The sequence below is a fragment of the Gobius niger genome (assembly GCF_951799975.1).
Source record: "Gobius niger genome assembly, chromosome: 5".
NCBI lineage: Eukaryota > Metazoa > Chordata > Actinopteri > Gobiiformes > Gobiidae > Gobius > Gobius niger.
This window is the reverse complement of record NC_136856.1, coordinates 6,054,974-6,198,080: the sequence shown is the minus strand read 5'-3', so window position 1 is coordinate 6,198,080 and position 143,107 is coordinate 6,054,974. Positions and strand designations below refer to the sequence as shown.

The 143,107-nt window shown below is 42.6% G+C and overlaps 8 protein-coding genes across 9 annotated transcripts in view; 4 read left to right on the top strand and 4 right to left on the bottom strand.

Annotated features, from left to right (window-relative positions):
- Positions 1–17,708, top strand: part of pld7 (phospholipase D family, member 7) — a gene marked incomplete at its 5' end in the record, with an annotated part of 26,256 nt that extends 8,548 nt beyond the window's left edge. Inside the window, 10 exons of the mRNA XM_079557095.1 lie at positions 459–722; positions 5,940–6,127; positions 10,942–11,113; positions 11,168–11,282; positions 11,372–11,499; positions 13,174–13,374; positions 13,445–13,584; positions 13,664–13,829; positions 15,712–15,811; positions 16,679–17,708. Of these exons, the coding sequence (XP_079413221.1) occupies positions 459–722; positions 5,940–6,127; positions 10,942–11,113; positions 11,168–11,282; positions 11,372–11,499; positions 13,174–13,374; positions 13,445–13,584; positions 13,664–13,829; positions 15,712–15,811; positions 16,679–16,881 (1,677 nt within the window). The 3' untranslated portion in view covers positions 16,882–17,708. The remainder of the gene's footprint in view (positions 1–458; positions 723–5,939; positions 6,128–10,941; positions 11,114–11,167; positions 11,283–11,371; positions 11,500–13,173; positions 13,375–13,444; positions 13,585–13,663; positions 13,830–15,711; positions 15,812–16,678) is intronic.
- A 5,343-nt stretch (positions 17,709–23,051) lies between these two features.
- On the bottom strand, positions 23,052–26,383 carry smim19 (small integral membrane protein 19). The gene is made up of 3 exons (XM_079557503.1): positions 26,140–26,383; positions 24,485–24,609; positions 23,052–23,149 (listed from the first exon to the last, which is right to left on the bottom strand). Exons 1-3 carry the CDS (start codon positions 26,280–26,282, stop codon positions 23,088–23,090), a joined length of 330 nt encoding a protein of 109 aa, XP_079413629.1. The 5' UTR covers positions 26,283–26,383; the 3' UTR covers positions 23,052–23,087.
- Positions 26,384–29,510: 3,127 nt separating this feature from the next.
- Positions 29,511–33,093, bottom strand: LOC306963406 (E3 ubiquitin-protein ligase TRIM35-like). Its single transcript, XM_079556970.1, has 3 exons — positions 32,815–33,093; positions 32,101–32,475; positions 29,511–30,282 (listed from the first exon to the last, which is right to left on the bottom strand). The coding sequence occupies exons 1-3, from the start codon at positions 33,079–33,081 to the stop codon at positions 29,572–29,574; spliced, it is 1,353 nt and encodes a 450-aa protein (XP_079413096.1). The 5' UTR covers positions 33,082–33,093; the 3' UTR covers positions 29,511–29,571.
- Positions 33,094–48,814: 15,721 nt separating this feature from the next.
- On the bottom strand, positions 48,815–58,733 carry fam199x (family with sequence similarity 199, X-linked). Its single transcript, XM_079556666.1, has 8 exons — positions 58,615–58,733; positions 53,608–53,784; positions 53,314–53,533; positions 52,579–52,737; positions 52,226–52,387; positions 51,913–52,141; positions 50,403–50,503; positions 48,815–49,397 (listed from the first exon to the last, which is right to left on the bottom strand). The coding sequence occupies exons 2-8, from the start codon at positions 53,772–53,774 to the stop codon at positions 49,227–49,229; spliced, it is 1,209 nt and encodes a 402-aa protein (XP_079412792.1). The 5' UTR covers positions 53,775–53,784; positions 58,615–58,733; the 3' UTR covers positions 48,815–49,226.
- A 455-nt stretch (positions 58,734–59,188) lies between these two features.
- On the top strand, positions 59,189–67,987 carry commd5 (COMM domain containing 5). The gene is made up of 7 exons (XM_079556294.1): positions 59,189–59,430; positions 61,602–61,762; positions 64,032–64,060; positions 64,138–64,188; positions 64,274–64,369; positions 65,550–65,625; positions 67,781–67,987. The coding sequence occupies exons 1-7, from the start codon at positions 59,310–59,312 to the stop codon at positions 67,880–67,882; spliced, it is 636 nt and encodes a 211-aa protein (XP_079412420.1). The 5' UTR covers positions 59,189–59,309; the 3' UTR covers positions 67,883–67,987.
- Positions 67,988–73,418: 5,431 nt separating this feature from the next.
- Positions 73,419–80,357, bottom strand: LOC306963169 (myelin-associated glycoprotein-like). 2 transcript variants are annotated; one of them, XM_079556653.1, is made up of 4 exons: positions 80,238–80,283; positions 76,121–76,311; positions 74,873–75,235; positions 73,419–73,769 (listed from the first exon to the last, which is right to left on the bottom strand). In XM_079556653.1, exons 2-4 carry the CDS (start codon positions 76,149–76,151, stop codon positions 73,489–73,491), a joined length of 675 nt encoding a protein of 224 aa, XP_079412779.1. In that variant the 5' UTR covers positions 76,152–76,311; positions 80,238–80,283; the 3' UTR covers positions 73,419–73,488. The 2 variants fall into 2 exon arrangements, with proteins under 2 accessions (XP_079412779.1, XP_079412778.1); XM_079556652.1 differs by lacking the exon at positions 76,121–76,311 and having other exon boundaries at positions 80,238–80,357.
- A 2,925-nt stretch (positions 80,358–83,282) lies between these two features.
- Positions 83,283–92,673, top strand: LOC306963521 (LON peptidase N-terminal domain and RING finger protein 3-like). Its single transcript, XM_079557094.1, has 13 exons — positions 83,283–83,577; positions 83,898–84,234; positions 87,135–87,253; positions 87,908–88,030; positions 88,153–88,275; positions 88,382–88,577; positions 88,653–88,719; positions 89,630–89,744; positions 89,886–90,007; positions 90,426–90,584; positions 91,271–91,433; positions 91,926–92,075; positions 92,510–92,673. The coding sequence occupies exons 1-13, from the start codon at positions 83,296–83,298 to the stop codon at positions 92,666–92,668; spliced, it is 2,115 nt and encodes a 704-aa protein (XP_079413220.1). The 5' UTR covers positions 83,283–83,295; the 3' UTR covers positions 92,669–92,673.
- Positions 92,674–97,787: 5,114 nt separating this feature from the next.
- On the top strand, positions 97,788–104,023 carry LOC306963800 (uncharacterized protein). The gene is made up of 2 exons (XM_079557497.1): positions 97,788–98,060; positions 103,123–104,023. Exons 1-2 carry the CDS (start codon positions 98,010–98,012, stop codon positions 103,993–103,995), a joined length of 924 nt encoding a protein of 307 aa, XP_079413623.1. The 5' UTR covers positions 97,788–98,009; the 3' UTR covers positions 103,996–104,023.
- The last annotated feature ends 39,084 nt before the right edge of the window (positions 104,024–143,107 follow it).

Genomic DNA, 143,107 nt, shown 5'->3' with positions numbered 1-143,107 from the left:
ACAATTATATGTTATACATGTTATCACTTAGAGATAGATTATTCCAAAATCAAAAAGATAAAAAAAAATCCTTAAAGCAAATCTTTGTCTCTGTAGCATATCAACAAAATAAATGCGTCTACCCATTATTTAGATCAGTAAAATTTAGATTGCTGTTTTATCATAGTATTAAACAGCAAAATGGTCAAAGTGATATCTGAATGAAAGATTCCCTGTTCACCTGCAGGGCCTCGCATTACATGTCTTTCAAAAGCATTAAATTGGTTTCTAACACAAATTAAATGTACATTTTCTTGGAGAATATGACTATTTTTGCTGCATAATTGTGGCAAAATGAGCTAAAGCTGCGATAAAAGTGGGCCGGTCTCAATTTGAAAACTCCTCTGCTTGGCTTTGAACTCCCAGTGTAAGGAGAGCATCATGTAATGAAGATCTGCCCGTATTGTATCTGCCTCCAGGACGTTGGGTCTTGGACAGAGCTGGACTCAGAGGAGGAGCCTCCAGCTCTTCAGCCCGAGGCCGACGACATCGAGAACATCGAAGCACAGCAACAGCCGCCTGACGCTGACCAGGCTGAAGCTGAGGCTGAGGCTGAGGCTGAGGCTGAGGCTGAGGCTGAGGCTGAGGCTGAGGCTGAGGCTGAGGCTGAGGCTGAGGCTGAAACTGCGCCGTGTGAGGCTGAAGCGATGCCTGTTCGATCTACAGACACTCAGGCAAAGAAGGTAGGAGTACTCTCAAAGTGTTCTTCTAGATCGAGCGTAGGCAAGTTTGCATGGTGGAGGACCGATTTTCTTCATCAGCTAAAGACTAAGGGCCACACCCTCCAATTGTAGGTAGTAAAAGTAAATCAGCGCTTTCTACAAATGCCGGTTGCATCATATATGGCCTAAATGGCTGTTCTGCGACTGCTAACAAATATTAAAGGAATTTACAGCATTTGCACATTTCTAAAGTACATCTAAAGTTCAAAATCATCTTGAGGGCCAGAGCTTCTATGATGGAGGGCCTGTTTTAGATCAAAGTGAACGTTACATATTTCAACTGAGCAGCCCACTTCCTCCTTCGTCAGTTTTGTCTTCCGACGTGCCTGATGTGTCTCTGCTGTTCCCAGGCGGGGCCATACCAACAGCTTTAATGCTTCTGTCATGGTGGTCACACCTGCTGCCGTGTGGTCAATCCCATGTGTGGCGTTCTCTGCCAAATGTCTTGGTCATTTCCCTCGTGGAAGACACTAGCCATGGGGATATACACACACGTGCAGATGTTAGGAGCGATTTCTCCAAATGAAATTTTCATTCCACTCTTGCAACAAAATCTCCACTGTAGTCGCTCTTACAGACTCCGAACTTTCCAATTGATCTTGTTTTTTTCACGGGGAATTTTCAATATCTAATTCATGCCTGCCTGATTTATTGAGCTTTGAATCCAAAATAACATTTTTTATTTTTATTTTTGTAATTATAATAGATTTTCTTCCACAAACTAAACAAGATTCAAAACCCCTCTGAACAAAACAAAAATTACAGAAAACATTTTCCGCTTATTTATGTCTGTAATCTGCAGCAAAAGTTTCACTCTGATATCTCAAAATGTAATATTCATATTGACTCTGAACTTGACTAAATAAAGCCAGGTCTTAACATTGAACAGGCTGAAAAGTAAACCGAGGTCAGACATTTCACATGAGTGTCATGATGAGACGTTCTGCATGTGTCTGACCACGCCTCACAGGAGAATGCTCTGCTCAAACACTGTGGCTCATGCTTCACCCCCGACAGAGACATTTGGAATTTGAATAATTTAAGATAACCGCACAAAAAGTGGCTTTAGAAAAAATACTACATTCAGTTCCTTTGTCAGTAGACCTTATTCTGTGCAATTATTCTTGAAAAAAACTCTATTCTCTTAAATTGAACTTGGTTATAATTAAGTATAATGACAAAGATAATACAAGTGTGGAAGATTGCAAAACAAGAAGAGAGAAAGATATTTCAAAAGTGAATGATTGGACCTGACAGGCCCGGTTCACAGGAAAGCATGTCCCATTGGCCACAGTAATGGCACCATGGATTCTGATTTATAATTATGCAAACTATCATGAAAAGGAATTTATTTGGTCTAAGTGCTGCCCTCTATTGTCCTGACTGTATTCTGCAGGGTGATTGGCCTCTATTGACTGTGAAAGCCTCATAAACAGTGTTCGGGATGGAATGTTGTAGATTCATTGTTACCATGGCCCTTTGGGGCCAGGACTCCCCTGATAAAGAGATTCTTTATCTCAGTGGGACTATCCTGGTTAAATTAAGGTCAATAAATAACTATAAATAAATAATACACAAAACAGATAATACAATCATAGATAATGTAAACAGTATATTTTATTGACCATGTGGAAATAGATGAAATAAGAAAAGGTTTAGACATGATGATCATAAAAAACATAATTGAATCTATTATTGAGCCATTCACTTATATCTGTAATCTGTCTTTAACGACAGGAACTTTTCCTGAGAAAATGAAAAAAGCGAAAATTGTACCTAACCCTTGTACCAGACCTAACTTGTCAACGGAAAATTGTACCGTTGACAAGAGTGATTTTTCAAACAACAGACGAGTGTCTTTTTCAATTTTCAAAAAATTTAGAAAAAGTGTTTGCAGCAAGAATGCACAATTCATAAAAACAGAGAATATTCTAATCAATGGTCATTATGGATTCAGGAAAAATCACTCCACAGCAACGGCTATAATGGAATTAACTGAAAAAATAGCAAGAGAAATAAACAGTAAAAACTATTGTGTAGGTATTTTCATTGACTTACAAAAGGCATTTGATGTAATTAATCATTCAAGACTACTTTGGAAACTAGAGAAATATGGAATTAAAGGTATCGCTCATAAATGGATCACAAGTTACAAAGAAAATAGAAAGCAATATGTACAGATAAATGATACAGCATCAGACCTGCGTGACATCAACTGCGGGGTTCCCCAAGGCTCGATACTAGGGCTATTACTGTTCATATTATACATGAATGACTTTGTAAAAGCATCAGACAAACTGCAGAGTATTTTATTTGCCGATGATACAACATTATTTTACTCAGGGAAAGATATACAGGAGATAGCAGAAGTAGCAAATGAAGAACTCAAAAAAATTAAATATTGGTTTGATCTAAATAAAGTGTCTCTCAATGTTAAAAAAACAAACTTTATAATATTCAATGACAAAAGAAAGACGGTTGATGTATCAATAGAAATTGAAGGTATGGAAATTCAAAGGGTTCAAGAAACTACATTTTTAGGAGTCATCATTGATGAAGACCTCAAGTGGAAGTCACATATAAACTACACAAGAGGAAAAATAGCAAAATCCATCGCGGTGTTACATAAAGTCAAATACTCTCTAAATCAATCCGCTTTACTCACTTTATACAACACAATGATTATACCATATTTAACTTACTGTGTGGGGCTCAACCTGTAAAACTTATATACAGCCGTTGTTCATTCTACAAAAATGGGTTCTGAAAACAATACATAATGTTAGATATAGAGATCCATCGAATCCACTCTTTATTAAATGTAATTTACTAAAATTTGAGGATATAGTAGACTATAATATCCTCCAGGTTTTGTATAAGCAAATAGAAAAATATTGCCAGTGAACATCCAAGAAATGTTTGAGAAAAGAGAAAGTCACTATAATCTGAAAGGAACAGACATCTTTAACAAACCCAGGTTCAATTCTAAAGCAATGGAACGAACTGTTACAGTGACAGTTTATGGAATAAACTCCAGAAAGAAGTGAAAAAGTCCGAAACTCTCCTGGAGTTTAAAATACACGTAAACGTTACAATGTTAAAAAAGTATGAAGTACTTGGACATGAATAATGTGGGATATTTGATTTGAACATTCAAGAATACGAAGGTTCTGTATTTTATATATTGAAAAACTGAATATAGAATACAAAAACATCTGTTAATACTGTAAATATATATATATATATATATATATATATATATATATATATATATATATATATATATATATATATATATATATATATATATAAGACTGTAAATATATGTATGTAGACATAAATGCATACCATTTTCCAAAGGACAACAGTGTAAAGTGTGAAGTAACAAAAGGGGCAGATATTATAAGACTTGTTCTTCTCCTCTGCTCCGTTTCATTCATACTGTGTTGGCTTGGCGGTTTTATTGTGATTGCATAACATCACTTTTGAATGAAATAAATAAATAAATAAAATGAAAATGAAAAATATATATATAATGGAAATCCACCATGTTTGTGGTCACTAGCAAACGTTATTCATCAACTAATGCTGCTTGCTATCTTGTTTTTTGTCATGGGTTGTCCGTTCTCTGCCAGGGACTGCAGATGTAAATTAGCTTCAGGCTAACACTATGCCTCAAATGGAAACATTTATGTACATGGTCCATTTTAAATAAATAAAGTAAACTAAAATTAGAAGAGTCACAAGATTGGGTTCACAAAAACGATTCTGAAACGTTCGACAAAATTACAAGAGATAATTATTTTAGATATATTGTAAATAACAATATATCTTTAGTGAGCATTTTGGATTCCACCCAATGGCTGCTGGTTGCACTGCTTTATGACCACGACGCAAGGGGCCGCCATTGCTGCAGTACCTCCATATATGAGCGCCAAAACAAGCTAGTTTTCCATTGGTTAGCATGGCACTTTCCACACGTTTTAAGCAACTGTAAGGTCTGGTTTCTAATTTTTTGGAACTTTCTAAGGCGTGGCTACGACCGAATTTCGCGCCCTGCGAGGGCCGAGTCTACAGTGAAGATCCCGCCCTTATGCTCTTTTTAGTCACAGCAGGGTAGGAGGAGTCTGTAAATCCACCATGATTTCCCCCTCGAGTTATTATGGCAAACAGGGAGGAGTGAGGAGACGGAGTCTATTATTATTATTATGTCTATGATTCCACCCAGTAAACTAAAATTAAAAACACGGGATCTTGGCCTATCCACATAAATAACTTTATATTGAAGACTGTGACCAAAAGGAAAGGTTAACATCACTGATGCAGTGGTTTTGTTCAACCTTTATCATTAGCTGCACTTCACTACAGGGTGCGACATTACTGTCTTCATCTGTACCAGAACTCGGACCACTCTGATCATCTCCAAGTTTACATGTTGAAATTACACGTTTCGAGCAGCGCTCCAAGACATTTTCCCAGTCGGAGGTCAGAAATTTACCACTAACTAAAAACAATATAAAAACTGTAACAAAGTTTTCAGTTGCAGTACACACTGTAGTGTCCAAATATTTTAATGCCAACAATACAGTAACTCCGTAATTTTACCTTTTAATAATATAATAATAATAATGCATTGGTTTTATATAGCGCTTTTCTGGCCACTCAAAGACGCACTTGCACAATTCGTTCACTCCATACTCGGTGGTGGTAAGGTACTATTGTAGCCACAGCTGCCCTGGGGTAGACTGACGGAAGTGAGGCAACCAGTCTGCGCCATCGGCCCCTCCGACCACCACCAACCACTCACTCACTCACTCACTCCATTCGCTAGGCTTCCTGGTGTTACCAAACGGTCTCCCATCCAAGTACCGACCAGGCCCTTCCCTGCTTAGCTTCCAAGATCTGACGGGATTGGGCATCGCAAAGGCGGTATGACCACTTTTAAATCTCCATTAGGCAGAATTTGCTTCAAATCCCATAAAGCTTTAAGATATGACATCACAATCCCAAACTCTATATTTGTGACTTTATGTACAGTATTAATAATGGCTCAAAAGTATTGTGTCTTGCTGTAAAATATATCCGACATTCTCTCCATACTGGATTTCAACACAGTCACCTGAAAACTCTTTAAAGGAGGATGTTGTGGCGTCTGACAGTTGCGCCTCTGTCCTCCAGGGGACGCCATGCTGCAGCCTGCTCTTCCGCGGCCTGCTGCCCCTGCTCCTGCTCCTCTTCGGGGGCCTCTCTCAGCACCTGTGGCACTATGGCTTGCCTCGCTCCGTGCAGCAGCTCGGGGCCCAGCTGGAGCTGCACTGGCTGGAGGGAGTCATACCCCAAACTGCGCCCTGCTCCAGCGACTGTCGGTGAGTTCAAACTCTTTCTGGATCACGCTCTGAACCGACTGAGCTGGTTCAGTTGGATGCTTTTATCTCCCACGTTAAAATTGTTTGGAGTTTTGTTTTAAAATGCTTTCTGTGATGGCTTTTGGCTGATCATTCAGTGAGAGATTGGACTTCATCATAGGGCTGCTCGATTATTGATAAAATAATTTTCACGATTATTTTAGGCATAATTAAAATCAATGATTATTTGTTGCCTTTTAAAAAAAGTCTATCTCTATTTTATTCATTTATTAATCAAAAACGTACAAATGATTTCAGGGATGCCTCGATTGATGTGTCTGTTTCATACCTGCCCCGTGCCCCCGCTGGCCAACCCTCACACCTGTGCAAGTAAACTGAGAGCCGCGGCCTGATGACATCATCACTCAGTGCTGTTTATTTTTATGTCACGCAAAAGCATGACATAAAATTCCCTCAGCAAGGGAATATAATCCCAGCGGCATGAACTACACCGCGTTCCAAATTATTATGCAAATGACATTTTACTCGTAACTACGCATAATTTTCAAGTCTTTAACTGGTAGAGGATCATTTCAATGTGCTCATATTTACTGAAATCAAAAGCAATTTCAATCAAAAACAATTTAACAGGTCAAGTTATATTTTAACATAGGAGCCCTTCTTTCAGCAGCTTCAAAATTCTTAAATCCATTAAATTTGTGAGTTTTTGGAGAGTTTGTGCTTGGATTTATTTGCAGGATGTTAGAATAGGATTTGGATGAAAACTGCCTCCTGCTCTCCGATGTTTTGCTTGTTGATGCTCCAAAGGTTCTCAATAGGGTTGAGGTCAGGGGAGGAGGGGGTCCACATCATGAGTTTCTCTCCTTTTATGCCCATAGCAGCCAATGATGCAGAGGTATTCTAGGGTTGTGCCGATGGACGATATCATCGTCCATTGCCAATGGATGAGCAACATCACGATGGAGAGCCACCATCGTGATGCCACGCCCCCTCCCGTCAAAAACACGCACTGGTCTTCTGTAGGCCTTGTAAACCTACAAACTGTGCAGGGATTGCACTGTAAATTAATTCACGGATGTAACTAATATGCACGCTAGTGTCAGTAGCCTGCCAGAAGCTATGATGTGTTGGCCGTAATTATTAACGTAAAGACGCAGCGCTGCTGTTTCTGACGCGCGGAGCTCTCTCTCTCTCTCTCTCTCTCTGCAGCTCAGAGTTTAACACCGTGTGGTTTTGCTTTGCTTTGCTGCGTATTGAAACTAAACCTTTCTAAAATAACGAGAATAGCTCTCACATCGGAGCTAGCTGAGCGCGCAGACTATTCTCACGAAGGACCGAGAGAGGAGAGAGAAAGGCGCGGTGCAGGAGTTAAGAGGTTACGAGCTCACGGACCGGGCGGCGCGTGGAGCGGCTTCAAAAACGTAGGCTACGACGCAAACTTCTAAATATTGTCCCGTTCACCCACTGTTTCTTAAACATTGCGTTAAAAGTGAGCAAATGCAAGTAATAAGCTCCAATTTACATTTGTATTAGTGGAGAAGAGCCTTGGAGTTCACGCTCTGAATACGTCGTTCTCCTCTCAGACTTTACGCACGAGTTTTAGCACATTTCTTTTGCAAAACTCGTGTTTCGTGACTCTGTTCAAATCATGTTTAGTTTAGATCCATTTATCCTGCAATCTCACATTTTCCTAGCATACATAGTAATATGCAGCATATATATAGGCTATGTAAATGTCTTTAAAAAAATGCTTATAATGAAAAATGGACGATATCATCGTCCATCACGATGGTTCACTGTAAACATCGTCAACGGCCAATTAAGGGGACATCGCCCAACCCTAAGGTATTCTTTACAGCAGGACATTGTGCGTTGTCATGCATGAAGATGATTTTGTTTGAAAACACGGCTCTTCTTTTTGTAGAAGAAAGTGGTCTGTCAGAAATTTTCACACCTTCAGGGATACTAAAGGGCGACAGTGGCGCAGATGGTAGAGTGGGTCGTCTCGTGATCGGAAGGTCGGGGGTTCGAATCCCACCCCCTGGAAGTGCACACTGTCGTTGTGTCCTTGGGCAAGACACTTCACCCACATTGCCCCCAGTGTCTGCGTACATTGGTGTATGAATGGGGGCATGAATGGGTGAGTGGATCCTTGCTGTAAAGCGCTTTGAGTGCCTAATGTAGGTGGAAAAGCGCTATATAAGTTGAGACCATTTACCATTTACCATTTAAAGGGGCCGACCAGCTCTCCCCCCATGATTCTGGCCCAAAACATGACTCCGCCCCCTCCTTACTGACGTCACAGCCTTGTCACGTCAGTGAACAAGACTGTTTGAAAATGAGTCTTCATGTATTTCTGAGCCACTGCAGCCGTTTCTGTTCATGAGCTTCAATGAACAGTTTAGGGGAGGCCGGATAGAAGGTTTATGCACAACTGCAGCCTCTGGAGGGTCCTACACCTTGATGTTCGGGAGACTCCAGAGGCACCAGCAGCTTCAAATACCTGTTTGCTGCTTTGTAGCAGCTGTTCTTTTAATCTGATGTATTTGTCTGGCAGAAACCGTCCATATTGTGCCTTTATCTGCACAAACCCGTGTGTGTCTGAATCAGCCACAAATTTTTTATCAGTACGATGTTTACGCTTAATCTTTCATGAAATATCGAAGGTTTTCATACCTAGACCAAGGCATTCAACTATTTCACGCTTTTCATAAGCAGAGAGACCCTTTTTCTTTCCCATATTGCTTGAAAATGATGATCTGCTTAATGACGCGGAAAGTCCTTTTTCAGCAGTCTTTCCCTTAACTGGGCTTAACCTGACAACTATCCATCCCAGGTCTCTGAGATTAATGTCAGTGATTCAAAGAGCCCCGAGACACAATACCATCCATGAGTTTCATTGAAAAACTTTTTTTTTGTACCTGAACGCGGTGTAACGCAAGTTTGCTTTGCTTGGTGAGATCTTCTGCAGACAGCCAGCACTTGGGCTTAAAAGTTATGTTGCTCTTGTTGAGCTTGATGATGATTGACTGATGATTGATTTTTTTTTACTACTAAAATAAAAGTTCGCACAGTGCAGGTAGTTCAGTGGATCAGACTCGCTCACACAAACAAACCGCATAGTAGGGCAGGCTTCCCAAGCGTCCTTGAAAATCTGGAAAACCTGAAAAATAACATGCCTCTTTGTAAGTCGTGGAAAATGAGAAAAAACATCAAATGTTCAAGGTTATCCTTGAAAGTATTTCTGCTTAATTTAGTTTTTGCTGTTATAGATAAATATATGCAATTATTTTAAATAATTACACTGTTATATATTTGTCCCTATTTACTGTGCGTTTGTGGGGGGGGGAACTTGCCTTTCCCGCACTTCTTGCGGTCTCTGAATGCATCTCTCAAGCAGCCTAGCTAGTGCTTCTCTCGTTTTGAGGTCAGTGACCTCGCAGGGTCATCAGAGGTCAAATACAGCTTAGCTCCACATCTAAAAATAAACCTTATGGTATGGGCTAACTGTGATAAAACTTTCATGCTTTCTTCATAAAAATGCACAATTGCATTGTTATGTGTTTAGGGAACAGAAACACTGATGTGTGTCTTTGTAAAAGTCTCAGAGCTGCTGTAGCTCCGGTTCACAACACATGAAGCTAATCCTCCATGATGACTCTGACTGTTTACATCTTCGGGCTGGACACTGTGGGGAGGGGGTTCTGCTGAGGAGCAGTGGTTTGTTACTCGGCTGGTGACGAAAGGTCGGAGGCGTCTCCAGGGGGTGGGGGGCGTTCCTAGGAGGACTCAGGCAAACCTATCCCTAAAATGGCTGCGTTGGCTGAGTTTTTACAGATTACTCAAAGATACATGAATGAGCCAATGAGGGGAATGAGAGAAGAGGAGTAACATACACCGAAAGTGGTAAAAGAGGTGCTGATGTTGAGGAAAATCATCAAAAATTTAAAAAGAAAACAGCATCGCACATTCATAACCGATGTCCAGAAAGTGCATTTATTCAAGATTACTTTTCGGCATAGCCTTCTTCAGATCATTTCTTTATTTCTTTTTAGAACCACAGTGCGTGTTTTAATGAGGGAATGACATAATAACATGATATAAAGATTTTACACAATACCCTCACTTTATCCAGCTCTAGTGAGGAAGGTGAAAAAGCTGAAGTTGCATGGTGACCTAGAGCAGTGGTTCCCAAAGTGGGGCTCGGGGCATCCTGGGGGGTCGCAGAAAACTCAAAATGATTTTGGGACAATATTATGACATTTCTGACATTGAATTTGATTGTATTGTATTTGTATTTTTAAATGAAAACATCATATTTTAGTGAAATTAAGCAAACGATCAAAATACAGTATCCAAACTAACATCATTTAATGTGTTGCACCTTAAATGATTATAAATGCTAATTGCATTTTACAGAAGGGGGTCCTGAGTTGTTGGTTTAAGTGATTTTCAGGGGTCGCAGCCTGAGAGGTTTCGAAAGACCTGGCCTAGAGGTTTAGGCTGCACAGAGCCACTGCCATTATTCAAAATTCTTGGAATGTCATGACATTGCGCAACTATGTTTACTGCACAAGTTTTCTTAAAAATGCGAAAATGTCAAACGTTTGAATATCTTAAAAATCTAAATATGCAGAGAGAAGTTTTCTCTCCATTTGTGGCATTAAAAGTGTAGTATTCAGGCCTTAAAATGGCATTAAAAAGTATTAAAAATACAGAACCTACTGTTAACTTCATCACTGAAGGGAAACTGGAACTGGCCCAAAGGTGAAAAGTCGTTCAAACTCCGACCGCGGTTCCTTCTCTGTCCTCAGGGTGTCTCTGGTGGAGAGCATCCCGGTTGGGCTTTACCCATCAGCCCCTGCTCCTCGAGAGTCCATCGCTCAGAGCTGGCTGCGTCTGCTGGACAGGGCTAACCACTCTGCCGACGTCGCCGCCTTCTACGTGACGCTGCGGAGCTCGGGCAGCGAGCCCACGGACGCTCAGGTGAGGAGACGCTAAATGTTTGTGGGGGACGTGGTTTGAACTGTGCTCTTTCAGGGGCGGCTGGTGTTCGAGAAGCTGAAGAGCCTTAAATCTAAAGGGGTGAATCTCAGAGTGGCAGTGAACGCACCACAGAGCTCTACACAGGACACAGGGGAGCTGGCAGCGGCAGGTACGGACTCGAAACAGAGCCGAGCCAGGAGCGATCGAGCCAGCAGGAAGTGACCGTGTGTGTGTGCATGTGTGTGTGTGTGTGCACAGGGGCCGAGGTGCGGGAGATCGACCTCACGGCTCTGACCGGAGGAATCATCCACACCAAGCTCTGGGCGCTGGATCAGACGCACCTGTATTTGGGCAGCGCCAACATGGACTGGAGGTCTCTGTCTCAGGTAAACACCACTGTGTCCTGATCAGATATTCGGTTTCAGTGACCGGTCCACTTAAAGACAGCTCTGGATCAAACAGCAGCAGCCTGATAACCCACTGAGAACGCTCTGCAGCCATTAAAGCATAATAATGGCAAAGAAGAGATCTTTCTTTTTGCCTTTAGAGTGGAGGTACAAACTCTGGCAGAATCCAATCCAACAGCGGAGTTGAGTGCAGTCACTGTGTTTATGCAGAATAATTAGCCATGTGCTCCCAGTGCTTAGGACTTTTACAGGCTTAAGACATTTGGTTAAACAGCTTTCGCTGAAACTATAATATCTGCGGCTTTCGTTTTGTGAAGGGGCTTGAAATGCTGCAATTTTCTTTTTTGTTTCAATGTAAAGTGGCTGATTTAGCCTTAGTACTACCCATCATTACCTTTTAAATTAAATTCAAAAGTAAGTTCTCACATGTTTATAGAAAGGCAGAGACTGATGCAATAGACTGATGCAATAGACAATTTAGCATAATTATAATGAAAGAAATTATAGAAATCCCTAATACATGCACGAGACAAACCATCAAACACACGCCTCGGGCAGTGCCAACATGGACTAGAGATGGAAGGAACAAGTCACATCTGTCCAGGACGTGAACAACCCCATCGGTTTGGCAGATGAATAATAATAATAAAAGTCTGGCTGACGTGTCTAGGGATTGGTACAGAAATCCCGGTATCATTACGGCCCTGGGGCCACAATAAGCTCCAGCCTTAACGGTCTTCTTCACAGGGTCACTGCATTGCCGCACTTATCGCCTGCACTCAAATAATCACACTTAAAAGGCTCTTTTCACTCTCACTGATGCACTCCCTGCACCGGATCTGTTCATCCCCGCGACCCTGCTGAGTAGGGATGGGTACTGTTCGTTTTTTTCCCATACCATTTAATGATACCTGCTTTTCGGTACCAGTGCCTTAACGGTACTTTTTTAAAAATATACCTATGTTAATTTAATTCAATTAAAATATTTTAATTCAATTAAATTATGTATATGTCAATGTATAAAAAAGCATTGTTCAGTAAAGTCCTAAAACAGCACAGCAGAAGCTACACAGGCCGCGGCAGCGTCGCCTGTAACCTCCTGAGCTGCAGAGACAGATCCACAGCAGCACTTCGCACATCAAAGATCTTTACATGGTGTGAGCGCTCACTCTGCCACTAATAATTTACCAAAACTGTACCAAAAATGTCTAATACAGAGTGTGTGCTCGCTGTTCCACAAACAATCTTTGATATTCCCGTCCCTGCAGCTGTAAGCTCAGCCTCTGGGTCTGGGTAAAGACGTGCTTCTTGTTGTCACTGCTCTGTTTTGCTTTTCAATTTGCTTAAAAACTCAAGTTTCTTATTTAGTCCTGGTTTATAACTAGTTAAGTTTGGCTCTCGGGTTCACAACCGGTGTATGTCCTGGTTTAGTCTTGGCTCAGTCCTGCCACAGGCTTAGTAAGCTTAGTAAGCTATAACCGGTGTCGACTCACTGATCACAAGCGGAAAGTGGCAACGAAAAAAGAAAAAAGAGGCTGTGGCTCCAGTTCATTATTTTGAGAGTAACGTTAAAGTACAGGATTGATAAGAAGTATTGATAAGAGGAGTAGTATCGATAAATCCTTAATGATCCCCACCCCTATATGTGTCCAGGTGAAAGAGGTGGGCGTGGCCGTGGAGGACTGCAGCTGTCTCTCTCAGGATGTGTCCCGCGTCTTCGAGGTTTACTGGGCAGTGGGGGGCGTAAACGGCTCACTGCCTCCCTATTGGCCAGCGCGTCTCTCCGCCCTCTCCAGCTCCCAGAATCCCTTGCACCTCAAGCTCAATGGAGTTCCGGCGCGAGTCTACCTCTCTGTGAGTCCCGGCAGTTCTACACTGGAATCAAACCAAGGATTGGTCTGAACTCTAAATGTTGTCTCTACAGAGCGCTCCTCCTCACCTCTCCACCAGGGGGCGCACTGATGACTTGACGGCCATTTTGTCTGTGATCGAAGACGCTGAGCAGTTCGTCCACGTCTCTGTCATGGACTACCTCCCGCAGTCTGTGTTCTCCAAACCCACCAGGTTCATTATCCTCCTTATTTATTTAATTATATATTTCATCTGATTGAATTACCCTCTTCTGCCTCCTTCTTCCCTGTAGGTTCTGGCCCCCGTTAGACTCCGCCCTCCGCGCCGCCGCCTGCTCCAGGAGGTTGCAGGTTCGACTCCTCATCAGCTGTTGGCCTCACTCCAAGTCAGCGATGTTTGTTTACCTCCAGTCGCTGCTGGTGCTGAACCGCGCTCCACTCAACTGTGACATCCAAGTGGTACGAGTGACGGTGCAAGTTTTAGTCTATATTTCTTAATATTTAAGCTAGGTGGTGCTATTCATGTGTGTATGCGCTCACCTAAACGCAGAGTGCATGTGTGTCATCATCTCTTACCACTAAACTGAAGGCTGTAGACTCTCCACACCTGTATTGTTACATCCTCCAAAAACACATGAAATCTGCGTGGCTTTGTAAAGGCTGCAGACGACCAGGCTGCGCTGAGTGAAGCTCCAGTGCATCAGACAAATGCGTAAGATCCAATCTTGGACTTTTTTGGGAACAAAGCTTTTGAGGCGGATTATGACCAAGTGTAATGTTGTCCAGGAACAGTCCAAACATGAGCCTCACATCATCACATCACATGCGCTGCTGTGAGTGTTTTAGCTGCCGTGTATGGGAAGCGAAATTGAAACTCATCATTTAACACATCGAGTGCCAAAAACGAAAACTTTTTTGTGTTTTTTTTTTTTTTATTACGATCAACAACTTGTGAAAAGTCACAATCTGGACATTTCATCTGGGCATTTAAAGGATTTGTATCATGTTATTTTAGACATTCCAAAGTGAAGTATAGGCAATTACTTACAGACAGTCGACAAGTACAGTAAGGAAAAGTTGAAAAGGACTTTGAATGCAATATAAAAATGAGTACTATGGAGTACTCATTTTGTGATAAATATAAGTATTTTCTGAAGCTATTTTTCCAACCCAGATGACAAGATGCTTGGATTCAGTTAACTCCACCCCCTCTCTCCGAGTTGATCCTGCATGCAACATTAGCAGTAGAAGAAATATCGCAGCAATAAGTGAAGTTACTTCACAGTGCAGTTATAAGGAGTTGACATCTTCATAAATGGCTAACACACACGCTAACACACAAGCTAACACATGTTTGGATTACTCACTGCCCTGGTCCATCAGTGTTATAAAAGTTAATCCACTTTGGTTCTGGCCAAGGTTCGCCAAGCATCCATCAGAGACAGTCACAGAAAAACACTATTTTGGCTGATAGTCGCTGAATCCCGGAAAGAAATTCCAACTTCGGGCGAGTGGCCTCTTCTTTAGAAGGTTGAATAAAGTTCTGTATCGCTTTTCTCCGTGACATTATCGTTAGGTAAGAAAAAAGAACAGGCGTGTCCAGAGTAGGTTAGAAAGAGCTCCTTCTTCACAGTTTTCAGTGTAAACATGACATCTGTTCAGACGCTCAGAGGGTGTGTTTGTTTACTCCGCAGGGGCAGCGCTGCACGGACACCTTTTTTTCTTTTCTTTTATCCTTTATTTATTTCTTAAGTCTTTCTTTCTTAAATAATGAAAAAGCTGTTATACAAATTAAAATCAGGCTGTAAGACATTACATTACAGATGTCGAGCACTTCCGTTCCTCTCTGACATCACAGTGGAACAAGCCAATCGTTTACCTGGAGAGGGCGGAGCAGCTGCTCAGAGAGCAGGATTCAGGATTGCTGAGAACTGTGTGAATCAAGTCAAAAACCACTCTGGGTGTTTTTGATAAGGAAATAGCTTAACAACATGGCATAAAGTGCAAAAAAGTCGATTTCACATGATATAGGACCTTTAAATACATCTTGCTGATTCATAAAATTAGATACATCTTTTATTCAAACCTCAGCTCAAACAAAAACAAAGGCTTTCCTCCAGTTTCATTTAAAACACAAAAGTCTTCCATTGTCTCGTCCAAACTCACAAACTAGGTACTGTTTGTGCCAAAGAAAGGGCTGTAAACCTGTCAGTTATAAAGTCTCAGTAAGACGATTACTGAGATTGACCAAAGTAGAGATTGCGATTTGGATTAATTGCACAGTCCTAATTGCAAGTGTCTGTAGAGTAACCTTCGTCCTTTTTCCTCTGTGTTTTTACAGAAAGTGTTCACAGTCCCATCGACGCCGCAGCAGATGGAGATCCCGTACGCTCGGGTCAACCACGCCAAGTTCATGGTCACGGACCGAGTCGTCTACATCGGTAACTAACGCCTCACACACCACCAAGAAAAATATACAGACAGTAACTTTATTTAGGGAACACGTTTATGGCTCTAAATACTGAAATGTATCAATTTATGCTGCGTTAGAAGTCATTTATTTATCAAATTCTTCTCAATGATGTTTTCTGCTCTAAATGAATTGCCCCATGTGGGATAAATAAAGTTGACTGAACTGAACTGAGTTCAATATAGATCCAAATAGGTATCAAATATTCAGGGATAAAATGCATAATCTTTTGCAACTTGGAATTAATGTTAGTAATGCTGTACCTCCATAAACAGACACAGTGAAGTGGGTTCACATCTTACAAAAAAAGCAAAAAGACAGCATAAAAAAGTGGCAAAGTAGCACAACTTAAGAGTGATGAAAAAACAACAAAGGTGACGAACATGTGATGAGAAAGTGATGAAAACACAACAAAAAAGCGTTAAAAAAGGGGCTGATAATGCAACAAAACAACAAAAATAGGACAAAAAAGTTGCGGTCAGTTTTGTAGGTCTTGGCGTTACACTGGCCTATCGGCTTTAAGCTCAAGTCGGGTAAAATCGAACTTGAGAAAATGCACTCAGTTAAAGCAGAGGGTAAGAGGTTAAATTAACAATTAACATCAATTATTTTATTCATTTGTATCAAAACAAGTCTCAAAATCAGGACCAATCAGCATCAAAAGTTTTTTTTTTAAACAAATTTGAGTCTCACTGGCATTATATCTACATTTCTTGGAGCGTAATGTCACTGCTGAACTTTACTTACTGCATCAAACATACAAAAATATGATCTAAAACACATTGAGCTGCAGTTTTGCTGAAAGGTTTCCTGTATGTTCTGATGTCTCTTCTCTCAGGGACGTCGAACTGGTCGGAGGATTACTTCACGCAGACGGCCGGAGTGGGTTTAGTGGTGAACCAGACGGGCTCGGAGCCGGGACCGGGACTGGAGACTTTGAGAAGCCAAGCAGACCAGCTGTTCCTCCGAGACTGGACCTCGCAGTACGCCACCGAGCTGAGCGTGGACCAGACGGACGCCTGCCCCATGGCAAGGACTTAACCGGGACTTAAAAAGGGCTTAACCAAGACTTAACCGGGACTTAACCAAAACTAGGGATTAAAACAATGAGAATAACAGTGGAGTTTACTGGAAAGACTAATCCTGGACCTAAACTTGCACTCAACACTCAGCCTGGACGACACAAATCCTACTCCTGGACCTGAACTTTCCTCTTTTAAAGCCACACTGCGGAGCTTTCCAAGTTGCATGTCGTTTAGTCACAAGCGGAACAAGAAAAAGTATCTAAAAGAGGTCAATTGTTACCAAATTGAGGCTCAGACGCAATAAAAAGATGTTTCATTTAGCTGTTTTTTCTTCTACAGTGTCAGCGCTTCTTTCACTTGGAACGGATATCAATCTAAAGAAATAATAAATGCTTATTTGTTGCATATGTGGCAGCAAAATAATCATTTCAGGGTATTAGGTTAGACTTGTTGCCCTCTGCATGCCCGTGTAAAGTTATCCTCATATTTTATTGTATTTAATGGATGAGATGTTCCGCAGTGTGGATTTAAACAAAGTTTTAAATGTTGTTTTTGTGTCATAATTATAGTTTTAAATCATCGATGCTGGAGCAGAGAGCTCACTTCGTGCCTGGAGCCGTTTGTATATAGAGTTGTGACGGTTAAAGCTGACTTTCAAAGGGAAACTATGCAACTTTGAGGTTAATTCTGGGACAGCGGGTTGGCAACACTCATACCGGCAAGTGGGGGTTTGTGTCCCGGAGACAACGGCCACTGGGGGAGATGCAGCGCGCTTTATTCACCAAAACCACTGAATTGGGAGAGAAATGTGTTACCAAAGAACAACAAGCAAGTCTGGAGTTGAACTGAAAACCCCCGGCTAACCTCTCTGCCACTGCGACAGAAGGCTAACCTCTCTGCCACTGCGACAGAAGGCTAACCGCTCTGCCACTGCGACAGAAGGCTAACCGCTTTGCCACCGCGACAGAAGGCTAACCGCTCTGCCACCACGACAGAAGGCTAACCGCTCTGCCACCGCGACAGAAGGCTAACCGCTCTGCCACCGCGACAGAAGGCTAACCGCTCTGCCACCGCGACAGAAGGCTAACCGCTCTGCCACCGCGACAGAAGGCTAACCTCTCTGCCACTGCGACAGAAGGCTAACCGCTCTGCCACTGCGACAGAAGGCTAACCGCTTTGCCACCGCGACAGAAGGCTAACCGCTCTGCCACCGCGACAGAAGGCTAACCGCTCTGCCACCGCGACAGAAGGCTAACCGCTCTGCCACCGCGACAGAAGGCTAACCGCTCTGCCACCGCGACAGAAGGCTAACCGCTCTGCCACCGCGACAGAAGGCTAACCGCTCTGCCACCGCGACAGAAGGCTAGCCGCTCTGCCACCGCGACAGAAGGCTAACCGCTCTGCCACCGCGACAGAAGGCTAGCCGCTCTGCCACCGCGACAGAAGGCTAGCCGCTCTGCCACCGCGACAGAAGGCTAGCCGCTCTGCCACCGCGACAGAAGGCTAACCGCTCTGCCACAGTGGTTTGTAAATAGTCTGAAGTGTTTACATTGTTCTAAATGCTGGCTTTATTTCCTTGCACTATAATTGTATAATCGCAGCTGAACGGGTCGTGAAGAATCTTCCTCTCTTTGTTAAAAATAAATGGATTGCAAACTGTTTTGATGTTCATTGTTTTTTTAATTAATCTTATTATAACTTGGGCATAACAAATATGTTAGAGCAGTTATTCTTAAACAGCATTTCATAAACTAATAATTAGGGCTGTCAACATTAATCAAATTAATCGCAAAAATACTTAATTAAATTAATCGCGATTAATTTAATCAACCTATTTCAACAAAAAATATATATATTTTAAAAGAAAATGTCTCTAAAAAGTGAGTTATCAATCCCGGGATCTTCAGAAATGGCTGAAGATCCCGGTTCTCAGCTGTTGGGCTTCTAACATAAATATGAAACTGGATTTGGTCAATGAAATGTGCAATCAGTAATCACATGCTTTAAATGTAAGTGTTTTATGTTGGATAAAACATAAAAAATGAATATAATTATTAGAAAAAATTTCTAATAATTCACAAGTGCGATTAATCGCGATTAAAAAAAAGAATCTATTGACAGCCTTACTGATAATACAAACAAACACTCATTGTTTCTGTCAAAAATGTTAAGACTAGACTAAACTAACTCAGTGATTAGATTAAAGAGTAGGTGCAGCCTAAACATTTATATGTTCAGTATCACATATTTGGAATTGATGCCCAATATCGTATTTTTCCAGAATCGGCCACGATATCTGATACAATTATTGGATCGGTGCATCCCTACAGTTTGAGAAGCACAGTTTCAAATAATGTACTTCCAAAACTGCAAGAGGAAAGAGCTGCTCTTCAGTCACATTTATCAACCACACTTTTAATGATTATTTTGACCATAAATGCAGATTAGTTTTTACGATTAATAGGTTAATTGCTAGGTTGTAAAAGATGATGCATTGGAATTTTATTTTTTTAACTTTTTCCCCACAAAAACCTAAAGGGGAGCCGCTTGAGGACATGTCGATGGAATAAACTTAAAGCTGCACATGAGCACAAGTTTGTGTGAAGTTTGAAAGCTAAGAATCAGTTCAGCCCCTGAGCCATAATGACCGGAGGCTGCACTGGCGCTGGAGGGCGTCCTGTTTGGGAACCTCAGGATCTCATCTCTGCTGTTTGCGGACGATGTTGTTCAGGACCTTCAGCTCCTCTGGGGCGGTTTGCAGCCGAGTGTGTAGTGGCCGGGATGAGGATCAGCACCTCCAAATCTGAGGCCATGGTTCTCCAGCGGAAAAAGGTGCTTCCCTCCACAGGTCGTTGGGGAGTCCTTGCCTCAAGTGGAGGAGTTCAAGTATCTCGGGGTCTTGTTCACGAGTGAGGGACGGATGGAGCGTGAGATCGACAGACGGATCGGTGCGGCGTCAGCAGTGATGCGGTCGCTGTATCGGTCTGTCGTGGTGAAGAGGGAGCTGCCTGTTTCAGGCATGTCCTAGTGGGAAGAGGCCTCGTGGAAGGCCCAGGACACGCTGGTGAGACTATGTCTCCGAGCTGGCCTGGTGTCGCCTTGGGGTCCCCCCAGAACAGCTGGAGGAGGTCGGGGTCCCCCCAGAACAGCTGGAGGAGGTCGGGGTCCCCCCAGAACAGCTGGAGGAGGTGTGCGTGGATCGGAAAGTCTGGGCATCTCTGCTGAGACTGCTGCCCCCCGACCCAGGACATTCATCATCCAGTCAGAGACGTATTAAGATTAGGCACCAGCTCACTATCCTTAGGGTTAGTGGCTCGGGCAGGGTCAGGGTGAAGCTGATTGGTTGATTTATGTGTGACGTTTCACTCTCATAACTTATGACTGGTTGATCTACCAACTATCCAAGGAAAAATATACTCGCAGTTTCAAATAATGGCCCGAGGCCCATAGGTGTGCTTCTAATCGCGGTTTACTTTCAAGTTATGGTTACATGGTTATATACTTAATGTTCCCCCACTTAATCCCTGTATCATGTGCGTGTGGATTCAAGGGTCGGTATCCATATGCACATGTGAAGGAAAAAAAAAAAATCTCTTTGTGTTACCACTTGTAGCTCCCTATGCCTCAGTATACATTCACCGACTACATAGAATGTATAATGAACCTGTGAAGAACTGATTGTGTTGTGCATGTACGCCTCAAGGTTGTTTTTATTTTTGTTTCATTTGTGTTTCAGAATGTCTGTTAACAATGTTTGGTTATATTCTAAACAAAATTTAAAAAATAATAATAATTAAAAATCACAAATCAGTGACTATAAATCTGAAAAATGAGAGTGGGGTAAGTTAAACTACCCGTTATAATTTGAAAATATATATTTTTTAATGAAATGTGATGATTTGATCCAGGAGTCTGGATAATGAAACATGAACGACAATTCAATTTTACATAATTGTTTAGTATAAAACTGATCATGGGAAACATTAACCTCTGTGGCGCAGATGGTAGTGAGGGTCGTCTCATGATCGGAAGGTCGGGGGTTCGAATCCCGGCTCCAGCAGGTGCAGACACTTCACCCAATGCCAATGTGAGATCCCTGAAGTTCTCTCCAAATCTCCGCTTCATCTTGGGCTGCGTGGAAGTCACTCTGGAGGCGGCATCATCCCCCTGAACTGGAGATGTTTAGTAAGGAAGAATGGTCCAAAATACAGACTCTAAGTGGAAGCTATAGAAAGCGTTCAGGCTGTTATTTCTGCAAAAGAAGGATGCACAAAATATTGACTTCTTCTTTTGTGGTGTATACAATATGAACATGCCTGATTTTGTCACTGAGGCATGTCTCCTATATGACATATTTTACTGAAATTTCTTTTACAGACAACCAATGATTTATAAAGGAAAATCCTGAACATTTACAGGGTGCCCAAACTTTTGCACACCACTGTAATTACATAAGGTTTAGATCAATTCAAAATATGAATCACTCTTTACTTTAGCGGCACAGACACTTTTCCTTTTCCTGCTTCGTCCTTGTGCGGGAAGTGTGTGGGAAGCTCAAACAGTCACCAAAAATATGCATTCAAGGACAATGTTTGGGCTGGGAAAAAATCAACAAACTGACTTTACACAAAAACATAAAATACGCCAAAGTCAGTCTTCCAACTTCCACACGGACAGGCCGGTCACACAGACAAAAAACACCATTTAAACAAATGTTTCTTATTTTAGACTTATTGCATGTTATGTAAAAATGTTGTTTGTTGATTATAAATATTGGCATCTAAAGGTTTATGTTAATATATGCAAGCTCCATGTCATTATCAAGGGAACCCTTTCATGAAAAAAGGGTTTTCAAATCCATCAATATTTAAGGATTTTGCGGCGGTGTAAATACACTCCCAGAGGGTAAAGAAGGCACAAGAAACAATCATCCTGCAAACCTTTTTATTCACACAGAAGCTGACATGAACTGTCATTCTCCAAAATAAATCAAACTGCTATTGTGTTTGAAATGATCACACATCTCCAGGAAAACAAGTTCAAAAGGAGGAAAATACAAACAAGCATAAAAAAAACAAACGTCTAAAAATACATAGAACCCCGCAGTAAAGGATTCTTCAATCTTATTCATTGCGATTAAGTAATTAGGCCATAATTAACTCGATTATTATTATTATATATATATTTTTGAGATCCCTAATCTCAGAGGGACTTTCTTGGTTGAAGTGCACGACACATTAGACACATTTTTTCCAAAAACATAGTTCACATAACTATAGTGAAGATTTTGCTAATAATGATTTGACACTGACAGGAAGTGACATAGACAGAGGCCATGTTAAACTGTCAATGGGAAATGAGTCAAACTGCTGTGGAACTTTACCTTTATCTATGTCACTTCCTGTCCGTAGCTTAAAAACTGAACTTTTCTGCCCAACATTTCTTCATTAACATTGCTCCTTCACGTTAAAGGCGTATTATGCAACTTTTTATGTGAAACATTTAAAAAGTTGATATCAGTGACCCAGCAGCTGTATGAGTGATCAGCATACTTCCCATCATGGCGGTCTGTTAGAAGCTTTTCTCTCTCACCAGAAAACCTTCCAAATAATTGATCCTCATTACTAATCTCCATGAGGAAGGGTTTAAGTGGGGGTTTGCGATTAGAAAATGTTGATATTTTGTTGATCATTTATTGACGTTTACAGTGGTTCTGGTGCTTGTTTTTCAGGTCAGTGGAGTCCTTCCTCTGCTGGAGCCGGGGGTGACGTGGCAGATGAAAGAGTCCTCATTCAAGACCTCCTCCGTGAAGTCGGAGCCAAACTGACAGTTCCAGCGTTTAGGCGTCACCCCAGCCAGTTTAGCAGGAAAGAGACCGAGACGACCCACGCAATCGCTTGTCTGCGGGTCGGCGTGGAGCGAGCGATCGTCCGGTGCCACTCACTTTAACAGGAACTGTCAATCAGATCTGGCACAACTGTTTGTTTTGGCAAATTATCAAGGCCCATTTAGTTTTGAAGACCAAATGAATCATGTAAATAGTTGTGGTGCTATGTTATTAGTTATGTCAATGTTCAAGAGTTAACAAGTCCAGTCTGTAGATATTCATCAATGCAACTTCATTTTCACCAAAAACTACACATCATACTTTATTTTACACAAGTATCTACAGTAAAAGTCTCCCCGTGGCTCAGAGTCCTTTGGAAAATGCTGGTCTGTGATTTACTCCATGGACAGCTGGACACTGTCCGCCTGGCTCTGCTGGTGCTGGTCGTATTTCCGTGCTGAAAAAGTCAGACACAAATATAAACTATTGCATTTTCCCTCAAGTTTCTCTTCTGTCCCATTTTATTTCCCTCATTGTTTCTCTGTTTGGCTGGCATTGAGAATATTTCACTTTTTTTCCCTGTGATTCAGTCAGTTCAGTCAGCCCTGTGTGTGATATTGGGCTGTACTCAAACTGAAACTGAATTAGGGCTGAAACAACAAATCGATTGCTGAAATAGTTGACATCTATCCGTGATTAATGAATAGTTTTCTGGTTTAAACAGACTGTTGTAAGTGTCTTAAGACAATCATCCAATCAGAGCACAATGAGCTCCAGATCAGGGTTCAAACCAGTTTGGAAATAAACTTCCTCAATCCCAGCTGCTCTCGTCTCCAGTTTGTTACGGCTCAGGGGCTGAACTCAGGAGGAGGTTCTTAGCTTTCAAATATTCACCCAAACCATGTGCAGCTTTGAACAAATCAAGTTCAGCTGTAGAGACTGTTTTAAAGCACTACGTTCCTCCGACAAACATTCACTTTAAGTTTACTCCATCAACATGTCAGCTTTCTGTTTATAAAGGCTCTCATTTATCCAGGAAGTATTCTTCATAGTGAAGCTTAAATCGTCATCTGGACTGCTCTTGTGGTCATTATGCTTTTCCCAATGGGTGCCAAGTGAAAAAGTAAAGACAAGGGTCAGAATCGATATCACACACTCGTGTTTGAGTCCGAGTCTCTTTCATGGAAGTAAACGAGCGGAGCATCACTCTGCCGCCACCTTTATGAATGTAAAGACCAAACTGCGCTCGCATGTTAGGGTACATGTACAGGTTATATCTATTGAATCATTTGTAATTTGGGCGAATTGGGTCCCACAGCACCCATGGGGTCAGTGCCTATGCTTGTGGTCAGAATGTGACACTCCACCAAAGCCAGAGCGGTCTTATACAAGACTCAAGGTGCCTACACACCGAACACGGCGCACATGTGCGGGTGATGAGTGTGTGTTGTCATTAAATGCACACACATGTGCGGGTGATGAGTGTGTGTTGTCATTAAATGCACACACATGTGCGGGTGATGAGTGTCATCATAGAGACACCCTTTGGAAAGAGGGAATCTGAAGTGAACACATACGAGCGTCCAAATAGAAGCAACAGTGCGGCCCGTGTGGTCCTGTGTGGTCGCCCTCAGGCCTCTCAGGAGGAGGCCACAACACAGACAGAATTCAAGTCGTTTACAGGATCACTAAATTAGCGAGTGTTTGTTCTGCTGCTGAGCCAGAGGACCGTCCCCGGGGCACTGAGGCATGACCTGTGAGGATAATCGAAACCAGTCAACTCTAGACTCACCGAGGGAGTACATCTCCAGCTGCTGCCGGAGCCGCACCTTCTGCAGCGAGTCGTAGAAGTTTGGCTCGGTGCCGGCGCCGACGGTCGGAGGCAGCGTGAAGATCCGCATGATCTTCCTCTTGTTCCTCAAACACAGAACACGAGCAGGGTCATGACTCGCGAAAACCAGAGCAATAACAACCATCTGTTACTCAGGATCCACTTCATTTCTACAGCAACTCCCACCTGAACCAAGCACATTTACTCCTGTTCAGTTTTACCCAAATCTAAAAGCTCCTCGACTGAAGCTTACAGCCTATAGGCCAGAGTAACACCTCATTTGAAAGCTAAGGGGGAAAGAGATTAAAGAACGGATATTATACTTTTTTATGATGCTGTCAACACATTTTTATCACTGTCTTACACTTTGTCGATTAGAAATAGCAATATTGATCTAAAACAGCTGAAACTAGACATCCTGTGGTTTCACTGGATGGTGAGAGGTGAGGAGAGCTCTTCCTGGATACGTAGGTGGAACTTTCTAGAACTGCTGCTAAAAACAGCCACTGGGAAGTTTCAGCTCCAGGTCTGTTTTCCACGAGAGAACACTGTAGCACGGTCAAACGCTCAAAAACTCCATTTGCGGAATACTTCCCTGTAAATGTAATAAAGGGACACTCCAGCAGCAGTGGTTTTCAAACTGTGCTAATATTTGGACTTATAGAGATGATTTACTTTATGCTACCATTAAGTTGTGTAATTTGCTTTAGACCCATTTTAATCCTGATTTGACCTCGGTCTGGGCCTGATGGGACTTGGTGGGTCAGATATTTTATGTGGTGATACTTAAGGGTTATTTTGCCATGGGCTTGCTTGTGCGCAAAACGAGTAAGTCCAAAAGTTGATCAGCTGTGGTCACTATTAATGTCACTATTTACTAGGGCTGGGACGATCCACCTTTGTCATGATCCGATATGTATCACGACACTCAGGAGCCGATCCGATAAGTGTTGCGATACAGTAAGTATTTGGGATTTGTAATAATATTTTTACCTCACAATTAAAAAAAAAAAAAAGACAATTCTCATGTGTCCAAAGTTTATAACACAATGCCCTTGGACATTTGTTTGAAGTGTAACAAAATGTAACAAAGTGCTGTTACTGGAAAATAAAGGACTGCAGGATAAAAATTCCCCCAATCACAAGTATTATAAGTATTGCGATTCTTGAAAAAGTACTTGGTATTGCAGCACAAAGTATTGCGATCCAAATCCGATCCGATATTTTGTCCCAGCCCTAATATTTACACACATTTTGGGATGTTTTCCATTTGTTTGCACCTTCAAAAGTCTGGAAAAATATGGTTATTATTATGTAAAGATCACATCTACAAGCTTACATTAAAAAAATAAAAATTCAGTGGGCTACCCGAGTCTAAATGACCCCATGAACAAGTTTAAGAACCACATGCCTAAATATTGGTTTACGGTTTATTTTGTTAATGTGAAGTGAAATACACAAAAAAGTAGTGTGACGTAACACAGTCTGAATGCGCACTTCAAACATCGTCAACTCAAATGGACTAAAATAGAGCAAATGGTCACAGTTTTAACACCGGGGCCGGTTTGTTCTCCGTCTGATCGAGCCTGAGCCGTTTTGAGTCAGCTTGTTCTTACTTGCGGGCGTACATGAGCAGGCCGAAGCTGACCAGAATCACCAGCAGATAAACATTGGTGGCCTCGTTCCAGGCTTCGTGCACGGAGTAATCCAGAGACTCGGGCTCGTTCCCCAGCAGCCCGTGGCCCCCGTGACCCCCCATCAGTGAATCCGCTCAAATAATCCTAAACACCCCGAGGGAAACGGCTTCAGTCTGCGGAGTCTGCGGAGTCTGCGGGCTAGCTTCGTCGACTTGTAAACACAGCCACTTCCGGTCTGCTCTGCTTCGCTTTAAATGTGCGCCGTGACCTGGCGCGAGTGCTGCCCCCTGCTGACGAGATGAGAAACAGCGAACTGCTTTAGAAACACTAGCCTGATAAACCACACCCACCTTCTTTCTGCACGAAAGAAGGTGGGTCTGGCCACGCACGGTAGACAAGTTGTTATTGGCGGCTAAGGCCGAGCCGAACCAATCACGACCGTCACAGAGAAATGAGAAGGTTACGTCACTCGCTGCACCTCTATGTTTTTAGTTCAATTAACGCTAACATCAGCCACAACTAATCATTGGATGAAGTAGTCGAGGATTTTGCCTCGCGGTCTCCGCGTGAGTTAATATTCACTTCATATTTGTTTAATTGGACACAGCTGTCGTCACGTCCGCTAATCGCTAATTGGTTTATTTCACTGACAATCTGTGCGCGTTAGGCCCGCCCCTTCAAACTGCTCCAATTGCTCCGTGACCAGACTAACTCCCTGCATGGAATGGACAGGGAAGTGTATGGCAGAGCCAGGCAATAGAAACACAGAACAGAGCTGTAATACGACAGGTTCTCTTACCACAGGGGCCGCATACTGAAGCGTACACAGGGTGAAGGGCCATAGATCGGTGGTTAGTGCCGCAAAACCTTTGACTAGCAGAGGTTTAAATTGTGCCCCACACCTTTATTTCTGCTCAAAACCTTCATGCCAGCTCTGTCTCACAGTAAAAGGCTAGCTGTTAGGTTAGAATTGTGTGGAATTATTACATTTCAAATAAAAAGGACTATCTCTGATGATGTGTCCCGATTCAGCAAAAAGGCAGAGGGCCACCAAAAATTGGCATTTGGCCCCCGGGCCGCACTTTGGACACCCCTGTCTTACCATGACCCGTTCTAATATTTCTGTATTTGTGACTTATTTTGAAGGATAATATCTGTGGTAAGTCATAGTCCTAGTTTTACTACGGTGAAGTAGAAATGTAACGTAGAACACTTGGGAGGCAAAGTTATTTTTATTTACATTTGTAAATGAGTGACTTTAGAGAATCATTCATTTCTCACTGTTGTAACATGGTTAAGGTGAACTTTATTGATGTAGGGCAGGGATCTCCAACCAGGAACTCACCAGGCCTTTAGCTCGCTAAAGACTTTCTACATCTCTACACGCTTGATAACTCAAATTTTAGATGCATTTTCTGTTTGTTTACAGATTGTGTTCAGCGTGTTCAGAACAGTTAGTTCAATATTGTAAAGTATAAGGACTAAACTCTAGTCACTTTCTTTGAAATACCATCTTCTTCTGGGTGAACTCCACCTAAGTTTTACACAGGTGTTTTTGAAGCACAGGTAGCTCTCCGATGTTCATGTTGTGTAAAAGTGGCTCACCAGGTAAAAAAGGTTGGAGACCCGTGACGTTCTCTGCATTTGACCCATCCTTCGATGCCGCTGAGGCGACCACAGTGCAATGACCGGGGACTCGTCTCCAGATGTGGAGCCGGGAAAATTGGTTGCGTTTACGTTGTAAAACAGGGGTCACCGACCTTTTCAAAGCCGAGGGCGACGGCGACTTCAAGAGAATTCAATTGTTCAAAGGCTTCCAGTTAAAAATAATATCCCAAAGACTTCCAGTTAAACTGTTTAATTAAAGACTATTAAACATACTATATGACAAATAGATGCTTTTAAACAAATACTGAGTCTCAAAACACAAATATCTGTATATTTAACATTTGGTAAATGGTAAATGATTTCCACTTGTACAGCGCTTTTCTACTGTAGATGAAGCCAGCATAACTCGCTGGCCCTTAGCATGTCCAGAATGTGCAGTTAACCTCTTAACCCCTGCCTGAACTGGCATTATCTCCAGTTCAGCATTACCCAAATCTAAAAGCTTCTTTAAAAAAGCATCAAAATAGCGACAAAAACGCAATAAAAACGCAATAAAACTCAATATAAAGTGACGACAAAAGCGATAAAAGGGTGACAAAAGAGCAGCGAAAATGTGATGAAAACGCAACAAAAACAAAAGAGCGACAAAAACGTGACAAAAAGCGACTAATGTGAAGAAAACTCAACAAGAAAATGACAAATAAGTGACAATTAAAAAAACTCAAAAAATATCCGTTTAGATCAGTTTTGTAGCTTTCAATTGAGGCGTTGCGCTGGCATATATAGCTTTTATATTTGGGTAGAGCGGAACTGGAGAAAATGTGCGAATGTGTGAATTTGAGATTTAAACAGGTTAGGTTCCCATCCAAATCCATTTTTTTATTTCTCACTGCAGAAATAGCATTGTCTGTCGAGCTGGTCATTAGGAGCATGTTTTGTACTGATGGCAACAGTATAGTCCAAAATGTTACGCAGTGTCCCTTTAACCAAAACAAAAAACAAAAAACGAAATTACCAAAAAGTTACTAAACAAATTTGTGGCATAAACTAATAATCATCACCAAATATAAGAAATTATGGCCAAAAAAAATAAGCTATTGACCAAACAAAAATAGAATTTAGGCTCCTACATCTACCTTCATTAGGCCAAAAGCGCTTTACAGCAACGAACCAGTCACCCATTCACTCTCTCATTCATACAATGTGAACACTTACATTTATCCGAAAGGGGACAAAACTTATATATATACAGAGAAAAAGACCATTACTTTGTGAAAGGTTGTCTTTGCTTCCCCATATAATCATTTCTACCATTTCATCAATGAACTTTTAACTATTACGCCAGTGGCACATACGGAAACGCTGAGCTGCCAGTGTGACTGAATGAGAAAGCGCAGTCAAAAATGGTTCAAACGTAATATATTCGTTCTAACGTGTTGCCAAAGTCGTTTGAGTGTAGGCAAAATGCTAATAACATGACTTTTCCTCATAATGCCACAGGGTATGTGGGCATGCGCACCCAACAATACACGCTGCTTATGACAACATGCTAGGAAAAGGCTCACCTATGTGGAAAGTAAAGCAAGTGTAACATATTTATTAATTGATATTGTTATTTATTTACTTACAAATACTTACAATTTTTTGAACAACTTTGGCAACATGTTAAAACGACACTGGCAACCCGTTAAATAAATTCTCATCTACGTTCTAACGACTTGGTATTACGGTGTGTTTGTTTCAGTCACACTGGCAGCAGTGAGTTGCCGTAGCACAGTTGTGACGCCACATGAACATAACCTATTAAAGTGTATTAGTTCTCGCTGACACCTGCACATCCTGTGGGAGGAGCCGTAGACAGCCGTGGTCTCCAATGAAAAAGTATGGGAACAGAGCGCCCCCTGTGGGAGGCAGAGTGAAGGAGTGAAGCGGTGAGGTGGTGTCTGGAGCGAAGAAGGACAGGTCTCTGCGGTCCAAGTCTAGAACCACCCGGACCGTGTGCAGCCCCTGGGCCAGCAGCAGGACAGCGGGACGCCCGGTGAGAGTACCCGCCTCGAGGCCATCCGGGGACAAACTGACCCTCCATAGCTCGGACAGGACCCCGGGCAGGGGCTCACACCTGGAGGCCACGCCCACCGCCCAGTACCCACTCCCAGACACGTCCACGTCCCAGCTGTGGACCCCCACGCTCAGCCCCTCCGCCCCCAGCACCGCCCAGTACGAGCCGCTCAGCCTCTCAGCGTTCAGGGGCAGCCGTGGCGGACCTGGCTGACTCACGGAGCGCAGGTCCGCGGACAGGCTCAGGTCTGTGGCGACCGTGTTCGGGTCCAGCACCACGGGGCAGTAGCGCACCTCTGGCCTCAAGCTGCACCAGATGTGGAAGTCCAGGTTCCCCAGATGCTTGGCCTGGTCCAGAAGAGCCCCAAAGCCCATTTGCAGCTCCTCCTCCTCCAGGGGGCGCTGTGTGAGCTCAACCAGAGACGTGTATCTGCACAGGGTCGAGTGCTTCGGAGGCTGAGGAGAAACACAATGGCTGATTACTACAACAGAGCGGCAAGTGCAGGACAAGAGAGCGGCGAGTGTGGAGGGAGAACAGTGTTGAGGAGAGCGCTGTGAGTGTGGAGGGAGAGCAGTGTGGATGAGAGAGTGGCGAGTGTGGAGGGAGAGCAGTGTGGATATGAGAATGGGGAGTGTGGACATGATAACGGGGAGTGTGGATGGAGAGCAGTGTGGACGAGAGAGCGGCGAGTGTGGAGGGAGAGCAGTGTGGACATGAGAACGGGGAGTGTGGAGGGAGACCAGTGTGGACGAGAGAGCGCCGAGTGTGGAGGGAGAGCAGTGTGGATATGAGAACGGGGAGTGTGGAGGGAGACCAGTGTGGACGAGAGAGCACCGAGTGTGGAGGGAGAGCAGTGTGGATACGAGAACGGGGAGTGTGGACATGAGAATGGGGAGAGTGGATGGAGACCAGTGTGGACGAGAGAGCGCCGAGTGTGGAGGGAGAGCAGTGTGGACTTGAGAGCGGTGAGTGTTAAGGGAGAACAGTATGGATACGAGAACGGGGAGTGTGGACATGAGAATGGGGCGTGTGGAGGGAGAGCAGTGTGGACATGTCTCTGATGGGTTTGTTTTTGATTTTTCAGCCTAATAATGGCATGTTTCATTCATCGAGTTGATACATACTTGTCTGGTCTGTGTGCGTGCCCGTGGAAGAGCGTGGTCGCTTCTTACTTCTCCCTGTTTGGAGCTATAGGAATGTACTGGGAGAGGCCAAATGCTAAAAACATCTTTGGTCTTTGTGCGTGACTGTGGGCACGCACAAAGACCAGACAGGTATTTATTTCTTTATTTGAGCATACATTTCGCTCAAAAGGAGTGGGCCGAAGCAAGATGCTTGAGCGTCTACCCCCAGTATGTATGAACTCGTCTAAGCTCAGGTAAGAACATATCTCAGTATGTAAAAACAGTGAACTATTCCTTTAAATCTCATATTTAGAATTAACAGCAATAGTATCCAACATGCAAATATCACAATTAGAATGAATTCTGGACGTCTCATCTGTAACTTATAAATGAGACAATGAGGGAAGAGTAGACACCAGGCCATGGAACAGCTGAGCAGCAAATTGTCCCATTACTTTTGGTTCCTTAAAAGGTGGGAGGCTCACGCAAAAACGGTTGTAATTCCTACTCCGTTTATATATACAATACAATATTTATGGACCTGAGTGTGTTTACATGCTATATACACAACTTTATTCAGACAATTAAGACTGTACTCACAAATACATTTACACAACAATAATTTTGACACAGTTGCATGGCAAAGGAACCCCTCATGGTGTGCATTTATCTGTACAGTCTTAATTGTCTGAATAAAGTTGTGTATATAGCATGTAAACACAGACACAAACACAAACACAAATGATGGTCTGCTTTATAATGTGGAACGTCCTTTTTCAGTAGTTTTTCCCTTAACTGGGCTTAACCTGACAACTACTCTTCACATTTTTTTTAACCTTTATGACACTGAAATACATTGAATTGCATAATAATTTGGAGAAATAGTTTGTAGTTTGTCCTGCCAAGATCTAAGTAAGGTAAAGAAGAGGAGAAGTAAGAGGAAGCAGTTTTAGCGCACACTGTAGTTCAGGCTGTTTGCAGCACACGCCTCCACTGTCCTCGTTTTTCTCTAAGCGACGCCCCCACTAGCGCACCGAACAGAAAACAGGCTTGGTTTTCTTCGCCCCACACACAAGACCCTCTGCACTGGGCCACACAAAATGAAGTGTGGAAGCTGCCGTGAGTTTGTGGCGTTTCAAACAGCCTCACCTGGTTCTTGGGGACGTCCTGGAGTCTCTTGGTGGCGTCGCTGATGGCTTTATTTACAGCTGCTCTCTGTTCTCTCACGGCCTCCTTCGTCTCCTTCAGGCTGCTCCCCTTCTGCCGCGCCTCTTCCCTCACCGCACTGAGGCGAGTGTCCTCCTGCTGCTGAAGGAACCGCCGCAGCCGCTTGAACTCTTCCCGGATCAGTTCCTCAGTGGTGTTGACCTGTGTCGTGAGGAACCCGTCTGCGGCCTCGCACTGCGCCTCCGTCTGAGCGAGACCCTTCAGCCGGCCCTGCAGCAGGAGCAGGTTTTTGGTCACATGTTTCTTCTGCCGCTCGATGTCTTCTGCGATGGAGCAGAGGCGCTGGTCCACGTGGGACTGGGTGACAAAAAAGAATATCTCAGTATTTTAGGGGACTTTCCCAATAACAATTAAGGAGCGATATTTTTGCAAAACATCAGAAATAGATAAAGATGTGCTGTCAAACAAATAAATCCACCCAATTTTCCCCCAATTTTTTCCCCCACAAAATATTTCCCTATCTTACCCCCAATGTTATCCCTATTTCATCCCTATTTCTTCCCAGTGTCTCATTTTTTTTTTTCAAATTTTCCCCCCACCACATTTCTTGACATTGGAGAGAACCTCGATATTGTAAATTCTCATATCTTTCAAACAGCACATTTGATATGATCTTTTAGACGATATATCGGCCACCTCTGAGTCCGCACGTGCTCCGGAGTCTCCACACGCCGAAGCCTGCAGGAACGCCTCGCACACGTTCCTCAGGGCCAGGTTCGGAGGGGGATCCCTGGAGATCCTCTTCCTGCAGAGCGGACACTCCCTCCGCTCGGGCGCCTTGTCTTCCCAGCAGCTATGCAGACACGCTGCACAGAAGGAGTGCGAGCAGCCGAGCACCAGCGGGTCGATGTAGATGCTCAGGCAGATGGGGCACGTCAGGTTCTCCTCCAGCCGAGTAGCCATTTTGTGACACAGTCTCAGCAAAGGTCTGTGGAAGGCACAAGATGATGGATAGATAGAGATAGATAGTCTAAAAACAACAATATCATGGAAAAGTTTATTTATTTCCATAATTCCATTCAAAACGTTAAACTTTCATAGATTATAGATTCAGAGCCCACAACTTAAATGATTTAAAGTATTTAGTTGTGTATTTGTCCATAATTTGGGCTTCCAACTCACAAAACCCACGAAAATAGGATTTCCAAAAAATAGAAAACTGTGAAGAAATCACCATTTACCTCTCAGTTTTTGCAGGAAAAAAAAAAGAAATAAAACTTTGTAGGGAATCCCTTTGCCTTAATCACTGCCTCGATGCGCCGTGGCATTGAGGCATCAGCCTGCGGCATTGAGGCATCAGCCTTTGACATTGTCAGGGAGTTATGGAAGCCCAGATTTCCTTGATGCTTGCTGTCAGCTCTTCTTTGATATTGGGTCTGGTGTCTCTCATTTTCCTCTTGATAATACCCCATAGATTCTCAATGGGCGTTAGGTCCAGCGAGTTGGCTGGCCAATCAAGCCCTGTGATGGCATGGACATCAAACCAGGTTTTGGTGCTTCTGGCGGTATGGGCAGGGGCCAGGTCCTGCTGGAAGATGAAATCTGCATCTCCATACAGATCCTCAGCAGAAAGAATTATGAAGTCCTTTAAAACATTTTGGTAGGCTGATGCGGTGATTTACCTTACATTTAAAGAGGGGGTATTATGCTTTTTTCAGCCACATAGCACCAGTCTATAGCACACTACAATGATGACGAAACCTTCTGTTGGTCTGTCAATGCAGTAAATTAGAATAACTGCCTTGTATAAAATTGCTCTTTCAAAATGGCGGTAGCAAATGACTTGAAATAGGCCCTGTCTCTTTAAGAACCTCTGACCCTTTCCGACACGCCCCCTCCACACGCTGTCTGTGGCATCACAACAACACTGCGCTCGTTGTCTCAACAGTATTGAAACTACGATCGGTGCATTTTAATTTTTATTGTTGGAAAGGAGCTACTGTTTATCACTTTGTGAACAATGGCCAAACAGGATATTATTTGGAGACGAACCTTCCACACCGGACGCTTGGAAGGGGCTCTTGCCTGAAAAATAACTGCTGTTTGGAGGCTATCTCTTTGCATCTGCCATGCCCTATGGATCTCTAACTCTACCCCCATGGACGACACCAGGATCTGCAGGAGCCCATACGATTCAAAAGACGGACATTATCTGTGCAGGTGGACAATGGTTTTTCGAGGTTACCCCGTTAGCTTGTTATAATCGACTACAGCTCATTGTTGATGAAAAGTCTGTAATAAACCACAAATGTGTAAAGCCAGGCTCATTGTGTGATCATCGTAAAGGCTGCTTCGAGTAGTTGCCTGCTTTATTGAAGTTATTTGTGCATAATATGCTGCCTGTTTTCAATGAATGTTGTGAAGGTGAAGGTTGTTAGCTTGCCGTGGCTAATAGTGCCTTAGCTCCGGGAGAAAACCACTCGGCTACGACTCACTGTAGATGAAATGTGAGCAATAAACTACAAAATCAACAAGCCAGGCTCCGTGTGTCATCATCATAAAAGCTGCTTCAAGCAGTTGCCTGTTTAGTTACGTTTTCAATGCATAATATGCTGCTTGTATTCAGTGAATTTTCCCGTTAGCTTGTCGCGGCTAGCTTGTTAGCTCCGGGAGAAAACCACTCGGCTATGACCCATTGTAGATGAAATGTGAGCAATAAACTTCCAAATCAACAAGCCTGGCTCCGTGTGTGATCATTGTTAAACGGTTCTTTATGTGTGTGGTGGTTTTATTGACTTTATTTGTGCATATTTCTCGTTTTTACGTGATGACTCGAGGTTTAGCTTAGCATTAGCTTTCTCCGGAGGCTCTGTGCATCATCAAGGCCCAGCGCAGAACCAGACACTGAAATAAGTGTTCTTGTCACCGGTTTTAATCCTGGGTGTTTCGGTAACAGAAACACTGATGTGTGTCTTTGTAAAAGTCTGCTGTGGCTCCGGTTCACAACACATGAAGCTAATCCTCCATGATGACTCTGTTTACATCTTAGGGCTAGACACTGCGGGGAGGGGGTTCTGCTGAGGAGCAGTGGTTGGTTACTCGGCTGGTGACGAAAGGTCGGAGGCGTATCCTGGAGGTCGAGGGCGTTTCCTGAAGGAATCAGGCGTTTTATCCCTAAAATGGCTGCCATCAGAGTTTCTACAGATTACTCGAAAATACGTGAATGTGCCAAGGCAACACTTCAGGCATGGTTTTAATGAGGGAATGACTTAATAACATGATTTAAAGCTTGAAAAAGTCGATTTTGCATAATACCCCCCCTTTAAGAAAGCAGAGTTTACCACTGGACATCATGACTGACTGTGGATATTTCACACTGGACCTCAAGCAGTTTGGGTTCTGTTCCTCACCCGTCTTCCTCCAAACCCTTGGACCTTGATTCCCCAATGAAAGGCACACTTTACTTTCATGGGAAAAGAGGACCTTGGACCACTGGCCAACAGTCCAGTCCTTCTCCTTGGCCCAGTTGAGACATTTCCTACGTGGGCTCAGGCTCAGAAGTGGTTTGACCCGAGGAGCCCGACAGTTGTAGCCCATCTCCCGGATGCGGGATGATAATGATAATCCACTGAAGCCCAATTTTGAGAACAGCCAGCCTCCTTAGCTATGAACGTTTGTGGCTTACCCATCCTATGGAGGGTATCGATGATGGTCTTTTGGCCAGTTGTCAAGGCTGCAGTCTTCCCCATATTGATCCTAACTGAGACAATTGAACCAAAGTGAAGCAATTTATTAGGTGTGTTCGAGATGAGGTTGCGGCTTGCCTGGATGATCGGCGAGAGTAGCCGACGCAACTGGGGGCGGAGAAAAAAGTCTGAAGCCCATTCTACCGCTCCACATGCAGAGAACAACGAGAGTGGCCTCAGATCACGCAGCATCCCATTCAGATATCGCGTTCATTTAAAGTTTATCCTAAATAAAAGTAATTCACCTCCTGCTCTGTTTCCTAGCTCTATTTTAGGGGCGATACATAACTAATAGTTTCGTGTGTGTGTGTGTGTGTGTGTGTGCGTGCGTGCGTGCGTGTGCGTGTGTGTGTGCGCGTGCGTGTCACAGTGACTGGTGGCTCAGAGAGGACCACAGCAACCTCCCTGAACAGAATCCAGATACCATCACAGTGGCGACATCCAAGAAAGAGCCTCAGGTATGAAAAACTGGACAGCACCAGGCCCAGACTTGATACACGCCTACTGGCTTAAGAAACTAACGGCTCTCCATGAGCGCTTGGCAGCACAAATGAACCAGCTGCTGAGATATGGGAATCACCCTGAATGGTTAACCGAAGGGCGCACAATTCTGATCCTGAAGGATCCCTCAAAGGGTACAGTCCCATCCAACTACCGCCCAATAACCTGCCTATTCCCCACGTTGAAGCTCATGTCCGGCACCATAGCGGCTAAGATAAGCGGGCACATGGATTAATACATGAGCACAGCTCAGAAGGGAATTGGTAAAGATACCAGAGGTGCCAAACACCAGCTCCTGGTAGAACAGTTGCTCGAGACTGCAGAACCCGACACACTAACCTGAGCACTGCCTGGATTGATTACAAGAAGGCCTGCGACTCAATACCACATGCTTGGACCATTGAATGTCTTGAACCAATCTTGAAGCAAATGGCAAGCCACTTGCACAAGTCTCCATCAAATGTGGCATATTCCAAGGAGACGCCCTGTCACCCCAAATCCAGCACCCTGAGACTGTACGCTAGAAGTAAGGAAGGAGGCCGAGGACTAGTGAGTGTGAGAGCCACTATCCAGGATGAAACATCCAAGATCCATAAGTACATCAAGGACAAGGCTCCAACAGATGATGTGCTCAGTGAATGTCTCAGACAATGGGGAACAGAAGATGAGGTGCTGGAGGTCCCGTCATGGGAGGACAAGCCCCTACACGGCATGTACCACCGAAACATAACTGAAGTGGCGGATATACAGAAATCCTACCAATGGCTAGACAGAGCCGGACTAAAGGACAGCACAGAGGCACTCATCGTGGCTGCACAGGAGCAGGCCTTGAGCACCAGAGCAATAGAGGCCCAGATCTACCACACCAGACAAGACCCCAGGTGTAGACTGTGCAAAGAGGCCAATGAGACAATCCAGCTTTACATAACTGCAGGGTGTAAGATGCTGGCAGGGAAAGCTTACATGGAGCGCCATAACCAAGTGGCTGGTATAGTGTACAGGAACATCTGTGCAGAGTATGGGCTGGAAACCCCAAGGTCAAAGTGGGAAACACCTCCAAAGGTGGTCGAGAATGACCGAGCCAAGATCCTGTGGGACTTCCAGATACAGACGGACAAAATGGTAATGGCGAACCAACCGGACATTGTGGTGGTGGACAAAGAGCAGAGGAAAGCCACTGTGGTCGACATAGCAATACCAAGCGACTTCAACATCAGGAAAAAGGAACACGAGAAACTAGAGAAATACCAGGGGCTCAGAGAAGAGCTGGAGAAAACCTGGAGGGTGAAGGCATCAGTGGTGCCCGTGGTCGTTGGGGCACTCGGAGCAGTGACCCCCAAACTGGAGGAGTGGCTCCAGCAGATCCCAGGAAACACATCAGACATCTCGGTCCAGAAAAGTGCAGTTCTAGGAACAGCAAAGATACTGCGCAGAACCCTCAAGCTCCCAGGCCTCTGGTAGAGGACCCGAGCAGGAGGAAAAAGAGACCGCCCGCGGAGGGTGAGGAAGAGTTTTTATATATATATATATATATATATATATATATATATATATATATATATATATATATATATATGCATGCTCCAGACAGGCTCTGATCGTGAGACCCCAACGAGACCAGCCGACCGGCATCTCTAGGTGTATTCGAGATTAGAGTGAACCTGGCCCCCCATCATACTCAAATTTAAATGAAAAATGTGTCAATCGTTTGTGCTGTAAAAATCTTCATTTGTGCTGTTATCGTTTTTGAGATATTGATGATTGTTTTTTGCATGCAGTGTGTTGCCATGCACCTCTGACACGTGCGCGCGCCTCAGAGGACGAGGGTGAACGCCTTAAGGCTCTAAAGTTTGTAATAGTTTAAAAACCGAACCAGCACAAACGGAAATCTTTACAGCACAGATGTAGAGGAAGCGGTGACACCATTTTTATCCGTTTTGGTGCTTTATAACGAGCAGGGTGACCTCAGATCTGACCAATAAAACAATCATTAATATCTCAAAAACCGAAACAGCACAAACGAAGATTTTTACAGCACAAACGTTGTTCTGTTGAACCGCCCCGCGTGTTACCTCCACCTCTTAACCCCCGCGGAGGAGGGTACAAACATGTCCGTGGGCTCGCGCAACGGAAGTAGTTAATACCGTGCAGCTGACAGCACGGAGAAGCCGGGTGGGACAAGGAAAGTCGGCTCATTGGCGCAAGCTGCGCGAGCAAAAGACCGGACCAAACCCGAGCCCAAAAGCTGAGCAGGCGCTCTCTAAACAACGGAAGAACAGCCGGTAAGCGACTCACGAAACTGCTCTCGGACCCGTAGTGTGGCTGTGTGTGCGTGGCTGTGTGTGCCTGCACTCTGTTGGGCGGAGCTCCGGAAAGCAGTACTATCCACACGCGGCGTATGCCACGCCCACACTATGAATAGGCATGAGGAACGGGAAATGAGATGGACTGTGTATGGACAATGAAATTAGGTCTTTGACTATTGCCTATTGTTATTTTACAACCAGCCAGTTAAATAACTAAACAATTGTATTATATTTGTTGACAAGAGCTAAATCAAATTATAATGATTGGAAAGTAGAAAAAGAAATTGAAATAAGTTTAACCACAGATGTGCGACTTATGTTAACAAATACTGGTGGATTTACGTTGTATTTCTGTTCTTTTATTTTGAGGTTTTTCACCTGCCGCTGCTGTTGCTGAAGAGAAATAAAAGCAACAGAGAAAGGAAAGAGTGAAGTCCTGTCCTTCTTCTTTAGAGACGCACCCTTTCAAGTGGGGAATCTGCACAACCACATACAATCACTTGACAGTGAAAGACCGCTGCTGAGGACCAACCGCCAACACCACAGCAGGGAAGATCAGACTGGCGTTCTGCAAGTTCTGACATTCACCAAGCCAAGATGGTATGGCCAATGTCACTAGACCAGCTGAAAGCCAATCGGACAACAGCGAAACGCCAATTCACCCGTCTGGCAAATAATATAGGAAGGCTACACGCAGTAATGTCGGATGAGGAACTTAAAGACAATTTTAAGAACGTCACTCAGGAAGCAACTAAAGTCCTGGAAGCCAATGATGATCTCAGAGCACAGTACACCGCTGACAATGATGCAGACGGACTAACTGAACAGCAGAAGGCTGAACTGGACAAAACAGTAAGCGAATGTGAAAAAAAATTAAGTGAGATACGGGACCTAATCCGAAAGACATTGTGGAGAAACTACGGAGAGGGTGAGCTGGTACCAGCACTGCAGAACGCAGAGAGAGAGGCAAGCAGGGTGTCATCCATTGAGCCTAGCGATGATAAAGAGGCATTTGGCTTCGAGGTGGAGCACCTAGGGCTTCTGATAAAGGCAGCAAAAAAGCAGTTAACCAAATGGAAATGCTGGGCTCCGGCGGCAGATCAACAAGACTTTCAGGGTCGGATGACGGACCTTGAGGTCTTGCTTCCTAGGCTTACAGCAAGGAAGGCCGATTGTATACGGGCGAAAGTAAGAGAAGACGCCGATAAGGGAATACATGAATATGCTGCCAGCGCCCCCATATCAGCCCCTTCCATTAGGTTAAAGCCCGCAGCCCTCCCTACGTTCACCGGAATACGGCGGGAATTCCATAGGTGGAGAAGAGATTGGGAGGCCCTTCAGCTACAAGGTGAACCAACAGGCTCACAAGAGATAAAAAAGTTCCAGCTCCTGGACAGTATAGATGACAAGACCGCTAGAGATCTCCGTCTGTCGAGCCACAAAACAGCAGAGGACATTTTTAGGGTTTTGGGAAATCGCTTTGGAAACAAGACGAGCATTGCTATTGAGATAGTAGAAGACCTTCAAAGGCTCCCATCTATCACGAGCCAGCAGCCAAAGAAGATTATCGATCTCATTCAGTCAGTGGAAAAGGCTTTATCAGACTTAACTGACCTCGGCAAAACAGGGGCCATAAAAAACCCACTAGTAACCAAAGCAATAGAAAGCAAATTGCCCGATGCGCTGAAGAAGGAGTGGCTCCTCCATGCAGCACAAACAGGTGGGGACCCTGATCGGGAGGAGCGGTTTGACAACCTCCTACAGTTCCTCCAAAGCCAGGAGGCCATCTATGAAGAGTTGGATCAACTGAGTGGAGAAGCGTCTGGACACAGGCATGAGCAAAAACAGGCTCGCACCAAGACTACAAACCAAGGAACAAACCTATCGTCAGGTTGCATTGTCTGCGGAGACAGAGGACATAAAAGGAAGTTGTATTTCTGTAGAAAGTTCCGCGCACTTACCCTGGCAGAGAAGCGAGACGCTACACGGAGGTTGGGAGCCTGTAAAAGATGTCTGGAGATACATCCAGACGGGGCCTACTGCAAAAGTGAGTTTCTTTGCAAGAACCAAGGTTGCAAGGACGGCCGTGTAGCTGCCCACCACATCTACATGTGCCCAAACAGGACCAAAGCCAGTACAGTGGGAGGAGATAGCAAAGAAAGCTATACTGAAGCCCAAGAGGAATTTGTTAGGAGCCTTCCCCCTGAGCTTGCTGAACGATGCCGGAACGTGTTCTGCAACACCGTGACCAGTTCTGCCCATACCTTAGGCCAACCAAACCTACTGGCTGAATACGGACTGGAGGAGTGGCCGGTCATCATGATGCTTCTTGAGGTCACAGCGAACGCAGGTCAAAAGGTTGGCACCCTTCTTGACCTAGCATCAGATACGAATTACATAACGCACGAGGCTGCCCAACGGTTAAACCTTAGGAGCGAAACCATGAAGCTTGTGGTCCATGGTGTTGGAGGTATGGAGGTAACTGTGAATACAAAACGGTACATGCTGAAAATACGGGTCCGGACTGGAAAAGGGACATTCAAGTCTCACCAGTTGGTCTGTTACGGCCTCGAGCGGATTGCAGACGTTCACCAACCAGTCACAGCCGAACAACTCCATGATCTCTTTCCGGATGTGCCTGTCAACGAACTAAAAAGGCCAAGGGAAATACAGCTCTTAATAAGCCACAAGGAGGGCAGATTGGCTCCCCAGAAAATACGCAGCGTGGGGGACCTAGTGCTGTGGGATGGACCACTAGGAAAGACGGTGGCGGGAACACATCCAGCACTGTTCGAGAAGGCCACTGTTTCGGCCCACAATTCCCGCACACATTTTGCCAGATCCATGAGGACTGCGGCGGTGAAGTACAGCGAGGTCATCTGTGATTCACTCGCTGGTCGGGAGTCCTATACCACAACCACTACTCGTGACTTCTATCAGTGGTGGAAGTGGGAAAGCATAGGGGCCGCCTGTGACCCAAAATGTGGGGGATGTCGTTGCGGCAACTGTCAGCCCGGCGGTAAAGACATGTCCTTGGCTGAAGAGCGAGAGTTGGAGGTGGTAAAAAGCGGCTTGTCGTATACTGGTGCTGATGAACACAGCGAAAGGCCACATTGGCACGCCAGCTATCCCTGGGCCGAAGATCCATCCACCCTTCCAAATAATAGGAAAGCAGTGGAAGCGACCTTCTTGAGGACAGAGAAGCAGCTGGCGAAAGATCCCCAGTGGAAAGCCGCATACGCTGCACAGGTCCACGAAATGGTGGATCGCCGCGCTGCAAAAAGACTGTCGGATGAGAACCTCCTCAGCTGGAATGGACCGGTCTGGTACGTAAGCCACTTAATTGCTCCTAACCCACATTCAGTCACAACACCGGTAAGGCTCGTTTGGAACAGCAGTCAAAAATATAGAGGTCAGAGTCTAAATGATCTCCTGCTGAAAGGCCCTGACGTTCTGAACCCTATCCGCGGAGTCCTACTCAAGTTTCGCCAAGGTTCTTATGCTGCCCTGGGAGATATCAGAAAAATGTATAACTCTGTTTGGTTGGAAGACCGCGAGGTCCACCTGCACAGGTTCTTGTGGAGGGATTCTGAGGAGGAGGAGATGGGGGAGTATGCGATCACCAGGGTAAATATCGGTGACAAGCCGGCTGGATGTATTGCACAGCTTGCCATGAGAGAAACAGCAAACCTCCCTCAGTTTAGCCATCTAAATGAGGAACGTCAAGTGCTGCAGATGCATAGCTACGTTGATGACATCCTGACGTCCCACAACAGTCTGGACCGACTCAAAACCATAGCCAGAAATGTGGAGCTGATCCTGGAAGCTGGCGGATTCGCACTGAAACCATGGGTCTTCTCTGGACAGAGAGAGAAAGAGACAGAGGAGGTGTCGCCAAGAATTGTCATCTTGCCGAACCAAATGAAAGAAGAAGACAGTAAGGCTCTTGGGCTTGGTTACAAGGTGCAGGAGGACAAATTACATGTCATGGTGAGAATAAACTTCTCAAAACGGAAGAAGAAGATGAGACTTGGACAAGATTTGCTGCTTGAAGAGGTACGGGCTGAAACACCAGATCCATTGACAAGACGAGAACTACTAAGTCAAGTCGCTGGGCTATATGACCCAATCGGGCTAACGGCGCCTATAAAGCAAAAAGGGACAATTCTGGTGCGGAAAGCATTCCAGGAGGCGAAACCGAAAAATGCAGGTGTGAAAGACACATGGGATTTGGCCCTGTCGGACGAACTCCGGGAGAACGCTATCGATCTGTTCGAGGATTATGTGCAACTCAGCAAGATCATGTTCACCAGGGCCCTGACCCCGCTGGATGCTGTAGCAAAGCCTATTGCAGTCACCTTTTCAGACGGTAGTGAGAGCTCCTATGGGGCAGTCCTTTACCTTCGATGGACATGCAAGGCAGGTACCACCGTGAGGTTAGTCGAGGCAAAAGCCAAGTTAACTCCTTTTGATCACAAGGGGGACCCAATCAAAGCTGAGCTCTGTGGCGCTGTCTTCGCAAGCCGTCTGAAAAATATTTCGTGCAGCATTCTCAGATTGGGATAAAGCGGTGGTACCATCTCCTAGACAGTCGGACTGTACTTGGCGCTATCCATCGAGAAAGTTATGGGTTCCAAACCTTCTTTGCAAACAGGATTGGCGAGATCCAAAGTGACACCAACTTGGAGGACTGGGGGTGGATCCCTAGCTCGTACAACATTGCCGATATCGTCACTCGTGGGGCTGGACCAGGACAGGTGGATGAAGGATCCGAATGGCAAAATGGGCCACAGTTCTTGAACCTTCAGGAAGACAAGTGGCCAATTATGTCGGCAAAAGAGGTGGCTGCAGCTGCCAGAGAAAATATTTGCCAGATGCAGAAGAAGTCATTCGTATTGGTGCTAACCAGGGCCCAAACAAAGAAAAAGTTGACGACTTCGGACAGCCAAAGACCCCATAGGCCACCAGCTGGCCCAGCTGTCAAACACCTGGTTGAGGAGGGACGGTTCAGCTGTTTGACTCGTCTGGTGAAAAGTGCTGCCTCGGTGTGGAGGGCCGGAAAGAAATTTGCTGGTTCGGTGAAGAGACTGGAGTCACAAAAGTGGGAGGCAGTGCCTGACAAAGGTGTCATCACTGTCAGAGAGCGGGAAGACGCTCTGAGAGACATCTTCCTCGCAGCCCAAGAAGGGGTGACATTCCCTGCTACCACAACAGATCGCTTGGTTGTCTATAAAGACCCGGGTTCTGGGCTTCTGCTTTGTGGTGGAAGAATCCAAAGCTTCAATGACGATGCCAGGGCTGTACCCCTATTGCCACACGGTGCATGGATTTCAGTACTGCTCGCACGAGAGGCACATAGCGAAGGTCATGAAGGCGTGGCTGCGACACTGCTGAAGATGAGGAGAAAGGCCTGGGTGGTTCAGGGACAAAGAATCGCCCGAAAAGTTGTAGAGAAGTGCCTCCTCTGCAGGAAGTCCAGGGCTAAGAGATGTGAACAAATCATGGGAAGCCTACCTCAGGAGAGGTCCAACCCAGCAGCACCATTCGAGTTTGTAGCAGTCGACCTCTTTGGCCCATATCTAGTGAAGGACGAAGTGAAGAAAAGAGTAAAAATGAAGGCATGGGGGGTTGTCTTCAGTTGTATGGCCAGTAGAGCGATCCACACCGACCTCGTAAATGCAATATCAACAGAAAGCTTCCTTATGACATATCTGAGGTTTACTGCAATCAGAGGACACCCGAGAAGAATCTGGTCTGACCCCGGAACAAATTTCATTGGGGCCAAGTCCGTGCTGGGGGAACTCTACGAGTTCCTGGATAGGCAGGACAAGAGTGGGTTGGAGGAGGTCTCTGCAAAGAATGGCACTACCTGGGAGTGGACAATCCAGCCAGCAGACTCGCCTCATCGCAATGGGGCTGCAGAAGCTGCTGTTCGTATAGTCAAAAAGGCACTCCAAAGCCTGGGCAGGGAAACCAGTCTCACGTACAGCGAGTTGCAAACAGTGCTGCAACTAGCCGGGAACCTGTCCAATGAACGTCCAATAGATGCCAGAGTGCAAAGCTGTGAGGATACAATCCAATACCTTACGCCAAATTCACTTTTGCTTGGACGTACCTCTCCCAGTGGGGATACAAAGACATTCGATTTTGACACTTACCCCTACAGAAGATTGCGCGAAATGCAGAGCATGGTCAGCAAATTCTGGACATCCTGGAGCCAACTAGCGGGACCCAACCTATTCGTCAGAAACAAGTGGCACACCTCCCAAAGGAACGTGGAGGTGGGTGATATCGTTTGGCTGTGTGACCAAAACGCAATCAGAGGCCATTTTAAACTTGGACGGGTCATACAGACGAACCCTGACTCTAAAGGTGTGGTGCGGGATGTGCATGTGAGGGTTATAACCAGCTCCTGTGTTCCAGTACCGAAACCGGAGCCCAGACAGTCTCCAACCAGAGCCATAGGAGGTACCCCGTCCGCAACGCTGCACAGAGATGTAAGGCGGTTGGTTGTTCTCCTTCCAGTTGAGGAGCAACACTAACGGATGCAGTTCACAGTGGTCATGGTCCAACGACCTTCCCAACGGCTCACCGAGGTCAGCTCGAGTGGGAGGTGTTCTGTTGAACCGCCCCGCGTGTTACCTCCACCTCTTAACCCCCGCGGAGGAGGGTACAAACATGTCCGTGGGCTCGCGCAACGGAAGTAGTTAATACCGTGCAGCTGACAGCACGGAGAAGCCGGGTGGGACAAGGAAAGTCGGCTCATTGGCGCAAGCTGCGCGAGCAAAAGACCGGACCAAACCCGAGCCCAAAAGCTGAGCAGGCGCTCTCTAAACAACGGAAGAACAGCCGGTAAGCGACTCACGAAACTGCTCTCGGACCCGTAGTGTGGCTGTGTGTGCGTGGCTGTGTGTGCCTGCACTCTGTTGGGCGGAGCTCCGGAAAGCAGTACTATCCACACGCGGCGTATGCCACGCCCACACTATGAATAGGCATGAGGAACGGGAAATGAGATGGACTGTGTATGGACAATGAAATTAGGTCTTTGACTATTGCCTATTGTTATTTTACAACCAGCCAGTTAAATAACTAAACAATTGTATTATATTTGTTGACAAGAGCTAAATCAAATTATAATGATTGGAAAGTAGAAAAAGAAATTGAAATAAGTTTAACCACAGATGTGCGACTTATGTTAACAAATACTGGTGGATTTACGTTGTATTTCTGTTCTTTTATTTTGAGGTTTTTCACCTGCCGCTGCTGTTGCTGAAGAGAAATAAAAGCAACAGAGAAAGGAAAGAGTGAAGTCCTGTCCTTCTTCTTTAGAGACGCACCCTTTCAAGTGGGGAATCTGCACAACCACATACAATCACTTGACAAACGTAGCACACACGATTGGCATATTTTTCATTTAAATTTGAGTATGATGGGGGGCCAGGTTCACGCTGATAGGTGTGTTTAAGATGCCGTTGCGGCTCGCCTAGATGATCGGCGAGAGTAGCCGGCGCAACGGGGGCGGAGAAAAAAGTCTGAAGTCCATCCGACCGCTCCACATGCAGAGAACAGCAAGACTGGCCTCAGATCACGCAGTCTCGTTCAGATATCGCGTTCATTTAAAGTTTATCCTAAATAAAAGTCATTCACCTCCTGCTCTGTTTCCTTCACTCCAGAGACATCATTCTTCATCAGAGAAAACTTTCCCATTTGTTTGTTCAAGTTTGTGAGATAAAATACATCCTTTTAAATCATGAGTTTGTTCTGTAAGAGCATCAAACATGAGCTCTGTTTTAGGGGCGATGCATAACTTTAATAGTTTCAGTCATAGTTTATTTGTTCAGATCTAAAGAGGAGAGAGGAGGGGGCGAGGAGCACGTTTTTGATCACAGCAGACTCGTATCCAATCACCTGCGTGAGCCGCGGATAGGTGGGCGTTTTCCCGTCATGCACGGGGCCGTGGAGCCGCTGCAGTTGCCTCTGGAGAGATGCAGCGGCTGATCAAGTCGGCTGCTCTCGTTGGGGTCTCACGATCTTTCCGTGCCCCACGTGCCCGTGACATCAGAGTCTGTCAGGAGCAAGTCGGACAGAAATCTGACAGGCACCGAGAGTCTGCAGTCGGCTGTCAAAACTGCGTCCGTCTGGCTCATCTCGAACACACCTAGTGGCATCTCGAACGAACCTACTGACACAGCTCTGCCCTCATCCACAGAGGGAGTGACCGTGAAGAAACAGGATCTTTTTAAAGGAACACGAGTTCGGAAGAAAGCTTGATTATGCAACAGTGAATTGTCATATTAGCTAGATTATAAAACCAAAGTAACTTGTTTTACACACAAATTGACACGTTTTTGGAGAAACTGGAATCCTGCCTTCAGTCTCCTGAGATGAGCTTAGAAGTTCATTGGTTTTATTCTCTAGTGAACTCCCATTAGCCAGAATAATAGAAGGCATGTGTGGCTTAGCTGTGAGTCTTGCCCAGATACCTCCTTGCTTGTGTTTCAGAAGAAGAAATGTGTAGGTTTGAAATGTCTTTAGCTCATAAGCTAGCTTTACTTTTAAAAAGTTGCTTTCTTCAGGACCATTAAGGACTCTGCAGTAAAATAATCCACTAAACCTCACAAAAACACAGCAAAAACTTACAATAGTATCCAGTAAAACAACGTGGAGCACAAAATGCACAAATTAATGTAACAGAAAAGGGGGAAAAAAGCAAAACACTGCTGTACCAACAGAGCGAAGTTGCTGCTTGTTTAAACGTCGCCATGATGAAATAAGAATAATAAAAGAATTGGAATAACAGGAAAAATATCTTTGCAGCTTCAAAAACTCTTGGTTGTGAATCAGTAAATGGTCACATTTATATTGTGTCTTTCTACCTGCTTTAGGCCCTCAAAGTGCTTTACATCAAGGAACCAGTCACCCATGCACACTCTCATTCATACATCAGTGTGCAGACAGAGGCAAGGTGGGTGAAGTGTCTTGTAGTCGGGCCATGCCCCCCCAGTCCAAAACTGTGGCCCCCACAAATGTTTAATATGATGTAATTCATGACCTGACCCAAGATCTGGGCCCCCCCTGCATTCCCAGGCGCCCCTCAGGTTGGGAACCACAGCTGTAGTAGATTTAGCGTGTGCGCAAACACAAGCAACCGAGCCGCGCTCTGGCCCACCTCCTCTAAGCGGGCCAAAGTCCGGAACCGAGTCCGATTTGGGCATGGTTTGATTGTACTCACACTACACAAACGAACCGTGCTGAAGGGGCTTCCCAGCGCTTGGGCGCGGTTCGGATGGACAAGTGTGAGTGCGCCCTTACTCCGTCACACCCAAACTCTTCAGTAGCTGCAGCTGAAGCCACGGCTCAGACACAGAATATGGTAAAACAAACGGCACAGAACGGCTTTCCCACTTTATTCTTGTTACAATTTATTTACAAATCAATTTTAACACAAAGAAGGTTTTCTACTAATTAATTTCTGACATGAACAAAAGCCGCAGCAGACACGCAGACGGCGGCTTCAGAAAACAACAAAAATACTAGCTTTAGGAGACGAACAAAAGGGGTTTTAATGGAAACTTAAATAACGCAGGAGAATAAGACCAAAATAAGTGGCCTTTTACAGTTCACCCTCAGTTTCCAAATATTTATTTACAGCTTTAGGTGTTATTCTCATCAAAGAAAGTCCCAAAAGCTCAAAATATTGCGGTAAAAGTAACATGCAGAGATTCAGTGCTCCCTCTAAGCCGAGGTTTACAAAACACGGGCTGGAATTGTCAATCAGGTTGGACAAAAGCAGCTGGAAAATGTTTCGTCGCAAAGCTTTATTTACGTCGCACACGTTTCAAAGGATAAAACCCGTTCCTGCAGTAAACTTCAGTCATTTTACCTGTCACAGTGAAAAGTGGCTAATGTTAGCTCTGACCTTTAGCTTGAGCTATTAAATGGTGGTTAGCCCCCCTCAGGTCAAAAGCAAACTGAGTGATTTTCTTAGAAATTTCATCTTGGCGACTAATTCTCCTGGTTGAACTGCCCCAAAGTCCCATTTTACTCTTTGAAGCAGAAGTAGCCCTCTGACGTTTTTGTAGCTCGAGAGGTTGGAGACCCTTGGTGAACGGTTTGACTCGAGGTGCAAGCTTCTTCTGTTATTGTTTTTTGTTGACCACATTATTATCTCGTTGGGATAAGCTGCCGTTTTAACCTGTAATATCATAGGTACTGTTAATGCAAGAGTTAGAGCAACATGTTTTAGTGAGTAATTGGCAGCGATGTTAAAGCTGCACATCGGGATAGGTATTTTTGGACTCGAAGACGTGTGATGGATGGGATTACAGTGCATAAAGATCAAAAACCACCCAGAGCGAGCGGATAAACCGTCTATGTAACCGTCTCAGGCTTCTAATTGTGAAAAGTGGAGCCTCCGTCACTTGTTACTTTTGCCAAACTTCAAAACCAATTGATGCAAATGCAGCTGCATTTGTCAAACCGCGTAGCGAGAGTGTGAGGCGCGTATTCGGGGGCGGGGCTGGGCCTAGCGGGAGCACTGATTGGTTCACATGGGTCACATGAGTATGTCGAGGTCGTCGGCGTGGTCGTCGTCGGTGACGCGCAGCGACAGCACCTCCTCGTTCAGGAAGAGGCCGCTCAGACGCTCCTTCCGCGCCTGACGCTGCTCCTTCAGCTGCCGCTTCCGCAGCGCCTTCTGCTGCAGCTTCCTCTGCTTCGAGCGCTTCTGCAGACACAGGCGGAAGGGCATCCGGGTTAAAGAGGCTCTCGGGTCAGTCAGGGGGAGAACAGGGGGGCACAGGCAGCAGCAGATCAACTTTAAAAGGTGAGTATTATGCTCAATCGACTTTTCTCAGCTTTTTACCATGTTACAATGTTGTTCTCTCAAAACAGACCTGGAGCTGTGTTTAGAGCCAGCCACGCATCTTTGAATGATCTTTGAATCTTCTCCAGGGGCTGTTCTAATATTCATTGCAGAGTAAAAAACATTTCACTACAACCACCCAATCTACTTCATTTTTCTTTTAATTGAAACAATATTGAATTTTCTATCCAATAAAGTGTAAGATTTGTTTGAGATCAAAACCAAATATCTACAAAAAACAATTAACGTACGTTTAATTTCTTTATCCCCGGCCATAACCAAGCATTTTCTCCAGTTCAGATTTACCCAAATCTAAAAGGTTACAGCCTATAGGCCAGTGTAATGCCTCATTTGAAAGCCAAGACCTACAAAACTTATCTAAACAAATCCTTTTGCTCCCATTATGGCAGCGTTGATGTCACTTTAAGTTTTTTGTTTTTGTCCTCGTTTTTGTTTTTTCAAGAAGCTTTTAGATTTGGGTAAAGCCAAACTGGGGTTAAAAGGTTAATTAATAATAATAATAATTTAAAAAAATCTTCAGATCTGCAAACAGTCCGTGAAACGGAGGAATGACGGGAAATTTTGATTTGACTCAACGGGAAACATTTGAGCAAAAGAAGTGTGTAGAATTTCAGTCAATATAATATTAATTATGACTTTTAATGTCATACAAGTTTCCCGGTCTGGTTTTATTTTGTTTAACGGTGGAAAAGGGCTTTACACAAGACTCAAACTCCAGGTCTGTTTTAGACATCGGAACAACATTTGAAAAAAAGTTATCTACTCAAATGAAGTGGATTTGGCCCCCTTTAAAAGTGAAACAAAAGAGTGAACACACTTCTCTTCATATAAAGCTTTGAATCTGACCTTGGAGTCTCGTATGCGCTCGGCGGCACTGGACAGGTTCCCGTCGCTGTGTGCTCGGCTCAGGTTCACGCTGCTCCCACTGCAGGCCGACGCTGGGCCTCCTTAACACACAACAACATTTTAACATTGTTAAAACGGTCATTCAGCTCAGTGGGTGTCCCGCGAGGATACACTCTTGGACCTGTTCTGTTTCACTGTGGTGCTTCTGACCACCTGGTGAGGAATGTCTAGAGTTTCATTTAGGGCCGCACGATTTTGACCCAAAAAAATTTGTCCAACAAATATTGCGCCTACGATTCAATTTTTGTATTTCATGAGTGAAGGAAGACATGTGACTTTTAGAATGTCAAAGAACATAATCTTGCTCAAATTGGCTTGTTGATGTTGTTGGCATGATGTGGCTACGCTGGTTCCTGACCTGAAGCTGGGATCGCCAGTACTTCCCGTCTGTATTCATATCCTATGGAGATTCTGTGGTGTTTGTGTTCAAAACCTGATGTAGGATGAAACGAGTTCAGGAGACATCTGAAGCTAAAAGCTAACATGCTATAACATAATTGTTTGTTTTTAATGCAGATAAGTTATATAGCATATAACTATAACTAGACACTATTCCAAATTCCATAATGCATGAAATTAATGTTAGCCTTTAGCTTCAAGACAAACTCTCCGACCTTTATAAACATATTTGTATGTTTAGTAGTTTACTTGAGCAGCAAACAAGGTAAAGACAACAGATGTTTTCACGGGAAAAAAGGACAGCATTTGCGCACTCAAAAGGAGTAGGTTGAAGTCCTTTGGTTGGTTCGTAATACCACCTATTTTATCGTTTATGGTCGTTAAAATAATAAAAAAGGAAAAAAGAAAACACAAAAACATTTACCAAGCATTTTCTCAGATCTTTGGTTTGTAATACCACCTATTTTATCGTTTATGAAATTATGAATAGCTAATGAACACTGAATGGAGACAACAAGCCTTTTATTCATTTGTGATGCGAGTGCTTACTCTCAGGTGAGCTTTGCTTAAGCGAGAAAGAATATTTCTTACCACATGGCGCATCAGTGTCAGGTCTGTGGGATTTTGCTGTTTTCATAACACTGCAGTGTCCTTTCTATTTAAACAGTTCGTTCTGAAACAACCTCTTCCGGCTAAACTTTGCACAAAACTCCTGCATCCAAACGTCCCCGAGAGTCTCCATGATGATTTGTGTAAAGTTGCAGGGACAGCAGGGCTGTACTTCCAGTTCGCACAGATATGTTCAATGACAGTGTTTCGCACAGGTTATTATTTTGTGGTGCGCGCGTCCACAAAAATAATAAAAAAGGAAAAGAGAAATCGACCCCGGGCCCCCTATGCTCAAATGCGCTGGTAAGAACACTGTATCAATAAACCTTGCAGCCCTAGCTTCATTATATATAAGTTACTTTGGATTGATTGAAAAACAATAAAAAACAGTAAGGAGTAGTAGCAGTAGTAGTAGTATCAATAGCAGTAGAAGTTGTAGTACCTGCGACAGAGTTGGACGCGGTGGACCCCGTCGAGGAGCTGGCTGAGCTGATGATGCTGGCGTTGCTGCTGGGAGCCCCGGCACTGTGTAAACTGCTCGGGGCCCCGTTGCTGTGAGCGCTGTGGGCCCCCGTGCTGTGGGAGCTGTGCGAGCTCCTTTTCCAGCCGTCCCGGTCCCTCGTGCCGCTCACTCTCTGTCGGGGGCTATGCTCGCGGATGTAGCTGCGAACCTGAGGAGTGCAAAGAGCTGAATGTGAGAAAAGCTGATGAACTTAAACACGCAGGTGTGTAAGAGACGGGGGACAAACCCTCACCTGTTTGAGCTTGTCATCTGTCAAACAGTTGAGCTCGATGATGAACTCGCTGTCTGTGGGCGAGATCTGGGCGCAGGGGTCGATTATCTTGATGATGTCCAGCTGCTCCCTCAGCCCCATCTCTGTGCTCACTTTACGGCTCAGGTACTCGATGTACTCCACCTGCGAAACCACGAGAGACAACAGGTTAATGATTGTGTGGGAACATGCAACTAAATATGCTTTGGACCATATCTGTTGCATTTCTTATAAACCTCTAGTGTAAAAAAAAAGGGCGAGCAATGTCACTGTTTCCAAAGACTTCTAGATTTAAGAGAGGACCCTGCATATTTTGAGTGGTATGGAGGCGCTACCTGCTCGTCGTTGGTCATGGCGGTCCACGGCAGCTCGTCCAGGTTGCGGTGGGTCTGAGATTTGGGTTTCCTCTTGGTGAACAGACACGGGGAACTGGGCACGCTCGGGATGATGTCCGAGAGCACGTCGCTGCCACTGGCGATGTCACTTCCCGGCAGCTGCACGACAGAGTTTTAAGTCAAAAATGGATAACAGGTTTCTACCGGCACCAGCAAGGAAAATACAATGCTTTTTAATACCATTTCAATAGCCCAATACTGGACACAACACAAAAATCAGTTCTTATTAACGGAAGAGTCAACATTTTAGTCAGTTTTAGTATTTTTTGTTGATTGGTTTATTTGGTAGGGGCAATGCATATGAATTAACACACAACACAGGGTTGTAGCTAATTTTCATCTGTTGTCCCACACTCACGCACTCACACCCTCTCATTCATCACAGAAGCGCTAACCGCTGTGACCCATGGTACTTTAATTTGTTTTTAATTTGTTTGTCTTTAAATGAAAAATATGATTTAGTTTTTGTTTCAATTATAGTCGGGTTTAAGTTGACTAAAATTGCATGTAAATGTGGTCGACTAAATCTAATATTAATTTAGAATTTTAGTCTACGAAATTAACACTGGCTTTTGAAAAACAAAAGGCAGAAATGTCCTGATTGTGAACAGAGATTTTCTGCCAGGGTGAACTCAATTGAATGGTCTGTACTGACGGCTGGCTCGGATGCCCTACCTGCCACTCGAACTCGCTGTCGGACCAGTCCCAGTACGTGGAGATGGAGGAGGACACATCGCTGCAGACACTGCCCTCAGGAAACAAGTCCAGAGACGTCAACTCCTGGTCATCCAGCAGAGAGTAACAGTCATCCTGGTCCCCCACCGACACGGAGGAAAACAGCTCCTCACTGCACTCCGAGGAGGCCACCGAGGTCCCACAGGAGGTCAGGTTCCACCTGCAGCAAACACAACAGTGACTCACTTTGTTCATCACAAGTTACTGGTTCTACATAATGATGTGTAGCCTCACCTGTTGCTGTGCAGGCGGTGCAGGGGGTCCGTCCTGTGGCAGGAGGACAGCTGGCAGCCAAAGTCGCTCCCATCGAGAGTCCCCACATCGCTGAGAGCGCTCCTCTGAGACAGCAGAGGGAAAGGATCCTCTGGAGCCAGGAACTTCTCGTACAGCGAGTCCGACATTGCGTTCACTCTGAGACACAGGCAGAAGAGCAATTTTAGAAACGAGACATAAGGAGTCCAATATCGTAGACAGACCACAAACAAAAGTAATTTTCCCACCGCAGGAACCTTTAGCAGTTCTCAGTGCTCTTTAAGGGTCCTATCTGACCGGAGGAGAGTTATGGAGACTGCTGCGACTGGCAGTCTCTGCAACTTGAATTGACTGTGCGCATACAAAGAGCCATGTTTAAACGTCTCAAAAACCATGGACAAGGTTATTGAGACGCTAGACAGCGCCCTCTCTGGGCAGCAGTGTCATTCATGGCAAAATGGTTGAAGAAGTACAAATATCTTGGTTCGTGGATGAACGCTGTCAGCAGAGAATCTATGTTTTTATGTAAATAAAAGGATTCTCTGCAACTTTTACTGCCGTTTCATAGAGAGCCTCTTAACTTTTTCATTTGTTTGCTGGTTCAAGGGTTTGCTGACAAACTGCAAAACATTGAAAAGATCTGCTGCTCTAAAATCATTGGAGTTAAACAAAGACCTACAGTCTCTATGGGAGGAGCAGGCGCTAAAGAATGCTACTATTGGCCAGTGTTTGCTGCGACGTCATACGGTAGTTTCTTGCATTTCAAGATGGCAGACCCTCGATGCACGTTCGTTCGAAAATCTCAAGATTTTGGTGCAAAAAAAAAGTATGTTTCTATCATTTACTGATTAAAAATGATACACAACAATGTAAAACATTGTCTCAGATGGCACAGACGACATCATGGTGTGGTAAGGGTTAAAAAGATAGTACCGTTCATAATGAATAAAATAATCACAGACAGTAGATGGGCCATTCCGCCAAATCGGTGTCTTTTCAGCTTTAAAAATCGGCTCAAAAAAGTTGTTTAAAAAATGTTTTTTCTTAATATTTTTTTTTATTTGGATATGTTTAGGTGTACAAAAATAATGTTTCATTATAATAACAGATATATCAAAGTTTTACAGACAGAGTGACGATTGTTTGTGTAAAATGTTCCGCTTCATTCTGGCTTTTTCTGTGATAAATAATACATGGAGCTCCGTGTAACGGGAACCGATCCATCATTACACCGTGCAAAAGTGGAAGAAATGCAACAGCCTGAGAGGACGTATGACATGGAACCACGGGCGGCACATTTCACAATAAAGCACATGGCTCGTGTTTACATTACGGCGAAACAGACACAAGTGTCACACGGAGATGTTACCCGAAGGCAGGGTTGCCAGGTCTGTGCAACCAAACCCGCCCAAAAATATCTAAAAATCGTGGAAACCCCGTGGACATACGGCGCGGCTGGAATTTTCAATGTTGTTTACTAGTTAACAGAGCCCATGTGCCCCTGCGATGATGAGAAACCGCCCCTACCTCCCTTCCTTATTGAAAAAGCAGCTCACAGAGCCTTGGATTTGCCTTCGAAATAGTGATTTTGATCAAAAATAAGATAGAAATAGACAATTTGACATTGATTACAGCAAGGCAAAAAACGCGGACAGTTTTTTTTCACCCGCGGAATGGCTTTAAAAACCGCCCAAACTGGCAACCCTGCCTGGAGGACATTGGAGAACAGGGACGATGATGGATCTACCACTTTATTTGTATTATATGGATGTATGGACAGCACAGGTACAGCAGCAGTTGCAAGTGAGGCAGGGAGCTGGAGTCTGAGATTAATGTGACTTTTTACACATAAATGCACCGTTTACGCTGCTTCTATGTATAGATAGTAGTTACAGCATGAGCTCACAAAGTTTTGTGTCTTATGAGTGCAGTATGGGATATTATTCTATGAGTTTGGGTCAGAGAAGTTGTAGTTATGTCAGCGCCATGCCACACCCCCTTTTGGTTTGGCTTTTGGTAGACCAAAAAAATCTTGGCCCTAGTAGCTTCAATAATAAAAATTGTAAGGAGAAAGAATTTTCTGAATGAAATCTCTAACATAGACCAGCAATACACTGTTTCTCCCACCTCTAACCTCTATAATAAAAAGTTATCTCTTCAAGCTGAACTTCATTTGTTATACTGAGAGAACTAAATTGTTAACACAACTAAGGCATAAACAAACATGGAGGAAAGGTAGGAAGGCTTGAGGCATCTCAACTTAAGGAGCGAGACACAATAAGAACTGCAGCTGAAACTAGATATGATACTGGTCAAACAGTGGATCCAAATGAAACTTAAGACATTTTACACTAACTTGTAAAGATGGAATGAAAAATGAAAATCTGAACGCATTCTTTGCATTTTGTCAATTAACCCTAATGTTAATGAAACAGCGGGTGAACGGGACAAAATTTAGCAGCTTGCATCGCTGCACTATATGCGCCTCCCGATCCACATGCTCTCCACGCCTCCTCTCTCTCTATCCTCTCTCGGTCCTTCGTCTATAGCATTTATCCAAATCCATGCGCTCTCAGTTAGCTCTATGTAGCTCAATAGCGGCACTAAATTTGACTAAAAGCTGTTCAGTTTGCTGTGCGAAAAGCAAAGCGAAACCACTCGTTGTTAAACTGCTTTAAGAGACCCCCGTGGTCAGAAAAGAGCAGCGCTGTCATTTATTTTAATTGCGGCTTGATTTTCAATCGGCCATCAAAATTTTTCGTCAAAGCTAAAAATATTCCGTAAATGACGGAGAATTTTCGGTTAATGTAACCTCTGATTATGTGTATGCGTATTAATATAAAAGGCTGTCTTGTTCATATTCATTTCATCCGCATCCACAGGAGCCGGATCTCACAAGAAGAAAAGAGGACCACTTTTTCCACACACAGCAAGTCACTTTTAAGAAAGTCTATTGGTATCACTTAATAGGGAGGATCACTGTTGTTTATTTCCGTGATTTTCACTGGTTGTTTTGGTGACTGGTGGGCAAATAGCTGATTTTTCCGAGCTTGAAGAGCCGTTTATTTAAATCACAGATCTTTCGCAGCAATGCTCCGTTTGTGAACGATGTTTTGATCCACCATGGAACTATTATTATCTCTTTGACACATTTGCGTTGCTCACCAGTGCCTCGGACGTGACGACCCGGCGATCCCCCTAATATCGGATATCGGTAGATCAAACCCCAGTATAAGCATCAGAATGAAAAAAGCTGGATAATCTGGCATTTCGACCGAAGAATGTGTTCTCATTCAGATGGAAAACGTATTGATTAAGGATATTGTGAGGTTTTACTACGAATATTACGAGTAGGGGAAAGCTGCAGACCCGGAGCCGAGACAGAAATACCGTGAAGCGAATCCACCGTGATAGTGCGCAGAGGGCGCACTATCACGGTGGATTCGCTTCACGGTAAAGACGGATGTATGACGGTATTAGGTCTTGGGAAGATTGATTTGATCAACTCAATGAACGTGAGACTTATTTCATTTTTTGATTTCTTATGAACCAATTTTGAATTCGTATATGCTTCTGTTGTTTGATAAAGATAAGATTTACTTTCTGTGGCAAATTATTTCATATTTTAATTTTAAAGAATCTTGGCCAGGACACTCTTGAGATTTGTAATCTCAACGAGTTGTATCCTGGATAAATAAAGGACAAATAAAATGTTTTTAAAACGTTATTGCACCATTAGCTATTAATGGCACATTGTTGCATGTATATGTCATTCCAGACTAGTTTTGACCGTAGTATTATTATTATTATCATTATTAGCCCAGAATTACAACATTTGATTTTTACACATTATTGACATCAGTGTTGATCTTTTGTTTTAGTGAAGTTGACAGAAAGATGCTGCTGAATTTAGGAAACAGGGAAGACCCTGACGGTACAAATGTTATTTTTTACTGTGTTATTGCATCTGCAAGCTAACATTATTAACCCTATGATTTCTCTTTCTTTACTGATTACAGCAATGGCCTGTTACCACAATAAAAATTTGATTTTGTTCCAAAATATTGTCTCTGTCCCTTATTGAACAAATGAACAAATGAACAAATGAAGGCTCTGTCCAACAAAATACAATGAAAGGAGTAAAACATACCGTTTTAATTTCATAAAATAACCCAAATAATAGTACATGTAGCCTAAACTCAGTTACAGGTCAACACATTCTAAATTACTCAAAACAATCCCAAGTTAAATACCGTCGTATATCTGTCTTTACCAGCAGAGGGCGCACTATCACGGTGGATTCGCTTTTCACGGTAGATTTGTCTCGGCTCCGGGTCTGCAGCTTTCCATTATTGAATATTACAAGCAATAAATGTACGTCAGCGCGGTCGTCGTAAACGATTTGTTTTTTTTTTACGATTTGGATTAAGACATCTACTTTGACAGAGACATTATGAAGCAACAGTGACTTAGAGCTGGCTCCAGTTTCCACGTCTGACTGAACCGACACGAGGAGGTTACGTAACTAAACATGCAACTTCTGACGCGGGTTTTAGTCAGAATATCCGCTGACCGAGATCAACCCAATATGGATAACAGCAACAACTACAACCATCATCCACGGTAACTATTGACTAAAACAGCGAAATCAAGCTACTTGTTTTCCATGTTTACTCTGCTGACATAACTTTGCCCGCTCTGTTGTTGCTCCGTTAAAAAAAATAATCGAGCGAATATACTTCCAATGGTTTATTTCACCTACTTGCAGAAAAATATGTCAGATCTAAAGACTAAAAATCGCAACATTTCGGTCATAAAGTTAAAGCTAGTCCTGTCAATGGCGCAGATGTAGAGCAGCTAGCGCCATTAGCTCCGAGCCACGACACAAAACACGGCCACGTACCGCTTTCCCCGCGTCGACATCGGGCCAAATATCTGACCAACGAGTTCGCTCTGTCGCTCAAATGGTGCTCACACACTTCCACTAACCTTTGTGCGATTAAAATGTGATCTTCGTGGCCATTTTCACTCGTAAATCCGATGTTTTGTGACGAGGATGAATCTGCCGTGGCTCAGTGCGAAGGTGAAGCTCGTTCAGCAACAGATGACGCATGAGGGATTCTGAAATGCGATTGGTCGACTCTGACCCCATTGACCAATCACAGCAGGGCACAGGTATTAATGCGGCATTCAAGTTATCTCGGAAAACGTAAAATCCAACATCGCCATATACCATACTGTCATAAACCTGCTGCTTAGTGAATTACAAATTATATATTATAGCTTTATTTTCAAAATGAGAGACACATTTCTGTGAGAAAATGGCAAATCAAAGGATCCAAATAGGATTGGACTTCATGGTTTATTTTGTTCTTATTTTTTGTTCTTATGCCTCACTCATTTGCTTGATTACAAGGGAAAATGTTCAAAAAATGTTTTGTCTTGCTTGAGACGCTTTATCTCAATATATTCTTTATAACTTAATACATAAACAAAATGATGCAGTACTGGACCAACCACACGCACCATCTCCGGGGTACGTGAAGGCAACAACAGTCACATGACAAACACACGGAAATGACACTACCGTGATCTTTGCGTCGATTCTCACTCGACATTCAGCTGAATTTCTTATTTTCTCATGTTTTTTCGGTCATAAATCAGATTTTTATTCGTGGCTGATCATGTCGACGAGCCACGCGAAAGAGCAGAGTTTCCTGGGAGGCAGAATTCCTGCTGAAATCGAGTCGATGTCCAAAAACCTGAAGGATGTGGATCACGACACGTTTAGAAAGTTGTTGAAAGGTAGAGATTTTTGATTTATTTATTTATTTCACTGTATATTAAAAACGTATATTCTAACTCCCCAACAACATGAGTAAACTGGTGCAGAAAAGGCAATATTACGAGCAAAGAACTTCAAAAACGCCCTAATTCTTCAGTGTTGGGCCAAAACTACAAATTTCACTGTTTGAACAGGAAAAGTCAGGTACCCCAGCTTGATAAATCCCAATGCACGGCTGTAATAATTATACTTTAAAGCAGTACTAAGTAACTCTTCCCCCTAGAGGCCATAAGCGCAACTGCAGGTGTCGTAGCAAGTTACGATTTTTTAACTTATTAATTGTCTTGGAGAGTAAATGCTACGCCGACAGGAAAGGCGAAGGGAGAGAGGGTTATTGTGCATCCAATTATACAATGGAAATATTTTTTTTCACTCAAACTTTGCTGTAAATACTGTTTAAAGTGACGCTAGCCCGCAGTTAGCTTTGTCCGTTAGCATGTTAGCTTCTTCTTCGTGATTTCATTAGTGTGTATTGCTTGCTCCGGACCGGTGGCAGACAAGTTGCAAACATGGTTTTCTGGTCAGAGACACCAGGGGGAGATGAAAGACCCTCCAATCATCCCATAAACACTTGTATTACCTCCACAGGGACTACGAAAAGGATTTATTAAGGTAAACACGTTACTTAGTACTGCTTTAAAGCTGGGGTACCAGAGTTTGTGTGGTCGTAGAGTATATCTATTTTTGCCATCACAGAGTTTGTTGTAAAACACAGCAAAAAAAACAGACCTTGTTGCATTGTCTTCACCTAAACCATGTAAGCTAGAGGAAGAATCCCGCTGCTTCACTTTGCCAACGTTCAAAGCCGTACATAGAAGTGAAACATGCATATGCCTATTTTGGCTTGGACAACTGGGGTATGCTGGAGGGATTGTGAGAGCTAGAAACGAGTTTGGGCCAAAGCTAAAAATGTCACTGTTTGAACAGGAAAAATCCGGTACCTGATGGTGAAATTTAGCCCAAACTCATTTCCAGCTGTCACAATCCAACCTGCACACCCCAGTTGTTTAAGCAAACTGATTACAGTATGTGCACGTTTCATGTCCGTGTACAGTACTTTCACATTTTTAGCTGAATTAAAGAAATAAATGAACTTTTGAACGATATTCTTACTTTCCTGTACTCTGTGGTTAGGGCTGCTCGATTATAGGAAAAAACAAAGAAAAATCACGATTACCTTAGCTTAGTAATAATTGAAATAACGATTATTCAAACGATTATTTGTTGCCTTTAAAAAAAATCTTAATTTTATATATTTATCTAAATATTTTTAATGGACAATTAAAAAAAGCCCAAAGTATATAAAATATGTCTTGTTTCTAAACTAATCCTCTATGAGAGACATCCTTGTCTCACCTGCCCCCTGCTGGCCAGCCCTCACACTTGCCCATGCAAATACACAGCGCTGTTTTATTATGTAGGACCAAAGCTTTTGCCAGTAGCACGTGAAATACCAAGGGAACAAAAACAATCATCCCAGTGTCATGAAATAATGCGAATTTGCTTTGAGCTCCGTTGATCTGCTCCTGAAGAAGAGTTTTAGACTCTTCTACAAAACCAGCGCCTCGGCAAAGGATATAGAGACTTCTAAACTCCTGTTCTGCGACAATGGCGCCGGTGGTAGAGCGGGTCATCTCATGATCGAAAGGTCCCGGCTCCTGCAGTTGTGTCCTTGGGCAACACACTTTACCCAATGCCTATGTGTGAGTGGTTGTTGGTGGTCAGAGTGATTGTAAAACAGTCAGAGTGGTTGTTGGTGCAGTCTCACTTCTGTCAGTCTGCCCCAGGGGAAACTGTGGCTACAAATGTAGCATATCACCATCAGCATGGAGTGAATGAACCCCCCTCCCTTTCATGTGTGAAGCGCTTTGGGTGTGACGTATAGATGATAGATTGCATATGACACAACATAAGTAATAATCACTTTACTCTCAGACACTAATCAGAATCCAAAATTTCCCTCACTCGTCTGTTTGATGTCATGTTTGTGTATCTTAATAAATGACATACGTACATATTCTACTACATAAATCCCGGAGTAATGATGTGGATGACTTTGCCCATCTCTGTTCCATGTTAAACCTTGTTTCCCGTTTATGGCCGTTGTGACTAATGGTTTTTGTGCGGGTAGCGGTAGTTGGGGCGCTGGAGGGGAAGGACAGCAGAGACGCACTGAAGTCTGTGGCGGAAAACTGCACCATTCCTCCAGAAAAACTCAGCCACATCGTGGCCGCCATGTACCGCCTGCTGTCGGAGGCTGTCCGCGTCCCCATGGCGTCACTCAAACAGGAGGTGAGGACCAGAGCTTTCAGTAACAAAGTGCAGTCGTCCCAGAGTTTCTGAGGATCTGGACATAAGTCGTGTTTGTGTTGAGAACTTTTACTCCGCTACATTTGAAAATACTTACTGTTAATACTTTCAACACCATTATATTTCTGTAACGGCTCCAAACTAAACAGTACATTTGTCCATTGTGTTTTGTTCGGTTTAAAAGCTTAAAACTGCACATTCTGTGAACAGTGGGGGGCGCTGTGCAGATGTTCTGTCAAACAGAAATCCCAGAAATGCTGTTAGCTCTAGGGCTGGGTACCGTTAAACGAAAAATCATGTATGTTCTATTGGCATCAAAGACTTTAATAAATATAATAAAGAATCGAAAGCAGCAAACATAAAAAAAGATTTATCTTTAGACCCAAGTTTAGATGCTGTTGGTCCAGGGAGAGCACCTCAAATAAATGAAACGCATTTAAGGCAAGGCAATTTATGCTGTGTATTTCGTACACAAGGCAACTCAATTTAAAATAGATAAAATAATATTAATAACATTGTTCTTTCATTCATGTCATTTACTTTTTTCACCTTGTTTCATGAATAGCTTTACATATTTACATGAATGAAAAGTTCATGAGGAAATATATTGAGTCAATAAAGTATACCTTAACCTTAACCCATGAAAATATTAAAGTAAACAATGTTATTGAAGACCTTTTAATGCTTAAAGCTGTGTTTGAGAATTACTTAAAATATCCTATACAAACGCCGTTGTGTCATAAAAGGGGGCGTGGCCTCACAGAGGGGGAAGGAAGTATCGTTTCGGAAACACGAATAATGTGACAGGTTTGTGAATCTATAAATTAAAAAAACGGCATCGCACATTTAAGTAGCCGATGTCCAATTCTTAATCAGTATGATTACGTTTCGGCATAGCCTTCATCATATCATTCTTTTTTCATCTTAGAACCACAGTGTATGTGAGGTTTGTGAATCCAATCACTGTCAAATAATGATCAGGAAAAACATTTGGACATTTTCTTCTTGGAACGGGGAAACCAGAGTACCCGGAGGAAACCTACGCAGACACAGGGAGAACATGCAAACTCCACACAGAAAGGCCCCGTCCAGGTGGGAATCGAACCCGGGACCTGCTGCTAGCTGTGAAGCCCGAGAGCTAACCGCTGTGCCACCGTACTGTTTCTCTTCAATAGAGTTGTATCAGCACCTGCCCTCCAACTGAAATAGAATTCTAAAACATGAACACTACCTGCTAGGGTGAAGAATAAACCAGTACAGTAGAAAAATGTGATGTAAAAATGCTAATACATTTTGTTTATCTGTCATTTATTGAACGACAAGTGACAGCCCTAAGTTCAGGTATCAGCATTGTAGTGGCTATTTGTCCATAAAACTTAAACCAAACAAATAGGTCTTAGAGAAATCAAATCAAGCAATGTCCATGCTGGAAAAATGCCTTTTGAGGTGGTTTATTTTAGGTGATGCATTTTTGCAGCCTCTCTGTCGATCATAAAAACTAAAAAAATATGAGCCCTCGCAGCCTGAAGTCCCACCCACCGTGACCTACTTATGTAAATATCAATAAGGGGCAGTGACCAATAAACAATCACGTCAATAATAATCTAAACTAGCGGAAATAACAAACAAGAAAAAAATAAGCATAAATGCAAAAGCAAATTAACTTTAGCAATAAAGGAAAGAAATTAGGTTATGACTAAGCTAAGCCTAAATTAAACAAAGTATACAATAGCTCCAACAAGTGTCAAAAACCAAGTTAAAGTACTGGTATCGGAAAAAAAATGTAACGATAGTCAGCCCTAGTTAGTTCTGAGCCTGTTCCTACAAATGCCTCCTCTGCAGCCAATGTCTTCTCCCCATACAAATAAACAGCCAGTCCCTATACTAAAGTATGGCGTGGTATGTTTTGTCCTTTTCGTGGCATTTATATAATTTCTGTACTTTCCTTATCATTAACATAACATAAGATGACTTTTAGTGACCTTTAGATGTGTATATGACCCTACGTATTCAGTGAAGCAGAAACTTCTCTAAATGTGATGTAGCATTTAGCTCAGAGGACACTTACACACTAATTCTTATTGAAAGTAAAATCCTCAAATGTGGACAACAGCTGAAAACATCTGGATTAGGCTATTCATAATTTGCGATGTTTGAGGCTAAATGCTAGCGAACAGGCTAACAGTGTAATATTTGACTAGTAGAAAGTAGGGTATAAAAGTGACCTCTTACTTTGGTTTTGTTCTTGCAGGTTTTTAAAGACGACCTCAGGGATTTAAAGTAAGATCCTTGTTGTTATAATAAAACGCTGCTGTCGTTACAAACAAACCACTGATGGTCCTTTTTGCTTATGTCAGGATTCCAGAGGAGTTCATCTCGGACTTCTGCAGCGTGGTCTTCGGGAGTCGGTCAGTAAAAGTGCCGCTCTCACACAGTTGTTATTTAGTTCCTGTAATCCCTCTGGTTATTCACTGGTGAATGTTGGTGTTCCAGTCGAGTGGCGCTGGAGGCGGCAGCGGCTCAGAGCGACCCGCGTCTGCCCTCGCTGCAGGAGTTCAGGTGGAGAGTGGACGTGGCCATTTCCACCGGGTGAGTCTCACTCCATGTTCACCTCTTTCAAGGTCTTAGGTCGAGAAATGCACCAATCCAGCTTTTGAGTTTGAGCAGCTGCCAATATCCCATATTAACCGATACTAAGAGACTTTCTTAAAAGTGGCTTTCTCTACGAGAATAAGGGATTGTCAGATCAGTAAAGTCTTATCTTTTCTTGCAAATGAGATGTTAGATCAATGATTAACTATAAATATTCATAAACTAATGGGAAAACATTACACAAGGATCACTGGACTTTTCTGCTAATTATCCTTGGGGATATGACTATTTAGGTTACATTAACTCACATAAAGTGATCTGATCACTACAACTTGTGCTTTACAATTATAATATCAGTTCTATTCTTTAACTGCATTTCATGAGCTAAAATACAAACACTTGGCCACTCCATCAGTGGGTATTTTATTTTATTAGGCGATCCAATCATAATTTCTGCCCCAGCTTTGATTAGTTGACGTTTACATTAGCATGCTGCCGCTAGCATTAGCATGCTGCCGCTAGCATTAGCTTACTGTGGTCAAAAACACGTTTGCGGAGGTTAAAATGAACTCAGCGATTGAATTCCCCAAGCTTTAAAATGACATGCAGCTTGACACAGAACAACAGTGTGAATGTGTTCACAGATGTGCATGAAGTGTTAGCAGCAGATCTGAGTGTGGACAGACCACATAGTACATTAGAGTAGTGCAAATGGTTGGAACAGGTTATTATGTTCATGAGTTTGATAAAGAGTTCTTGAGTCTTGTTATCGTACTTGAGTAAATATTCTGTAACGTTAGAAACTTTTCACCGTAACCATTTATATTGAAGTGTTTATTTATAAAAAAACACACAATTAAAACAGCTATTTTCATTCATTCTATTGTGTTTAGTTCAAAGACCTGTCTCTGTTTGACTCCGCCCACTCTCCCAGTGCATTGTGGCCTTTGTCCTGTGACCACTACTTTTCAGAATACATTGTGGCATAATTTGAGGGTACAACTTTCTCTCTCGACATTCAGACACAGGACAGGCATGAGACACATGACTCAAGTCGAAAGTCTGGTCGTGTGACTTTGTTTTTTCTGGTCATGTGACTTTGTTTTTTCTGGTCATGTGACTTTGTTTATTCTGGTCATGTGACTTTGTTTTTTCTGGTCATGTGACTTGTGTTCAGGTCATTGTCCAGAGCCCTGCAGCCATCGGTGCTGATGCAGCTGAGACTTTCAGACGGATCTGTGCAGCAGCTCCAGGTATTAACCCCCATTCGCTGTAATCCATATATGGTCATTTCCTTTGTCAGCGGGGCACAGACAAATATAAACAGGATGCATGTGCAGACAAAGTTACTAAACCTTCATTCCACTCTTGCCACAGTATCTATAATAATAATAATAATAATAATAATAATAATAATGCCTTACACTATTGCTCTTTACATGCCCAGTATTACCAAGTTTCTCAAAGCGCTACACTGTCGTCATTATTTATTCACTCAATACTCAGTGGTGGTAAGCTGCTGTTGTAGCCATAGCTGCCCTGGGGTAGACTGACGGAAGTGAGGCTACTGGTGTCTGTGCCATTGGCCCTTACGACCACCACCAACCACTCACTCACACTACATTCACCCAGGCTTCCTGGTGTTTCCCAAACGGTCTCCCATCCAAGTACGGACCAGGCCCTTCCTGCTTAGCTTCGAAATCTGACGAGATCGGCCAGAGCAAAGGCACTATGGCCCTGCAGCTCTACTTCAGTAAATCCTACAGACTCCACACTTTATAGGCTCGGACGCGACTACATTTTTTTTCACAGAAAGATTTTTACATATCTAATTCCTGCCTGATTTATTGAGCTTTGAGCCTAAAAAAAACCAAAGAGAAATGTGAGTCTTTACATAATATTTCACTTATAAATAGCTTAAACAAACAAGATCCAAAGTCCCCTCTGAGATGATCTTTGCCACAAATACTATATTACAAAATAAAATCAGACATTTCAACCTGGCTCTATCCTTTATTTCGGTTTATGTCAGTAATCTACAGCAAAAGTTTTACATGTATGTCTCAACCTTGAAATTCTCCATTTTTCCGTGGGCCTGAGCAGCGCTGTGTAAAGATGTTAGGAGTTGGCCTGCACTTATGTAATTAGATCAATCCGATTATACTGAGAGCCACAGATAATTGAGGAGCTGTGCCCCCTGCTGACAGCTCCACAGCATCACATGGTCCATAATTACCCTACTAACCCCTGCCTTAAAGGAATAGGCCACAGTTTTTTTCATACTGAGATATGTTCTTACCTTAGATGAGTTGATTCATAACTGTCTGCTCTTTGTGCAAATGTTGTTAGCGTTCAGCTTCTCTAGCCTAGGTATAGCCCCAAACTGGGGGGAAGTTAGAAGCTACCTAGCAGTTCCACATTTTAAATTCAGTTACGTGAGCCTTAACACAATCCAAGTCTAGTTACACAAAATTAAACATGTGGATTTTCTAAGTGGATAAACAGAGGTACCATGTTGCAAGGCGTAAGAACATAGGAGCACTTCGACATCTGTGCAGTAATATCTGACTTTACTGCGTGGATTACTACACCTTACATTTATAGTACACTGTGGCCTATTCCTTTAGCACATTTTTTCACAAAGGTTCTTGAAAAAAAGCATCAAAATCAAGTAAAAAATTAGATGTGAGGACGAAAACGCAGCAAAAAAGCATCAAAAGAGCAACAACAATGCAACATAAAAGCGGCAAAAACGCAACAAAACAGATTTGGGTAGAAGTGTATTGTACTACTCAGTTAAGGCGAGGGTTAATGTCCATGTGAGCAGAGCAGGCGTGCACATCCAAGGAGGTCTAAAGCGAAGATGAAGATGAAAAAAGATGAAACAAGAAAACAAAAAGCACAACTGGAGTTTGCTCCCACAGTTTTATTACTTGCACCGAGACGTTTCGGACGTCAAACCAGCCCTTCCTCAGACATGGTTAATATCCAAAGTGACATATGAGAATCCCCCGCAGTTCACCAGAATCAGCAGCTTTTGTCCACACTGCCTTTGCTCTGACCAATCCCGTCAGACCTTGGAAGCTAAGCAGGGAAGGGCCTGGCAGGACTTGGATGTGAGACCGTTTGGGAACACCAGGAAGCCTAGCAAATGTAGTGAGTGAGTGAGTGGTTGGTGGTGGTCGGAGGGGCCGATGGCGCAGACTGGTTGCCTCACTTCCGTCAGTCTACCCCAGGGCAGCTGTGGCTACAATAGTAGCTTACCACCACCGAGTATGGAGTGAACGAATAGTGCAATGTAAAGCGTCTTTGAGTGTCCAGAAAAGTGCTATATAAAACCAATGCATTATTATTATTATTATTATTATTATTATTATTATTATATCACATTTATATCTCTGTTTCCAGGTGCCGGTGTCCAAGTTCCAGGAGCTGAGGTACAACGTGGCACTGATTCTGAAGGAAATGAATGACCTGGAAAAACGCAGTATTTTACAAATCCAGGACTGACTGACTTTTCACGGAGACATTCATTGACAACTGTTTTATAACTGCATTAAACTGCACATTTCAGCAGAATAGCTCCTTTTGTTTTGAAGTGAAACAACGCCGAGACATATCAGTCTAAATCCACCTTTTGATCAGCAGAGCGTTTCTGCAAAGTGCAAATGTTTTTCCCTTCACTCAGTTTGATGGTGGTGTTCATCATACTTTTACTCCAGTGGACATTTTGATGGAGAAAAATAAAGAAAACGTATTTTAGCGCATTCTGAAACTATCGCAGACTTTTCAGGCACAACCTCCGAAGTACCATGTGAGAGTCTGAGGCCTGGGCTCTATACGTCCGTTAAGTGTGATGTGACACACGATAAGAAGCTACTTCTGTGTCTAAACTGTTGAGACACACAGCAAAAAATGTATCTTTATCTCCGGCTGAAAAAACAACTGATAAAAAGGCAGAACACTTAATTAGATTAATATATCTCGCCATTTCTGCTGGCAAAATGATATGTTTGTATTTAAAATAAGCCTTCATTGTGTATGGAAAACAATATTTCATAATTAATGTCAGAAAAGACTTAGAAAATCCAGAATAAAAGTGATATTTCTTTGTGATCATGCATAAACAAATTTCACTCTGTAAACATGAATAATGTAATGATATGTACTTGGAATAGTATATGTTTTCTATAAACACCACCTTTGGTGCAAGAGGAGCGGCTTCGCAAAGTTGTACCTTTGGTCAGCCACCATACTATCCATCCATCCATCCATTTTCTTCCACTTGTCCGTTGCCGCGTCGTGGGGGCGGCTGTTGGAGCTGCCCATATCACATTTCACCGGCCCCTATGGCGCCTCCTGCAGGTGGTGGGTCCACAGGAGGACGGCCTCATGGTTCTCAGGCCTGTTGGTCTCTCATAAGGGGCTTCTGAACCTCTCTTTGTCTGACCCGTCACCTAGGACCTGTTTGCCATGGCAGACCCTACAGGGGCACGAAGCCCCGACAACAGGGCTCCAGGATCATTCAGGTGCTCAAACCCCTCCACCAAGTAAAGGTGGCGGTCCAGAAGGGGAGCCCCCATACTGTCTGATTCAAAATAGTGTAATTCATTAGTGCACATTTGTACACAAAATTAGTGTTAGCGCGCGTTCCGTTTTTGAGTTATTGATCATTGATTGGTTATTGATCAGCCCGCCATACTGTCAAATGGTGTACAGGTGAAACTCGGAAAATTTGAATATCATTCAAAAGTTCATGTATTTCTATAATTCAACGTAAACTGAAAATAATATACAATACAGACTCATTACATGCAAAGTGACATATGCCAAGCCTTTGTTTTTTTTATAATTTTGATGATTATGGCTCACAGTCCATTTTCAAAATATTATTTTTCATATTTTTTTTTACAAGCTGAGCCATAATAATTAAAAATGATAACAAACATATCTCACTTTGCATGTAATGAGTCTATATCATATATTAGTTTCACAGTTTACAGTGAATTATAGAAATAAATGAACTTTTGAACGATTTTCTAATTTTCCGAGTTTCACCTGTACTTTGTTGGTGCTTTGTTTGTGCACACAAAGTAAGTGTCCAGCGCCCAGGGGTTTGTCCAGAAGTCGAGCCAGGCTAACTGTCAGAATTACTAGGCTGGAGGATTAACCTGTTGTCCCTGTTGTCCCCTGTTGGGGAAAATACTTTGAAATTGTATTTAGTTTCTAAGTACTGAATACGTCCTTTAAAATTTGTTGTGTAACGTATTCTGTTACTTTGTCTAATCAGATAGTCAGAGTACTGAATTCTGAATACTTTGAATACTTATAGAATTCCCATTGATTGTCATTATATTGATGTATAAATATGGAGTATAATTACAAAAATGAAGACTACGATTGTTGGAACACCTGTTATAAAGTCATTCATGAGGAACTCTTTAACTCTCCTGGCAAATGGAGCAGCAGATACAGCATCATGTGACACATGTGTTTGTATGAACTGTGGCAACAGGGCGTTTCAAATCTTTATCTTATTGTAAGAGGAAACACAGGTCAATATTATAAAGTCTTTCTTAGTAACGTTATGGAGCTCAAATGTAATGATTGATACTGAGATGTAATTCCCTTGATATTTGGAAAGTAACTGTATTCTAAATACTCTCAAATGAGAGAGTAACTTTACCAGAATACAGTTACTCAAAATGAGCATTCTAAATATGTCTTCTAAATACATTAGTTACTCCCCAACACTGCCTTTTGTACATGTTTTAGTGGCAGGGGAAACTAGAGCACCCGAAGGAATCATATGTAGAACATGGAAACTCCGCTGGCCATTAAACCTGGAACCCGGGGAGTTTTGGCCTCATTTTGTTCATAGCGAGCTTTATAAAAAAGTCTCCTTATGTCCAGCACTGATGTAGATTTACTTAGTTATAAACCTCCTCTGGGCCCTGGCGCAGCGAGGTCTGTGCTCCACATTGGGAGTCTCTCTCGGCCCTGGGCGCTCCTCGCTGTAGGGGGTTATATAACCGTCTCCTGCCCTGGTCTGTGGGTCTGGACTCTGGACCAGATTGAGTTCAGTGTCAGACCCAGACCGTCCGACCTACATTAGCCTCCTCCTGAGCTAACAGCGGCTAATCTCCCGGATGCTAGTCAACACAGGGATTAAAACAGCTCCACATCGAATCCTGCAGCAGTTTAAAGTAGTTAAAGTCAGTGAATGAACTGTCAGTAAGTGTAAATCTACTAAAGTACTGCACGACTTAAAGAGGGGGTATTATGCTTTTTTCAATCACATAGCACCAGTCTATAGCACACTACAATGATGACAAAATCTTCTGTTGGTCTGTAAATGCAGTAAAGTAGAATAACTGCCTTGTATAAAATTGCTCTCTCAAAATGGCTGTAGCGAATGTCTTGAAATAGGCCTCTGTCTCTTTAAGAACCTCTGACCCTTTCCGACACGCCCTTTCCACACGCTGTCGGGGGGGTTCTGCTGAGGAGCAGTGGTTGGTTACTCGGCTGGTGACGAAAGCTCAGAGGCGTCTCCAGGAGGTGGGGGCGTTCCTAAGAGGACTCAGGCAAACCTGTCCCTAAAATGGCTGCCATCAGAGTTTTTACAGATTACTCAAAAATATGTGAATGTGCCAAGGCAACACTTCAGGCATGTTCAGACATAATAATTTGATGTGAAGCTTGAAAAAGTCGATTTTGCATAATACCCCCCCTTTAAGTCGGGCTGCTAGACTTTACTCGAGTCGTACTTGTGTTGAGAAGAATATTTGAAAGATAAAAAGCACACTGTCAATCTCCTCCTACGAAGCCTGTTCCTTAAAGGGCAAAAAGTAGGGCAGCGCTTGCGGGGTGGGCGGAGCCTCACTGAGCTCCAGAGCTTGATTGACAGGCTCTGGAGCCAGTCAATGGCCCATTGGGTGTAAGTCATTTGGAAGACTGATAAGAGCAATCGCTTGATGCTTGGTCACAAATAACTGTTGACTGTTGGTGCCTAATGGCAAGCTGCGCCTCAGCACCCACCTGCCCCTGCACACACTGGCCTTGACATACGTCTGAAGACAAAAGGGAAATAGCAACAATCCTATGTGCACACATTATAAGCAAAATATATGAGATATGTGGCGCAGTAAAAAACATTTAGACTTGTATTTATTTGCTAAACTCCAACCTTCATGTAAGTCTGTGTTTTGTTTGGCATTTAGGGCCATTTAGAACTAATTTTAGAGTGCAGAGCTTTATTTCACCCAAGCCTTGAACACCTCATACACTTCATACACTTTGCGTGCTCTATAAAAAAATAATTTTAAAAACCCAGACCTGACGGCTCCCATATTGGATAATGACATTTCATAAGGATTTCAGCTGCATCACAACAGGTCACTCAGATGTTTCTTTTGTAAGCTTCTGTCATAACGCTAAACTCTGACTGGGTTAGCGGCCTACATTTGTGTTTGTGTTGACATGATGTGTGGGCTTGTTTCCAATTCTGTGGGGAAAAGTCAGCTTGCTGTTTTGAAGGTGACACATTCCGGGCCGGCAAAATGGAGTAGTTGAGGGCAGCTTTAGCAATAATTTGAGTAACGTTTAATTTTGGAGTGACATTTAACCAGTAGTATTTGTACTTTTACGTAATGAAACCAAGTAGCTTGCTTTGAGCACTTTGTTTATTTTATTACAATTTTAAATTGTAAACAGAAACCAAATAAACAGAGCTCTGAACAACAGTAATGAACACAAATCATCATTCAATGTTCCCACATCAGTTTTACTCTTGAAGGCAACATACCCGATTTCTACTAGTGGAACTAAAGGATTTTCTCCCCCTTTAGTATAGTATAAGCTTTTGTATCAATTTCATGAAGTTTCGGGCGAGTTTTCTAGCATTTCTGTACAAGTTAAAAATGTGAAACGTGGGATGCAACAAAAATGTTGAAGTTAGAAATGAGATTGGACCACAACTAACATTTTAAGTTAGAGGATTCCTCTTTCTCTGTTTGTTATTAAAAATATAATCTGCTAATAATAATAATTTTTCGTCACATATTGACTATTTGTGTTGACCATACACAACATCAACGTATCACAATATGGCGCAAATGTCACCTATCAGGCTGATTTTTTCACAAATGACTACTTTCACAACATACTTTTATGGTTCAAAAATAATTTTACCTTCCAAAAAAAAGAAAAGAAAAAAATCAGGTATAGCTACTTTAACTATTCGCTATTTTTTAGATTTAAAATACAACAAATATAATAACTTCCCTGCAACCAGATGTTTACATACATTTTATAAAAAGACAAAAAAAAAAAGTCTTTTTTTAGGTCAGTTAGAATTAAAAAAAAAAATAAAAATATTTGCTAAATGCCAAAAGAATGAGGGATAGAAATGTTCAGAAATGTTTTTGTTTTTTTAACAAAGTCAAAAGTTGACATACACTAAACACTTACGTAGCAGCTTAAAGTGACCATACAGAGTTTAAAAATTTAAAAATTAAGTATTTTCCTCCATCTACATGTTCCAGAAATGTCTTATTGTGTAGAATGAGCCCACATAAAAAAATTTAAAAAATCATTCTGGTTTCATGTGAAGAAAAATAAATGCAAATGTGTCTTTTCATAAAGTGTATATAAACATAAGGTTCCCGTTGTAGGTAAATCTATCTCTGATTTGAGTAACGTAATTTCAAGACGTCTGTCCACGTGGCAATTTTTTTCCACTTGTATTAAAAAAAACATCAATCAATGTCATGTAAAATAAGATATATTTTTTCTTATTTGAAGTGTAGAAAATACTTCATGGTCACTTATTTCAAGCCAATTTTTTTTTATGTCTACATTACTTTTTGCAGAATAATTATATCAGCCTATATATTGGCTATCAGCCTTTCCAAATCCGTCATATCGGTATCGGACCCCAAACATCCACATCAGGTATGGAGTGAATGAATAATGCAATGTGAAGCGTCTTTGAGTGTCCAGAAAGGCTCTATTTAAAACCGAGGCATTATTATCATTACTATGTTTGATCGATTTGTCAGTGTTAGTAAGCTGTTAAAATGACGTATAACAGTGTAAGCTGGTATGTTTCTTCTTCTTTACCGGACAACTGTGGAGCTGGTAGCTTGCCCCCCTCCTCTGTAAGTGACCGTGCAGTTTAGACTCTTATTGAAGATGGCGGCAGTTAGGAGGAACTTTGCAGTGAAGACGCTCCTCCATTCCCCTGAGCTTAGTCGCTCTCGACGCTCGTTCTTGTTGAACATGTTCACTGGGTGGCTCCAGAAGATGTGTGGAGGGGCTCCCTTACAGTGGAAGGTCGCGGAGCAGGAGGCTGTCACCCACTTCCCCACGGTCACAGTCAGAGCCGGGGCGGGCGGCGCTGCAACAGCAGGAACATTACAGATGAGTTGTATAAATGATCAGATAAAGTTGTATAAATGATCAGATAAGTTATATAAATGATCAGATTAGTTGTATAAATGATCAGATAAAGCTGTATAAATGATCAGATAAAGTTGTATAAATGATCAGATTAGTTGTATAAATGATCAGATTAGTTGTATAAATGATCAGATTAGTTGTATAAATGATCAGATAAATTGTATAAATGATCAAATAAGTTGTACAAATTATCAGATAAAGTTGTATAAATTATCAGATTAGTTGTATAAATGATGAGATAAAGTAAAATGATCAGATAAAGTTGTATAAATGATCAGATAAGTTATATAGATTATCAGATAAAGTTGTATAAATTATCAGATTAGTTGTATAAATGATCAGATAAGTTGTATAAATGATGAGATAAAGTAAAATGATCAGATAAAGTTGTATAAATGATCAGATAAGTTATATAGATTATCAGATAAAGTTGTATAAATGATGAGATAAGTTGTATAAATGATGAGATAAGTTGTTTATATGATCAGACTAGTTGTATTAATGATGAGATAAGTTGTATAAATGATGAGATAAGTTATATAGATTATCAGATAAAGTTGTATAAATGATGAGATAAGTTGTATAAATGATGAGATAAGTTGTATATATGATCAGATTAGTTGTATTAATGATGAGATAAGTTGTATAAATGATCAGTTAAAGTTGTATAAATGATGAGATAAGTTATATAGATTATTAGATAAAGTTGTATAAATGATGAGATAAGTTGTATAAATTATCAGTTAAAGTTGTATAAATGATCAGATAAGTTATATAGATTATGAGATAAAGTTGTATAAATGATGAGATAAGTTGTATAAATGATGAGATAAGTTGTATATATGATCAGATTAGTTGTATTAATGATGAGATAAATTGAATAAATGATCAGATAAGTTGTATAAATGATGATTTAAGTTGTATATATGATCAGATTGGTTGTATAAATGATGAGATAAGTTGTATAAATGATCAGTTTAAGTTGTATAAATGATCAGATAAAGTATAAATGATCCATTGAAAGTAGTGTAACCGACTCACAGATGACTTCCAGAGTGACGGGGCGTGAAATGAAGTACCCCCCGTCGAACTCGTCCTTTCTGAAGTGGTACGCCCCGGCGTCCGACGCTCGCACTTCGTTGAGCAGCAGCGAGCACTGGCCATGCTCCACGTTGCCCACAAAGCGAGAGCGCCCCTTGTAGGCCGGCGCCACGGGATACGAGGCCATGCTGGACGCCACAGTGAGCCGCTGCCTCTGCCACCGCCATACAGGATGTATCCTCCAGAAGGCTGTGACCACAGGCTGGTGCACAGTGCACGGGACCAAGACGCACGAGCCCTCCACCGCACGCACTGTGGGCGGGGCAATCACCTGCATCTGGGAACCGCCCACAGCCAGGATGACTGAGACAGAGAGAAGAAACAACTGGGTCAAATCAAATATTTTAGCATCTTTTTAGTCACTCACTCACTCACTCACTCACTCACTCACTCACTCACTCACTCACTCACTCACTCACTCACTCACTCACTCACTCACTCACTCACTCACTCACTCACTCACTCACTCACTTTTATTGACTTAAACTTGACTCAAACCAAATCAAAATACGCCAAAACAACAACAGTCCTAATTAATTGACAATTCATCCGTAAAATATCATCCTATTTTGACAAAAATTGTGAAAATTGACTCTACAGCGCCCATCGTGAAGCTGCTGTTCACAAAGATAAAAAAGTCATGGTTTCAGGCGAGTCTCTAAGCAAGACTGTAAATAAATGTCTCATCTTCACAATAAGGTGTTCAATTATGGCACTGATTCAATGTTTCTCCATAGATTTATTTGGAAATTGTAAATATCTCCACTTTAGTAGCTCCTACAGACTCCTTACTTTGCAGATTATGAATTTTTTATCACAGGGATTTTTAACTACATCCTGCTTGCTTTAGTGAGGTTTTAACCCAAAAAACAAGGAGAAATATGAATTTGTACATATACTTTCACTAATAATTACCGTAAACAAGATATCTAAAATCCCTTCAAGCAAATCTTTGCAACTAATGTGTCACAAACAAAACCACACATTTAAACCTGCCTCTGTCCATTATTTAGATTATGTTTCTGAAAATATAGGTAAGTTTGGCCAATTTAATGCATAAATGGTCTGACTGTTATATGGAAAAGGCAATGAAAATGACAGAAACGTAGCAACACATTTTCCCTCATATTTCCTCAAAAGCTTCAAAATGATATCACAAAATGTCACGTTAAAAGCTTTAATACTCACAGTGAATCCAGAGAAAGAGGGAGACAAACATGTTGCTGCTGCTGTGATAGCGGTGGACAGTGATCTCACTCTAGCGCCCTCTTCCTCGCCTCTTATGTGCGGCGCCGCGGGCTCTGGGGGTACGCGCCGCGGCGTTCGCTACACGCTTTCAGGGTCAGAACAGAGTCTTCCACCAGAGCCACACTGTTGCACTCAAACAGTCACATGACGAGCCGTAATGTGGAGAATGTGCAGGAACTAAAAAAAACACATTGTCTTTGTGAGTCTGGTTTATGCAGGGGTGGATAGTACTCAGTTACATTTACTCAGGTACATGTACTTAAGTAACTTTTCTACAGTAAGTAGCTGCACTTTTGCAAGTTTGTTCATACAGTACGTTTTACTTTTACTTAATATTAAAATGTAGTTTCTGCTTCTTACTTGAATTTAAAAAAGTAACTCAGTGAGTGCCACTGTGAGTAAATCTTTCAGTAATCATTTTGATGTGTGAAATAGATGTATTTTGTGTTTCGTTGTTCTGCATAATGATTCAGATTTAGACATATTTACACCTTATATCTAAAAGTTTATAAATCCTAAACTAACAATTAATCCTGAACTATAAATTAAGAGTGACTCATGCTTAATTATTACTTTACTATAGTAATTAATGCTTAACTTCTAATGAATAAGTCTTCACATAATTTGGTTATTCATTAGTTTCTAATATGTCATTTGTTACTTCATAGCTTATCAAGTATCCGAAAACCTCTTCATTAGAGGTTAAGCATTAATTACTGTTGTAAAGTAATAATCAAGCATGAGTCACGCTTAATTCATTGGTAGTTTTACCCAAATGGTAAGAGTTCCTCATTACTCACAGTTACTCAAGTAAAATTTACTCCAAGTACATTTTTACTCTCAAGTAAATATTTGGGTCACTACTTTTTACTTCTACTTGAGTAAAATTATTTAAAAGTAACATTACTCTCACTTGAGTAATGTTTTGGCGACTCTACCCACCTCTGGGCTTATGGCGAACATCTCTGTCAATCCTGGACCTTCCACATGAAACCAAAACTTCCTCCTCTTCTCTGTCTAAGGCCCAGTTATTTGACTTATACATGTGTCCTGTAGTGGTGACGAGTCTCCAAAATATCAGCATGATGCTAAACGAGCCTCATCCCAAGAAAACTATGAAAAGCAGTTCATCTCCATCTGGTATGGAAGCCCGTTTCCACCATGTTCAAAAATAAAAGCCCAACAGGAAGTCGAAATTACAAAATTTAAAATTTAAATTACGAGTTTAAATCTCGAAATTCTGCCTTTCAAAACTCAGAATTTCAAGATTTCGATATCCGGGATCATAGACGTCGGGACGGGGGGCAGCAGAACCACCAGCGTAGATGTAAACAGTCAGAGTCATGGAGGATTAGCTTCATTGTGAACCGGAGTTACAGCAGCTCTGGGACTTTTACAAAGATAAGCAAAAGTCTTATTTTTACCTTAACACCCTAAAAACGTATCCAGTGGCTGTATCTGTGATAGGACAACAACAATAACAACAACCTGTTAAAAAAAACAGTTTTGAGGCCAAGGCTGAGCTGAAAATGAGACGTTTTTCAGATAAAAGTGTCTCTTTCACAAAGATCTTTTTCAAGGACAGATTCCAGTGGAAGAATTTAATCAGGGACGAGATTCTAAAGATTTGGTTGAGCAACATTTTGGATTTGATGAGAGAGTGGCCTGTGGAATTCCCAAAACAATTTACAAACTAAAACACAGTTGTTTCTAGACTGTAGGGCTGTGGTTCTGAAGGGTGACCCGTAACCTCCTGTCCCTCTGTTGGTCACACGGCAGTCATTTAGACCCCCCTGTCCCACCTGTTCAGATAATGTCCTACTGTCTGGGTTTTCTGCCACAGCAAAAGCTTTTTTTCCACAAGCTGTGATGATCTTTGAATGGTACACTCTGATCAGGCTTCATACTTTTTTTTTACTCTATTGTAACCTTGCTTTTAACTTCATTAATTATGTGGCTTGTTTGTTTTCAAGACTGTCTTATGTTTTATGAATGAATGTTTGACACAATGTGGTTTTATACTGCAAAAAAAATAAAAATGAATCTGAATCATTGAAGGATTTGTGCCAAAATCCAGGCCTTAAATATCGCTGAAAAGCATCACAGTTGTTTCGAGTCAGTCTTAAATCTACATTTCTTGATCTTTTTTTTACATAAATTCATAAAGACATTTTTAGTATTTACTTTCCCCATTTTTTCAAGTATTGAAATGTTACTCCATTCCTCAGCTTGATCAAATGTTTCCACATTATAGTAAGATAAATGTGCATTTGTTGCATTTGAGGCATTAAAAACAAACTTAATTTTGCATAAAATGTACAATGTTGTGTCTTCATTTTCCAGATTAGAATATTTTGTGACCTGTTTCTGTCTGTTTGTGTGTTTGTGTGATTTTGGGCTTAAACAACAAAGGAAACTAGTGATGGGATTCACGGCTCTTAACTGGGAGCCGTTCAGTTCATAAGACTGGCTCTTTTTAATATACAATTTAATTAACGGCAGCCAGATAACTCTCAATATCTAAGACGCCAGTGAAAAAAGGCACTTTTTTGATTTCCATTTCCTCTAAAATCACAATGGGTCTGATTTTTACGCTTTGAAAAATGTGTTTATGAGAAAAATCTTGCACCACAACTAATAAAAAGAGACTGTAGTTGTCTGACAAATATTTCTTAGCGCATTTAGCAAAAAGCTTTCACCTGTGTGGCCTTCTCTGTTGTGGGGCTGATTCTTGTGTTCGTTCGGGGGAGTTCTGGGTAAAATTGGCTGAAATAAAGATCTGGCTCTTTTCACAATTGGTTGTACCGCTCACGTTAAAGAGCCACCGACTTTTTTACTTTATTTCTAAGATTTAGCAGCACACTTCTAGTTACAAAAAGGAGGCTCAGATCCAAGATGGGCAAAAACGGTTTGATAAGTGTGAATCACTGACACTGTTTGCATAAGCTGTAGCTTAAATAAGATATTGGCAGAGAGCCACATACCTAAATATCGGATCAAATTGGCCCAAAACCTGAACATTTGCCTACACAGCGTCTCCCATTAGATCAGGGGTGCCCAAAGTGGGGCCCGCGGGCCAAATTTGGCCCGCCGAAACAAAAGAGAGTGACCTACTTTTGCGCTGCATGTGGTTAATACTAACTCTCTTCCATTCATTCTCAATAGTAAATATGGATGCAGTACACTTTTTGACCACCAGCGTCAAATTGGGGGCGCTGTTTCACTCCTTTCACAAAGTTAAGGAAACACTACAGAGTGTTGTAGCATCAACTTTCACAGTTTTTCAATTTTTTATTGCAAAGGTTGTTGACATCAACAACAGTATGTGTTAAAAACTGACAATTGATGCTGAACTTACACTTTCAAAATACTCTAATGTGGCATTTTCTTTGAGTTAACGAATGAGGTAAAGTCACTGTGCTGTAGATACAGGTGTTTTTTTTTTTGCACTAAATTGTTACAATGGTTGAGGCTTTTGCCATAGTTACCATTTGTTTTAATATAGCATGTCATTTGCATATATAGAATAAAATAAAATAAAGTAACTTTATAATTTGCAGTTATATGTGTTTTTTTTGTGCTTGTCATCACCGTGTTTGGCCCGCGACTCACAGGCACTTTTTCATTTTGGCCCTCGGAGACAAAAGGTTTGGGCACCCCTGCATTAGAGTGTTAAAGATTCAATAAAACATCTAAAACAATGAAATGTTTCGTTTAAGATTGTGATGTGTTTGAGATGATGATCAAATCCTGGAATAAGCAGAACAGCCGCTCTTGATTCTGCATTGAAATATTTACGGACCCTTCAAACGCAGCTGTATTGTAGAATTCCCCTGCCCAGCTCGCTCCTGTCCGAGTTTCGTAAGCGCTTATTTAACCTACAGTTTTGCAAACAGTGTCAGTGATTCACACTTATCAAACCGTTTCAGAAGACGGCCATCTTGGACCAGAACATGACCAGAACAACACCCAATCAATTCTACATCGGGTTTGTTTTAAACGTACGCACTTCCTCTTCCAATGTTTGTTAACAATAAAAAAAAAAGCTCCCTTCCACCTGATGATGTCACGAGGTGGTACAGTCCATCCGGATTCACTGCCTTGTTTGACCTTTTCAGCAGCATTAATTTCGTCGACTAAAACATTCAGTCATAATTTTAGTCAAAGTAATAATTTGGCTGACTTTATGAGACTTAAAACTGACTTTAAAGCAGTACTAAGTAATGTGTTTACCTTAATAAATCCGTTTCGTAGTCCCTGTGGGGGTAATACAAGTGTTTATGGGATGATTGGAGGATCTTTCATCTCCCCCTGGTGTCTCTGGCCAGAAAACCATGTTTGCAACTTGACTGCCACCGGTGTGGAGCAAGCAATACACACTAATGTAATCACGAAGAAGAAGCTAACTGCGGGCTAACGTCACTTTAAACAGTATTTACAGCCAAGTTTGAGTGAAAAAAAACTTTTCCATTGTATAATTGGATGCACAGTAACCCTCTCTCCCTTCGCCTTTCCTGTCTACTCTCCAAGACAATTAATAAGTTAAAAAATCGTAACTTGCTACTGCACCTGCAGTTGCGCTTATGGCCTCTAGGGGGAAGAGTTACTTAGTACTGCTTTTTCGAGACTAAAACTATGACTAAAATTGCTGTCGACAAAAGACTAAGACCAAAACTAAATTAAAACTGCCTCAACCACAAATAATTCTAGCTCATAGTCTCTTTCTGGCCAGTGGTTCAGTTCAGGCTGAAAACTGTTTTATTTGGCTGATTATGACGTTGAAGTCCTAACATATCTTCACTTTTAAACCCATTTTAGGATATTATTCAACGTTAACGTTATTATATCAACGCCGGGCCACAGTCTCCCGTTTAGCTCGGTATTTGACCTATATTCCCGTCATCTCGTGCGGCTCCTCTCTCTCTCTCTTTCTCTGGGTCAGACGCTCGTTGCCCTACTCCCAGAGCTGTTACGTGTCTCCCGTCCTCCCGTGTTTTGTAACAGCGCATACGGCGGACCAATCAAAACCCCGGCCCCATAGTCACGTGACTCAACTTTTTTACGTAACTATTTTTTTTTTTCTTCGTTTTTTTATCACTACGAAGCTACGCTCTCATTCGGAACCACTCCAGTTACGCGCGCGAGAGACGCACGCGTTCATTTTTTGGGGGGGAGATACCGAACTAAAAAAAAAAAACAACAACCCTCCAACAACCAAGTCTTAAACGTGGACTGGAAGAAGCGAGGACTGAACCGGGACCTGACGGGACTGAACCAAGCCGAAAGAAGGGAATAAAGCTGGGCGTGAACATGCTGGACGCACGTTTGACACTCAGATAAGGCGGAATTCAGGTAATTCTTTTTTTATTGGTAGTTTTAAAATTGTGGACTTGGGTCTTGTCCGGTGCGGTAAAAGTGGGGCAAGTTGCGTGACGCGGTGGGACGTGACGGACCTGGGAATTTTAAACTTCGATAATGGCACTCAAAGAACCGGACGCTTGATATTGTGACCCAGAGAACGCGCAGCAATAGGTGACTAAAACATTCCAGCACATAAAGTTACGACACGCCGCCTCCCTGTAGTTGATGTGGCCTAATGAGTGGATGTTTGGGCTGCACAGTGGAGGCAAATGCCCGATCGAGATGAAAATAGAACCTTCAGCTTTGCGAAAGGAGTGACAAACCTGTGAGTGACATTGCGCACTGGCCACTCGTCACTGATGGAATGCTCACTGCTGTTGCTGTGTTATAACGCCACTTACATGACCTCTGTGTGAGAGGAAACACGGTCATATTGGATAACTGCATTGTTTATGTTCATTGTTTGTTTATTGGTTTATTTTGGTGTTGGGACAGTGCATGTTAATGAACACGCCACGCCATTAGGCATGGGCTAATTTCCAGCCGCCATCCCCCATGCGCACTCTCTCATTCATCCTAGCCTATTGTACATGTTTTTGGTGGTAGGGGAAGCAGGAGTAACCTGGGGAAACCTACGCAGACGCTGGGAGAACATGCAAACTCTCTCAAAGGCTCTGGGGCCAGTCTATTGAGACAATTAAAGAATCAACTTCACAATGTTAAAATGATGAAATTTGTAAATGATAGATAACTAAAATATTACAATGGTGAAATCTGATTGTCCATTTATGTAAAACCTTTAGGGCACGAGAGGCTTTGCACTAGTTTAAGAGTCTATTTGTGACCAGACAGTAGCTCTGTAGGAGAGATCGGAGAGGATCATGGAATTCAAAAACATTTGCGCACGTTCAAAAGTCGGGCATTTCTTTATAATCTTAAACAGTTAATATTTGACTGAACAGTTTTACACACCCTCTAAACCTTAAAGTGCGGAGCGCAACATCACGCGGCGGTGGGTGAAGTGTTTTGGCCATGTGACCTTATGTTTGTGAAGGCTCTTATTCATCCAGGGAGTATCCATAGTAGAAAAGGTTAAATCATCAACTGGACAGTCCAGTTGATGATTTAACTTTGTCTATCATGTGACCTTAGTTCATATGTGCTGAAGGAGAAGATGCTGGTCATTTGGGACAGTTTTTGTTTCATGTGGATTTAGTTATTAGTTATTGATTTTTTTGGGTCAGGACAGTACATGCTAATGGACATACATGGGTCTCATGCATGTAAACACGCCACGCCGGATTGTAGCCAATTTCCATCCGTCGTCCCCCATGCGCACTCTCAAACACACTCTCATTCATCCTGGCCTATTGTACATGTTTTTAGTGGTATGGGAAACCGGAGTACCCGGAGGAAACCTACGCAGAGGAGAACATGCAAACTCCACACAGAAAGGCCCCGTCCAGGTGGGAATCGAACCCAAAACCTTCTAGCTTTGAAGTGCAAATGCAATAGGTCCAGTCAGAGAGTGCAGAGATATTAACCATTCAAGTCCCAGAACCATTAATTACCACAATAGGAATACCATAGTTACCACAATAGATTCTGAGCTGCACCAAACTCTGTATTAAACTATATGCTGTTTATGGTGTAGTGACGTCACCTGTAAAAGGCTATGATGATGATGATGAAGATGATCCCTAAATGACCTGAACTCCCTGTCTTCTCGTTCGTCCAGTTTTCTTTAGTTGGCAATGGGCTCGGAGGAGAGCGAGGTGATGCTGCAGCTCGCCGCAGAGGCGTTCCAGGCGGGGAACTTCGACCTGGCGTCAGAGATCTATCAGTGCCAAGCGGAGGGCGCCCGGGACCCGCGGGGCCGGCAGGAGCTGCTGACACGACGGGCTGATGCGCTGGCACACTCAGGGAAATTCACAGAGGCGTTTGCCGTTTACCGCGAGGCGGCGGACACCGAGAGGCTACAGCCGAGTCAGCTACAGCGGCTCACGGACTGTCTGCTGCAGGCGCTGCGCAAACAGGTACGATACATACAATGTCAGATTAAAACAATGTCAAATTATGGCCCTTTCGTGGAAGTTTTATCAAAAATACAGACAATACTCAGACAGACCAAAAGTGTCCTTTACCAGGCCTGGGTATTCTTAAACAGTCACAGAGAATATTGTGGAGTCAAAGCTAAACACTAAACAATCTTTTACTTTTTATTTTTCGTTTTTAGGAGTTGACCAAAATAACTGTCACAGTTTTAGACTCATTAGCGACTTTTAATTTAATTTGAGCTTAATTACAGTGAGAGAAGTGCAACTTTGACTAAAATGATGACACTGCGTCCTCTCAGGGCCCTGGAGTCAGACGGTCAGGGGCCTCTGCGGTGGAGAATGGTCTGGCCTCGTGCCTGCTCTGCCGGAGCTTCCTGTGGGAGCCTGTGACGCTGCCGTGCGGACACAGCTGCTGTAAACAGTGCCTGGAAGGAGAGCGCACCCCGGTGTGCGGGGCGTGTCAAGGCGGCAAGGCGGCGGAGGGACACCGGGTCAACGTAGTGCTTTCCGAGTTACTCTCCCGGCTGTACCCGCAGCTGGAGCTCATGGGACGGCTGCGGAGGGAGGGGAAGAGGCTGCACTCGGAGAGGAGAGAGGAGGAGGCGCTCGCCAAGTACGACCTCGCCATCACCATCGGTGAGAGACTTTAGACTTTATCTAAGTAGGACCACACCATTGTCATCAGTGAGAGACTTTAGACTTTATCTAAGTAGAACCACACCATTGTCATCGTTGAGAGATTTTAGACTTTATCTAAGTAGGACCACACCATTGTCATCAGTGAGAGACTTTAGACTGTATCTAAGTAGGACCACACCATTGTCATCGGTGAGAGACTTTAGACTTTATCTAAGTAGGAACTCGCCATCACCATCGGTGAGAGACTTTAGACTTTATCTAAGTAGAACCACACCATTGTCATCGGTGAGAGATTTTAGACTTTATCTAAGTAGGACCACACCATTGTCATCGGTGAGAGACTAGACTTTATCTAAGTAGGAACTCGCCATCACCATCGGTGAGAGACTTTAGACTTTATCTAAGTAGGACCACACCATTGTCATCAGTGAGAGATTTTAGACTTTATCTAAGTAGGACCACGCCATTGTCAGCGGTGAGAGATTTTAGACTATATCTAAGTAGGACCACACCTATTTCCTCCCTTTTCTTCCCAATTTTTTACCCATTTCATGACACTGGTTTGACATAAGCTCAATATTGTAAATTTGCATATCTTCCAAACAGCAGTTTATTTTAGTTTTCTTGTCGATGATGTATTGCCCTCTGTAGTTACATATGATTGAAACCAGGTCACAGTGTCGCTTACAGGAGCTATAGGTGCTGCCCTGCTCCATATATGAGGCCGTCGCTGCTGCAGAGTTACATGTGCCTTAATGTGAGAGCCAGATTCCTCCACAGAGCGGCTCCTGTGAACGGCGAGTTAGTGGCTGTCTGTGTGTTGGGTAACAGACTTACGTAGCTGGGCCAGTGGAGCACGCCTTTCGTAATCGCTCCCTCCCTCTCCCCCTCTCTCTCTCTGTAATGTCAGACAGTTATCCAGCCAAATGTGGGTCAAGGTCAGACGGAGGGAGGAGGGAGTAACTTCAGTGAATTAGTTAATGCAGCAGTTAAACGTCATGGAAAAAGCAATAACATGGCGAGAAATGTAAATTTACAAGAGAATAATGACATTGTTCGGCCATTTTGCTCCCTAAATTCACCGGAGTTACCAATAAAAGGCAGCCAATCTCATGTTTTGGAAATGTTTTGGTGCATTTTCTGCCAAACGTTTCCCGCTGTGCCCTTCTTTTGTTGGATAGAATTTGTTGCAATTGTGCCGTTTAAAGATATCAATATTAAAAAAGGATCTTAATGAGTTGGAATCACTCAAAGTAAGTGCATTTGACCCGAAGAGATTTCCTTTGTGCGAGACAGCAGCGGCTAAAGACGGAGAAATATACACAGGTGCATGTGCAGACAAAGTGGCTAAACTTTAGGGCCGTTTTCATTCCAGTCTTGAACAACGTCTGCACTTTAGTCGCTCCATAAGACTCCTCGCTTTACAGACTTGGGCTCAACAACATTTGAAAGTTTTTTTCTTCCACAGGGATTTTTCAATATCTAATTCCTGATATGCTAATCGTATACTATCCTAATATGTCACAAAATAAAACCATAACCAGGCTCTGTCCATTGTTGAGATTTTACAAAATTATTTTTCTACATAAAACATTATTGTCTTACATTTTCCCCCTCATATTTATATCAGTAATCTCCAGCAAAAGGTTCAACTTGATATCACTGAATTACTGGTTGTAAATGAATCGTCTCCACTTTAGCGGTCGCTGTGTGGGAGCCGCCACTGCAGCTCTGTCCAAGTATTTGCATAAGTTTGCGGTTATGAAACGCTCTCACTGCGGTTTTATAAGTAGCTGTTTGTCATAACCACTTTCATTATTCAGAGCGTGAGCCATTTTTTTTCCTTTTTACGTAAGTCACATAAAATACCACAACTGGAGCTTAACTAGAGCTTTGTGTTTTAAGACCTGGATTGAGTTGACTAGTTCAAATTGGTGGCGGCCCAGATAAGAATTTCGTATTGTTTGTGAAGAAATGGCTCTTTAACTGCGGTGACACGGTTTGAAAGAGTTATTTAAATTCACTGCCACAGGAACAGGCCTGTGTTTTGTCGGTGTTTGATCCTAAATGTACCATTGAGCAAATGTACCACTGGGTTAGTCCGACATCTCTAACCCAGTTGTGTTGTGGATTAAAGAGCCATATACAATCGCTGGCCCTAACCTTAAGGTCAGTGGACTCTTGCCGGAATCTATAATTTTATATTTCAACCCCGACTCACATTTTCAGAATAATGAGATGTTGGACTAATGGGCCGATCCCGTTGGGGAGTCTTTTCAGGTTTTTTTTAGCATTTGCTCAATGTATTTTCCCTGTAGCCATCAAATATACAATCCAGATGTTTTCAGCTGTTGTCCACATTTAGGTGAGGTCAAAGCCTAGTTAGAAATCATTAATGAATGTACAGAGCTTTTGAGATTTTACTTTAGATACAAAATAGTGTAAAAGTGTTCTCTGAGCTAATTGCTAACTCAAATTCAGTCAACCGTTTGCTTTTTATGGGTCAGATACATATCCAGTGGCCACTAAACATCTTTTCATCAAATTGTGTAAATGCCATGAAACTGCAACTGAAAACATACCTCCACCCACGTTCCCCATTCATTTCTTTGGGAATATTACGTTCAGTTTAAATCGGGCCCGGGATTTGATGGCTAACAAATGTGTGCAGGCTCAGAGGCTAAAGGCATTTCTCTGATTTCTCTGGTTTCAGCTGAACAATTTGCTTTGACAAAACATCCATATGGACCCGATTTTGCAAGTTTATAGTCCGCCAGAAAACGGCTTGAAAGTGGGGAATTTTGTGATTCCCAGAGGTTTTCGTCCCCGTTGGCGAGGCCACGCCCCCTCGTTTGACGTGTTGCCATCTGTTTAACCCTCTCCTGCCTGTGTTCCAGCGCCGGGCGACCACCTGCTGTTCAGCGAGCGCTCACAGATCCACTCGGCCCTGAATCGCTGGGAGCAGGCGCTGACCGACGCACACACGGCCTGCCGCCTGCAGCCGCTCTGGGCCCAGGTAAACTCTACCACCTACACTCACATAAGTTTTGTCCTTAGCATCTTAGTTAAAAAAAATAGTCCAAACTTTCTCTTTACTATGATTATTTAATGGCGTTTGTTGAGTTGCACTTCAGAGATTTATCCAGCAACTAACTCCAACATGGTGGCACTCCCTGGTTTTTCCCACGCTTCCTCATTCACAAATACTGAATGAAAACTTTAGGGCCGTTTTCATTCCACTCTTTAACAACATCTGCACTTTAGTCGCTCCATAAGACTTCTCACTTTACTTTACCTTACCAACAACATTTGGAAGCTTTTTTCAGAGGGATTTTTCAATATCCAATTACTATCTGATTTATTTATTTATTTTTAGGAAGCTTTGAATCCCCTAAAAATAGGCCTTATTTGAATTTTTGCTGATTTTTTCCACTAATATCTTGTTTATTTAAGAACTAAACTAGATCCAAAATCCCTCAGAGCAAATCTTTGTTACTAATATATCAACACAATAAAACCATACATTTAAAACCTGGCTGTATTTATTCTTTACATTTTGCACAATTGTGTGATTTTACAGTTTAGACAGTGCTCATGTCTTCAGCTCCAGTTCTGTTGTTTTTTGCGTCGTGATGTTGGAATATCCTGAATGTGGTCTGTGTGGTTCCAGGGCCACTCGCGGAGAGCCGAGCTGCTGGTGTCTTTGGGCCGCTCTGAGGAGGCGCTCAGGGAGTACCTCACTGCGCTGAGCCTGGACCCAGACTGTCCACACGCCCGGAACGAGGCGCAGCAGGTACTAGAAGTCTAATAAAGTAGCAATTTCTCAAGGCAAATACCACTGGAGTGAAGTGCAGATCCTTGAAAACATGGCTCTAGTGGATTTGTTTCATTACTGACCCTGTGTGTGTGTCTCAGCTCCTCAGTCAAATCCTCGCCCCGGTCTCAGAGCAGCCGCTTCAGGTCCTGGACCACAGCGGGATCTTGTCCAACCGAACGCACCTCAAAAGTGCAATCACTGCGGCAACGACGCCAGGACAGGTACAAAACCATGCCCGGATTTCATTTGACTAAACCGTTTCATCCCCGAACGTTGCATTCAATTTAAAGCGAGACGCTGAAAATATTGCAATGACGATTATGATCATTGGTCCATTTTTTAAGCCGCTCTAGATCTGATTTAGCCCTGGATGTAGCGCTTCCTGGTTTTATGTTGCTAACTTCCTGTCTCCTTCCTGGTGCGCATCAGTGTGACCTCGGCGTGGAGCAGAGTGCTCTCCTCAAACGAAAGCGCAGAAGTTCAGAGGCAGAGGAGGAAGAGGCGCTGAAGAGAGCCAGGACGGGTGAGGCTTTGTCCACACACAGATTATGGATTCACGTTTACAGCAGCGTTTAAGTGACGTCTCTGTCGCTTACAGATGCTGCGGGCTCTGAGGACGAGGCCACTGTTGACCCGGCCGACGTGGAGTGCTCTCTATGCATGAGGTGAGGAACCCGAGAGGGAGAGAAACAAGAAGGACATAGACCAATGGTTCACAACTGGTGGAAAGGGACCCAAAATGTGTCGCAAGCTTTTACCTTAGAACATTTCTTATTTAGCCTTTTCAACTTTTGTGATAGATGGGAGCAACGTCTGTGTCACTGAGGAGGTTAATGCTCCCTTTAGGTGAAACAGAAGCTCTCGTTCATTAATATGAACGGGCAGAGATCAACTGAGAACTTACAATTTACATCTGAGAAAACCTTTTTTCTGAAAAGGCAAAGCAAGTGATCTGTTTCACAGGGAGGATGTTTACACTTTTATACTGAGCTGAACTCACTGTGATCATTACATCAGTCACATTAAAGTGGAACCAAGACTTTTAATGGTTTATAATATCAGTACTGCTCCAGCTTTTATTCTGTCCCTTCTGCGATAGACGACGATGGAGTTTTGTAGATTGTGAGCAGCTAATCTACTGCTGCTGTTGGCGTGCGATTGAGACTAGCTGAATCATAAATTAATGCTGAGCACGTTTGATAAGCCTGAATATCTAGTCACAAAAAGTTAGATACACAGCCACCAGGTGGAGCTGTTTCCCCAATATTGTCCATCATGCATTGTGAGTGAGCCTGGACATTTCCGGTGAGCGGGGAATTTCCACTGACCAGGGCATGACGTTTCTGGCACTGATGTAGGTTTCCGCTTGTGAATGATACTAGACTTGATGTCTTTAATCTTAACTCATGTGTCTCACATCGGGTGCTGCCATTGCTCTGCTCCTGGCGGCGTCTGATGTTGGAGGGGGAAGGGTTAGGTTGGCCAAGCCAAGTCAGGAAATTACCAATGCATTTATCTCTTCTCACTTTCTCTCTTTTCCCTCTCCCCCTCTCTCTCCTCTCGTCCCTCCCTCAGGTTGTTTCTGGAGCCCGTTACAACTCCGTGCGGTCATACCTTCTGTCTTCAGTGTCTGGAGCGATGTTTGGACCATAATCCCAAATGTCCACTGTGTAAAGAGGAGCTGTCCGAGGTGCTGACCCCCTCTGTACTACATACTTCACATATCTGCATTTTACTGACCCCGTGTACTGCATACTTCACACATCTGTACTTTCCTGACCACATGTACTGCATACTTCATAGACTTTACCTGCCCTATGTACTTGTGCAGTACCTGGTGCGGCGGCAGTTCAGTCGGACGGTCCTCCTGGAGCAGCTGATCCACAAACACCTTCCGTCTGAGCTGACGGAGCGGCAGCAGCTCCACCAGGAGGAGATGGACGAGCTTTCAAAGTAAGAGTCGGAAGCCACCGCCGAACTGTTGATATTTTTTCTCTTTTAACATCTTAGTTTTTAATGTAATCCAAATATGGTCATTTCCTTTGTGGGAGACAGCAGCGGCTTAAGACGGGAGAAATATACACAGGGTGCACTCTTGCTCCCACATCTCCTCTGTAGCAGCTCCTACAGACTCCACACTTTACAGGCTTTTGGAATTGGATTTGGAAGTTGTTTTAATATCTGATTCCTGCCTGACTTTTATTTAGCTTTGAGCCCCAAAAATAATGAGAAATGTTTTTATTTATTTTTTTCCCCTTATAGCTAGTTTATTCAAAAACTAAAAAAAAAATCCCAAATCCCTCTGAGCAAATCGTTGTCACTTATGTGAAAATATACAAGTGTTGAAATTAACCGAGCATTCCTCCCGCAGCCTGAACAAGAACGTGCCCATCTTCGTGTGCACCATGGCCTTCCCCACCGTTCCCTGCCCGCTTCACATCTTCGAGCCGTGCTACAGACTCATGATCCGCCGCTGCCGAGAGACGGGCACCAACCGCTTCGGCATGTGCCTGGGCGACCAGCGCAAAGGGTCAGTGTCCGTACTTTCACCCACGATCAGAGACCACATCTCCTCATCTTTATGCATACGAGCAGGGTTTAAAGTGGCCCGAAACTGAGTAATGACTGACATCAACAACATCAAATAAACAGAGAAGAGGAGTGCACTGAAATCATTGTTAAATGGCTGTAGCTGCGCTGGACAGAAGTATATTTTACAGAGAGAGACTGAAGAATAGGCTTTTTGCTTTAGTTATGGCTGAATCAAGTGTCTTTTTATTGTAGCCCGTCTGTGTGAATCTACTGTACATCTCCTCAGCTTGGTGGTGGGTGCACCTGTTTGTTAGCCTTCTACAACTACAAATGTCTATTGAAAATTAAGCAATTCATTGATTGAATTACATGCAGTCTATACCCTGTGCATCTATTCACAGCCTTTCATATATCGGCCTAATGTAGTGTTCTGAGTCTTCTAGATAGAGTTCCACCACCTCCCAAAGTCCACTTTAACCACTGCATACGAGCAGACAAAGACTCGGTGTCTGCACTATGGAGCTCAACAGACCCGCCCACTAGAGGGTTCCGGAGTGTTGGGTTAAAAGATAGAAATTCTATAGGCAGATCTTTGGAAACTACCAGAAACTCATCAAACCAGAATGATGGAAGACATCTGTGGCGTGAAGCTATGTTCTTATGGTTTTTGTCACCTGTTCCCAGGTTTGCGGATTACGGGTGTCTGCTGGAGATCCGAGACGTCAAGTTCTTCTCCGACGGACGTTCGGTCGTGGACACCGTTGGCAGGAGAAGGTTCAGAGTCTTGCAGCACCAGGAGAGGGACGGCTACAACACAGGAGACATAGAGTACCTCGAGGACGTCAAGGTACACCCCCAAACCCAAACCCTGACCCAAACGCTGACCCAAACCCTAACCCAAACCCTGACACAAACCCTGACCCAAACCCAAACCCTGACCCTAACGCTGAACCCAAACCCTGAACCCAAACCCTGAACCAAACCCTGACCCAAACCCTGACCCAAACCCTGAACCCAAACCCTGACCCTAACGCTGACCCTAACGCTGACCCTAACGCTGAACCCAAACCCTGAACCCAAACCCTGAACCCAAACCCTGACACAAACCCTGACACAAATCCTGACACAAACCCTGACACAAACCCTGACACAAACCCTGACACAAACCCTGACACAAACCCTGACACAAACCCTGAACCCAAACCCTGACACAAACCCTGACCCAAACCCTAACCCAAACCCTGATCCAAACCGTGAACCCAAACCCTGACCCAAACCCTAACCCAAACCCTGACCCAAACCCTGACCTCTTGCGGTCCTAACCTCCGTGTGGTCGCAGGTGGAGGGCGTGGCAGAGCTGGAGTTGCAGAAGCTTCACGACTCGGTGTACGAGCTGGGCCTGGTCTGGGTCAACTCCCTGAGGCCGGAGCAGAAGCAGCGGATCGAGGGCCACTTCGGACCCATGCCGCCGAAGGAGACGCAGATACAGGTACACAACCCGCTCACACAACCCCCTCGGCCCCGCTCCTGTACTCCCCAGAGAAGGCTGACACACAGGTTCAAATGTCAGCTGTTGGTTAATGTTCAGTATAAATGAACGAGATGACGCTGTAATCCAAATATGGTCATTTCCTTTGTGGGAGACAGCAAAGTTACAAAACCTTTGGGCAGTTTTCTCCAAATTATTTTTTTATTCCACTCTTTCAACAACATCTCCGCCTTAGCAGCTCCTACAGACTCCACACTTAAGTCTTGGACTCAACAACATTTAGAAGGTTTTTGTCAGAGGGATTGTTTCACATCTTTCACATCCTAATAAACTAAACATAATCCCTCTGAGCAAATATTTTTAACAAATTTGTCAACAAAAAACAAACAAACATAAAACGCCATATTAACCCCTAAAATGTCTCTTGGTTCCAGTGGAGTCCGAACGGCCCGTCCTGGTGCTGGTGGCTGCTCGCCGTGCTGCCGCTGGAGGGTCGTGCTCAGCTGCCGTTCCTCGCCATGACGTTCCTGAGAGATCGACTTAGCGGGATGCGCAAAGTCCTGCTGTTCATGTCCCAGGGCCGCCATCGGTGACGACCGGCCCCTGTGGCCGCTGTCGGTGACGACCGGCCCCAGGGCTGCCATTGGTGACGACCGGCCCACTGAAACACGGCCGTCCAGCCTGGAACCTCGTCCACCGACTTCCATCAACGCACAAAACAAAAAACAAGTTCTCATCGGACTCGCGCCTTCCTGGGGTAAAGCTGAACTACTCGAGTATCTCTGGAAGGGCATCTGACGCAAAGTACTGACTGGATCAACTCTGCGGCTTTCATGCACATTTCTGTCTTTACGTAAATTCAGTGCAATGAAAACGTCCCTTTTTTATGAGACCAAATTTTCCGAACGCCTCGAAACTTTCCATGAGATTAATTTATTTATTACAAAAAGTCTTCCTTTTTTTTTTTTTTTTTTTTAAACCCAGCTTTGTTTTAAAATCTGTGTGTTCATTTGTACGTTTTTCACTTGTATTTATTTTGGATTTTATTTAATCTGCGACGATGTTGTTTACATTTCGTACTTTGAACATATGAGACGCTGCTGATTCTCCAAAGCTTCTTCTCGATCGGTGGTTCTCTCAACTGGGGGATCCCATTTTAGTGCGACACAAGTAGAGCTGGGCGATACTGACAAAAGTGAATATCTCAAATATTTTGGTGGACCTTCTCGATAACAATGAAGCAATATCAGAAACCTGCAAATCTGTGTACTGCAAACATCTAAGCCGACATCGCTTTGTCGCTCAAAGAGATTATTGTCAGACAGAAAAAACACTTTCCACATTTCCCCCCATTTTTTCACAATTCTGTCCCCACCTTTTTGCTAATTTCCCTCATTTCTTTCCAAATGTTTTACAATTTTTTCCCTATTTTTCCCAATCCCATTTCTCCCCTATTTCCCAACAAAATATCCTTAATTTTTTGCAATTTTTTCCAAAAATGTTCCTTAAAAAAAAAGCCCATTATGTCATTGGGGGGCCCCCGAAAGATTTTTGGATCGGTAAGGGGGCCATTTCTTTCAGTATTTATCTCTGAAAAAGCACAAATACACAACCCGAGACATTCAGTTTCATCAATTTGGTCAATATCGCTCACCTCTATTAAAATGACTGCTGTTACTTCAACTTTAAGGTTTATTGAATCTGGGAAAAAAAATCAACTCGATGCTCTTTGGGTCGGGGCTCATTATTCTTCGGTTAAGTTTGGTCCCGATGCTGCACCAGTTGAGTTTCACTGTTGTAGATTATTTTTTTTGCATCTTTCAAACAAGTGAACGAGTAAACTTGGCCAAACTCTCAAAAGTAAAAAACAAAAAATTATTCCATTTAAAGTGCATATGACAAATTTGACCAGTTTTTCACCAGAACAAAGCATTTTAAAGATTAAAGATATTTAGGATTTCGGCCCAAGCCTGCTTGTTCCTGTACAAGAGCAGACTGTTATCAACTCTTCCACATAAAATGGTGTAAAACTATCCATCAAACATGGCAACAAATGGGAAAAATTAGAAAACACTGTGTCTTATGCGCTTTAAATCAAGTCTCAAATTCTGGTGCCTTCTTCCACTGAGAAGTATGACATTTTGAATGGCCTCTGAAACTCTAAGTGTCTCTTTGTGTTTTGCAGCGAGTTGTGTTCATGACGTTGAATGGCAAAATAGGAGGACAAGAATCGAGATAAAACTGGGGAAAATAGGGATTCATTTGGTGAAAAAAAAAAGCAAAATAGAGGGAAAAATTGGGAAAAGCACCGTTAAGTCCTTTTCTAAATCTATTCCGGACAAGTTTCTTTTTGAGCGGCGACGTTCCACAGTACATTTGACATATTTCTGATGTCCTGACGTCACATGAACTCAACTTGCTGCAAAAGCATAATGGTAAAAGAGAGAAATAAACTTGTGAATGGTGTTAAAACGGTGTTATTGAAATAGAAGTTTAAACGGTGGCCTTCAGCAGACGGACTGTCCTCATGTTCCTTTTGGTCCATTCTTGTTTTTTTAATGAACATGTTGTGTATGTTTTGTAACGATCGTCCCTGCTCACCTATCACCGGTGTCGAAGGGAATCTCTGACTGTTCTGTGCCTTAAGTTGAGATTTTTCCGTGATTTGTTTTTAATCGACCGACGAAGCAGCTCCACTTCCTCCACGACTCACTGTCACTTTGTCGGTTCACGCCGAGTGTTTTTGCACTTTCATGAAGAGATATGAATAAAAAGTGAAAGGAAAACACAATGTGGCTTACTGTGGTTACTCATTGTCTTAAAAATGAATATATCTACAGTCCCGATCAGGAGTTTAAGAAGTAGCTGAAAAACACTGAATGAATCAATGAACAACTACAGCGCCTCTCTTGTCCGCCCGTTTAATTACTATCTTCATTTGTAGACAGCCAATTCAATGCCTCTCTTTCTTCAAAGATAGGTTGTAGGTGACGCTCTTCTTTGATGAGTTTGTGTTTATCCACTTCATAAGTCACTTTTTTTGGAAAATGTACTTAAAGTTGGATTGCCAATATTAGGCATACACTTTGATTTAGGCTGAAATACCCTTGTAGTGGTGTGTCCCAGAGCTGATTAGGATTTGTATGGTACCACAGTTTTAACTTAAGACTGCCATGGAATTTAAACAACTTCTACTTTTCTTTGAAACTCTTTGGTTTTATTTGTTAGAGCAAATCCTTTAGATAACACAGCAATGTGGCTCGGTGTCAGTTGGGTATTAGATACATTGACTTGTTCATCCTGGACTGACATCTGGTGTGTGTGTGCGGCAATTTGGTGTGTTTCTTGGACTTCCTGTGGCCTCGCCTGGTCTGAACTGAAACAATGAACTGTGCCATTTATCATCTGGTCGGGAGTGAAGTAGCCTTTTGCCTTGGCTTTTACAAAATACTTAAGTCCACATAAAGTCATAAAATACATTCTCAAATGTAGACTACTGCTTTCTAGTTTCATGAAATTTGTTGTGGATGAAACTATTGATGCACTGTATGTTACATCTTTGCCAAATTGCCCATATGAACGGGATTAAAAGAGCTCTCAAATTGTTTTATGCGTTTAAAGTACAAGTAAGGTGTACACCGTAAGGTGTAAGGTGTACTCGCAATTGCGCACAGTTGAGAGGGAACAGTCGGTCTGTCGGAGGGACAGAGAAAGACAGAGAGAGAGGGATGAGGGGAGGAAATAGTTTGTGGTGGAGTTTGTGCTGGTCTCCAAACGGACAGAAAACGCAAAAATAACACTGCGCAAATGAGTGATACATGTCTTTTCCCACTTTGTAGTGGTTATGCGGTAATTCTGCAGGCCTTCTAGTGGTTATACGGCGTATACTTGCGTATCACGTAGACTACACCACTGAGACCATTCCCTGGAAAAGTTACACCTTTTAGTTAACAGTTCAACTTCACCTTTTTGGATTTGCTTCAAACTTGGCACAGTTGATGTTGATATTCTAAATATTCTGTGAATACAATTTGAGCTGCATATCTTTTTTAATTTATGAGTTTTAGGGGATTTCAAAGGGGGTTAGGGTTAAAATCAGGCCTTCATGCAAGTAACAAGTTTCACTAACTTTGAGACTTTGGACGTTTGTGACAGACTTTTGGGAATTTTATTAGTTATTTCTACTTTTCAAAATATCTTTGACAATCAAAACCGAATATGTTGCCAGTGTCATCACTACATAAGATACACAATGGTTTAACGCAGGGGTCAACAACGTAGTGCCTACGGGCACCCAGGTGACTTTTGGGGCATGCCCAGCAGTCCTAAAATAATAATAATACAAATAAAGTTATTTCTGTTCTTGTGACGAGGTTAAAACAAAACTATTTTGATATAATATGGGGTCAAGTCTTTAGGATTCGTTTTTAACTGGTAACTCTCAACAACAATGCTCTTGAAGTTGCCCTCGGCTGGAGAAAGGTTGGTCACCCCTGGTTTAACGATGAAACAAAAATACGTGATATCATGTTTGATAATACCTCAGTAACTGTGGACTGTTTCTAAAAATTAATCCCATTTCTGTCCTTGACAGTGGCTCAGATGGTAAAGCGGGGTCGTGATTGTGATGTTGCCGGTTAAAATCCCGCAGTTGCACACTGCCATTGTGTCCTTGAACAAGAAACTTAACCCACATTGTCTATGTATGAATGTAGTCTGTAAGTGAATGGTGCTGGTCGGAGAGGTCTTAAACACATATTGGCAGCCTTGCTTCCATAGCCACAGCTCCCAGGGCACATGTGGCTACAACAGTAGCTGATCACCGTTGAGTACACGAGACCCAAGCGTTGGTAATATTTTCCTGTCATTTCAATTTGAGCTTGTCCAATCCATTTTAAATCCAATCAAAGCCCATCTACACAAAAGACAATAATGCACTCATTTGTGAAGTACTTTTCTTATCTATATGACATTTATTTAGCATTTTTGTAGATATATAGTTTAATATAGGGAAAAAGAAAGAGCTAAAGCCCAAAACTGTCATATTCCTTTGTTCCTCATCATGTCAGCTTTCTTTGTTCTAAATTTCATTAATCTGTGACTCTGTATGTGACCACAGACTACTTTGGATAGAATCACAAAGTTTCATCTAAAGCCTGTCCCGTTAAAGTGTTTTTTTGGGGTCCCGCAGCCAAACGAGGCCGAGTTGCAATGGGGGTCCCCACTGGTAATGACCCATGGTTTACTCTATTGAAATATACTAGTTTGGAAAAGGTAGCAAAAATGTGCCTGAGGAGGGGGTCTGGCTCCCGGACTAATATACTTCTTTTTGTTAAGGGCTTTCATTCCATTTAGTTTTATCAGTACACTAACATATGTTTTTGGACATAGTTTGGTTTCTTTTGTTAAACTTTCTAGCTTCTCTTAACTAACTCTTAAAGGGGCAGATATTATAAGACTTGATCTTCTCCTCGGCTCCGTTTCATTCATACTATATTGGCTTGGTGGTATTGTAGTGATTGTTGTGATGTCTAATTGTTATCACTAAAAAGTCTAATACTGCATGTATGTTTTTTTTCTTCTTTTTCGAGGGAGCGGTAATTCTACGTTTACTCCAACAGAGGGCGCCAAACGGCCCGGAAAACCTGCTCCCGGCTGGTCACAGACAGAACCAGCCTGACTGTGCTCATTTCTCTTCGACACTGGAACGGGCTAACGCTGCTAGCGGGTTAATGCTAGGCTAGCGGACTACGTGCTACACAGTTTACATTTTCTTAGAGTTTTTCTCCAAACGTTTCCTCTGCAGCAAACCTCGGGTGGACCTACATTGGTGTCAGGAAAGTCTCTGACCGGTGCCGCAGTGTGCCCCCGTGGGAGAGGCTAATTTGTCCGACCTAGCCTAGCCTAGCCTAGCCTAGCCGCTTGACGCTAACTATGGCCGAGGTGGTGGTGGAAATAGAAGACACAAGCGGGGCGTTTTATGAAGTAAGTCTAATGCCTTTATATTGAAAAGCTCACTTTAAAATGTGGTTAAATCTTGTGTATTTGTGGCCAGTATGATTAATAGTAGCAGCATTTAAAGACATAATGACGTAATGTGTGCGCAAATGGAAATGGCCCTGATAACTAGCAAAAACAAAGTGGTGTGTGTTCATTCCAACAATTCCAAATAAAAAAAAACTGTGGCCTATACATTTTGATAATATTACACTCGTCCTTTTTTTCTAGTGGAGATATGGTGATGAACTGTTCTGGACTTCGGACCAGTCTTTGTTCACTGGTACCTGCTACCTGAACAATCACAAGGGTTTCCTCCATAGGCGCTGTCCAGTACTCTGATACTAGGGCTGTGAGCATTATAACGCATTAATGCATTCTTGTGTCACCATTAGACTTCTACTCTCTCCTACAGAGTGTCCTCATGTCCTTCACCAATTTACAACAAAATATTGTTTAGCTTCAATATTTTGTGAGTGTTCCAGTGTAATAAACCCCTTATTTGTGAACACTACATTATTTTTGCTGCGGAGTCATGTTGTGGGCTAGAATCATGGTGAGAGAGCTGGTCGGCCCCATTAGGCTCCCTTAGGCTCCCTGAAGGTGTGAAAATGACCTTTGAAAAATATGTGGAGTTTCTGACTGACCACTGTCTTCTATGCTACAAAAAGAAGAGCCGTGCTTCAACAAGATCATCTTCATGCATGACAACGCACCATGTCCAGAATACCTCTGCCTTACTGGCTGCTATGGACATAAAAGGATAGTAACTCATGATGTGGACCCCCTCCTCCCCTGACCTCAGCCCTATTGAGAACATTTGGAGCCTCAACGGAAAAAAAACATCTATGAGGGTGGAAGGCAGTTTTCATCCAAACAGCAGCTCTGGGAGGCTATTCTAACATCCTGCAAAGAAATCCAGCAGAAACTGTCCAAAAATGCACAAGTTTAATGGATTTAAGAATTTTGAAGGTGCTATCACACCAGTGTTAATTTTGACAGCATATTTTATTTTTAGTCTTTTGACTAAAATGTAATTTAATTTTAGTCAAGATTTAGTTAAAAAAAAAAACTTTTAAATTTTAGTCTAGTTTTAGTCGACTAAAATTGCATGTCAATTTAGTCGACTAAAATTAAGACTAGTTTAGTCGACTTTATATTTATAATATTCATTATAATCATATTTAATTGTGGTCCTCGACTTCATGGAGCTGCTTGCACATGAATAAAGCACGGACCTGTTCATTTGGCAGTGAATTTAAATGATATGAGGCTTTTTCAGACTGTCAGTAGAAGTTTGGATGATTTTAGTCTCTCCTTTTCATTTTTATTTAGTCTTATTTTAGTCGACTAAAATATCTGGACATTTTAGTCACAGTTTTAGTCTCATGAGAAACTTTTAATTTAGTTTTAGTCCAGTTTTAGTCGGCAAAATATCACTTTGACTAAAATTAAGACTAAATATTTTAGTCGATGAAATTAACACTGTATCACACAAGGGCTCCTATGGTAAAATATAACTTGACCTGTTAAGATTTTTGTTATTGAAAAGTTTTTGATTTCAGTGAATATGACCTCCTAATGCTACAAATTCAACAAATGACCATTTTCAGTTAATTACGAGCTTTAAAATGTATTGAAACGATGAGTTGCATAATAATTTGGAACAGTAGATTTTGAGGTTTTTACTATATATATTTTTGAAAAAAATCACTGGGAGATTTTTTCAACCATATTTAAATGATCCTCTACCAGTCAAAGACTTGAAAATTATGCAGACTCTCATTTGAGTTGACAGTTTTGAAAATCTTAGAAAAATGTAATTTGCATAATAATTTGGAACGCTGTGTAGTTGTTAATGCTTTGAAAATATGACTGCTATTGCTCATAGAATTGGATCATGGAAACAACAGGTTTGGTTAAAGTCCTGGTTGAGCCACAGAATGTTCAGGTTGTGGATTTTTTTTTTTAACTTTCAGTCCAGTTCTGAAAGTTTTGAAATCTCTAAATTGTTTTTTGGCAGTCGCCTCTAGAGGAGGCCCGTGTCCTGGCACCACTGTGAGTCTTTGGTTTAAAGAAACCTTGACATGGGGCTGACTTTGTAAACAAAACAGGCATATAAGAAATGTTTACAAAATGTGGAAGAAAGACATTTACATTTTATTGTGACATTTGTTATTAGACTTTATACAACAACTGCACAGCACTTGCTCTTAAATGTAGTTTTTCAATACTTAGCTGTAAAGCACAGCTAATGGGTATCCTAATAATAAACTAAATTAAATGAATTAATGTTCTGCGGTAAATCCTAGAGGTAGATCCGCTCACAGTGCGCTCAGGGTGGGGACGGGCAGAGGTAGATCCGCTCACAGTGCGCTCAGGGCGGGGACAGGAAGAGGTAGATACGCTCACAGTGCGCTCACGGCGGGGACAGGAAGAGGTAGATCCGCTCACAGTGCGCTCAGGGCGGGGACAGGAAGAGGTAGATACGCTCACAGTGCGCTCACGGCGGGGACAGGAAGAGGTAGATCCGCTCACAGTGCGCTCAGGGCGGGGACAGACAGAGGTAGACCCTCTTACAGTGCGCTCAAGGCGGGTACAGGCAGAGGTAGACCCGCTCACAGTGAGCTCTGGGCGGTTACAGGCAGAGGTAGACCCGCTCACAGTGCGCTCTGGGCGGTTACAGGCAGAGGTAGACCCGCTCACAGTGAGCTCTGGGCGGTTACAGGCAGAGGTAGACCCGCTCACAGTGCGCTCTGGGCGGTTACAGGCAGAGGTAGACCCGCTCACAGTGCGCTCTGGGCGGTTACAGGCAGAGGTAGACCCGCTCACAGTGAGCTCTGGGCGGTTACAGGCAGAGGTAGACCCGCTCACAGTGCGCTCTGGGCGGGCACAGGCAGAGGTAGACCCGCTCACAGTGCGCTCTGGGCGGGCACAGGCAGAGGTAGACCCGCTCACAGTGCGCTCAAGGCGGGCACAGGCAGAGGTAGACCCGCTCACAGTGCGCTCTGGGCGGGGACGGGCAGAGGTAGACCCGCTCACAGTGCGCTCTGGGCGGGCACAGGCAGAGGTAGACCCGCTCACAGTGCGCTCTGGGCGGTTACAGGCAGAGGTAGACCCGCTCACAGTGCGCTCTGGGCGGGCACAGGCAGAGGTAGACCCGCTCACAGTGCGCTCTGGGCGGGCACAGGCAGAGGGCCTGAGAGGAGTCTGACGAGGTGTGGTCAGACCGGGGTGCAGCGGCACTGGGAGACACGGGCGCAGCAGCGAGGCACTGAACCTCGTGTGTACTGTCAATAGTGATGTATCGAAAGTTTGGAAAGAAACTTCCAAGTCAGCCAAGACTGCGCAAATAAAGGGAGCGTTCGAGGCAACAAAGCGAAAACGTAGAATTGACATGTTTAACGCAATGGACAGTTCTAATTGCGAATAAAGCCACGGACGAAGAGTTCTGCAACTGTACAAATGTTATAAGAGTGCTTATTAGGGATGGGACGATAACCGGTTTCAATATATACCATGGTATTAAAATGCTACGGTATCACTACTGTGAGGATTCCCTGTCTGACGGTATTAAAAATGCTTGTTTTATATGCTATTCCTGCCAGAAAAAGTTGCACTCTCTGCAAACCCCTGCTGTCCCCTTCTAACCTCACGGAGCAGTCCCTCTCTCTCTCTCGGCCATCAGCCTGTTGAACGTGGCCCGTAGCAGCAGAGTAAAAGTCACTGTCCTCCATGAACGTGATCACTGCCTCTGAGATGACGCTTTTTTTGGGGGATCTGTCGCGTTAACATCTGCGGCTGAGAAGCAGCTGTTTAGCGCTTTAGCTCGCGTTACGCTAACTTGTTAGCTTTGTGGTTTTGATTGTCCATCATCCAGACCATGGTTTATCAGACGCGCACTAGAGAACACTGTTTTACATGTTATTTTTCCGAAGATGCTCAGCCTTCCTTTGCCAAACGCTCATCAAACACAAACAGATTTTCATTTAGCTACAAACTCCACTCACTGTCACACACCGCCAGGACGAATACTACTTGCCACTGTGTGATGTAAACAAACCTACGCACTACTCCACTAAAGTCTCCCCAAACAATAATCTGATGCATGGCATAGGCAGATAGCATGACTATTCTTTACCCTCTCGGCGTCACTGCAGGATAAGAGTTAGACATAGGTGGGAACCTTTACCTGATGTTTGTTGTCGGTCAATTATTAGACAAGCACTCGAGTTGAGTGAGTGACCGCTTGATGCAACACTTTTTGTATACTAGTAAGATTCTTTTTTTCATCAAGTTGAATGCACAGACTTCAGAAATCAAGCAGCAAATTATTGTGGCAACCCTGCCTTTGGAAGTTTTTGGGCACACATCGAACAAACAGTGATTAGAGCATCAGCGAACTCCGTCTGTGACTAAAGTGAATAAGGTAAAAATATCCCTTTGTTTAAAGTATTATTTTGGATAAAAGGTTATTCATTTGTTCATAATAGTAACTTTATTTGATCCTTAGCAGCATGTAAAGACATAACCAATTACAGATGTACAATAAACAAACCCTTGTTTGTTGAATGCAAACTTTTTTTTTTTTACTTTTTAAATATAAAACACGCAACTTCACGGTATACCGTGATATCGCTGTATTGTTTGTCATGGTTATCATTCCGTGCAAATATCATACCGGCCCATCCTTTGTGCTTTTTGATGTTCATTTTATTAATTTCACAGCATATTTCCGTGTTTTGTCAAACTCCCTCACCACAAAATAGAATATGGACAGTGACACCCCTACGTTTCTTCACACGCAAAACGGACGGGAAGGGCTAAGGGGTAGAATTGAGATTGGGTCTAAAGCTTTTGTTATTTTACTTCAGGAGGAGCACATTAGGGAAACGGCTGTGCGAGAATGTATATGTGCAATGTAGTGAATATTGGCAAGATTTCAGTTGAAAAAAATGCAGTCAGATGCACATTTTCTGCTTTGACGTCCGACTTAGGCTGCTGCCGTGGATGGACCTGTCATTTACTCTCATTTTGTTTGTTTTAACAGGAAGAAGCTAAAGGAGCTAATGCAGAGAAACCCCACAGCTGTGACCAGTGTGGGAAGACATTTACTGCAAACTCACTGCTCACTCGCCACATGAGGGTTCACACAGGAGAGAGGCCGTTTTCATGCGACGTGTGTGGGAAGTCATTTACAGTAAAAGGAGCGCTGAAACAACACGCTGTCGTTCACACAGGAGAGCGAGACCACGGCTGCGACGAGTGTGGGAAAACATTTGGTCGTTTGTCACATTTACTCAGACACAAACTCATTCACACAGACGAGAAGAATCATAACTGTGACGAGTGTGGGAAGGCCTTCTTGGATCAGAGCAAACTGAATCAACACAAATACACGCACAGTAAAATAAGCTTTTCCTGTGATGAGTGTGGGAAAAGCTTCAGTCGTAAATCCAGCTTAGACCAACACAAACGTCTGCACTCGGGACACGATCTGTTCTACTGTGTGGCGTGTGGAAAGAGATGTACTTCACGACGTGATTTAGAAAGACACGAATTTACACACTCGACGGATCGGCCTCATCGCTGTGACCAGTGTGGGAAGACTTTCCGTCACAAAGAAACTCTAACGGAGCACCAGAGACTCCACACCGGGGAAAATCTCTTCTGCTGTGACCAGTGTGACAGGAAGTTCACCAAAAAATCTAATCTAACCCACCACATGAAGGTTCACTCAGGAAGGCGTTTTCATGTGATTACTGTGGATTATTTTTTAAACAAAAATAAGCGCAAAAACAACACGGTGTCAATCAAACAGGAAAAGGAGACCAAAGCTGAGACAAGTGTGGGAAAACATTCGGACGATCATTTACCAGGACAGGTGATAATTAAGGAGTTCAAGCTGGAAAATGACACATAGCTAGTTGTGGATTTGTTGCAAAAAATGAAAAACACCTGCCCCTTGTTACTCCACAATCTCTTTACATAGTTTACTTATTTTGGCTTTTTAACAATTTATACCATTTCCATCAATAGAGTTCCACACATTTTCTCATTGTGAATGTCCAACTCTATATATTTATGTTTGTAATTTATGTACACTGTTTACAATATACAAAACCATGTTTGTACAAATAAAATATCTCACATTGTTTATGTTCATGTTTAATGACTCCCTTGGATGGTAATCATAATTACAATCACAAACTAATTCACAAAGGCAAATAGAAGCATTACTGTGTGGAGTCGAGCTGCACAATAAAATGTTATTGAATAGAAATTGAGGTTTTAGCTACTGTGATTACCTAACCTTAAGGGGCTGAGTTTTTTTTCTGCCTTGTGCCTCTGCTGGTTGAGTGAAAGCCTTTCTTCCTTTGGCTTCTACCAATCTCAAAAGTCACTTCAGGAGAATCATGTTTTCTACTCTACAGTTGCAGAAAACAAACTACCTGTGTCTCACGCAGTCCAAACTGCCAACTATTAGGATGCAAACGGCGAGTGTTTCACGACCAACAGGTCGGGTTATGTCACGGAATCATTTGTTCGTGGAGTGGGTTGAGATGGTAAAAAAAAAGCTGATCATACTGTATTAAGCCGAGTTTAAGTGTGTCATCTTTACAGCAGGTTTTTGACATAAATATGAGTAAGGCTGGGTACTGTTTTTTTCCCGATACAACTACTTAAACGATACCTGCTTTTCGGTACCAGTCCTTTAACAGTTGTTTTATATACCTATGTTACTTTAATTGAATGCTAATAAAATGGGTATAAAAAAGTATAATTCAGGAAGTCCTGAAACAGCACAGAAAGCAACAACGGCCGCAGCAGCGTCACATGCAACTTCATATTTTGAGCAGAATTTCCACTTGAGCAGCGATAAAAGGAGAGAAAGGACATTATTACACCCTTATCTTTACAGAGCGAGTGCTCACTCTGTTAGTAATAATCAGTGGTGGAAGAAGTACTCAATATTCTTAAGTAAGTGCAGATACAGGACCAAAAATGTACCTAGGTAAAAGTATAAAAGTATGCATTGTCAAATGTACTTTATAATTAAAAAGTAAGAATGTTTAACGGCTTAATATGCCGGATTTTTAAAATAGATTTAAAAAAGGTCTAAAGGAGTAAACCACTAAACCAATCACTTGGAATCACTTGTGTGCTGTGGTGGGACATGGAAGAACAAGCTTTAGGGATTTAATTTAATATTACCTGCCGTTTTCCTGGTGTAAGGCAAGCACTGTCCATTAATGAAGATAAACCAGACAATATACAGTAAATCCATCTACTGCTTAACTGTTTTTATTTCAATGATTGCTCCAGGATTTTACATTTTAAATCTACTTTGGTTTATTATTATGGGATGCGTCAGGAATCCCAGAAATCATTGCGCTTCCAGTGACACAATTTTTTTATTATTCATTGTACATAAGATACCTCTCTATACTCCATTGCACGTTATCAATCAATCAATCTTTATTTATAAAGCGCTTTTCATACCGAAAGGTATCACAAAGTGCTTTACAGATTACAGCATTTAAAACAACACGCCTGGCACAACCTCCCATATATATATTTTATATATTAGGATTAAATAAATAGATCAGTCAGTTAAAGCAGCCCTGAGCTCCTCCTCAGGTGGTTCCAAAGGCGAGGGCCGTAATATTGGAAAGATGCATCACCCTGAGTCTTTTTGTTGACTTTAGGAATAACTAGGAGACCCCTGCCGGAGGAGCGAAGAGGCCGTGAAGGTTCATAAGGTAAAAGCAGTTCTGAAAGATAAGAAGGACCAAGACCATTAAGACATTTAAAAACCATTAAAAGAACTTTAAAATCGATCCTGAAACAGACGGGGAGCCAATGCAGCGATTCGAAAACTGGTGTAATGCGGTCCCGCCTCCTGGTCTTCGTCAGGACACGAGCTGCTGAATTTTGTAAAAGTTGTAGACCTGAGATGCTCTTTTTGGGAAGACCAGAAAGCAGGACATTACAGTAGTCGATATGACTGGTGATAAAAGCATGCATTAGCGTCTCCGTGTGGGCCCGAGAGAGAATGGGGCGGACTCTGGCTATGTTCTTTAGATGGTAAAAAACGATCTTTGTGATATTCTTAATGTGTGGAATAAATGCTTGCTCAGAGTCAAAGATCACACCCAGGTAATTCACCTGTGAGGAAGGATTACAGTGACTGTAGTTTGGGTAGAAGTCTCTCTCTCTGGGCCTCAGGGCCGATGATTAACATTTCAGTTTTGTCCTGGTTAAGCTGGAGAAAGTTTTCTGCCATCCAGAATTTGATATCTAAAATGCAGTTAAAAAGTGCATCTATGCCTTTTTCTTTTCTTCAGTTTGAACATGTTTCCTGAGTATTTGCACCTCTCTAAGTGTTTCTTGAGAGGTGATGTAATTTATCCATTGTGAGATCAATAAATCTTTTGTGATAAAACCTGCTCTAATTATTAATCAGGCGTTTTATAGGATAAACACGGGCAGCAATGGGCCACAGAATTCTCCAACTGAGAAAGTAATCCATCCATCCATCCATCCATCCATCCATTTTCTTCCACTTTTCCGTTGCCGGGTCGTGGGGGCAGCTGTTGGAGTTGCCCAAATCACATTGCACCAGCCCCTTATGGCTCCTCCTGCAGGTGGTGGGTCCACAGAAGGACGGCCTCATGGTTCTAACCGGGCCTGTTGGTCTCTCATAAGGGGCTTCTGAACCGCTCTTTGTCTGACCCGTCACCTAGGACCTGTTTGCCATGGGAGACCCTACCAGGGGCACGAAACCCCCGACAGCAGAGTTCCCAGGATCATTTGGGGGCTCAAACCCCTCCACCACGTTAAGGTGGCAGTTCCAGGGGGGTGAGAAAGTAATGACTATAATATTGTACATTTTTGTTATTCTTCCATGTACTACACCTCCCCAAAGAATGCATCCCCAGTGCTGCTGCCCATGGAAACATCTGTTCAGAGTCTCTGTCTTTTTCTCCCTTCACTTCAGCTGAGCTGAGCTCAAGAAACAGGCGGCTCTTTTACCGTTGGGGTTCACTCCACCTTTTAGTCTGATATAAATGATTCGAGACAATATATGTAAGTTTTCCTTTTGTTTGTTGATCAAAGATACTGTGCGACTTCACGTGAAGGATGTTGTAGCTACCAATAAAGATGTTTGGACTGGTTTATGACACTGGCACTAATTTTATCATGCATTCCGAATTGACTGTAATCATTCTGCTTGTTTTAACAGGAAGCCGCTGTCCCTAAAGCTAAACGGGCTTCTGCAGAGAAACGCCACCACTGTGACCAGTGTGGGAAGAAGTTTACTACAAAAACCCAGCTTGCTGTACACTTGAGGGTTCACACAGGAGAGAGGCCGTTTTCGTGTGACCAGTGTGGAAAGTCGTTTACACAAAAAGGACCATTAAAAAAACACGCCGTCCTTCACACAAAGGAACGAGATTTTTGCTGTGACCAGTGTGGGAAGAAGTTTATTGCAGTGTCACGGCTCACTATACACATGAGGCTTCACACAGGGGAGAGGCCGTTTTCATGTGACCAGTGTGGGAAGACATTTGGCTTCAAACATAAACTAACACAGCATCAGAATCTACGCCATGGGAAAAATATCTTCCGCTGTGACCAGTGTGACAAGACATTTAATACCATGCAAAAACTCGGAGTCCACATGAGGCTTCACACCGGAGAAAGGCCGTTTTCATGTGATCAGTGTGGGATGTCATTTACTCAAATAGGAGGATTAAATAGACACGCTGCTGTTCACAAAATAGAGCGAGACTTCAGCTGTGACCAGTGTGGGAAGAAGTTTACAAGAAAATTTGGTCTCACTAACCACATGAGGCTTCACACTGGAGAGAGGCCTTTTTCATGTGGCCAGTGTGAAAAGGCCTTTATTGATCAAGCCAGTTTAAATAAGCACAAACTCACACACAGTGAAAGGAACTTCCCCTGTGACCAGTGTTTAAAGACGTTTAGTACAAAACGCTACCTCACTAACCACATGAGAGTTCACACTGGAGAGAGTCCGTTTACATGTGACCAGTGTGAGATAAAGTTTGATACAAAGTCACTACTCACTCACCATGTGAGGGTTCACATAGGAGAGAGGCCGTGTGGCCAATGTGGGATGTCATTTAAACAAAAAGGTGCTCTGAAAAATCACACAGTTGTTCACACAGGAAAACAAGAGCACTGATAATCCTCATTTGGAGGATTATCGGGTTTACATAATCACAAACTCATTCACAAGGGCAAGAAGAACCATCGCTGTGATGAGTGTGGGAAGACATTTTTGGGTCAGTGCAGATTAAATCGACACAAACTTACGCACAGAAAAATTAGATTCTCCTGTGACACGTGTGGGAAAAGTTTCAACTGGAAATACTACTTATACCAACATAAACGTCTGCACTCAGGACATGGTCTGTTCAATTGTGAAAAATGCGGGAAAATATTTGCTTTTAGAAGTGTTTTAGAAATGCATAAAATGTCCCACTCAATGGAACGTCCGCACGTCTGTGGCCAGTGTGGGAAAACATTCAAAAGTAAAGGTGTACTCAGAAATCACATTGAAATCAGCCATGAGAATAAGAGTTATAGCTGTGAGACATGTGACAAGTCTTTTAATTCAAAGCATCAACTTAAAATCCACCAGAACCTCCACACTGGGGAAAAACAGTTCCCCTGTGACCAGTGTGGGAAGATGTTTTTTGATAAATACAGCCTGAAGAAGCATCAGAACATCCACTCTGGAGAGAGCCCTTCACCTGTGAACTCTGTGGAACATCTTTCTCTCAAGCGGGAAATTTGAAAGCCCACCAACTGGTGCACACAAGAGAGAAGAAACATCTCTGTGATGAGTGTGGAGAAGCATTTAGTTGGTTGAGAAGTTTAAAAGAACACAAACTAACTCATGTGGAGAAGCCTCATGGATGTGGTCAGTGCAGAAGAGTATTCGCTTGTCCTGAGGAACTAAAAACTCACCTTCAGACTCACTTTGAAACAGCCTCTGCTCTAGAGAACAGGGTGCCAAAGCCGACCGTGTGTGAAAAGTGTGGGAAGAGTTTCACATGTAGAAAATATTACAGAAAGCATTGTAACATTCACACCAAGGACAAGCTCTTTCCATGCTACCTGTGTGGCAAAGTCTACTTTATCAGAGCCTCCTTTAAAGCCCACTTGCTTTCCCACACTGAAGAGAAGCCATGGGAGGTGACCGGCACAAAACCCTGAAACACAGGAGGGTTTAAAAGCCTCAGATCAGATCCCACTGAAGCTACTGGAGATCCGGCTTCAGCAGATTGGTTTGTAATTAGTTAATTTACTCATTTACATTTCCTTGAGTAACGTAGACTACATTTTGAAGAGAAGTTTCATATGCCATTTTATTTTTGTAATTTTTCATTTAGTATAATTTTTTATTTTTATTGCCCTGTCCATCGTAGACAGAACAGCTCATGTCGAAAAGCTCCTCAATGCCTATGCTTTATTAATTAATACATTTTTACTTATGGTCTCTTTTTGCCTTTACTTCAGCTCCGTGTGGATTTTCTCGTATGTTTATAGCATCTTAGTGAGTAGCTACAGCCTTTTAATTGTTTTGCTGCAGCTCATTTCGCTCAATATGGCCGGAGTAATTTTTAATCAGATGAATAAGCCTCTGGGCATAAAACAGCGTAAGAATTGCCAGAATAGTTAGCTGCTTGTTAGCGGCTAGTTAGCAACATTAGCCTGTATCATGTAAACACTGCAGACTCCATGCTGCAGCACTAACAACATTTAGCTCTGGTTAAATCCAGCACGGACTCTGATTTAGGGAGTGCAGTCTGTAATGGTATGGTATGGTATGGTTTTTATTTAGACAGGGACAGTGCACAATTTAACATTGACCAAAAGAAAAGTACCAGGTTATAGCAAAAATGCTAATTTCCACCTGTGGCATATTGTATTTACACTAAAGAATTCTCCAGTTTATTGCTATTTTCTCTCCTCAGTGGGGAGCTGCGTCCTGTAGGAGTGCCGGCCACACGTCAAGTGTTATCAGTTTCTGGTATTGGGACAACATTACTGAGTATGTGATATCGGCCCGATACTGGTATTGATATAGGTGCATCCGTAATTTTGGAGTTAAAGTACTCCAAAATATGGGACAAGCACGGTCGATTCCTTTAAAATGTCTCCTTTTGTCACTGAACTGAAACAGATAAAACTTCTTTTTCAAGTTTACTTTCATCTTAAAATGATGTCTTTTACTGTGGCCCTTCTTCCTAAACAAAGGTGGTGGTGTTTACAAAATGGCAACAAGACGAAGGAAACACTGACCCTAGGGAACCAAAAACACCTATTCTGTCAGAGGCTGCAAGTACCACTATTGTCACGGCAACGGTCACGTGACCTCACTCTGCCTTGTCTGCGTGCGCGCCGCAGCAGGTGCAGTGAATGAAATGACAATCAGCTGTGCGCCCCGAGGAAACACAAAAAACTATGGTCTCTGGAGTACAGATCAAGCTGAACTGTGTGCTACCGCTACGCAGTGTTGTTACGTGTAAAGTTACCTCCGAAGAAACTGCCGGTAAGAGAAATCCCTCATTCTCTGAACTGTTGAATGGATACTGGAGTTCAAAAGCGATCGCTCACACGTAGCGCATGAGTGTTGTGTTTACGTTCGTGAGCGCCGTGGTTGCATTACGCGCATTACGCACGATGAACACTGAACTTAAAGAACACCAATCTATGTTATTATGGTTTCGACGTATTCTCCGGTGGAGATGTGTTTTGGTTGTGTTTGGTTAAAATTAAGGAAATTGTAATGACTGCACTCGTACTCAGGATGCCATTTCCAGTACAACTTTTATTCAGCACGTCAGGCAGTAACTCCCAGGCAACAGCGCCACATAGTGGATGGATGGATGTATGCATAATATCAGTACATCTCCCTTTTTTTTTTTTTTAAGTAAATGTGTCATAACAATATAGACAAATCAAATGTATATATATTTATATATATTTAAATATATATATCTGTATACAACAGTACCATAACAAACATTGGCTCACATGACTAATCAATAGCATGTCAATAAAACAGGCCCTTTTTTATTTTATTTTTTTCACATAAGGCACTTGTAAAACAAAATAAACATGTAGGTCTACCTTTGTTTTTGCTTCTTCTTTTTTTTTTACTTTTATAGCTCGCTCAATATTCTTCAATAAGTCTTTTAGGTTTCACAATGTTTCTCCGTGGTCTTTCCTGTACTGCACTTTCAGGCGTCGCATTGGTGGTGTCACTTGGAGCATGCACAATGTCACTAGTACCTTGTGTGGAAGTTGGACGCTTTGGACTGGTGTTTTTCTTTAGTCCATCTTGTCTGTTCTCGAGCTCCACGAAAGATGTTTTAGGTACTTTTAGAAGGTGACGTCGATTCCTTCTCAGTGTGCTGCCGTACTCAGTGATGACTTCATAGGACCTGGGTGCCGTCTCTCTGATAATCTTTGCAACAGGTCCCGATCTCCCATCACATCTGACACGTACCACGTCCTCTTGTGATAGTGGGCTTAGCGGTTTAGCAGTTTTATTGTAAGCCTGGTTTTGTTCGGCTTGGTTTGTACGCTGTTCTTTCTCCTTTTCCAGCAAGTGTGAAGCTGAAGGTAGACGGGTTCTCAGTTCTCTACTCATCAGAAGTTCAGCTGGAGATTTTCCACACTCCAGTGGAGAAGTCCGATAGTTGAGCAATGCTAGGTAAATGTCACTGTGTGTTTCCGCTGCTTTTTTGAACAGTCTTTTCACAATCTGCACTGCCTTTTCTGCCAAGCCATTTGACTGTGGAAACAGTGGGCTAGATGTTACGTGGTTGAACCCATAGTTGTCAGCAAAGTCCTTGAACTCTTGGCTGCTGAATTGAGGTCCGTTATCACTTACCACTGTCACCGGGATTCCGTGTCTTGCAAAAATGGCTTTGCAGTGCTTGATCACTTGTTTTGCAGTAGTATCTGTGAGAAAAGCAACTTCTGGGTAGTTTGAAAAGTAGTCCACCATAACAAGGTAATCTTTCCCTGCCAGGTGAAACAAGTCTGCACCAACCTTTCTCCAAGGCTCGTTGGGTCTGCTGTGAGTGAGAAGTGGCTCCTTTTGTTGTTGGTATCTGTGTTGTTGACACGTCTCACAGCGTTGGATGTAACTGTCAATGTCCTTGTTCATTTGTGGCCAATACAGTAAAGCTCTTGCACGTCTTTTGCACTTTTCAATGCCTAAATGTCCTTCATGTGTGAGATGCAACATTTGTGAGCGCATTGACATGGGGATGACAATCCTTTTTCCTTTCAGAAGAACTCTCTCCACTACGGACAGCTCCTCTTTGAAGTTTTGGTATGGGTGGCTCAGGTTTTGTTCTCCTGGTAAACTGATCTTGTTTATCACATCTCGCAGCGTTGTGTCATTTGATGTAGCTCCTGCGATTTGCTTCCATTTGTCTTCCGACACAGGCATGTGCTTTCTCATGGTATCCACATGCACTTGCACATCATGTTCAGTGCTGCTTGGCTCTTTACAGTCCTTTACAGCTCGGCTGAGAGCATCTGCCACAACGAGGTGTTTCCCAGGTGTAAACTCAAATGTGAGACTGTATTTTTGAAGGCGGAGCAGCAGGCGCTGAATGCGTGGTGGTGCCTCTCCCAGAGGTTTTGTGGAGATTGCGATCAGCGGTTTGTGATCCGTCTCTAGCACTACTTCTTGTCCGTAAATGTACTCATGAAACTTTTCGCATCCAAATACCGCTCCCAGAGTCTCTTTTTCTATTTGTGCGTAGTTTCTCTCTGCTGCTGTCATAGTGCGAGAGGCATACGCAATTGGAAACCATGTGTCCTCATGCTGCTGAAGCAACACCGCTCCTAACCCATCCTTAGAAGCGTCTGTGGAAACTTTGGTTGGAAGAGCAGGATCATAAAATTTCAGCACTGGCTCTCTTACAAGGCTGCTCTTTAGCATCTCCCATTCAGTGTTGTGCTCATGGCTCCACTGCCATTCTTTGCCGTTTTCCAGCAGGCTACGTAGTGCTTTTGTGTTAGCCGACAAGTTCGGAATGAAACGGCCGACGTAGTTGACTAAGCCTAAGGCTCGCTGCAAGTCTGCTTTGTTTTTGGGCATGGGCATGTGCGTGATTGCTCTCACCTTTTCGGGATCCGGCTGTATCCCTGCAGCTGACAGCTTGTCTCCCAGATAAGTTCCTCAACTTTTCGGATAATTCCTTTATCAATGAGTGTTTGTAACTCCTTCCTTAGTCTGTCTTTGAGTGCCACAGGCACTTTTCTTGCTGCATGTATCACTGGTTCTGCATTGTCCTTTAGCTGTATTTTGTATTTGTTTGGTAGACAGCCAAAACCATGAAAAATATCACTGTACTTTTTCACAGTTTCATTTGTTGTGTTTGGACTTTCTTTTGCGTTATTCTGTTGTGAATTAGCAGTATTCAGAACAGTGCCATCAATAACATTAATCCTTTTGATTAGTCCCATCTTTTTACTTGCCTTGAGTCCTAGTATCGGTTGTCTATCCTCCTCAAACAGAGCATTGCAGAAACGACCGTCTCCTTTGATAGTCGCTCGAGACACTCCTTTGTGGGGAATAGGCTGGTTGTTGTATGCTCTCAAGTTCAGTTTCTTTGGTCTCACTTGCGGTTTTGGACTCAGTTTGTTGAAATATTTGAATGGCAAAACATTAATCTCTGCACCAGTGTCAATTTTCAGTGGCACTTCAACACCGTTAACATTTAGATGCGCAATCCATTCATCCTCAGTACCGTCCAGGTCCGTTAGTGTAACTGCATCCAGATACAGAGGTTCTTCCTCGTCGCCGCTGCTCGCTGACTTGTCCTGTCTCACCATGTGGACGTTTCTCTTTGCGTAACAGCACTTTGCGAAGTGGTTTCTGCCACCACATTTCCTGCAGTCTTTTCCATATGCTGGGCATTGCTTTGGACCGTGCTTATTCTACAGCTCAAAACTCTGCCTGAAGGATTTCCAGTTTTCGTTTACATTCCCCGAGAGTTTCAACTCTTCTGGTGGTCGAATGTTGTTCATTTCGTTCATTTCCCAACAGACTCCACAGACTCCACTGACCCCACCAAATCCACAGACCCCACAGAGCTCCACAGACCCCACAGACTCCACAGACCCCACAGACCCCATAGACTCCACAGACTCCACAAACCCCAGAGAGCCCACATAGCCCACAGACTCCACAAACCCCACAGAGCTCCAGAGATCCCACAGACCCCACAGAGCTCCACAAACCCCTAAAACCCCACAGAGCTCCACAGACCCTGCAGACCCCACCGACACCACAGACCCCACAGAGCTCCACAGACCCCACAGACTCCACAGACCCTCCCATTCCACAGACCCCACAGAGCCCACAGACCCCACAGACCCCACAGAGCCCACAGACGCCACAGAGGCCACAGAGGCCACAGAGGCCACAGAGGCCACAGAGGCCCACAGAGGCCCACAGAGGCCCACAGAGGCCCACAGGGGCCCACAGGGGCCCACAGAGGCCCACAGGGGCCCACAGAGGCCCACAGAGGCCCACAGGGGCCCACAGGGGCCCACAGGGGCCCACAGGGGCCCACAGGGGCCCACAGGGGCCCCACAGAGCTCCACAGAGCTCCACATACCCAACAGACTCCACCAATTCCACAGACTCCACTGACCCCACCAATTCCACCAATTCCACAGACTCCACTGACCCCACCAATTCCACAGAGCCCACAGACCCCACCAATTCCACAGAGCCCACAGACCCCACAGACCTCCACATACCCAACAGACTCCACAGACTCCACTGACCCCACAAAATCCACAGACCCCACAGAGCTCCACAGACCCCACAGACTCCACAGACCCCACAGACCCCATAGACTCCACAGACTCCACAAACCCCAGAGAGCCCACATAGCCCACAGACTCCACAAACCCCACAGAGCTCCAGAGATCCCACAGACCCCACAGAGCTCCACAAACCCCTAAAACCCCACAGAGCTCCACAGACCCTGCAGACCCCACCGACACCACAGACTCCACAGAGCTCCACAGACCCCACAGAGCTCCAGACCTCACAGACTCCACAGACCCCACAGAGCCCCAAAGACCGCACAGAGCTCCACAGAATCCAAAGAGCCCACAAACGCGTTCTCTCGCTGAGAATTCATAAGTTAGACCTGAGAAAACTGACGGTTATTCAGAACTTTGAAACTGACTTTGTGGAAAAACTGTGTGATCAAACTTGACCAAACCTTGGTTTCTTTTACCTGGTTGGACCCTGTATAACATAATAAAGAATCAGCCATCTAGCATTCATCGTTTTGGAGAAACAGTAATCTCTGTTTTTATGGCCGCAAACGCGTTCTCTCGCTGAAAACACTCGCTTTGAGGAACTCTCAGCTTTTTGCATTGTCAGCAGCGGAAAACCACATCATCAGCAGGTTCAGTGTCAGGCATGAACATCCCAGTCGAAAGAAGGATGGTTTTGGGTTGTTTTCATAAGTGAGACCTGAGAAAACTGTTATTAAGAAATTTGAAACTGACTTTGTGGAAAGACCGTGTGATCAAACTTGATCAGACCTTGGTTTCTTGTACCTGGTGGGACCCTGTATAACATACTAAAGAATCAGCCATCTAGCATTCATGGTTTTGGAGAAACAGCAATCTCTGTTTTTATGGCCGCAAACGCGTTCTCTCGCTGAGAACACTCGCTTTGAGGAACTCTCAGCTTTTTGCATTGTCAGCAGCGGAAAACCATATCATCAGCAGATTCAGTGTCACAGATGAACATCCCAGTCAAAAGAAGTATGGTTTTGGGTTGTATTCATAAGTGAGACCTGAGAAAACTGACAGTTATTCAGAAATTTGAAACTGACTTTGTGGAAAAACCGTGTGATCAAACTTGATCAAACCTTGGTTTCTTGTACCTGGTGGGACCCTGTATAACATACTAAAGAATCAGCCATCTAGCATTCATGGTTTTGGAGAAACAGTAATCTCTGTTTTTATGGCCGCAAACGCGTTCTCTCGCTGAGAACACTCGCTTTGAGGAACTCTCAGCTTTTTGCATTGTCAGCAGCGGAAAACCATATCATCAGCAGATTCAGTGTCAGGGATGAACATCCCAGTCAAAAGAAGTATGGTTTTGGGTTGTTTTCATAAGTTAGACCTGAGAAAACTGACGGTTATTCAGAAATTTGAAACTGACTTTGTGGAAAAACTGTGTGATCAAACTTGATCAAACCTTGGTTTCATTTACCTGGTTGGACCCTGTATAACATACCATATAGCATTCATGGTTTTGGAGAAACAGTAATCTCTGTTTTTATGGCCGCAAACGCGTTCTCTCGCTGAGAACACTCGCTTTGAGGAACTCTCAGCTTTTTGCATTGTCAGCAGTGGAAAACCATATCATCAGCAGATTCAGTGTCACAGATGAACATCCCAGTCAAAAGAAGGATGGTTTTGGGTTGTTTTCATAAGTGAGACCTGAGAAAACCTGTGATCAAACTTGATCAAACTTTGGTTTCTTGTACCTGGTGGGACCCTGTATAACATACTAAAGAATCAGCCATCTAGCATTCATGGTTTTGGAGAAACAGCAATCTCTGTTTTTATGGCCGCAAACGCGTTCTCTCGCTGAGAACACTCGCTTTGAGGAACTCTCAGCTTTTTGCATTGTCACAAGCGGAAAACCCTATCATCAGCAGATTCAGTGTCACAGATGAACATCCGAGTCAAAAGAAGGATGGTTTTGGGTTGTTTTCATAAGTGAGACCTGAGAAAACTGACAGTTATTCAGAAATTTGAAACTGACTTTGTGGAAAAACTGTGTGATTAAACTTGATCAAACCTTGGTTTCTTGTACCTGGTGGGACCCTGTATAACATACTAAAGTATCAGCCATATAGTCTTCATGGTTGTGGAAAACAGTAATCTCTGTTTTTATGGCTGCAAACGCGTTCTCTCGCTGAGAACAGTCGCGTTGAGGAACTCTCAGCTTTTTGCATTGTCAGCAGCGGAAAACCATATCATCAGCAGATTCAGTGTCAGAGATGAACATACCAGTCAAAAGAAGGATGGTTTTGGGCTGTTTTCATAAGTTAGACCTGAGAAAACTGACGGTTATTCAGAAATTTGAAACTGACTTTGTGGAAAAACTGTGTGATCAAACTTGACCAAACCTTGGTTTCTTTTACCTGGTTGGACCCTGTATAACATAATAAAGAATCAGCCATCTAGCATTCATCGTTTTGGAGAAACAGTAATCTCTGTTTTTATGGCCTCAAACGCGTTCTCTCGCTGAAAACACTCGCTTTGAGGAACTCTCAGCTTTTTGCATTGTCAGCAGCGGAAAACCATATCATCAGCAGATTCAGTGTCAGGGATGAACATCCCAGTCAAAAGAAGTATGGTTTTGGGTTGTTTTCATAAGTTAGACCTGAGAAAACTGACGGTTATTCAGAAATTTGAAACTGACTTTGTGGAAAAACTGTGTGATCAAACTTGATCAAACCTTGGTTTCATTTACCTGGTTGGACCCTGTATAACATACCATATAGCATTCATGGTTTTGGAGAAACAGTAATCTCTGTTTTTATGGCCGCAAACGCGTTCTCTCGCTGAGAACACTCGCTTTGAGGAACTCTCAGCTTTTTGCATTGTCAGCAGTGGAAAACCATATCATCAGCAGATTCAGTGTCACAGATGAACATCCCAGTCAAAAGAAGGATGGTTTTGGGTTGTTTTCATAAGTGAGACCTGAGAAAACCTGTGATCAAACTTGATCAAACTTTGGTTTCTTGTACCTGGTGGGACCCTGTATAACATACTAAAGAATCAGCCATCTAGCATTCATGGTTTTGGAGAAACAGCAATCTCTGTTTTTATGGCCGCAAACGCGTTCTCTCGCTGAGAACACTCGCTTTGAGGAACTCTCAGCTTTTTGCATTGTCACAAGCGGAAAACCCTATCATCAGCAGATTCAGTGTCACAGATGAACATCCGAGTCAAAAGAAGGATGGTTTTGGGTTGTTTTCATAAGTGAGACCTGAGAAAACTGTTATTAATAAATTTGAAACTGACTTTGTGGAAAAACCGTGTGATCAAACCTGATCAGACCTTGGTTTCTTGTACCTGGTTGGACCCTGTATAACATACCATATAGCATTCATGGTTTTGGAGAAAGAGCAATCTCTGTTTTTATGGCCGCAAACGCGTTCTCTCGCTGAGAACACTCGCTTTGAGGAACTCTCAGCTTTTTGCATTGTCAGCAGCGGAAAACCATATCATCAGCAGATTCAGTGTCAGAGATGAACATCCCAGTCAAAAGAAGGATGGTTTTGGGTTGTATTCATAAGTTAGACCTGAGAAAACTGACGGTTATTCAGAAATTTGAAACTGACTTTTTGGAAAAACTGTGTGATCAAACTTGACCAAACCTTGGTTTCTTTTACCTGGTTGGACCCTGTATAACATAATAAAGAATCAGCCATCTAGCATTCATCGTTTTGGAGAAACAGTAATCTCTGTCTTTATGGCCGCAAACGCGTTCTCTCGCTGAAAACACTCGCGTTGAGGAACTCTCAGCTTCTTGCATTGTCAGCAGCGGAAAACCATATCATCAGCAGATTCAGTGTCAGGGATGAACATACCAGTCAAAAGAAGGATGGTTTTGGGCTGTTTTCATAAGTTAGACCTGAGAAAACTGACGGTTATTCAGAAATTTGAAACTGACTTTGTGGAAAAATTGTGTGATCAAACTTGATCAAACCTTGGTTTCATTTACCTGGTTGGACCCTGTATAACATACCATATAGCATTCATGGTTTTGGAAAAACAGTAATCTCTGTTTTTATGGCCGCAAACGCGTTCTCTCGCTGAGAACACTCGCTTTGAGGAACTCTCAGCTTTTTGCATTGTCAGCAGTGGAAAACCATATCATCAGCAGATTCAGTGTCACAGATGAACATCCCAGTCAAAAGAAGGATGGTTTTGGGTTGTTTTCATAAGTGAGACCTGAGAAAACCTGTGATCAAACTTGATCAAACCTTGGTTTCTTGTACCTGGTGGGACCCTGTATAACATACTAAAGAATCAGCAATCTAGCATTCATGGTTTTGGAGAAACAGCAATCTCTGTTTTTATGGCCGCAAACGCGTTGTCTCGCTGAGAACACTCGCTTTGAGGAACTCTCAGCTTTTTGCATTGTCAGCAGAGGAAAACCATATCATCAGCAGATTCAGTGTCACAGATGAACATCCCAGTCAAAAGAAGTATGGTTTTGGGTTGTTTTCATAAGTTAGACCTGAGAAAACTGACATTCAGAAATTTGAAACTGACTTTGTGGAAAAACTGTGTGATCAAACTTGATCAAACCTTGGTTTCATTTACCTGGTTGGACCCTGTATAACATACCATATAGCATTCATGGTTTTGGAGAAACAGTAATCTCTGTTTTTATGGCCGCAAACGCGTTCTCTCGCTGAGAACACTCGCTTTGAGGAACTCTCAGCTTTTTGCATTGTCAGCAGTGGAAAACCATATCATCAGCAGATTCAGTGTCACAGATGAACATCCCAGTCAAAAGAAGGATGGTTTTGGGTTGTTTTCATAAGTGAGACCTGAGAAAACCTGTGATCAAACTTGATCAAACTTTGGTTTCTTGTACCTGGTGGGACCCTGTATAACATACTAAAGAATCAGCCATCTAGCATTCATGGTTTTGGAGAAACAGCAATCTCTGTTTTTATGGCCGCAAACGCGTTCTCTCGCTGAGAACACTCGCTTTGAGGAACTCTCAGCTTTTTGCATTGTCACAAGCGGAAAACCCTATCATCAGCAGATTCAGTGTCACAGATGAACATCCGAGTCAAAAGAAGGATGGTTTTGGGTTGTTTTCATAAGTGAGACCTGAGAAAACTGTTATTAAGAAATTTGAAACTGACTTTGTGGAAAAACCGTGTGATCAAACTTGATCAGACCTTGGTTTCTTGTACCTGGTTGGACCCTGTATAACATACCATATAGCATTCATGGTTTTGGAGAAAGAGCAATCTCTGTTTTTATGGCCGCAAACGCGTTCTCTCACTGAGAACACTCGCGTTGAGGAACTCTCAGCTTTTTGCATTGTCAGCAGCGGAAAACCATATCATCAGCAGATTCAGTGTCAGAGATGAACATCCCAGTCAAAAGAAGGATGGTTTTGGGTTGTATTCATAAGTTAGACCTGAGAAAACTGACGGTTATTCAGAAATTTGAAACTGACTTTTTGGAAAAACTGTGTGATCAAACTTGACCAAACCTTGGTTTCTTTTACCTGGTTGGACCCTGTATAACATAATAAAGAATCAGCCATCTAGCATTCATCGTTTTGGAGAAACAGTAATCTCTGTCTTTATGGCCGCAAACGCGTTCTCTCGCTGAAAACACTCGCTTTGAGGAACTCTCAGCTTTTTGCATTGTCAGCAGCGGAAAACCATATCATCAGCAGATTCAGTGTCAGGGATGAACATCCCAGTCGAAAGAAGGATGGTTTTGGGTTGTATTCATAAGTGAGACCTGAGAAAACTGACAGTTATTCGGAAATTTGAAACTGACTTTGTGGAAAAACTGTGTGATTAAACTTGAACAAACCTTGGTTTCATTTACCTGGTTGGACCCTGTATAACATACCATATAGCATTCATGGTTTTGGAGAAACAGTAATCTCTGTTTTTATGGCCGCAAACGCGTTCTCTCGCTGAGAACACTCGCTTGAGGAACTCTCAGCTTTTTGCATTGTCAGCAGTGGAAAACCATATCATCAGCAGATTCAGTGTCACAGATGAACATCCCAGTCAAAAGAAGGATGGTTTTGGGTTGTTTTCATAAGTGAGACCTGAGAAAACCTGTGATCAAACTTGATCAAACTTTGGTTTCTTGTACCTGGTGGGACCCTGTATAACATACTAAAGAATCAGCCATATAGTCTTCATGGTTTTGGAAAACAGTCATCTCTGTTTTTATGGCCGCAAACGCGTTCTCTCGCTGAAAACACTCGCGTTGAGGAACTCTCAGCTTTTTGCATTGTCAGCAGCGGAAAACCATATCATTAGCAGATTCAGTGTCAGGGATGAACATCCCAGTCAAAAGAAGTATGGTTTTGGGTTGTATTCATAAGTTAGACCTGAGAAAACTGACAGTTATTCAGAAATTTGAAACTGACTTTGTGGAAAAACTGTGTGATTAAACTTGAACAAACCTTTGTTTCTTGTACCTGGTGGGACCCTGTATAACATACTAAAGTATCAGCCATATAGTCTTCATGGTTGTGGAAAACAGTAATCTCTGTTTTTATGGCCGCAAACGCGTTCTCTCACTGAGAACACTCGCGTTGAGGAACTCTCAGCTTTTTGCATTGTCAGCAGCGGAAAACCATATCATCAGCAGATTAAGTGTCAGGGATGAACATCCCAGTCAAAAGAAGTATGGTTTTGGGTTGTTTTCATAAGTTAGACCTGAGAAAACTGACGGTTATTCAGAAATTTGAAACTGACTTTGTGGAAAAACTGTGTGATCAAACTTGACCAAACCTTGGTTTCTTTTACCTGGTTGGACCCTGTATAACATAATAAAGAATCAGCCATCTAGCATTCATCGTTTTGGAGAAACAGTAATCTCTGTTTTTATGGCCTCAAACGCGTTCTCTCGCTGAAAACACTCGCTTTGAGGAACTCTCAGCTTTTTGCATTGTCAGCAGCGGAAAACCATATCATCAGCAGATTCAGTGTCAGGGATGAACATCCCAGTCAAAAGAAGTATGGTTTTGGGTTGTTTTCATAAGTTAGACCTGAGAAAACTGACGGTTATTCAGAAATTTGAAACTGACTTTGTGGAAAAACTGTGTGATCAAACTTGATCAAACCTTGGTTTCATTTACCTGGTTGGACCCTGTATAACATACCATATAGCATTCATGGTTTTGGAGAAACAGTAATCTCTGTTTTTATGGCCGCAAACGCGTTCTCTCGCTGAGAACACTCGCTTTGAGGAACTCTCAGCTTTTTGCATTGTCAGCAGTGGAAAACCATATCATCAGCAGATTCAGTGTCACAGATGAACATCCCAGTCAAAAGAAGGATGGTTTTGGGTTGTTTTCATAAGTGAGACCTGAGAAAACCTGTGATCAAACTTGATCAAACTTTGGTTTCTTGTACCTGGTGGGACCCTGTATAACATACTAAAGAATCAGCCATCTAGCATTCATGGTTTTGGAGAAACAGCAATCTCTGTTTTTATGGCCGCAAACGCGTTCTCTCGCTGAGAACACTCGCTTTGAGGAACTCTCAGCTTTTTGCATTGTCACAAGCGGAAAACCCTATCATCAGCAGATTCAGTGTCACAGATGAACATCCGAGTCAAAAGAAGGATGGTTTTGGGTTGTTTTCATAAGTGAGACCTGAGAAAACTGTTATTAATAAATTTGAAACTGACTTTGTGGAAAAACCGTGTGATCAAACCTGATCAGACCTTGGTTTCTTGTACCTGGTTGGACCCTGTATAACATACCATATAGCATTCATGGTTTTGGAGAAAGAGCAATCTCTGTTTTTATGGCCGCAAACGCGTTCTCTCGCTGAGAACACTCGCTTTGAGGAACTCTCAGCTTTTTGCATTGTCAGCAGCGGAAAACCATATCATCAGCAGATTCAGTGTCAGAGATGAACATCCCAGTCAAAAGAAGGATGGTTTTGGGTTGTATTCATAAGTTAGACCTGAGAAAACTGACGGTTATTCAGAAATTTGAAACTGACTTTTTGGAAAAACTGTGTGATCAAACTTGACCAAACCTTGGTTTCTTTTACCTGGTTGGACCCTGTATAACATAATAAAGAATCAGCCATCTAGCATTCATCGTTTTGGAGAAACAGTAATCTCTGTCTTTATGGCCGCAAACGCGTTCTCTCGCTGAAAACACTCGCGTTGAGGAACTCTCAGCTTCTTGCATTGTCAGCAGCGGAAAACCATATCATCAGCAGATTCAGTGTCAGGGATGAACATACCAGTCAAAAGAAGGATGGTTTTGGGCTGTTTTCATAAGTTAGACCTGAGAAAACTGACGGTTATTCAGAAATTTGAAACTGACTTTGTGGAAAAATTGTGTGATCAAACTTGATCAAACCTTGGTTTCATTTACCTGGTTGGACCCTGTATAACATACCATATAGCATTCATGGTTTTGGAAAAACAGTAATCTCTGTTTTTATGGCCGCAAACGCGTTCTCTCGCTGAGAACACTCGCTTTGAGGAACTCTCAGCTTTTTGCATTGTCAGCAGTGGAAAACCATATCATCAGCAGATTCAGTGTCACAGATGAACATCCCAGTCAAAAGAAGGATGGTTTTGGGTTGTTTTCATAAGTGAGACCTGAGAAAACCTGTGATCAAACTTGATCAAACCTTGGTTTCTTGTACCTGGTGGGACCCTGTATAACATACTAAAGAATCAGCAATCTAGCATTCATGGTTTTGGAGAAACAGCAATCTCTGTTTTTATGGCCGCAAACGCGTTGTCTCGCTGAGAACACTCGCTTTGAGGAACTCTCAGCTTTTTGCATTGTCAGCAGAGGAAAACCATATCATCAGCAGATTCAGTGTCACAGATGAACATCCCAGTCAAAAGAAGTATGGTTTTGGGTTGTTTTCATAAGTTAGACCTGAGAAAACTGACATTCAGAAATTTGAAACTGACTTTGTGGAAAAACTGTGTGATCAAACTTGATCAAACCTTGGTTTCATTTACCTGGTTGGACCCTGTATAACATACCATATAGCATTCATGGTTTTGGAGAAACAGTAATCTCTGTTTTTATGGCCGCAAACGCGTTCTCTCGCTGAGAACACTCGCTTTGAGGAACTCTCAGCTTTTTGCATTGTCAGCAGTGGAAAACCATATCATCAGCAGATTCAGTGTCACAGATGAACATCCCAGTCAAAAGAAGGATGGTTTTGGGTTGTTTTCATAAGTGAGACCTGAGAAAACCTGTGATCAAACTTGATCAAACTTTGGTTTCTTGTACCTGGTGGGACCCTGTATAACATACTAAAGAATCAGCCATCTAGCATTCATGGTTTTGGAGAAACAGCAATCTCTGTTTTTATGGCCGCAAACGCGTTCTCTCGCTGAGAACACTCGCTTTGAGGAACTCTCAGCTTTTTGCATTGTCACAAGCGGAAAACCCTATCATCAGCAGATTCAGTGTCACAGATGAACATCCGAGTCAAAAGAAGGATGGTTTTGGGTTGTTTTCATAAGTGAGACCTGAGAAAACTGTTATTAAGAAATTTGAAACTGATTTTGTGGAAAAACCGTGTGATCAAACTTGATCAGACCTTGGTTTCTTGTACCTGGTTGGACCCTGTATAACATACCATATAGCATTCATGGTTTTGGAGAAAGAGCAATCTCTGTTTTTATGGCCGCAAACGCGTTCTCTCACTGAGAACACTCGCGTTGAGGAACTCTCAGCTTTTTGCATTGTCAGCAGCGGAAAACCATATCATCAGCAGATTCAGTGTCAGAGATGAACATCCCAGTCAAAAGAAGGATGGTTTTGGGTTGTATTCATAAGTTAGACCTGAGAAAACTGACGGTTATTCAGAAATTTGAAACTGACTTTTTGGAAAAACTGTGTGATCAAACTTGACCAAACCTTGGTTTCTTTTACCTGGTTGGACCCTGTATAACATAATAAAGAATCAGCCATCTAGCATTCATCGTTTTGGAGAAACAGTAATCTCTGTCTTTATGGCCGCAAACGCGTTCTCTCGCTGAAAACACTCGCTTTGAGGAACTCTCAGCTTTTTGCATTGTCAGCAGCGGAAAACCATATCATCAGCAGATTCAGTGTCAGGGATGAACATCCCAGTCGAAAGAAGGATGGTTTTGGGTTGTATTCATAAGTGAGACCTGAGAAAACTGACAGTTATTCGGAAATTTGAAACTGACTTTGTGGAAAAACTGTGTGATTAAACTTGAACAAACCTTGGTTTCATTTACCTGGTTGGACCCTGTATAACATACCATATAGCATTCATGGTTTTGGAGAAACAGTAATCTCTGTTTTTATGGCCGCAAACGCGTTCTCTCGCTGAAAACACTCGCGTTGAGGAACTCTCAGCTTTTTGCATTGTCAGCAGCGGAAAACCATATCATTAGCAGATTCAGTGTCAGGGATGAACATCCCAGTCAAAAGAAGTATGGTTTTGGGTTGTATTCATAAGTTAGACCTGAGAAAACTGACAGTTATTCAGAAATTTGAAACTGACTTTGTGGAAAAACTGTGTGATTAAACTTGAACAAACCTTTGTTTCTTGTACCTGGTGGGACCCTGTATAACATACTAAAGTATCAGCCATATAGTCTTCATGGTTGTGGAAAACAGTAATCTCTGTTTTTATGGCCGCAAACGCGTTCTCTCACTGAGAACACTCGCGTTGAGGAACTCTCAGCTTTTTGCATTGTCAGCAGCGGAAAACCATATCATCAGCAGATTAAGTGTCAGGGATGAACATCCCAGTCAAAAGAAGTATGGTTTTGGGTTGTTTTCATAAGTTAGACCTGAGAAAACTGACGGTTATTCAGAAATTTGAAACTGACTTTGTGGAAAAACTGTGTGATCAAACTTGATCAAACCTTGGTTTCATTTACCTGGTTGGACCCTGTATAACATACCATATAGCATTCATGGTTTTGGAAAAACAGTAATCTCTGTTTTTATGGCCGCAAACGCGTTCTCTCGCTGAGAACACTCGCTTTGAGGAACTCTCAGCTTTTTGCATTGTCAGCAGTGGAAAACCATATCATCAGCAGATTCAGTGTCACAGATGAACATCCCAGTCAAAAGAAGGATGGTTTTGGGTTGTTTTCATAAGTGAGACCTGAGAAAACCTGTGATCAAACTTGATCAAACCTTGGTTTCTTGTACCTGGTGGGACCCTGTATAACATACTAAAGAATCAGCAATCTAGCATTCATGGTTTTGGAGAAACAGCAATCTCTGTTTTTATGGCCGCAAACGCGTTGTCTCGCTGAGAACACTCGCTTTGAGGAACTCTCAGCTTTTTGCATTGTCAGCAGAGGAAAACCATATCATCAGCAGATTCAGTGTCACAGATGAACATCCCAGTCAAAAGAAGTATGGTTTTGGGTTGTTTTCATAAGTTAGACCTGAGAAAACTGACATTCAGAAATTTGAAACTGACTTTGTGGAAAAACTGTGTGATCAAACTTGATCAAACCTTGGTTTCATTTACCTGGTTGGACCCTGTATAACATACCATATAGCATTCATGGTTTTGGAGAAACAGTAATCTCTGTTTTTATGGCCGCAAACGCGTTCTCTCGCTGAGAACACTCGCTTTGAGGAACTCTCAGCTTTTTGCATTGTCAGCAGTGGAAAACCATATCATCAGCAGATTCAGTGTCACAGATGAACATCCCAGTCAAAAGAAGGATGGTTTTGGGTTGTTTTCATAAGTGAGACCTGAGAAAACCTGTGATCAAACTTGATCAAACTTTGGTTTCTTGTACCTGGTTGGACCCTGTATAACATACTAAAGAATCAGCCATCTAGCATTCATGGTTTTGGAGAAACAGCAATCTCTGTTTTTATGGCCGCAAACGCGTTCTCTCGCTGAGAACACTCGCTTTGAGGAACTCTCAGCTTTTTGCATTGTCACAAGCGGAAAACCCTATCATCAGCAGATTCAGTGTCACAGATGAACATCCCAGTCGAAAGAAGGATGGTTTTGGGTTGTATTCATAAGTGAGACCTGAGAAAACTGACAGTCATTCAGAAATTTGAAACTGACTTTGTGGAAAAACTGTTATTAAACTTGAACAAACCTTGGTTTCTTGTACCTGGTGGGACCCTGTATAACATACTAAAGTATCAGCCATATAGTCTTCATGGTTGTGGAAAACAGTAATCTCTGTTTTTATGGCCGCAAACGCGTTCTCTCACTGAGAACACTCGCGTTGAGGAACTCTCAGCTTTTTGCATTGTCAGCAGCGGAAAACCATATCATCAGCAGATTCAGTGTCAGGGATGAACATCCCAGTCAAAAGAAGTATGGTTTTGGGTTGTTTTCATAAGTTAGACCTGAGAAAACTGACGGTTATTCAGAAATTTGAAACTGACTTTGTGGAAAAACTGTGTGATCAAACTTGACCAAACCTTGGTTTCTTTTACCTGGTTGGACCCTGTATAACATAATAAAGAATCAGCCATCTAGCATTCATCGTTTTGGAGAAACAGTAATCTCTGTTTTTATGGCCGCAAACGCGTTCTCTCGCTGAGAACACTCGCTTTGAGGAACTCTCAGCTTTTTGCATTGTCAGCAGTGGAAAACCATATCATCAGCAGATTCAGTGTCACAGATGAACATCCCAGTCAAAAGAAGGATGGTTTTGGGTTGTTTTCATAAGTGAGACCTGAGAAAACCTGTGATCAAACTTGATCAAACTTTGGTTTCTTGTACCTGGTGGGACCCTGTATAACATACTAAAGAATCAGCCATATAGTCTTCATGGTTTTGGAAAACAGTCATCTCTGTTTTTATGGCCGCAAACGCGTTCTCTCGCTGAAAACACTCGCGTTGAGGAACTCTCAGCTTTTTGCATTGTCAGCAGCGGAAAACCATATCATCAGCAGATTCAGTGTCAGGGATGAACATCCCAGTCAAAAGAAGTATGGTTTTGGGTTGTATTCATAAGTTAGACCTGAGAAAACTGACAGTTATTCAGAAATTTGAAACTGACTTTGTGGAAAAACTGTGTGATTAAACTTGAACAAACCTTTGTTTCTTGTACCTGGTGGGACCCTGTATAACATACTAAAGTATCAGCCATATAGTCTTCATGGTTGTGGAAAACAGTAATCTCTGTTTTTATGGCCGCAAACGCGTTCTCTCACTGAGAACACTCGCGTTGAGGAACTCTCAGCTTTTTGCATTGTCAGCAGCGGAAAACCATATCATCAGCAGATTTAAGTGTCAGGGATGAACATCCCAGTCAAAAGAAGTATGGTTTTGGGTTGTTTTCATAAGTTAGACCTGAGAAAACTGACGGTTATTCAGAAATTTGAAACTGACTTTGTGGAAAAATTGTGTGATCAAACTTGATCAAACCTTGGTTTCATTTACCTGGTTGGACCCTGTATAACATACCATATAGCATTCATGGTTTTGGAAAAACAGTAATCTCTGTTTTTATGGCCGCAAACGCGTTCTCTCGCTGAAAACACTCGCTTTGAGGAACTCTCAGCTTTTTGCATTGTCAGCAGCGGAAAACCATATCATCAGCAGATTCAGTGTCAGAGATGAACATCCCAGTCGAAAGAAGGATGGTTTTGGGTTGTATTCATAAGTGAGACCTGAGAAAACCTGTGATCAAACTTGATCAAACTTTGGTTTCTTGTACCTGGTGGGACCCTGTATAACATACTAAAGTATCAGCCATATAGTCTTCATGGTTGTGGAAAACAGTAATCTCTGTTTTTATGGCCGCAAACGCGTTCTCTCACTGAGAACACTCGCGTTGAGGAACTCTCAGCTTTTTGCATTGTCAGCAGCGGAAAACCATATCATCAGCAGATTTAAGTGTCAGGGATGAACATCCCAGTCAAAAGAAGTATGGTTTTGGGTTGTTTTCATAAGTTAGACCTGAGAAAACTGACGGTTATTCAGAAATTTGAAACTGACTTTGTGGAAAAATTGTGTGATCAAACTTGATCAAACCTTGGTTTCATTTACCTGGTTGGACCCTGTATAACATACCATATAGCATTCATGGTTTTGGAAAAACAGTAATCTCTGTTTTTATGGCCGCAAACGCGTTCTCTCGCTGAAAACACTCGCTTTGAGGAACTCTCAGCTTTTTGCATTGTCAGCAGCGGAAAACCATATCATCAGCAGATTCAGTGTCAGAGATGAACATCCCAGTCGAAAGAAGGATGGTTTTGGGTTGTATTCATAAGTGAGACCTGAGAAAACTGACAGTTATTCAGAAATTTGAAACTGACTTTGTGGAAAAACTGTGTGATTAAACTTGAACAAACCTTGGTTTCTTGTACCTGGTGGGACCCTGTATAACATACCATATAGCATTCATGGTTTTGGAGAAACAGTAATCTCTGTTTTTATGGCCGCAAACGCGTTCTCTCGCTGAGAACACTCGCTTTGAGGAACTCTCAGCTTTTTGCATTGTCAGCAGTGGAAAACCATATCATCAGCAGATTCAGTGTCACAGATGAACATCCCAGTCAAAAGAAAGATGGTTTTGGGTTGTTTTCATAAGTGAGACCTGAGAAAACCTGTGATCAAACTTGATCAAACTTTGGTTTCTTGTACCTGGTGGGACCCTGTATAACATACTAAAGTATCAGCCATATAGTCTTCATGGTTGTGGAAAACAGTAATCTCTGTTTTTATGGCCGCAAACGCGTTCTCTCACTGAGAACACTCGCGTTGAGGAACTCTCAGCTTTTTGCATTGTCAGCAGCGGAAAACCATATCATCAGCAGATTCAGTGTCAGGGATGAACATCCCAGTCAAAAGAAGTATGGTTTTTGGTTGTTTTCATAAGTTAGACCTGAGAAAACTGACGGTTATTCAGAAATTTGAAACTGACTTTGTGGAAAAACTGTGTGATCAAACTTGACCAAACCTTGGTTATTTTTACCTGGTTGGACCCTGTATAACATAATAAAGAATCAGCTATCTAGCATTCAGCGTTTTGGAGAAACAGTAATCTCTGTTTTTATGGCCGCAAACGCGTTCTCTCGCTGAAAACACTCTCTTTGAGGAACTCTCAGCTTTTTGCATTGTCAGCAGCGGAAAACCATATCATCAGCAGATTCAGTGTCAGAGATGAACATCCCAGTCGAAAGAAGGATGGTTTTGGGTTGTATTCATAAGTGAGACCTGAGAAATCTGACAGTCATTCAGAAATTTGAAACTGACTTTGTGGAAAAACTGTTATTAAACTTGAACAAACCTTGGTTTCTTGTACCTGGTGGGACCCTGTATAACATACTAAAGTATCAGCCATATAGTCTTCATGGTTGTGGAAAACAGTAATCTCTGTTTTTATGGCCGCAAACGCGTTCTCTCACTGAGAACACTCGCGTTGAGGAACTCTCAGCTTTTTGCATTGTCAGCAGCGGAAAACCATATCATCAGCAGATTCAGTGTCAGGGATGAACATCCCAGTCAAAAGAAGTATGGTTTTGGGTTGTTTTCATAAGTTAGACCTGAGAAAACTGACGGTTATTCAGAAATTTGAAACTGACTTTGTGGAAAAACTGTGTGATCAAACTTGACCAAACCTTGGTTTCTTTTACCTGGTTGGACCCTGTATAACATAATAAAGAATCAGCCATCTAGCATTCATCGTTTTGGAGAAACAGTAATCTCTGTTTTTATGGCCGCAAACGCGTTCTCTCGCTGAGAACACTCGCTTTGAGGAACTCTCAGCTTTTTGCATTGTCAGCAGTGGAAAACCATATCATCAGCAGATTCAGTGTCACAGATGAACATCCCAGTCAAAAGAAGGATGGTTTTGGGTTGTTTTCATAAGTGAGACCTGAGAAAACCTGTGATCAAACTTGATCAAACTTTGGTTTCTTGTACCTGGTGGGACCCTGTATAACATACTAAAGAATCAGCCATATAGTCTTCATGGTTTTGGAAAACAGTCATCTCTGTTTTTATGGCCGCAAACGCGTTGTCTCGCTGAAAACACTCGCGTTGAGGAACTCTCAGCTTTTTGCATTGTCAGCAGCGGAAAACCATATCATCAGCAGATTCAGTGTCAGGGATGAACATCCCAGTCAAAAGAAGTATGGTTTTGGGTTGTATTCATAAGTTAGACCTGAGAAAACTGACAGTTATTCAGAAATTTGAAACTGACTTTGTGGAAAAACTGTGTGATTAAACTTGAACAAACCTTTGTTTCTTGTACCTGGTGGGACCCTGTATAACATACTAAAGTATCAGCCATATAGTCTTCATGATTGTGGAAAACAGTAATCTCTGTTTTTATGGCCGCAAACGCGTTCTCTCACTGAGAACACTCGCGTTGAGGAACTCTCAGCTTTTTGCATTGTCAGCAGCGGAAAACCATATCATCAGCAGATTTAAGTGTCAGGGATGAACATCCCAGTCAAAAGAAGTATGGTTTTGGGTTGTTTTCATAAGTTAGACCTGAGAAAACTGACGGTTATTCAGAAATTTGAAACTGACTTTGTGGAAAAATTGTGTGATCAAAATTGATCAAACCTTGGTTTCATTTACCTGGTTGGACCCTGTATAACATACCATATAGCATTCATGGTTTTGGAAAAACAGTAATCTCTGTTTTTATGGCCGCAAACGCGTTCTCTCGCTGAGAACACTCGCTTTGAGGAACTCTCAGCTTTTTGCATTGTCAGCAGTGGAAAACCATATCATCAGCAGATTCAGTGTCACAGATGAACATCCCAGTCAAAAGAAGGATGGTTTTGGGTTGTTTTCATAAGTGAGACCTGAGAAAACCTGTGATCAAACTTGATCAAACCTTGGTTTCTTGTACCTGGTGGGACCCTGTATAACATACTAAAGAATCAGCAATCTAGCATTCATGGTTTTGGAGAAACAGCAATCTCTGTTTTTATGGCCGCAAACGCGTTCTCTCGCTGAGAACACTCGCTTTGAGGAACTCTCAGCTTTTTGCATTGTCAGCAGCGGAAAACCATATCATCAGCAGATTCAGTGTCAGAGATGAACATCCCAGTCAAAAGAAGGATGGTTTTGGGTTGTATTCATAAGTTAGACCTGAGAAAACTGACGGTTATTCAGAAATTTGAAACTGACTTTTTGGAAAAACTGTGTGATCAAACTTGACCAAACCTTGGTTTCATTTACCTGGTTGGACCCTGTATAACATAATAAAGAATCAGCCATCTAGCATTCATCGTTTTGGAGAAACAGTAATCTCTGTCTTTATGGCCGCAAACGCGTTCTCTCGCTGAAAACACTCGCTATGAGGAACTCTCAGCTTTTTGCATTGTCAGCAGCGGAAAACCATATCATCAGCAGATTCAGTGTCAGAGATGAACATCCCAGTCGAAAGAAGGATGGTTTTGGGTTGTATTCATAAGTGAGACCTGAGAAAACTGACAGTTATTCAGAAATTTGACACTGACTTTGTGGAAAAACTGTGTGATTAAACTTGAACAAACCTTTGTTTCTTGTACCTGGTGGGACCCTGTATAACATACTAAAGTATCAGCCATATAGTCTTCATGGTTGTGGAAAACAGTAATCTCTGTTTTTATGGCCGCAAACGCGTTCTCTCACTGAGAACACTCGCGTTGAGGAACTCTCAGCTTTTTGCATTGTCAGCAGCGGAAAACCATATCATCAGCAGATTTAAGTGTCAGGGATGAACATCCCAGTCAAAAGAAGTATGGTTTTGGGTTGTTTTCATAAGTTAGACCTGAGAAAACTGACGGTTATTCAGAAATTTGAAACTGACTTTGTGGAAAAATTGTGTGATCAAACTTGATCAAACCTTGGTTTCATTTACCTGGTTGGACCCTGTATAACATACCATATAGCATTCATGGTTTTGGAAAAACAGTAATCTCTGTTTTTATGGCCGCAAACGCGTTCTCTCGCTGAAAACACTCGCTTTGAGGAACTCTCAGCTTTTTGCATTGTCAGCAGCGGAAAACCATATCATCAGCAGATTCAGTGTCAGAGATGAACATCCCAGTCGAAAGAAGGATGGTTTTGGGTTGTATTCATAAGTGAGACCTGAGAAAACTGACAGTTATTCAGAAATTTGAAACTGACTTTGTGGAAAAACTGTGTGATTAAACTTGAACAAACCTTGGTTTCTTGTACCTGGTGGGACCCTGTATAACATACCATATAGCATTCATGGTTTTGGAGAAACAGTAATCTCTGTTTTTATGGCCGCAAACGCGTTCTCTCGCTGAGAACACTCGCTTTGAGGAACTCTCAGCTTTTTGCATTGTCAGCAGTGGAAAACCATATCATCAGCAGATTCAGTGTCACAGATGAACATCCCAGTCAAAAGAAAGATGGTTTTGGGTTGTTTTCATAAGTGAGACCTGAGAAAACCTGTGATCAAACTTGATCAAACTTTGGTTTCTTGTACCTGGTGGGACCCTGTATAACATACTAAAGTATCAGCCATATAGTCTTCATGGTTGTGGAAAACAGTAATCTCTGTTTTTATGGCCGCAAACGCGTTCTCTCACTGAGAACACTCGCGTTGAGGAACTCTCAGCTTTTTGCATTGTCAGCAGCGGAAAACCATATCATCAGCAGATTCAGTGTCAGGGATGAACATCCCAGTCAAAAGAAGTATGGTTTTTGGTTGTTTTCATAAGTTAGACCTGAGAAAACTGACGGTTATTCAGAAATTTGAAACTGACTTTGTGGAAAAACTGTGTGATCAAACTTGACCAAACCTTGGTTTCTTTTACCTGGTTGGACCCTGTATAACATAATAAAGAATCAGCCATCTAGCATTCAGCGTTTTGGAGAAACAGTAATCTCTGTTTTTATGGCCGCAAACGCGTTCTCTCGCTGAGAACACTCGCTTTGAGGAACTCTCAGCTTTTTGCATTGTCAGCAGTGGAAAACCATATCATCAGCAGATTCAGTGTCACAGATGAACATCCCAGTCAAAAGAAGGATGGTTTTGGGTTGTTTTCATAAGTGAGACCTGAGAAAACCTGTGATCAAACTTGATCAAACTTTGGTTTCTTGTACCTGGTGGGACCCTGTATAACATACTAAAGAATCAGCCATATAGTCTTCATGGTTTTGGAAAACAGTCATCTCTGTTTTTATGGCCGCAAACGCGTTCTCTCGCTGAAAACACTCGCGTTGAGGAACTCTCAGCTTTTTGCATTGTCAGCAGCGGAAAACCATATCATCAGCAGATTCAGTGTCAGGGATGAACATCCCAGTCAAAAGAAGTATGGTTTTGGGTTGTATTCATAAGTTAGACCTGAGAAAACTGACAGTTATTCAGAAATTTGAAACTGACTTTGTGGAAAAACTGTGTGATTAAACTTGAACAAACCTTTGTTTCTTGTACCTGGTGGGACCCTGTATAACATACTAAAGTATCAGCCATATAGTCTTCATGGTTGTGGAAAACAGTAATCTCTGTTTTTATGGCCGCAAACGCGTTCTCTCACTGAGAACACTCGCGTTGAGGAACTCTCAGCTTTTTGCATTGTCAGCAGCGGAAAACCATATCATCAGCAGATTTAAGTGTCAGGGATGAACATCCCAGTCAAAAGAAGTATGGTTTTGGGTTGTTTTCATAAGTTAGACCTGAGAAAACTGACGGTTATTCAGAAATTTGAAACTGACTTTGTGGAAAAATTGTGTGATCAAACTTGATCAAACCTTGGTTTCATTTACCTGGTTGGACCCTGTATAACATACCATATAGCATTCATGGTTTTGGAAAAACAGTAATCTCTGTTTTTATGGCCGCAAGCGCGTTCTCTCGCTGAAAACACTCGCTTTGAGGAACTCTCAGCTTTTTGCATTGTCAGCAGCGGAAAACCATATCATCAGCAGATTCAGTGTCAGAGATGAACATCCCAGTCGAAAGAAGGATGGTTTTGGGTTGTATTCATAAGTGAGACCTGAGAAAACTGACAGTTATTCAGAAATTTGAAACTGACTTTGTGGAAAAACTGTGTGATTAAACTTGAACAAACCTTGGTTTCTTGTACCTGGTGGGACCCTGTATAACATACTAAAGTATCAGCCATATAGTCTTCATGGTTGTGGAAAACAGTCATCTCTGTTTTTATGGCCGCAAACGCGTTCTCTCGCTGAGAACACTCGCGTTGAGGAACTCTCAGCTTTTTGCATTGTCAGCAGCGGAAAACCATATCATCAGCAGATTCAGTGTCAGGGATGAACATCCCAGTCGAAAGAAGGATGGTTTTGGGTTGTATTCATAAGTGAGACCTGAGAAAACTGACAGTTATTCGGAAATTTGAAACTGACTTTGTGGAAAAACTGTGTGATTAAACTTGAACAAACCTTGGTTTCATTTACCTGGTTGGACCCTGTATAACATACCATATAGCATTCATGGTTTTGGAGAAACAGTAATCTCTGTTTTTATGGCCGCAAACGCGTTCTCTCGCTGAGAACACTCGCTTTGAGGAACTCTCAGCTTTTTGCATTGTCAGCAGTGGAAAACCATATCATCAGCAGATTCAGTGTCACAGATGAACATCCCAGTCAAAAGAAAGATGGTTTTGGGTTGTTTTCATAAGTGAGACCTGAGAAAACCTGTGATCAAACTTGATCAAAGTTTGGTTTCTTGTACCTGGTGGGACCCTGTATAACATACTAAAGTATCAGCCATATAGTCTTCATGGTTGTGGAAAACAGTAATCTCTGTTTTTATGGCCGCAAACGCGTTCTCTCACTGAGAACACTCGCGTTGAGGAACTCTCAGCTTTTTGCATTGTCAGCAGCGGAAAACCATATCATCAGCAGATTCAGTGTCAGGGATGAACATCCCAGTCAAAAGAAGTATGGTTTTTGGTTGTTTTCATAAGTTAGACCTGAGAAAACTTACGGTTATTCAGAAATTTGAAACTGACTTTGTGGAAAAACTGTGTGATCAAACTTGACCAAACCTTGGTTACTTTTACCTGGTTGGACCCTGTATAACATAATAAAGAATCAGCTATCTAGCATTCAGCGTTTTGGAGAAACAGTAATCTCTGTTTTTATGGCCGCAAACGCGTTCTCTCGCTGAAAACACTCTCTTTGAGGAACTCTCAGCTTTTTGCATTGTCAGCAGCGGAAAACCATATCATCAGCAGATTCAGTGTCAGAGATGAACATCCCAGTCGAAAGAAGGATGGTTTTGGGTTGTATTCATAAGTGAGACCTGAGAAATCTGACAGTCATTCAGAAATTTGAAACTGACTTTGTGGAAAAACTGTTATTAAACTTGAACAAACCTTGGTTTCTTGTACCTGGTGGGACCCTGTATAACATACTAAAGTATCAGCCATATAGTCTTCATGGTTGTGGAAAACAGTAATCTCTGTTTTTATGGCCGCAAACGCGTTCTCTCACTGAGAACACTCGCGTTGAGGAACTCTCAGCTTTTTGCATTGTCAGCAGCGGAAAACCATATCATCAGCAGATTCAGTGTCAGGGATGAACATCCCAGTCAAAAGAAGTATGGTTTTGGGTTGTTTTCATAAGTTAGACCTGAGAAAACTGACGGTTATTCAGAAATTTGAAACTGACTTTTTGGAAAAACTGTGTGATCAAACTTGACCAAACCTTGGTTTCTTTTACCTGGTTGGACCCTGTATAACATAATAAAGAATCAGCCATCTAGCATTCATCGTTTTGGAGAAACAGTAATCTCTGTCTTTATGGCCGCAAACGCGTTCTCTCGCTGAAAACACTCGCTTTGAGGAACTCTCAGCTTTTTGCATTGTCAGCAGCGGAAAACCATATCATCAGCAGATTCAGTGTCAGGGATGAACATCCCAGTCGAAAGAAGGATGGTTTTGGGTTGTATTCATAAGTGAGACCTGAGAAAACTGACAGTTATTCGGAAATTTGAAACTGACTTTGTGGAAAAACTGTGTGATTAAACTTGAACAAACCTTGGTTTCATTTACCTGGTTGGACCCTGTATAACATACCATATAGCATTCATGGTTTTGGAGAAACAGTAATCTCTGTTTTTATGGCCGCAAACGCGTTCTCTCGCTGAGAACACTCGCTTGAGGAACTCTCAGCTTTTTGCATTGTCAGCAGTGGAAAACCATATCATCAGCAGATTCAGTGTCACAGATGAACATCCCAGTCAAAAGAAGGATGGTTTTGGGTTGTTTTCATAAGTGAGACCTGAGAAAACCTGTGATCAAACTTGATCAAACTTTGGTTTCTTGTACCTGGTGGGACCCTGTATAACATACTAAAGAATCAGCCATATAGTCTTCATGGTTTTGGAAAACAGTCATCTCTGTTTTTATGGCCGCAAACGCGTTCTCTCGCTGAAAACACTCGCGTTGAGGAACTCTCAGCTTTTTGCATTGTCAGCAGCGGAAAACCATATCATTAGCAGATTCAGTGTCAGGGATGAACATCCCAGTCAAAAGAAGTATGGTTTTGGGTTGTATTCATAAGTTAGACCTGAGAAAACTGACAGTTATTCAGAAATTTGAAACTGACTTTGTGGAAAAACTGTGTGATTAAACTTGAACAAACCTTTGTTTCTTGTACCTGGTGGGACCCTGTATAACATACTAAAGTATCAGCCATATAGTCTTCATGGTTGTGGAAAACAGTAATCTCTGTTTTTATGGCCGCAAACGCGTTCTCTCACTGAGAACACTCGCGTTGAGGAACTCTCAGCTTTTTGCATTGTCAGCAGCGGAAAACCATATCATCAGCAGATTAAGTGTCAGGGATGAACATCCCAGTCAAAAGAAGTATGGTTTTGGGTTGTTTTCATAAGTTAGACCTGAGAAAACTGACGGTTATTCAGAAATTTGAAACTGACTTTGTGGAAAAACTGTGTGATCAAACTTGACCAAACCTTGGTTTCTTTTACCTGGTTGGACCCTGTATAACATAATAAAGAATCAGCCATCTAGCATTCATCGTTTTGGAGAAACAGTAATCTCTGTTTTTATGGCCTCAAACGCGTTCTCTCGCTGAAAACACTCGCTTTGAGGAACTCTCAGCTTTTTGCATTGTCAGCAGCGGAAAACCATATCATCAGCAGATTCAGTGTCAGGGATGAACATCCCAGTCAAAAGAAGTATGGTTTTGGGTTGTTTTCATAAGTTAGACCTGAGAAAACTGACGGTTATTCAGAAATTTGAAACTGACTTTGTGGAAAAACTGTGTGATCAAACTTGATCAAACCTTGGTTTCATTTACCTGGTTGGACCCTGTATAACATACCATATAGCATTCATGGTTTTGGAGAAACAGTAATCTCTGTTTTTATGGCCGCAAACGCGTTCTCTCGCTGAGAACACTCGCTTTGAGGAACTCTCAGCTTTTTGCATTGTCAGCAGTGGAAAACCATATCATCAGCAGATTCAGTGTCACAGATGAACATCCCAGTCAAAAGAAGGATGGTTTTGGGTTGTTTTCATAAGTGAGACCTGAGAAAACCTGTGATCAAACTTGATCAAACTTTGGTTTCTTGTACCTGGTGGGACCCTGTATAACATACTAAAGAATCAGCCATCTAGCATTCATGGTTTTGGAGAAACAGCAATCTCTGTTTTTATGGCCGCAAACGCGTTCTCTCGCTGAGAACACTCGCTTTGAGGAACTCTCAGCTTTTTGCATTGTCACAAGCGGAAAACCCTATCATCAGCAGATTCAGTGTCACAGATGAACATCCGAGTCAAAAGAAGGATGGTTTTGGGTTGTTTTCATAAGTGAGACCTGAGAAAACTGTTATTAATAAATTTGAAACTGACTTTGTGGAAAAACCGTGTGATCAAACCTGATCAGACCTTGGTTTCTTGTACCTGGTTGGACCCTGTATAACATACCATATAGCATTCATGGTTTTGGAGAAAGAGCAATCTCTGTTTTTATGGCCGCAAACGCGTTCTCTCGCTGAGAACACTCGCTTTGAGGAACTCTCAGCTTTTTGCATTGTCAGCAGCGGAAAACCATATCATCAGCAGATTCAGTGTCAGAGATGAACATCCCAGTCAAAAGAAGGATGGTTTTGGGTTGTATTCATAAGTTAGACCTGAGAAAACTGACGGTTATTCAGAAATTTGAAACTGACTTTTTGGAAAAACTGTGTGATCAAACTTGACCAAACCTTGGTTTCTTTTACCTGGTTGGACCCTGTATAACATAATAAAGAATCAGCCATCTAGCATTCATCGTTTTGGAGAAACAGTAATCTCTGTCTTTATGGCCGCAAACGCGTTCTCTCGCTGAAAACACTCGCGTTGAGGAACTCTCAGCTTCTTGCATTGTCAGCAGCGGAAAACCATATCATCAGCAGATTCAGTGTCAGGGATGAACATACCAGTCAAAAGAAGGATGGTTTTGGGCTGTTTTCATAAGTTAGACCTGAGAAAACTGACGGTTATTCAGAAATTTGAAACTGACTTTGTGGAAAAATTGTGTGATCAAACTTGATCAAACCTTGGTTTCATTTACCTGGTTGGACCCTGTATAACATACCATATAGCATTCATGGTTTTGGAAAAACAGTAATCTCTGTTTTTATGGCCGCAAACGCGTTCTCTCGCTGAGAACACTCGCTTTGAGGAACTCTCAGCTTTTTGCATTGTCAGCAGTGGAAAACCATATCATCAGCAGATTCAGTGTCACAGATGAACATCCCAGTCAAAAGAAGGATGGTTTTGGGTTGTTTTCATAAGTGAGACCTGAGAAAACCTGTGATCAAACTTGATCAAACCTTGGTTTCTTGTACCTGGTGGGACCCTGTATAACATACTAAAGAATCAGCAATCTAGCATTCATGGTTTTGGAGAAACAGCAATCTCTGTTTTTATGGCCGCAAACGCGTTGTCTCGCTGAGAACACTCGCTTTGAGGAACTCTCAGCTTTTTGCATTGTCAGCAGAGGAAAACCATATCATCAGCAGATTCAGTGTCACAGATGAACATCCCAGTCAAAAGAAGTATGGTTTTGGGTTGTTTTCATAAGTTAGACCTGAGAAAACTGACATTCAGAAATTTGAAACTGACTTTGTGGAAAAACTGTGTGATCAAACTTGATCAAACCTTGGTTTCATTTACCTGGTTGGACCCTGTATAACATACCATATAGCATTCATGGTTTTGGAGAAACAGTAATCTCTGTTTTTATGGCCGCAAACGCGTTCTCTCGCTGAGAACACTCGCTTTGAGGAACTCTCAGCTTTTTGCATTGTCAGCAGTGGAAAACCATATCATCAGCAGATTCAGTGTCACAGATGAACATCCCAGTCAAAAGAAGGATGGTTTTGGGTTGTTTTCATAAGTGAGACCTGAGAAAACCTGTGATCAAACTTGATCAAACTTTGGTTTCTTGTACCTGGTGGGACCCTGTATAACATACTAAAGAATCAGCCATCTAGCATTCATGGTTTTGGAGAAACAGCAATCTCTGTTTTTATGGCCGCAAACGCGTTCTCTCGCTGAGAACACTCGCTTTGAGGAACTCTCAGCTTTTTGCATTGTCACAAGCGGAAAACCCTATCATCAGCAGATTCAGTGTCACAGATGAACATCCGAGTCAAAAGAAGGATGGTTTTGGGTTGTTTTCATAAGTGAGACCTGAGAAAACTGTTATTAAGAAATTTGAAACTGATTTTGTGGAAAAACCGTGTGATCAAACTTGATCAGACCTTGGTTTCTTGTACCTGGTTGGACCCTGTATAACATACCATATAGCATTCATGGTTTTGGAGAAAGAGCAATCTCTGTTTTTATGGCCGCAAACGCGTTCTCTCACTGAGAACACTCGCGTTGAGGAACTCTCAGCTTTTTGCATTGTCAGCAGCGGAAAACCATATCATCAGCAGATTCAGTGTCAGAGATGAACATCCCAGTCAAAAGAAGGATGGTTTTGGGTTGTATTCATAAGTTAGACCTGAGAAAACTGACGGTTATTCAGAAATTTGAAACTGACTTTTTGGAAAAACTGTGTGATCAAACTTGACCAAACCTTGGTTTCTTTTACCTGGTTGGACCCTGTATAACATAATAAAGAATCAGCCATCTAGCATTCATCGTTTTGGAGAAACAGTAATCTCTGTCTTTATGGCCGCAAACGCGTTCTCTCGCTGAAAACACTCGCTTTGAGGAACTCTCAGCTTTTTGCATTGTCAGCAGCGGAAAACCATATCATCAGCAGATTCAGTGTCAGGGATGAACATCCCAGTCGAAAGAAGGATGGTTTTGGGTTGTATTCATAAGTGAGACCTGAGAAAACTGACAGTTATTCGGAAATTTGAAACTGACTTTGTGGAAAAACTGTGTGATTAAACTTGAACAAACCTTGGTTTCATTTACCTGGTTGGACCCTGTATAACATACCATATAGCATTCATGGTTTTGGAGAAACAGTAATCTCTGTTTTTATGGCCGCAAACGCGTTCTCTCGCTGAAAACACTCGCGTTGAGGAACTCTCAGCTTTTTGCATTGTCAGCAGCGGAAAACCATATCATTAGCAGATTCAGTGTCAGGGATGAACATCCCAGTCAAAAGAAGTATGGTTTTGGGTTGTATTCATAAGTTAGACCTGAGAAAACTGACAGTTATTCAGAAATTTGAAACTGACTTTGTGGAAAAACTGTGTGATTAAACTTGAACAAACCTTTGTTTCTTGTACCTGGTGGGACCCTGTATAACATACTAAAGTATCAGCCATATAGTCTTCATGGTTGTGGAAAACAGTAATCTCTGTTTTTATGGCCGCAAACGCGTTCTCTCACTGAGAACACTCGCGTTGAGGAACTCTCAGCTTTTTGCATTGTCAGCAGCGGAAAACCATATCATCAGCAGATTAAGTGTCAGGGATGAACATCCCAGTCAAAAGAAGTATGGTTTTGGGTTGTTTTCATAAGTTAGACCTGAGAAAACTGACGGTTATTCAGAAATTTGAAACTGACTTTGTGGAAAAACTGTGTGATCAAACTTGATCAAACCTTGGTTTCATTTACCTGGTTGGACCCTGTATAACATACCATATAGCATTCATGGTTTTGGAAAAACAGTAATCTCTGTTTTTATGGCCGCAAACGCGTTCTCTCGCTGAGAACACTCGCTTTGAGGAACTCTCAGCTTTTTGCATTGTCAGCAGTGGAAAACCATATCATCAGCAGATTCAGTGTCACAGATGAACATCTGTGTCAAAAGAAGGATGGTTTTGGGTTGTTTTCATAAGTGAGACCTGAGAAAACCTGTGATCAAACTTGATCAAACCTTGGTTTCTTGTACCTGGTGGGACCCTGTATAACATACTAAAGAATCAGCAATCTAGCATTCATGGTTTTGGAGAAACAGCAATCTCTGTTTTTATGGCCGCAAACGCGTTGTCTCGCTGAGAACACTCGCTTTGAGGAACTCTCAGCTTTTTGCATTGTCAGCAGAGGAAAACCATATCATCAGCAGATTCAGTGTCACAGATGAACATCCCAGTCAAAAGAAGTATGGTTTTGGGTTGTTTTCATAAGTTAGACCTGAGAAAACTGACATTCAGAAATTTGAAACTGACTTTGTGGAAAAACTGTGTGATCAAACTTGATCAAACCTTGGTTTCATTTACCTGGTTGGACCCTGTATAACATACCATATAGCATTCATGGTTTTGGAGAAACAGTAATCTCTGTTTTTATGGCCGCAAACGCGTTCTCTCGCTGAGAACACTCGCTTTGAGGAACTCTCAGCTTTTTGCATTGTCAGCAGTGGAAAACCATATCATCAGCAGATTCAGTGTCACAGATGAACATCCCAGTCAAAAGAAGGATGGTTTTGGGTTGTTTTCATAAGTGAGACCTGAGAAAACCTGTGATCAAACTTGATCAAACTTTGGTTTCTTGTACCTGGTTGGACCCTGTATAACATACTAAAGAATCAGCCATCTAGCATTCATGGTTTTGGAGAAACAGCAATCTCTGTTTTTATGGCCGCAAACGCGTTCTCTCGCTGAGAACACTCGCTTTGAGGAACTCTCAGCTTTTTGCATTGTCACAAGCGGAAAACCCTATCATCAGCAGATTCAGTGTCACAGATGAACATCCCAGTCGAAAGAAGGATGGTTTTGGGTTGTATTCATAAGTGAGACCTGAGAAAACTGACAGTCATTCAGAAATTTGAAACTGACTTTGTGGAAAAACTGTTATTAAACTTGAACAAACCTTGGTT

Coding starts and splice junctions, on each gene's coding strand:
- smim19 (XM_079557503.1), bottom strand. CDS start 26,282: ATGGGGGGTCACGGGGGCCACGGGCTGCTGGGGAACGAGCCCGAGTCT. Junction 24,610..26,139: donor CTGCTCATGTACGCCCGCAA/GTAAGAACAAGC, acceptor TCTGTGTTTGAG/GAACAAGAGGAAGATCATGC. Junction 23,150..24,484: donor GCTGGAGATGTACTCCCTCG/GTGAGTCTAGAG, acceptor TGACTTTTTCAG/CACGGAAATACGACCAGCAC.
- fam199x (XM_079556666.1), bottom strand. CDS start 53,774: ATGTCGGACTCGCTGTACGAGAAGTTCCTGGCTCCAGAGGATCCTTTC. Junction 53,534..53,607: donor CACCGCCTGCACAGCAACAG/GTGAGGCTACAC, acceptor TGTTTGCTGCAG/GTGGAACCTGACCTCCTGTG. Junction 52,738..53,313: donor ACAGCGAGTTCGAGTGGCAG/GTAGGGCATCCG, acceptor TCTGTCGTGCAG/CTGCCGGGAAGTGACATCGC.
- LOC306963800 (XM_079557497.1), top strand. CDS start 98,010: ATGGCCGAGGTGGTGGTGGAAATAGAAGACACAAGCGGGGCGTTTTAT. Junction 98,061..103,122: donor CAAGCGGGGCGTTTTATGAA/GTAAGTCTAATG, acceptor TTGTTTTAACAG/GAAGAAGCTAAAGGAGCTAA.
- LOC306963406 (XM_079556970.1), bottom strand. CDS start 33,081: ATGGCTACTCGGCTGGAGGAGAACCTGACGTGCCCCATCTGCCTGAGC. Junction 32,476..32,814: donor GAGCACGTGCGGACTCAGAG/GTGGCCGATATA, acceptor TTTGTCACCCAG/TCCCACGTGGACCAGCGCCT. Junction 30,283..32,100: donor AGGACGTCCCCAAGAACCAG/GTGAGGCTGTTT, acceptor GTTTCTCCTCAG/CCTCCGAAGCACTCGACCCT.
- LOC306963169 (XM_079556652.1), bottom strand. CDS start 80,304: ATGCTGCTGAAAAGGTCAAACAAGGCAGTGAATCCGGATGGACTGTAC. Junction 75,236..80,237: donor CCACCTCGTGACATCATCAG/GTGGAAGGGAGC, acceptor TCTCTGTCTCAG/TCATCCTGGCTGTGGGCGGT. Junction 73,770..74,872: donor CGTCACTCTGGAAGTCATCT/GTGAGTCGGTTA, acceptor CTGCTGTTGCAG/CGCCGCCCGCCCCGGCTCTG.
- LOC306963521 (XM_079557094.1), top strand. CDS start 83,296: ATGGGCTCGGAGGAGAGCGAGGTGATGCTGCAGCTCGCCGCAGAGGCG. Junction 90,008..90,425: donor GAGATGGACGAGCTTTCAAA/GTAAGAGTCGGA, acceptor TTCCTCCCGCAG/CCTGAACAAGAACGTGCCCA. Junction 91,434..91,925: donor AGTACCTCGAGGACGTCAAG/GTACACCCCCAA, acceptor GTGTGGTCGCAG/GTGGAGGGCGTGGCAGAGCT.
- commd5 (XM_079556294.1), top strand. CDS start 59,310: ATGTCGACGAGCCACGCGAAAGAGCAGAGTTTCCTGGGAGGCAGAATT. Junction 59,431..61,601: donor GTTTAGAAAGTTGTTGAAAG/GTAGAGATTTTT, acceptor TTGTGCGGGTAG/CGGTAGTTGGGGCGCTGGAG. Junction 64,061..64,137: donor GACGACCTCAGGGATTTAAA/GTAAGATCCTTG, acceptor TGCTTATGTCAG/GATTCCAGAGGAGTTCATCT.